Genomic DNA, 144,179 nt, shown 5'->3' with positions numbered 1-144,179 from the left:
ATTTAAACAATGTAGCACAAAACGTGATAATGACTACTGCGCTGGTCTGAAAATAGCAACAAATCATGCCAAACACGTCTTGCACCTTATTGCGTCAGGATAGAGCCCATAGTTTTAAAAAACGAAATAGTTAATTTATTATTTTTAATTGTGAATTTATTTTAAGAAAACATATCATTTAAAAGGTTTTACAAGATGCTTTACGTGCCATTTTGATTTAACATTAAGATAAAATGTAGAAAATGAGATGATATAAGAAAAAAAAAACAGCAAAATAAATTAAACATGCATTTTAGGACTTTTGGGTCCTATTGGCTGGAACTGCTTAGCGCCCCTTAATACTTGATCATAATAGAGCAGCAAATCAGCATATTAGAATAAATTCTCTAAATAAAAACTCAGCTTGAATAAAAATATATTCTTATGTAATATTCACACAGAAAAGAAACTTATTTTGAATATTTTTTGTAGTATTATTAAATAAATCCAGAATAAGGGAATTATTTCAAAAATATTAATGTGATAGTTGAACTATAAATGAAAATTTACTCACCCTCAAGTTGTTCCAAATCTTTTAGAGTTTCTTTTTTTTAACATAAAAAAGATAATTTGAAGAATGTTAATAACTGATATGCACTGAGACACATAGGAAAAACAAACACTAGGGAAGTCAGTGGTTACAGTTTTTCAGCTTTCTTTAAAATATCTCATTTGTGTTCAACAGAAGAAAGAAACAGTATTGGCTGAACTATCCCTTTAACAAATCTTAATGTTTCTGAACTTTTGACCAGTACGATAACATGTCAAAAACACAGCTTTACAGATATACTTTCAGAAGTAAAGGTATAACACCTGTCACTGGGCAGTAGTTTTTCAGAAAGTACACTTAAGTACCTTACAGGTGGATGTTGGTACTTTCAAGGACCACTCAACATTGTTTTAAATTGCCTAATTTTACAAGTCACCTAGAGTAACACAGTTGAGTTTTAACATTTTTGAATCCATTCAGCCGATCTCCGGATCTGGTGGGAGCACTTTTAGCTTAGCTTAGAATAAATCATTGAATCAGATTAGACCATTGGTATCTCGCTTAAAAATTTCAGAAAAGAGTTTTAATTTAAAGCTTGACTTTTCTGTAGTTACAGCATGTACTAAGACTGATGGAAATGAAAAGTTGCTATTTTCTACTATACTATACTCTCATTCTGGTGTAATAATCTAAAATTGGCTGTCATACCATGGCTGTAGCAGGCGCATTGATATTACACAGTGCCTGAAAGTAGTCCTCAGCTAGCTAACTATGGCAATAGTGCTGCGTAATATCATTGCTCCTGCTGTGAGACGTAGTACAGCAACAAAATACCTTTATTATTACACCAGAATGAGAGTATAGTGCCTAGCCATATGGGCCTAGAAAATAGTAACTATTTGAAGGGATGGAGGGTATAAATTCATTGTTTACTTATGGCAGAAGTTAGTCAAATGGCTAAAACGTCTCGTGTGACTACCAAAATCTCTTGTGCACTTCATGGAAGGTCTATGAAGAGTTATGGTGCGCTGTTATGGCAGAAATGCCCTGACATTGGCAGGATCAAGTTGATAATCAAGTTGGAAATAGACTCATATAAAACAGCTCCCTGCTTGTCAGGGCCAAAAATACCCTTGAATACACACACAAACACACACATACAGTGCTAGATAAAGAACTGAACATTGTGTTCATTATTTAAAGAACTGAGACACTTGCCTGGGTGAATACTGATTGATATGTGTGGTATTTTGCTTCATTTTTGCACTGTATACTGTGAACCAATACAGGCCAGATTCATTCATTGCTTTATATTAGGGCTACACAACATCTGCAATATTTTTTATTCTGCGATATATATTGTGATAGGAATACCATTTCACTAGATTTGTTGAATAACTACTTGGAAAGAATTAAAAATTTTAGATTGATTGGGATGATTCTGTAGGGGAGTGCATATGCATAAAATATAAGAAACAATCTACAAGCATAGACAAATTTAATAAAGAAAAAGATACCATTTAAATAAACAGCATTTTATTGGTTTTAGAGGAGTCAATCTATATTCAGGTACTCAGTAATTAAATAGTCAATGTAAAAAAAAATGTCTTTTTATTCTTCGTTTGATAAACAACTCAATAAAATTAATTGTTAATAATTTGTCAAAGTTAAAACGGTACAACTTCTTATGCCTAAATGCTTTTAAAATCCCTCACACAGTTATAGGCCTCAAAAAACACTTGCGAAATGATCAGTTATAATTCAGACTCAACATAGCATATACTGATGATGTAACTATTGCAATATCAATGTTAGAACGATATATATATATATATATATATATATATATATATATTATATATATTATATATATATATATATATATATATATATATATATATATATTATATATACATTTGAAGTCTGAATTATTAGCCCCATGTTTATTTTTTCCCCAATTTTTGTTTACCGGAGAGAAGATTTCTTCAACACATTTCTAAACATAATAGTTTTAATAACCCATTTCTAATAATTGAATTATTTTATCTGTGCCATGATGACAGTAAATATTATTTGACTAGATATTTTTCAAGACACTTCTATACAGCTTTTATAAGGTTATTGGTTATCTATAGGCAAGTTATTGTATAATGATGGTTTGTTCTGTAGACTATCAAAAAAAAAGCTTAAAAGGGCAAATAATTTTGACCTTAAAATGGTTCACAAAAAAATTAATACTGCTTTTATTGTTGCCGAAATAAAACAAATAAGTTTACCATCAGTTCACAGACATAAGTTCACAGACATACTGTGAAAATTTCCTTGCTCTGTTAAACATCATTTGGGAAATATTTTAAAAAGAAAACAAATTCAAAGGGGGGCTAATAATTCTGACTTCAACTGTATATTTCTGTGTTGCTTCAACTTAGTTCAACAAGTTAATCAGGTTTCAACTACGTTTTTTTAAGCCATACTTCATATTTTTTGTCAGTTTGATTGATGTAAGTTGAAATGACTAGAAAACGTCATTTGATTCAACTAAAAGTCAAGGCAACAAATATTTTTATATTGCTTCAACTTATTTTATTAAGTTAATCAGGTTTCAACTATGTTTTTTAAGTTATACAAAGTTTATTTTTAGTCAGGTTGATTGATGTAAGTTGTGACGACTAAAAAAGTTCATTTGATTCAACTAAAAAATTTCAGTTGGCAAGAATTTTTTTACAGTGAAGGATTCCGCCATCTTAAAAGTCATGTTGAAGGACGTTTATGAGATGTGCACGTACATAAGACACCCAGTGGTTAAAATAGGTATTGCACCCCTGGTTCAAAACACACACAAGCGGAGGTTGCCAGATTGACGACATCAACAGCGTGCCTAAACTGTTGAGTCTAAAGGCTGATTTAAGTCGTGTTCTAAATAAAAGTAACGGCACGCGATAGAAGGAATATCTTCCATATTAAAATTAGGTTTTGTCCTAACAACACCTGAAATTTATATTTTAGAAAAGGCTTCTATTTCTCACAGGTGAACAAAAGAAAACTGACAATGATCACCTCAGGTACCTTTTATTAATTGTTAAATTGTAATAATGTGAGTTTGAATGCCATTTGACATGACATTTATTGCCATACTACTGAAAGCAGCAGCAGATAGTTCACCTCAGATCTTGAAAATAAAATAAATCGTTTGAAAACGAACTTCTGAACTGTGACTCGGTGCAAGCCAACACAGATCAGTGATTCAGCATGTGCATTCAACAATGCTAAAGCGGTTTAATGTATTAATTAGACTGTAAACCTTATTATTTCGTTGGAGTGCAGTGAGTGCACTATTCTGTGCCTCTGAATGGCTGTATTTAAATTTCTGTCGTGTTTCGTCTGGTGCAAACAGCCAAATTGCTTAAGACTGCAAATCTCGTCACATATCGTGTTGTTAGGATAAGGGGTTACAATGTCACCTGCTCACCTAATGTTTACATTTGTAATGTATATGTTATTTGCTGATTAATAACCACCTCATGTGGAACTCTGAATCTGCGTCTCATTTTGGAGACTGCCACTGTCCACTGGAGGTCACAGAGACAGTTGTTCCGGCAAGTAACGCACATTTTCATAGCAGAATATCTGACTTCAGCATTGTTTTTCAGATAAACAAGAATGTTCACTTTAATGTTTCTTAAATATCTGCAAACATATTAAGGTATTTTAATGTTTTAGAAGAGTCAAAAACGTACATACAGCACCTATAAATGTGACTGATATTGACTGGAAAAGATGTTTTGGTCTTTAAAATAGGGCAGCTTTTCCTGCAGCATCTAGACTTTTAAACTTTGGCTTTTGTAGACTGAAAAATGAGCCGATGTCACTGGGATGTCGTATGTGCATGTGCTTCGTTTCCTTGTTTATTTTGCTTTGCCTGGTCTTTGAGGAAGCAGCTTTTGCTCCATTGATCAACTGTCTAGCTCTCGCTGTCCTGAAAGACAATGGCTGCTGTTTTCAAGAGACCCTGGGGTTTATCAGGCCCACTTCCCTTCAGGAAAGAGCAGCTGTGTTTGGACCTAACTCCAGTATAAACTGGTCAAAAATACTCATTATTACTTACTATGAAACATGAACATCATAAAAACAGCTTGTTTCTTCTGTTGGAGATAATTATCAGAATGCTCACGCTGCTACTTTCTTCAAAACAAAGTCAATGATAAAGGACATTCTCAGCATTTTTGTAGTTTAAGCAAGTGGAAGATTGCATTAGCTTTGGAAAGTTCATGGGTTCAATTCTCAGGAAAGACGTAAACTAATAAAATGCTAACAAAGGCCTGACAGCTCGTCCTAACAACATGCCACAAGAAGAGCGACAAGCAATTTGCTTAAAGTATACGTGACTTGAGAAACATATCAGCCGTTCAGAAGGTTTATAATCTTATTGATGAATATTATTCGTTTTTAACTTGATTAAAAGTACATACTCACTGACGTCATATGTTCATGTTTGCTAGTTATTTTATTTTATATAGGTAAACTACATGCTGCCGCTTTCAGTACAACAGAGAAAAGTATTGAACGTATCAGCGTTTTTCTCAGAGAACGTATTTCTAAGGGTGCCGTGACTTGAAATTTTCTCCAGATGTTGGTAACAACCAAAGAAATCCATATATGAAAAGAAAACTAAACTAATTAGTTAACAAATTAAGCTATGTGAAATAAAATGAAATGACACAGGGAAAAGTATTGGACACATGAAGAAAGGGAGGTGTAGAAAGGCAGTGAAAGCCCAGACAGCAGCTGAAATCTCTCAGTAGTTCTTCATCAACCCTCTGCCCTTCGTCATTGTAAATTTATATTAGCTGCTTCAGTCCAACATCTACATTAGCAGGATGATGAAGATGAACATTTCAGCAGGACAATGATCCACAACACAGCCAAGGAAACTCTCAGATGCTTTCAGAGAAAGAAAATCAAGTTGTAGAATGGCCCAGCCAATCACCTGATATGAATCCAATAGAAAATACAAAATAAAGATCAGATTTGATAAACGAGACCCACAGAACCATCAAGATACTCTAAAGCATTAAAAATTATATAAAGCATTAAATACCGTTCAGTACTTTGTGTAATTTTATTGTTATTACACATAACTAATTATTCTCTCTTTTTTATGTTTGTATTGTTTGGGTTTTTACTAAAATCTGGTTTCACTCCATGTCAACAGCTCCTTTAGAAATATGATTGCCAGGAAAAAACATGATGTGTTCAATACTTATTTTCCCCGCTGTATGTCATGTACAATCAACCCAGGCTCATTCTGAAACATAGTCCCGCGGACGTTTCTGGAGACCGCAAATTATGTAGCCGGGGGTACGTATAGCTACATTTAATTTTTTTTTTAAATGAACGCTACGGGGCGGTATGACGCTGTTCCTTTTCGCGCTTACCGGCTGACAGCTTACCCCGTGTGGAGGGCTTTCCCGCCGCAACCAGATTGTCCAGTTAGCTCATCATAATCCCATCAACGACGAAGATGGGGTTCGAGTACGGGGAAGAGCGGTTCCAGAAATCAGGCAAGACAAAAACAGAATCCGAAAAAAAATGAACGAGTGAATCTGAAAACGTGGTAAAAATCAGATGAGGACTTTTCTTTTTCAGGACGGCTTTTGTAAATCGTTGGTTGGGTTTTAGGGAAGTAAGTGTGTGGGCGGGTCAATCGATAAAATTGCTTGGGTTTAGGGAAGGAGGAGGGTGGGTCTGTCGATTGGCCAGTCAGTCATCCAGTCATCCAGTCATTCAGCCAGTCAGACAGACGTTCGGTCGACAGCGGCCTCTGGTGGGTTTACGCGAGAACAGCGGGCGCGAATGGCACTCGCAAGAGAAATTTGAGATACGAAAACGCGCATGCAGCGACCTCTCATGGATTCGCGAAAACAAAAACTGCAAAAATGCTTACCTCCCGGGACGTATTATGTAGTCTCCAGAAACGTCCACGGGACGACGTTTTCAGAATGAGCCTGGGTTGTGTAAAATAGTATTCAGACTCACACTGGCAACATTTAACACTGAATAAAGCACATAATCAGTACCTGAGGTGATCATTGTCATAGTAGTTTATGCTGTTGTTCAGACACGACGTTGCAGAAATAGAAAATTTGCTTTGTCGTCATTGCGGATGATTTGGACAAATATTTGGAACATGGAAGAGATAGCTTTTATCATGTCGCAGCATACTGTAGAGAACGGTGTTATTTTCACGAGAACTTAATCTAAATTTACATAAGATGAAAAACACATTTGTTTGTATTTGGTCTTGCCGCTGAGAAAACATTATAGAAGCATTCATACTGTTGTCTTAGTTGTACAAATCATTCCTCTCGGTCACTTTCATGACATGTTTGTGGCCGCCATGTTTAAGCTATATCAAACACCACTGAAATTTACGATCTAAGATCAGACTCAGTAAAACAATCATCATGACACCACACAATTGAGAAACTTTTGATCTTGTTGCAACAAGCACCAACCCACTCCCCCCTCAGTTGTTGGTGGGATGCAAATCAAGCTTAAAATCTTCAATTTTGTGGCCAGCCTCAGTTGCTTTGCATTAAATCATCTGCCAAGTGCTTAGTTTACCCCAAATTATAACTCTGTCAACTTTTCTTCAACTTCAGATCATTAAAAACCCATAAGATATCTTCGAAACACAAGACCAGGCATTTAAACGGAAACATTTTTGTGAGAAGCTCTTGTTTAAGCTTCTTTGTTTACTCTTTGACATGCTCTATTTACTTGCATTGATTATGAAAAGTCAAATTATAAAGTCAAATAAACCTTAAAAAATAACATCTCTTGAGAAGACTTTTTCACAATTAATATTTCCCCCGATAAACTAATTTCTTAATTGCTTATTACTTACTAATTACCCTTAATTAATTCTAATTTAACCCTTGTGCGTCAATATAAAAGTCAATGCCCAAAAGCTGCAATAAAATATTATATCAATATTTTTCCCACTTTCACCAACACTGATTATTATTTTTGATGCTGATTAAGTATCAGTTCTTATCAGAATCACTTAACAGTCATTGTAACCCTTTAAATCCTGGTTTGTTTACATAATGCTACAGAAGAAAAATAGCAGTTATTTTCCATATACTAAATATGAAGCAGATTTTTTCATTGTTTATTACAGTCTTGGATGAAAAGCAACATTTATTTTGAGGAATTCATAATTTTTATGTAGGTTTAATGGGATTTGAAGTAAAGATGATGCTATTTTAGTGTCCTTGTCTTTGTGTGACTACTCCTTAAACTACTGAGTAATATTACTGCATGAACTACACTGTAAAAAACTATATGATCAATTAGTTCTGACAGCATATGTTTTTAGGTCATTGTAACTTGTTAAACTAAGTTAATCATTTTCTAACTTAATATTATAAGTTACTCAAGCATAGTCAATTTAAGTATATAAGTCCAATAGACTCATAAGGTAATTTGTCGTGGTGTACGACAGAAAGTTTCAGTTGACGTCATTCTCGCTCGAGGCTTTATACACATAAATACTTGAGTATAAATGTTCATTACTAACCTTTCTATAAACAGGATTTGATTATAACTGCAGATCAATGACCGTGCAAAATAGCCTACTGAAACGTCTGCGATTACATAAAATAAATAAATGCAACATATATAAACACATATAGACCCTTACAGTCTCCGATATGTTATCAATTACAGAAAAACTACACACAGCATACATTTAGTCCTTAATTGGGTTGAAAAACAACACGAAATTTAGCCCACAGTCAGTGCAAACCTTTCATCTGCATCTTTAATCTTCACCAGCACATGTAACCTCTGTTAGAGAGTAATTCTGTCATTACGAGTTCATAATAGTCCAAAAGGCGACGATAATAAGTAAACATGGCAGTTTGTTCATGTTTTAGGTTGCTTTTTTTTTGCCTTCTCCTTTGTTTTTTCACGCTTTACTCTCGCACACTTCAATACTTCAATAATCACATGCACATTATCATCAATCGCTCAAGAAGTTTGTTATTTCAAATATAGACCTGCGGTAAGCACAAGCGAAAAAGCAAAATAACTAAGGCCTTGTAAAAAACTACGGGCACAAGGCAGATTCTGCTCTTCTTCTTGGCTTTGTGGGAGTTCATCAAGACGATGACAAGGTTTGTTTGAGTTCGTGTCAACCATGGCTCATTATTATATGTATATATTAAATGTAACTATAACAAAACACAAAAAAGTAAACAATGCAGGGATCCAATGTTTATGCTGTTTGTCTCAAAATTGCAGAAAGCTGCACATTTTATTTGTTATTCCTTCATTTTCACATACAAAACTTCGTGGAATTACTTAATTAATGTTATTTTTTGAATATTTTTATCAAAATTTTGATAATATTGGATGAATTTGGTCACTATAATAATGACAACATTTTCATACATACTATAGTTGGATGTAATTATGCATAATTAATTGTATTCACTACAGTAAGTACATAGAACAAAGGCAACAAAACTTTTTCATAAAGTAGCAAAACATTTTCATAGAGTCATCATAATCTCAAAAAAGTATACATTTTCTAAATTTGTATGCTTTAAATGTAGGTTTCTTTAAATAATGCCAGCTGTTTTTTATAAAAATAATCAATATTATTAACAGTGTTGGGGAAAGTTGCTTTTGAAAGTAATGCATTACAATATTGAATTACTCCCCAAAAAAGTAACTAGTTCAGTTACTTAGTTACCTTTTATGGTAAGTAATGTCTTACATTACTTTTGCTTTAGTTTTTATAACCTGGCTGAGGCTTGATCTCTTTTCGTTTTTTTTTTTTTTTTTATAGAAAAGCTTTGTGTTATGAAGCGGACAGGAGACAGAGGTAAGGAAACGTTAGGGTGTTTATTAAATGACAACAAGGAGCACATGAAGGATAGCCAGGAGGATCAGGAATGATGTTGGGGTCTTTTCCTCCGTGGCTGGGTAACAGGAATACACGAGGATGGACAGCACACACCAGATACAGCTGACAGAGGATGACACAGACTTGGAAGGACTGGAAGACAGGACGATTCGGGAGGACCAGGAAGACTAGGAGGAATACAAAGAGAACAGGTAAGTAAATCGTTTGTTTTAGCTGAGGATGACTACGCTGAGTGGTCGCTCAGTTGTCCGCTTTCGTCGAGACGAGCCCGGACAATGAGCGACTGGAGTGCTGTGCTTTTATCTGGTGCTCGTGAATGTGATGCAGCTGTGTGCTCATTAGAAGTCAGGTGATGGTGATCTTCGTGAGTGGGGGTCGTGAGAGCCTGACCAATCCATGACAGTACCCCCCTCCCCAGGGCCCGCTCCTGAGGGCCGACACCTCCGACGCCGTGGTGGTCTCCCTCTGCCTCTAGGCGCTGGGAACTCAGGGTGGCTCTCATGAAACTCCACCATGAGACTAGGATCGAGAATATCAGCTCTGGGAACCCATGTCCTTTCTTCGGGGCCGTACCCTTCCCAGTCCACCAGGTACTCCAACTGGCCACCACGACGTCGGGAACGCAAGATCTCCTTCACTGCGTAGACGGCTCCTTCTTCTAGGAGCAGTGGAGGAGGGGGTTCCTCTTCGTGGTCAGGCTCTGTGGAGGGAAGAACAGGATCGTGATAGGGTTTCAGGAGTGATACGTGGAATGTAGGGTGAATACGGTAGTGAGAGGGTAATTGTAGTTTGTAGGTGACGGGGTTAACCTGTTCCACGATGGTGAAGGGACCAACAAATCGGGGACTTAACTTGCGAGAGGGCAGTCGCATGCGTATGTCCCGGGTGGATAGCCACACCTTTTGTCCGGGTGTGTATCTGGGTTCTTCAGACCTTCTCCTATCGGCGGTTACCTTGCTTCGACGGACTGCCCTCTGCAGATGTTGATGAGCCTCGTCCCAGACTCTCTCGCTCTCCCGGAACCAGTGATCCACTGCGGGGACATCAGATGGTTCGCCATCCCAGGGAAAGAGCGGTGGTTGGAAGCCCAGGACGCACTGGAATGGCGTGAGTCCGGTGGAGGGTTGCCGCAGTGAATTTTGGGCATATTCTGCCCAGCCCAAATACTGGCTCCAGGAGTTCTGGTGACCACTGCAGAAGGTCCTCAGAACCGTCCCACCTCCTGAATCTTCCTCTCTGTCTGCCCGTTGGTTTGGGGATGATATCCAGAAGAGAGGCTGACGGCCACACCTAGGAGCTTGAAGAAGGCTTTCCATAGACGTGAGATGAACTGTGGACCTCTGTCCGACACAATATCTTCTGGAATACCAAATGACCTGAAGACTTGATTAAAGATATTGTCGGCAGTTTCAAAGGCTGTGGGAAGACCTTTCAGAGGGATTAGTTTGACAAACTTTGAGAATCTATCTACTATGACTAGAATACAGGTATTACCTTCTGACGAAGGGAGGTCAGTGATAAAGTCCACTCCTAGGTGTGACCAGGGACGGTTCGGAATCGGCAAGGGATGGAGCTTTCCAGCGGGTAGATGACGTGGGCTCTTGGATTGGGCACAGTCCTTACAGCCCTGAACATATTGCCTCACATCCCTTGCCATGTTTGGCCACCAGAATCGTTGGGATACTAGCGAGAGAGTATTGTTGATCCCTGGATGTCCAGTGCCTAGCGAGGTATGTAAGGAGTGGATCAGATCTACCCGGTGTTCAGGTGGTATGAACTGCCGATGAGGAGGGCATCCCGGCGGAGCAGGGGCTTCCGGAGTGGCAACGACTGGAGGAGCGTTCCAGGTGATCGGACAAATGGAGATGTGTTCGGGAAGAATCTTCGTTGGGAGTTCTTCATGATCGTGATGCTCGTGTAAACGAGAGAGAGCGTCTGCTCTTAGATTCTTGGGTCCTGGACGATAGGAAATGGAGAAATCAAAACGTGAGAAGAAAAGTGACCATCTGGCTTGACGTGGACATAGTCTCTTGGCCTCTTTGATGTATTGGAGGTTTTTGTGATCTGTGATCACCTGGAACGGATGTTTGGCTCCCTCCAACCAGTGACGCCACTCCTCCAAGGCTAGCTTGATTGCTAGAAGCTCCCTGTCTCCTATGCTGTAATTCTGCTCCGCCGGGCTCAACTTCCGAGAGAAATAGGCACAGGGATGCAGTCGGGGCGGTGTATCATGATGTTGAGATAATACTGCCCCGACGCCGGTGGTGGATGCGTCCACTTCCACCACGAAAGGAAGATTTGGGTCAGGATGAGTCAGGAGTGGGGCCCTTGTGAACTCCTTCTTAAGAAGGCGGAAGGCTGCGGCTGCTTCTTTGGTCCACTCCAGTCCTTTGGGTTACCCTTGAGGAGATTAGTGAGAGGTGATGTAATCCTGCTGTAGTCCTTGATAAACCGTCTATAAAAGTTAGCAAACCCAAGAAACCTCTGGAGCTCCTTAATGGAAGTGGGTTCTGACCAGGATAGAACAGCCTCAATTTTCTTCCCATCCATACGTATACCGGTTTGGTCAATGATGTATCCCAAGAAATGAATCGACTTCTGGTGGAATGAGCATTTCTCCGCTTTGAGGTAGAGGTGATGTTCTCTCAATGTGTGTAGGACCTCCGCAACGTGTTGGCGATGTTCGGCCTCACTCCGGGAGTAAATGAGGATGTCATCTATGTACACTATTACACAGTGGTGAAGAAACTCCCGGAGGACTTCATGAATGAAGTTTTGGAATACGGAGGGGGCGTTGACCAGACCGTAAGGCATGACCTCATATTCATAGTGGCCAGTAGGGGTCACGAATGCTGTCTTCCATTGGTCCCCCTCACGTATTCTTATCAGATTATACGCGCTGCGGAGGTCCAATTTAGTGAAGACTTTAGCTTCTCGGAGCTGTTCCAAAGCGGCTGGTACCAGAGGAAGGGGATATCGGTATTTTACTGTACCGTTATTTAGGACCCTGTAGTCGATGCATGGACGCAGCCCTCCGTCCTTCTTGGCCACAAAGAAGAAGCTTGAGGCGGCTGGTGATTTTGAGTGACGTATGTACCCCTGACTCAGAGCCTCCCTTATGTAATCTTCCATTGCCTGATTCTCTGGAAGCGAGAGCGGGTAGATCCTACCTCTTGGCAACTGGGCATCTGGAACTAGGTCGATCGCGCAGTCCCATGGCCGATGCGGCGGTAGCTGGGAAGCTCTCTTGGGGCAGAAGACATCATGAAAGGAGCTGTACTCCTTAGGAATGTGGATAGACTGCTTCTCAGGAGGGCTCTCGACCGATGTTGCAAACAAAGAAATGGGGCTCCGACCTTGAAGAGGGAGATTTGGAAAACAGGCAGGTGTACATCCAGATCCCCATTTCTTTATCTCTCCTGTGCCCCAAGAGATGATGGGATCGTGCTTCACCAGCCACGGGCGCCCTAGAATGATGTCCATATTTGCACCCTCCAGAACCAGGAAATTGAATCCTCTCTTGATGTAACAACCCCACTTGAAGAAGGATGTCTTCGCATTGTCGATGGATACGGGTCGAAGATCGAGTGCACTGGGTTATCGGTTGTATCTGGTATATATGCGAGGACGCCTCAGTACGGAGGTGGAGTTGACGACAGAGGGATTGGGAGATGAAGTTCCCTGCTGACCCGGAAGTCGATGAGGGCTGTGACAAGGAGAGAAATAGAGGCAGTAGTTATTTGTACGGTGGTAGTAAGTGGTTTACATTGTTCAATATTCGTACTGAATACACTCACTGAAGTCCGAATGGGACGAAGGGGACACTCCATACGGGTGTGTCCACTGACACCGCAGTATAGACACAGACCCCGGGTCAGCCTCCTCTGTCGTTCCGCTGATGTCAGTCTTCCAGACTCTATTATCATGGGTTCTGGTTCTGGAGAGGCTGTTGACTCAGGCGATTGGAGGAGTGCAGACGAGGGGGTGATGGTGTCCTGTTGATAGGAACGGAGACGATCGGAACATCGGAGAGAATGTTGGATGAATCTCTCCAGACCCATTGTATCATCTAATGTGGCCAGTTGGATTCGGAGAGTGGGTTCCAAGCCGAGCCGGTACGTGGTCAACAACGATCTCTCATTCCATCCACTTGCAGCTGCTAGAGTGCGAAACCGGAGAGCATATTCCTGTGTAGATAGAGTACCTTGCTTTAGATGATACAGCTGCTCTCCAGCGGCTACTTCCCCATCAGAACGTCCAAACACCTCTTTGAAATACTCCGTGAAGGTAGTGATGGAATTCATGACCGGCCCGGCTTGGTTCCAGATCGTCTCAGCCCATTTAAGTGCAGGTCCAGAGAGTAGAGATACGATGTAGGCGATCTTCGACTTATCTGTGGGATATAGAGAAGGTTGCATTTCGAATATGAGGGAACATTGTAACAGAAAACCATTGCACTCCCCCGCTCCGCCTGAGTAGGGCGCTGGTCGGGCCATGGGACTGGAAGGAAGGGCCGAAGAAGAAACTGTGGAGGCGGAAGTGCTCGGTGCTGGTGGTGCGTTGGAAAGTGGAGCTGGTGGCTGTAGAATCCGCTTCAACTGGTCCACCAGCTCTTGAAGGTGATCGGGGGTGCTCATGTTGTCGTCGTTATGGGTCCGGGCTTCTGTTATGAAGCGGACAGGAGACAGAGGTAAGGAAACGTTAGGGTGTTTATTAAATGACAACAAGGAGCACATGAAGGATAGCCAGGAGGATCAGGAATGATGTTGGGGTCTTTTCCTCCGTGGCTGGGTAACAGGAATACACGAGGATGGACAGCACACACCAGATACAGCTGACAGAGGATGACACAGACTTGGAAGGACTGGAAGACAGGACGATTCGGGAGGACCAGGAAGACTAGGAGGAATACAAAGAGAACAGGTAAGTAAATCGTTTGTTTTAGCTGAGGATGACTACGCTGAGTGGTCGCTCAGTTGTCCGCTTTCGTCGAGACGAGCCCGGACAATGAGCGACTGGAGTGCTGTGCTTTTATCTGGTGCTCGTGAATGTGATGCAGCTGTGTGCTCATTAGAAGTCAGGTGATGGTGATCTTCGTGAGTGGGGGTCGTGAGAGCCTGACCAATCCATGACACTTTGCAAATAACAACGCACTGTATAACCTACACTAAGGTTGGACGATGTCGACCAATTTGGCATCATACGATGTCTAATGTGAAACATCCCGATGGACGATGGCATCATCGTCATAAGCGATGATGCCGTATTTATAAATAAATAATTAATTAATAACTAGTTAATTGTTTGTAGCCTACCGTTTCAACTACCTGACCCGCATGCTCTTTGTTTTACCAATAACCAAATCATAATGTGTATCGGCCATCGGTAATGGATGATGGCATCTTCTATTGAACCAACCCTAACCTACACTTACATTTACCTTTAAAAAAAACACTTAAAATATATATTTTAGGATAATGTTATCTGAGAACTTCCAGACCTCAGAGCTCTACATGCTGTATAAGTAAAATGACTGTCCATTGAGACTATAATCCCCCTTTCCTTTTTTCTGACGCATTCAAAATAATGAACACATTCTCTCGTTGACTGCGTGATTCATTGTAACTACTTTCATTTTAAATCAGCAATTTATTTTTTAAAAGCTAATTAATTAAACTAAAAAGTAACTGTTACATTTTTAAAAAAAGTAACTCAGATATTACTTATTTTAAAAGTACTGTGTTACTTTACTCGTTACTTAGAAAAGTAATAGTACGTAACTCGCATTACTTGTATTGCGTGACCCCCAACACTGATTATTAATATTTTCCAAATACTAAATTATATTTGTTTTCTTTGTTTATTACAGTCCTGGACATGCCACTGATAAACAACACCATTCATTTTGCATTACTCCTGTATGTACAGATACGTCTACCAATCTGTAAGACTCCAGGGCTCTCTCTTATAATTTTTGAACCTTGAAAACCCTCTTAGATATAACAAATAACCATGCTTTCACTGTATGATAAGGAGAAGCCTTCACATTTGGCTGAACATCTTATTTTGTGTTATAAAAGGAAGTCACGTGGGTTTCAAGCAACATGAATGTCCGTAAATGATTACGCATTGTTTTTCATTATTTGCCAAACCTTTCCTTTAAGCCACTGCACACAAAATTCCTGACAATGCTTTAAGGTTGCCGTCAAAAGGCTCTTTGAAAGTTTTTATTGGACTGCCCACTCCTGAAACAGGCCTGTTTTAAGTAAGATGTGTCCTTGCCCTGCCTGCAAAAGTTCACATAACATATAATGTGAACAGAGAGCTCCTGCTTCCTCTGCAGGAAAATGGGAGGGAGAGCTATGAGGTCACTTGCAAAACATGACTCCCATTCAGACAACGCCACAGTGGAAGATTTGTTCCAAGTTATACGCCTGCTCTGAGAAGTCACTGTTCCCATGTTCAAATTGGGGAATGTTATTCACAAAGCTCTTATTTTTATGGACTAGAACTGAAAGAAGAAACGAAAGGTACATAGGCAGAGCATTTATACAAACCCCTTTGAAACAGGTTCTTTGGCCTACATTTTTTGAGAAATGTAAAATACATTGCTCCGAGTGCTTTTGTTGCACGTTTCAGATGACAAAACCATTAGAGGGCGCTGTCTACACTTTTGGTACTTAGCGAAAAACTCATTTGAATTAGGTTCTTATTCTTCGGCCTACATTTTTTGCGAAATGTAAAACACATTGCTCCTGGTGCTTTTGTTGTACATGTCAGATGACATATCCACTAGAGGTCGCTGTTTACATGTTGTGCGAATGTGAAATATGTTACTTGGGGAAAACTCATTTGAAATAGGTTCTTTGGCCCCCTTTTTTTGCGAAATGTTAAATCCATTGCTCCGAGTGCTTTCGTTGCACGTTTCAGATGACAAATCCACTAGAGGGCACTGTTTACATGTTTTGCGAATGTGAAATATGTTACTTAGGGAAAACTCATTTGAAATTGGTTCTTTGGCCCCCTTTTTTTGCGAAATGTTAAATACATTGCTCCGAGTGCTTTCGTTGCACGTTTCAGATGACAAATCCATTAGAGGGCGCTATCTACACTTTTGGTACTTAGCAAAAAACTCATTTGAATTAGGTTCTTATTCTTCGGCCTACATTTTTTTTTGCGAAATGTAAAACACATTGCTCCTGGTGCTTTTGTTGTACATTTCAGATGACAAATCCACTAGAGGGTGCAGTTTACCTTTTTGTGAATCTGAAAAATGTTACTTAGGGAAAACTCATTTGAAATAGGTTCTTCTGCCTACATATTTCATGTAATATAAAATACATTGCTCCGGGTGCTTTCTTTGCATGTTTCAGATGACAAATCCACAAGAGGGCGCTGTTTACATGTTTTGCGAATTTGTAATATGTTACTTTGGAAAAACATATTTGAAATGGGTTCTTTTGCTTCCTTTTTTTTGGCGAAATGTAAAACATTGCACCGGGTGATTTTTATTTTACGTTTCAGATGACAAATCCACTAGAGGGTGCAGTTTACCTTTTTGTGAATCTGAAATATGTTACTTAGGGAAAACTCATTTGAAATAGGTTCTTTGGCCCCCCTTTTTTTGCGAAATGTTAAATACATTGCTCTGGGTGTTTACATTGCACGTTTCAGATGACAAATCCACTAGAGGGCGCTGTTTACATGTTTTGCGAATCTGAAATATGTTACTTGGGGAAAACTCATTTGAAATAGATTCTTTGGCCCCCTTTTTTTGCGAAATGTAAAATACATTGCACCGGGTGATTTTTATTTTACGTTTCAGATGACAAACCACTAGAGGGTGCAGTTTACCTTTTTGTGAATCTGAAATATGTTACTTAGGGAAAACTCATTTGAAATAGGTTCTTCTGCCTACATATTTTGAGTAATATAAAATACATTGCTCCGGGTGCTTTCTTTGCATGTTTCAGATGACAACTCCACTAGAGGGCGCTGTTTACATTTTTGCAAATCTGAAATATGTTACTTGAGGAAAACACATTTGAAATAGGTTCTTTGGCTTTCTTTTTTTTTGCGATATGTAAAAACATTAAGTGGGGTGATTTTTATTTTACGTTTCAGATGACAAATTCACTAGAGGGCGCTGTTTACATTTTGCGTATCTGAAATATGTTACTTAGGGGAAAACTCTTTTAAAATTATTATTTTTGACCTACGTTTTTTTTCAAAATGTAAAATACATTGCTCCGGGTGTTTACGTTGCACGTTTCAGATGACAAATCCACTCAAGGGCGCTGTATACATGTTTGCAAATAATGTGAAATAGATGATACACAGTAACAGTGAAACGTTATTTGATTGAACTTATTCTTTTTTTCATAAAAATCTGCTAATGTTGAGAATGCTAAAGATGAAACGGTATTTGTAAATATTAAAACAGTGTATTGCAGCAAAAGCCTGTTTGAACCCCTTTGTTTGAGCAAAATATGACAATTATACATTTTGAGCATAACATTTAAAGAAGATCGCTATTAAAAGGCCATTCAATGTGAAAAAAGAAAATAGTCTATACACCAAAAATGTATATTATTAATGATGCTGTGACTGAGTGTGAAATCATGGAAGTTGTCATCTTCAATACATCCAACAGGACTCCTGCAGAAATCATGTAGCATTCTTGTGCTCTTGATCATGTGGATAAGAAGCAGTGCTGTCACTGTTCAACAATAAAGACAGTTCTGTTATAATGCTGCTCTTTGCAGTCTAACAAAACACACAAATATATTAAAGCTTCTTTGGTGTTTAAAAAATCAAACCGGAAATCAAGGCTATGTGGCTATGTTATTTTTCTGGATTTGAAGATTCTTCAAAACATTTGGTATAACGTAGGTCAGCAAAATTTATAATACAATTTCAAAGTGTTTTTTAATTATTTTAAAGAAACAATCAAACATATTGTGCCTAAAATATACAATTTTGAATGCTAGCTTACTGTACATGTTAAAATTGGAGTTATTTCAGTTTTACATTAATATATTTTTGCCACACTCAACCTTTTCTGCCTTAATTTGATATATTATTTTCACAAAAAACTGCTGTAAACAGGAAAGTACAGTCATCCTGTCTTTGACAGCCTACTGGATATATTATTGTCTAGGGAAAACTTTAGAAAGACAAAAAAAGACTATTTTGCAACAGAAAGTGAAGGAAAAGCACTGAAAAAGTGTTCGTTGGTCTAAGTGTTAACATTTAAATTATCCAAAGTTTAAATATACAGCATTTTTTTAAATCAAATACATAAATCCCATACTTCCACTGCTGTAGTTCTCATGATGTTATTATCATTTTTAAATGTGTAGTACAGTAAGAATCAAGAAAAGGTAGATTGTAAAAATATCTGTAAATGAGCATTTTACAGATTTTGTGTTTCATGTTTTTATTTTGTTATTTTTCTCTTTATTTATGCTTTTGAATGGCATTATGAAATCTTGATCTTTCTTCTGACAACTTTTATCCAAAAGACATTGGAAAAAATGATTTTATATGAACATTTTTAATAGTTTAACGTGATATATCATTTGGGTTGGTGTTGCATATTTTGCTACAAAAACCTTGTAATAAACTGCCAGTACATTTTCTGTTTCTTTACAGACTTACACTCACCGGCCACTTTATTAGGTACACCTTACTAGAACCGGGTTGGACCCCCTTTTTGCCTTCAGAACTGTCTTAATCCTTTGTGGCATAGATTCAACAAGGAAATATTCCTCAGAGATTTTGCTCCATATTGACCTGATAGCATCATGCAGTTGCTGCAGATTACAAGGCAGTATGGATCCATGCTTTCATGTTGCTGATGCAAAATTCTGACCCTATCATCTGAATGTCACTGCAGAAATCGAGACTCATCAGACCAGGCAACGTTTTTCCAATCTTCTATTGTCCAATTTTGGTGAGCCTGTGCGAATTGTACCCTCAGTTTCTGGTTATTAGCTGACAGGAGTGGCACCCGGTGTGGTCTTCTGCTGCTGTAGCCCATCTGCCTCAAGGTTGGATGTGTTGTGCGTTTAGAGATGCTCTTCTGCAGACCTCGGTTGTAACGAGTGGTTATTTGAGTTACTGTTGCCTTTCTATCAACTGGAACCAGTCTGGCCATTCTCCTCTGACCTCTGGCATCAACAAGGCATTTGTGCCCAAAGAACTGCCGCTCACTGGATATTTTCTGTAAATCCTAGAGATAGTTGTTTGTGAAAATCCCAGTAGATCAGCAGTTTCTGAAATACTTAGACCAGCCCGTCTGGCACCAACAACCATGCCATATTCAAAGTGACTTAAATCACCTTTCTTCCCCATTCTGATGCTCAGTTTGAACTGCAGCAGATCGTCTTGACCATGTCCACATGCCTAAATGCATTGACTTGCCATGTGATTGGCTGATTAGAAATTTGCGTTAACGAGCAGTTGGACAGGTGAACCTAATAAAGTAATGAGCGTATTTCTCTATATATTATTTCTTATACATTATATTATTCCAAACTACAAAAATGTCACTTTGTTGAAATGTAAAGTTGAATTTTCAACATCAAAAGTCGACAGAGCAGAGATCAAGCTCCCATAATGCAATTCACAATCGTAAATAAACGGAAAACACAGATTTTTTTTTACAGTGTATATCCAAAAACACTTTGGTCTTGCACTACATGTGTTCATATCTCTGTGTGGTTCTGTCATTTGTTTTTGTGAGGCTGGCATGTTTGTAGCATGCTGGTTAAGTAGGTTGACAGGAATGTGTTTTTCCCCCCATTGCCTTGTAATTAGGCTTTTTTACCAGCAGGCAAACACAGTGATACCTCTCAGCGCACAGCTGGAGGGACGGGGAAGTCCTGCAAGCTGCAAATCAAGCGAGCACGCTTTTGAGCTGACAGACTAGACTGTAGTCGCGGGGAATGAAAATATTCTCAGCTGTGCGTTTGCGCCAAACACAGTCAGACTCTCCAGTGCAAAACATATTGAAGCATTTGGGTTCGGCCTCCTCATGGTACTCTTACTTTGCCCAATCAGTGGAAAAAAAACAGCTTTGGCCTGTTAAATGAGATCAAGCAGGACACAGTATGCTTTTAATTAGACGCAGCCTTCGCCAACACTACTTAAACCAGTGTAGTGCTTCTGTTTTTTCTTCTTCTTCCCAACAGTCAGCTCATTATATCCTGCATTCGAGCCAGTTTGCCGCCCTTGTGGAGTCTTTGTGCTGGAGTGACATGTCCGAGCCTGGTCACATTAGCTCTGTGTGAAATAGGAAGTGTCTGGTGGAATGTGCCCGGGGCTCTGTGAAAACAGTTATGTGTAACATGCTTCCCCTCCTCTTTGAGGGAGTGTGTGTGTGTGTGTGTTTGTAACTGTATTTCCATTCCATGACCTGCTCTGTCCACTGATATTGAATTGAAGCCTTGTAAAAGATGTGCAGAATATTTCATGTGTGTGTCTTTGTGTATAGTTATGCGTGCAATAGATAGCGCTGGGTGGTATGGCCAAAACTCTGTTTCATTATGACAATATATTTACAGACGTATTTAAAGGAACACTCCTCCCTTTTTTGAAAAAGCCATTCTACAAGTCTCCTAGAGTTAAGCAGTTGACTTGAACCATTTTTGAAACCTTTCAGCTGATTTCTTGTTCTTGCGGAGTCACTGTTAGCTTAGCTTATCACAATTCATTGAATCAGATTGGACCATTAGCATATTTTATGTGTATTTATTTTAACACCTTTTGTTGATTTTCTGGAATAACGAACAATTTAAAGGAACACTCTTTAAAAAATCATTATATCAACCCCTGTTGCTGGTATGACCTAAATTCTGTTTGAGGAAATGTATTTCATGATAACAATATATTTCAAGACAAAGTTATTTAAAGGAACACTCCACCTTTTTTTCTGGGAAAAGGTGCTATATTACAAGTCTCCTAGAGTTAAGCAGTTGACTTGAACCATTTTTGAAACCATTCAACCAACTTCTTGTTCTTTTTAGCATGGCTTGTTCACTGTTAGCTTAGCTTAGCATAATTCATTGAATCGGATTGGACCATTAGCATATTTTATGTGTATTTATTACAACACTTTTTGTTGATTTTCTGGAATAACTAAATATTTAATGGAACACTCTTTTTTTTAAAAATTATAATATCAACCCCTGTTGTTGATATGGTCAAAAATCTGTTTGATGGTTTGAGGATTTTTTTTGTCATGATAACGATATATTTTGAGATATAGTTATTTAAAGGAACACTTTGTCTTTTTTCTTTTTTTGGAAAAGGTCTCTTTTTACAACTCTGCTAGTGATTAGCAGTTGACTTGAAACATTTTGAAACCATTTAGCCGATTTCTAGTTCGTGCAGAGTTACTGTTAGCTTAGCTTAGCAAAATTAATTGAATCAGATTGGACCATTAGCATATTTTACGTGTATTTATAACATTTTTGTTGATTTTCTGAAATAACTAAGAATTTAAAGGAACACTCTTAAAAAAACATCATTATATCAACCCCTGTTGTTGGTATGACCAAAATTCAGTTTGATGCTTTGAGGAATTTTATTTCATGACAACGATATATTTCGAGATATAGTTATTTAAAGGAACACTCCATCATAATCTTGTAGAGTTAAGCAGTTGACTTGAACCATTTATGAAACCCTTGAGCCAATTTCTTGTTCTTGCAAGGTTACTGTTAGCTTAGCTTAACATAATTCATTAAATTTGAGTGGACCATTAGCATATTTTACGTGTATTTATAACATTTTTTTGTTGGTTTTTTGGAATGACTAACAGTTTAAAGGAACACTCTTAAAAAAACAAATCATTATATCAACCCCTGTTGTTGGTATGACCAAAATTCTGTTTCATGGTTTGAGGAATTTTATTTCATGATAACGATATATTTCAAGATAAAGTTGATTAAAGGAACACTCAATTTTTTTTTTTTTTTTTTAAAGGAAGTCTCATTTTACAAGTCTTCTAGTGTTAACCAGTTGACTTGAACCATTTATGAAACCCTTCAGCAGATTTCTTGCTCTTGCAGGGTCACTGTTAGCTTAACATAGTTCACTGATTCAGATTAGACCATTAGCATATTTTACGTGTATTTATTATAACACTTTTTGTTTATTTACTGGAACAACTAGCGATTTAAAGAAACACTCTTTGAAAAATCATATCAACCCCTGTTGTTGGTATAACCAAATTCTGTTTGATGGTTTGAGGAAATTTATTTCATGATAACGATATATTTCGATATAAAGTTATTTAAAGGAACACGCCACCTTTTTTTTGGAAAAAGTCTTATTTTACAAGTCTACTAGAGTTAAACAGTTGACCCAACCGTTTTTGAAACTATTCAGCTGATTTCTTGTTCTTGCGGAGCCACTGTTAGCTTAGCTTAGCATAATTCATTAAATTGGATTGGACCATTAGCATATTTTACATGTATTTATTATAACACTTTTTGTTGATTTTTTTGGAAAAACTAACAATTTAAAGGAAAAATTCAATTTAAATAAAAAAAAAAATAATAATATCAACCCCTGTTGTTGGTATGGCCAAAATTCAGTTTCATGGTTTGAGGAATTTTATTTACATTTACATTTAGTCATTTAGCAGACGCTTTTATCCAAAGCGACTTACAAATGAGGACAAGGAAGCAATTCACACAACTATAAGAGCAGCAGTGAACAAGTACTATAGACAAGTTTCAGGTGTGTATAGTCTAAGAAGCAAAGCATTAGTAAAATTTTTTATTTTTTTTATTTATTTATTTTTTTATTGAGAGAGAGAGAGAGAGAGAGGGCACAGTTAGTGAAAGATTTCAAGATATGATTCACGATTCATGTAATTCATTGAATCGGAATGGACATCTAGCATATTTTACGTGTATGTATATATATTTTGTTGATTTTCTGAAATAACTAACAATTTAAAGGCACACTCTTTAAAAAAAATCATTATATCAACCCCTGTTGTTGGTATGACTAAAATTCTGTTTTATGTTTTGAGGAATTTTATTTCATGATAACAATATATTTCGATACAAAGTTATTTAAAGGAACACTCCATGTTTTTTTCAAAAAAGTCTCATTTTACAGTTAGCTAGGTCACTGTTAGCTTAGCTTAGCATAATTCATTGAATCGGATTAGACCATTAGCATAGAGACTGTGAGACTGAACAGCAATCAAGACGGGCCAAACATAGACACGCTTAATAAAGCAAAAGGGTAATATAATATTACGCAATACTATGATGAAAGTTAGCAATTCACTTGAATTGCTATGCTTATAATATAATTAGAGGGGAGACACAGTGGCTCAGTGGTTAGCACTGTCACCTCACAGCAAAAAGGTCGCTAGCTTAAGTCTCGGCTGGGTCAGTTGATCTCTCTTTGTTTGAGTGGGTTTCCTCTGGGTGCTCCGGTTTCCTCCACAGTCCAAAGACATGCGCCATAGGTGAATTAACTAAATTGGTCATAGTGTATGTGTGTGAATGAGTTTCTCAGTACTGGGTTGCAGCTGGAAGAGCATCCGCTGTGTAAAACATATGCTGGATAAGTTGGCAGTTCATTCCGTTGTGGTGACACTTGATGAATAAAAGGAGTAAGCCGAAAAAAAAGGAATGAATAATAGATGTTAATAACCAATAATCTGTTCTGGATCCCCACGTACTAGTCTAAAACACACAGTAGCATATGTTTGTTATAAACAATGTTTAATTCTAGTTCTGTAGACGCATTGAGAAACTGAATCATAAAGTTTTTAATGTCATTGTGGATATCCTTGTCTTTTATTTGCCAGCCAAAGAAGTCTTATTTTGAAACACATTTTTTCAAGTTTTCTGAACTGCTAACCACAATTCTCAAGTGATTACAGAAACCTCAGGACTTTGTGTGCAGTCTAAAAACAGCAATTTCTGTGACATTAGACTAGAGCATGTTCCGACTAGAAACTCGCAAGTAGCTATCATTGCTGTGACCTGATGAAAATATAATTTAAAATGCATCAACACCATTACTTATAAGCCCTTGTCAATTGTGGCAACCCAGGAACTACCAGTTGGCTCTTATCAACTGAACAACACTTAAAACCTACACAGTGAACACCGTCTTTTATGAACCAAAACAGACAGAGTAGCTTTTAATGGTGCAGTTTACACTAGTGTGCTTTCGTTTTAAAATGCATAAGCTTTGTTATGGTTTTGTCTGGAGTCCACACTACTCTCTGAGTGTTTTGAAAAAGCAGATGACCCTATTTTAGGTTTAGGAAATTCTGAGGTTTTATTTCATTGTAGACAGACTGATACAGATGCTGCATTTGAAATCGCATACTTCCATACTATATAGTTCATTAAAAACAGTATGTGAGCCTAATTCATAGTATTTGAAAAATTATATGCGAGAATTGCCTGAATATTACCCGGAAGACCTACTAGATCTGGCAAGATTCTAAAGTGCTCATCCGATGGACAGTACGCTATCCCATGGTGCAACGAGCGAGAATTTATGAATGGCAGTAAGGTGTGCCAAAAACTGACATGGGTTGGTCATGTGATAATGACAAATGGCAGATGTAGTACGCCCGAATTTCAGACTTTCATACATACTTTGCTACCGTCATGTAGTAAACTCAAATGTAGTACCTACTGAGTAGTAGGCAATTTCGGATGCAGCCGACGACTTTTGAAAATGGAGGCATGGCTATCCATAATCACTCTCTGATTGGTCTTCTGGACTATTATGTATCATTCCCTGATTCGTCAAGCCCCACTCATATGACCAGTACACAGCAAGTGTGTATGCTGGCAAAATATGCGCATACTCTAGTGAATATAAATGGTCACGTATCATGCGTTTTAGGCTGTATAGTGTGAACGGATACAGTTTTTCTGAAACGCAGAAAAAACGCAGTCTGGATGAGAAATATTTACATTCTAAAATCCTGCTTAATAATAAAAATGCACAGTGTAAATGCAGCCTATCTTTGTTGGGATGCAGGTCCTAAACAATGTTTTCATGGTCTATATGGTTCTATGACACTGAACATTTCAAGAGTTCACACAAAGCGAGTTTGGCATGCTGTTCCAGGAGAGAGCCCTGAGCTCTTAAGATTCTCGAGCCCGGGGCTCACTCCCATTTGCAGGGCGAGAGGAGAGTTTGAGTTCAGGTAGGTCTCGAGAACTCCCCCCCTAATTAGGGCTAATGACAAATTAGGAATTGCTATAAAGATATATTGCTGCTTAAGAGTTCGACTGTAATTCCAATTTACTTAAGACGCATGCCTTTGGACTGTGGGAGGAAACTGGAGAACCTGGGGAAAAAAGCCCACGAGTACAGGGAGAACAAGTAAACTCCGCACAGAAATGTCTACTGGCCTGTTAAGGGATTGAAACAGTGATGTTCTTTCTGTGAGGCAACAGTGCTAACCACTGGGCCGCCGCGCTGCCCTATAAAAGGAAAGGAGGAGGGGTAGGGGCAAAAGGGGAGATTCTTCAAGACGAAGATAACTGAAGTAAGAAATTCTGGTTATTTATAGTGAGTTAGGAATCATCTGATTGGTGAATCATGCATTAGCTAATGTGGGACCAGCCTTGATTAATCATAAGCATGTGCTCTTTGTGAAATTAGTCTATAAATAAACTTCACTTTGTCTTTTGCTTGTAGGCATGCTGATTTGTCTTCTGGAGGGGCAACAGAAGGCTACATAAAATGACCCAATCTGTGCACATAACCTCCAAACTGCCAAGTAAGTAATTATTTGGCTGTCCTCGGTTGATAGTGTTTTAGGATGAATACATCTGTTATTTTTGCATTGTAGATCTGAGTGCCCCTTTTCATTGCTCTGCTGAGGAAGAATCAGACCAAAGTGGCGCATATTCTGTACAGACACCCTATGGATTTGAGCTGGACCTTGATTTCCTCAAGTACGTTGAGGAAATAGAGAGTGGGCACAGCATTCGTCGGGCTAATGTGCACCCTCGGAGGGGATCTAGGAGTGACCGGCGAAATTTGAGTACTGGGGGTCGAACCAGTGGCTGGACCTCCACCGAGTCCCTTTCTTCAACAACCAGTGAGAATGGTCTGACTAACCAACCTTTCCTCCAGAGCCCAATCACACCACATTGTAAATCACAACCACTTTCCCCATTACCAGTGATCACTCCCAGTCTACCTACTTGCTCAAAAGTGCCACCACCACCTCCACCACGTAACCCTAGGGTGGAAAGAACACTTCTTGAAACTAGCCTCCGGCTCCAACAAGAGCAAAGTCAGTTTTCCAATGGATTAGGCTCTAATTTGTCTGACCTTTCCAAAGTGGGTTCCAAAATCAACAGATCTAATAAGGACTTCTCTGTAGGTTCTTCACAGCCTTCAGAAGCTCCATTGCTACCGATGTCACCTGTTGTGCAGAACCCCCTTTCTGGGGCATGGACCAGAGCAAGTCCTCAGACTTCCGGATGGAGCACTCCAGCATCAAACTCAGGAACAATGCCTCCTGGGCAGCTTCAGACAGTTCGAGAACAGATGGCTGCAGCCCTTAGACAGCTGAGAGAGATGGAGGAAAGAGTGAAAGGAGTACCAGTTCTAGAAAGAGAAGTTGCCATGCTCCGTGCAGAAAAAGAAAGATTAGCTGTTGAGCTTCAAAATAAAACGGAGGAACTTAACGCAGCAGTCAAACTCCAAGTCCCCACTGAGGCAGTAGAGGAACAAGACAAAGAGGAAATCAAAAAAATAGCAACCTCTGTTTTAGAAAAAAAATCCATAGCAGTAGGTAATGATGTTCCTCTTGAGAATGTGGTTGTCTCCAATCGTCAAATGCTCAGGGATGCTGCCGTTGAAGCAACCATCGATGTTTGTCACGCAGCTGTTGAAACCGTTGCTAATGCCATGCGTGATGAAGGAATTCAGACAGCGGTGCATACAGAAGATGTTTCAGTCTGGGTCATAGAATCATTTCTAGGGCTACAGAGCGAGTCGGAGCGAGAAATCGACAACCTGCAACACACCATCAAGTTTCAGCAGGAGTCAATTCAGGTCCTTGAGACACGATTAACTCAGGTCAATCAAGATCTCGAAACTTTAAGGGCTCAGGAAGTTGAGAGAACCTCCAAGATCATGTTGGACAAAGAGACAACAGCTAAACCAGAGACAGTCAGCGTCCAAATGGAAACATGTCCTGAAGTTTGTTCAGTGGGAGTGTTGTTTCCTGATGTGACTGACCCTGATTATGATTCAAAAAATGACCAAAGTATTCAAACAGATCCCGAGGAAACGTCAAAGGAAAAACTTGTGGAGCTAATAAGCACTGGTGTCCAGTGTGAATGTCTTGATGACACTGAGCCACAAGAGACCGAGGAACAGACAACTTCTGCTGAGAGTGAGTATTGGTATTTTAAGTATGTCTGTAGTCATATTTATTAGAAATCATTATATTAATGGTTAACTAAGCCTTCTCTGCATTGGCTGTGGGCACCCTGATGTCAAAACAACATTAAAAACATGTCATAAAACACATAAAAACACATGTCAATTGTCTACTTTGACGTCAAATGACAGGGCAGTTCTGTAATCAATTTTGGACATGTTTTTTGACACCAACTTTAGATGTAAATTTGATGTCTTATTGACATCAAGGTAGTTTACATACACTCACCGGCCACTTTATTAGGTACACCTTACTAGTACCGGGTTGGACCCCCTATTTGGCTTTAGAACTGCCTTAATCTTTCGTGGCATAGATTCAACAAGGTACTGGAAATATTCCTCAGAGATTTTGGTCCACACTGACATAATAGCATCACACAGTTGCTGCAGATTTGTCGGCTGCACATCCATAATGCGAATCTCCCGTTCCACCACATCCCAAAAATGGATTGAGCTCTGGTGACTGTGGAGGCCATTTGAGGACAGTGAACACATTGTCATGTTCAAGACACCAATCTGAGATGATTCGCAAATTATGACCAAAGTGTGTCAAGAAAATATCCCTCCTGAACCTTTGATACAAGGCAGGATGCTTTCATGTTGTTGACGCCAAATTCTGACCCTACCATTTGAATGTCGCAGCAGAAATTGAGACTCACTGGTCCAGGCAACGTTTTTTTCAATCTTCTATTGTCTAATTTTGGTGAGCCTGTGCCAACTGTAGCCCCAGTTTTCTGTTCTTAGCTGACTGGAGTGGCACCGGGTGTGGTCTTCTGCAGCTATAGCCCATCCGCCTCAAGGTTGGATGTGTTGTGCATTTAGAGATGCTCTTCTGCATACCTCGATTGCAACAAGTGGTTATTTGAGTTACTGTTGCCTTTCTATCAGCTCGAACCAGTCTGGCCATTCTCCTCTGACCTCTAGCATCAACAAGGCATATTCACCCACAGAACTGCCGCTCACGGGATATTTTCTTTTTTTCAGACCATTCTCTGTAAACCTAGAGATGCACTGAGTTGCTGCCATGTGATTGGCTGATTAGAAATTTGTGCTTACGAGCAGTTGGACAGGCGTACCTGAGTGTTTCAAATTTGTCATTTGAAATTGAAGCTTTCAGAATTTTTTGTATATTATAATACATTTTGTGTCGTTATTTTGGGTCAAATGAGCATCAATGTGTGAATGTCAAATAGATGTCAAGGTTTCGACATCAAATCCATTTTTAATGTGTTTTTTGCCATCATCCTTGATGTCAATTTGATTTCATTTTGAGGTCAAGGTGCCTGCTGGGAGTGCTGCTTTTGTAAAAGTAGAACCTTTTGCCATTAGTAATAAACACTATAAACTCTGATAACCTACATTCATTACCTTAAATTCTATGTTAATTCAACTATGGCTGTTTAGTTTAAATTTGTGTATTGTAAGTTGTTTTAGGCGACAGGATTAAATACAATCAACTAGTTTGGGTTAAGATTGCATGTAAAACAGATAATAATTTGATTCAGTCAATGCAAAATGGATAAACTCAAGTCTAACCATACCTTCATTTCCTACTTATTATGCTTTATCTTAAATGGATTGGGAATCCTGTTTCATGTTAAACTCTGTCTAAGAAAACAGCATATATTTCAAGGTAATCCATTAAGAGTGATTTGTTTGCACCAAAGCTGCAGGCCCTCTGAAATCTATCATGAAGAGGAAGGATGGGAGTGGTGCTGGCGCTGCTTCCAGCAGTGGCAAAAAAAGCTTGAAATTCGTCGGGATTCTAAATGGAGGGTGAGTTCAGTTTTTAAACTGTCCAAAAATATTCCAAAAAAAGTACAATACAAAACGAAAGGACGAAATGATGCATTACAAAGTGCCTTTACTGTAGTAAAATCTGTATCACAGACTCTGTCCCATGACATGAATGGCAAAAATATGAATATGTTAGAGACAAGTTGTTAAATTTATATATAAAATAATCTGTCTTCTGTTAAATAACACATATGGATTCACAAATGCAAATATCCATTTTGTCATTTGTTATGTAACAATTTGGTCACACTTTGATATTAGGTTCCATTAGTTAATATATTTACTAACATGAGTTATTTAATCATAGTTAATTTCAACGTATGATTGGTTAGTCGCAACATTTCAAAGTATGTTATTCCCAGTTAACAAACGCTAAAACTAACAACACAAACTCATCCAGGCATATCAAATAATCTTCAGTCAGTGAATACATTTACATCCGTATTTATATACATTTTTGACTGTTTGGCGCCATCTTGTGACTGATTAATTTGTTTGTTAGTGTATGCCATATTCAGCCATTTTTGTTTCTGTCAGCTTTGCTTTTAAATATTATCATTATTAGTCAAAGAATTAATAAACTATTATGGCTCAGCACAATTTTTATGTCAAGTTTTTACATTTTGTGCCAAGTAGCTGTCTAATAAACGGGATAAAGTACATCCACGTAGTTGTTTTTCGCACAATAAAGCCTTTCAGTCTCATAAAACAGCTGATACACCTAGCTTTATTCTGTGATATCAACTACCTGGATGTACATTGTCCCTAACTTAACAAGCATTTCTTTGGATTTTAATAATGCATTAGTAAATATTAGGGCTGTCAGGATACTGGAATTCAATAGAAGTCGATACTGGAGTTTTAAAAATGTCCATTTCCCGCCAACGCAGTTGAGCGCGTGCTTAAACGCAGCTGATTTGCCATTGTGTTCACATGCTCAACAGAAATGACTGTGATTGGTCGTGAAGATCATCAGTTCACCAAACTTACCGCTGTTTACTGAGTGGAAACACAGATACAGGGACACTTGAGCATTTCAAAGTCACATCGATCAGCTGGTTTGTCTATAAGCGGACATACAAATGATCCGCTGATGAATCACGTCTTTAAAATGCTCCGGTGTCCCTGTATCTGTGTTTTACATTTAGTAAACAACAGTGAGTTTGGTGAACTGATGACCTTCACAGCCAATCACAGTCATTTCTGTTGAGCACGTGAACACAATGGCAAATCAGCACCGTTTAAGAACGTGCTCAACAGCGTTCAAATGTTAGCGGGAAATGGACGTTTTAAAAATTTCAGTATCGATTGATTACCGAATTCCAGTATCATGGCAACCCTAACATATACTAATGCATTATTAAAATCCAAAGAAATGCTTGTTAAGTTAGGGATAATGTAACTCCAGGCGGTTGTTATCATAGAATAAAGCCAGGCTAATCGGCTGTTATTGTGTGAAAACAACCACCTGGATGTACTTTTTTGTATTTATTAGACAGCTACTTGGCATAAAATGTAAAAAAACTTGACACAAACATTTTTTCTGAGGCATAATAGTTTATTAATTCTTGAAAGCTGACAGAAACTAAAACGGCTGAATAGAGCATACACTAACCTATGTATTATTCAGTCACAAGATGGCGCCAAACAGTCTTAAATCTATATATATACAGATGTGAACGTATTCACTGACTGAAGAATATTTGAAGTACCCCAATGAGCTTGTTTTATTAGTTTTAGCAGATGTTAACTAGGAATAACGTACTTGGAATGTCGCGACTGACCAATCAGCATTGAGTATTCCATGTTATATCATTAGTTAATGCAAAGCGAATGAACAAGGACTGACTTTTTTTTCATTAACTGACATTAACGAAGATGAATAAATACTGTCTTGTTTATTGTTTGTTTGAGTTAGTAAATATAGATTAACTAATGGAGCCATATTGTAAATTGTTACTGATTATTTAATTATGCATTTTACTGAATTTGTCCTTATTTCTGTCAGGTATGAGTCGACGTCTAGTGAAGAGGAGGAAGAAGAGGAGGAAGAGAGTTCCTCTGATGGCAGCGAGGCTGGTGCTTGTTCAGACAGCAGTGTGGAAGAAGCGGCAGCTCTAGAGGACACATCTGATGAAGAGATGAATATAAATGCGGATGAAAGTGATAGTGATGAAAACATGCCAGCTGGGACTGAAGAGTTAAAGGATCAGGCAGAGGAAGTGAAGGAAAAGTAAGTGCATGATGATTTTTTGTGATGACTGCCACAGCCATATCACCCTACAGCCCAAGACCTGGTCAGTACCTGGATGGGAGACCACATGGCAAAACTAGGATGCTGTTGGAAGTGGTGTTGGTGAGGCCAGCAGGGAACGCTGAAACCTGTGGTCAGTGTGAGTCCTAATGCCCCAGTATAGTGACGGGGATGCTTTACTGTCAGTGAGCGCCGTCTTTTAGATGAGATGTTAAACAGAGGTCCAGACTCTCTGTGGTCATTAAAAAATCCCATGGCACTTCTCATAGAGTAAGGGGGTAACCTTGGTGTCCTGGCCAAATTCCTTTCATTGGCCTTTACCCATAATGGCCTCCTAATCATCCCCATCCACCGAATCGGCTCTATCACTGTCTCTCCACTCCACCAATAGCTGGTGTGTGGTGAGCGCACAGTGAATGCTGCACACTGGTGGTGGTGTGGAAAGACCCCCTCATGATTGTGAAGTGCTTTGGGTGCATGGCCATAAACAGCGCAAAGCACTATATAAATACATAATCATCTTGGATTGAAAGCATTTTCTTTGTTTTAAAAAGTTGATAGTTCACTCAGGAGTTGACACTGAAGTGGTTCCATGCCTTTATAAGTTTACTTTTACTGGTGAACGCAAAACAAGGTATTTTGAAAAATGTTAGAAACCTATAGCCACTGAAAACACTGAAGATATAGTGGTTTTTGACAAGTGAAGGGTGAGAAAATGATGACAAAATATTTCATTTTGGGTGAACTATCCCTTTAAGTAGATAACCCATTCTTATATGTATATATAAGACCCTTTTTTGAGATGTTATAGTTACATAGTTATAGATGTTAATATTCTGTTAAAGGTACAATTGGAGATCTTGGAAAATGCTAACATTAGCCTCATAGCACTAAAAGCCTACATCCCACCTAGCAAATAGCTTGATAATTTAAAATTAAATAAATAAAATTTAATAAGGTTTAAAATAATTTTTGGGGCGGGATCAAAATCGGTGATGTAGAGCAAATCTGCTAGTGAAGTGATGACGCGTCAGTTTCTAATTATTTTTCATAGCGGAGTTTTCTTATCCTATGAGAAGATCCTGCTTCTTAATTATTTATGACAGCACGTGCTTTCCGAAAGCGAGGCAGACCTGCCAAGCTGTGATGCCGCAGCCACACACGGCACGCAGTATCCTATTTAGTTTTTTCATGAAGGGTCTTATGTGTTTGTTTCCATGATCCACAGGGTTTGTTGTATGTTTTTCCTGCGATGCTGTCAGGGCCAATACAGCAAAGCTGTTGGTTTGCAGCAAGCATTTTTGTCCTCATGTTTTTGTCCACATCGCCTACAGTATATCTCTGCTGCTGTATTCACCTATAATTAAAATCCTCCAGATTACGAGCAGGACTAATGGTTGAAATAGACAGGGCAGGAGACCTGCTGCACTAATGTCCACTGTTTCTGCATTCAGACCTGGGGATTCAGGAGAGAAGTCCTCCTCATTTATAGTGTGTAAATAAACATGATTATTTTTATAATGATATAACAAATTGTGGTTATTTGGTTATATATATATATATATATATATATATATATATATATATATATATATATATATATATATATTTATATATATTTATATATATATTTACATATATATATATATATATATATATATATATATATGTATATGTGTGTATATATATATATATATATATATATATATATATATATATATATATATATATATATATATATATATATATATGTGTGTGGTTTATTTCTTTGCATTTTTAACTTTGTAAACTATAAAATCAAGCGCCTCAACACGATTTGTGTCTCATTTTGTGAGCCAACTGACAATGTTTGCTCCCCTCTTTTTCCCCTGCTCTGCCGGCCACGCCCACTCCTCCCTCTGCTCGCAGAACTACACGCCCATCATGAAGCATTTTTAAATAATTCGGAGGTAGACTTGAATTAAAAGAGCAGGGTTTCATGACCCTTTAAGTTAGTCATTTTTTGTCCCAATTAGGGTGCTGCCTAAGAAGTAAGCTCTCTATGTAGGAAGTATAGAACAAGGCAGCTCTCTAAGTTTTGGAACAGAGGTATACAGTTGAAGACGAAATGATTAGCCTTCATGTGAACATTTATTGCTTTTTTATTTTGACTTTAAAAATAATAATAATAAAAAATATAAAACAATATTAAAACAGTGGTTAGCACTGTAGCCTCACAGCAAGAAAGTCACTGGTTCGAGTCTCAGCTTGTTCAGTTGGCATTTCCATGTGGAGTTTGTATGTTCTCCACGTGTTGGCATGGGTTTCCTTCAGCTGCTCCGGTTTACCCCACAGTCCAAAGACATGCGGTGCAGGTGAATTGAATAAGCTAAATCGGCCATAGTGTATGAGTGTGTATGTGAATGAGTGTGTGTTTCCCAGTTTAAAAAAATATGATAGGAAATACTGTGGAATTGTAAATGCTCTGTGACACGTAACGGTAAATATTAGAAAAAATGTAAAAACGTTCAGAGCAGGGCTAATAGTTTAGCCTTTAGCAGTATATACATATTACATTTAACACACACACTAAAATAAATGTTTTTTATCTTACAGGTTTGAACTTAGCTCCAAAATGCGTGAGGCCTGTCTTATTTTGAAGAACCATCTTAATGACGGAGCCAAGGCCGTAAAGAGCAAAGAAGTGGTGGGGACAAATTTCAGTCATTTCATTTTCATTGTGGATATTATTCCTGATTAATGATTTCAAACTGTCTAACGTGATGATAAACTGTTCGGGTTATTGTTATCTGTCCTCTAACACAGTTGTCCAGCACTCATAGCGTTCAGCTGGAGTGGTTTCGAGTATCCAGTGCAAGGATGGCCCAGCCATTACGTGTGTCAAATTACCTGATGGCGTTCTCCGAGGTCTCCCCCGTCCTGCTGGAACACATAGTCAACATGACCGACGGCAACGGCAACACTGCATTACACTACAGCGTCTCCCATTCCAACTTCGCTGTTGTGGACCTACTGCTTGACACAGGTTACTAGAAATTACTAAATACTCTCAAACACACACACTCACATAAACTTGATTTTGCTGTTATACTCCATATAACATCCTAGCTAGCAAGCTAATCGTTCACATGTCCAAGACTGTGATAAAAGGTAAAAAAACAGTCCACAGTTACTACTTATATTGAAAGCAAGTCATTTTTGTGTGTTTTTGTCACCAAATCAGTGACTTCATTTATGAACGTGGGAATTAAAGAGTCAAAATCCTGTATTTTTAAAAAACATTTAGTAGTTTTGGTTCAGGAGTGAGGTTAATTAACAGATTTATACAAAAAAAAAAAATCTGATACATTTTCACAGCAGTTTAATTTAGTGTATGTTTTCATCCCTAACATAACGAAAGGGGAGTAAATTTGCTCAGTGTGTTGTTGAGTTGTTGTTTTTTTATATGTGTAAAAATAAGATTTCCATTCCACTTGCTGAGACACAGAAAAAGTTGTGGCCAAATTAAGATTCAAAATGTTTTTAAACATCCCCAACAGCACATAAGTGAAGTTTTCAAACTAATTTCGAGAGGAGCACGTGATATGATTGACTGCAGCTGGCCACTCATCTACATTCACTAGTTAGCCAATCAGATTAACCCCAACTCACTATAAGTAGCCTAGCTAGAACTACTCTCTTATCTTCGTTTTCCGAAGAAACCCCCCATCCACCCCTTCTCCTCCTTTTTTCTTTTACCACGGGGAGCTCTCGAGAACCACCTGATCTCGTACTCCCTTCATATGCTCTATGGACCAGGCGGGAGCCCTGGGCTTACCTATCTCCGAGCTCAGGGTTCTCTCCCGGGACAGCATGCCAAACTTGCTAACAGTTGTCAAGCAATATCTAAGTGTGAACTCTTGAAAGGTTAATATAATTATATTTAACTTCTTTACAGACACAAAGTTAACGTAGAAAAATGCAAAGTAAAGATAGTTCACCCAAAAATGTATATATTGAAGAACGTTAGAAACCGGTAACCATTGACATACATAATAGGAAAAACAACGAAGTCAACGGTTTACGATAACCAAGATTTTTCGTGAATGTTGAACTTTTGTGTTCTACATAAGAAAGAAACTAAAGGATGAGTAAATGATGGCAGAGTTCTCAGTTTTTTGCGTGAACAATCCCTTTAACAACCTGTTTCCTTCTAAGCTGTCCAACTGTTTAGGACATTATTGTAATACTCAAGGAAACTGAGTCATGCATATTCTGTGTGCGTGTGTGTGTGTGTGTGTGCGTGTGTGTGTTGATGTGCAGGCATGTGCAATGTTAATCAGCAGAATAAAGCCGGATATACAGCTGTGATGCTGGCTGCTCTTTCAGCAGTGAAGGAGGAGGATGAAATGGCCGTAGTCCAGAAACTCTTCCGTCTGGGAAACGTCAATGCCAAAGCCAGCCAAGTAAGATACATAGCTAACTAGACATTCATGTGTGACTACATCTTTCTACATAACATTTTGACATTTTAACTATTAAAAAAAAAATAAAGAACCTGAAACATCATGGTTATTTATAGTAACGGTTCTTCAAATGACTAAAATGTTATTCACACTGACAAAAAAATTACTGAAAGTCTTCTATGACAGTGCTGCAAACCCCTCTTTTTTGGAATCTTTCATTTTAATTGGTAAGTAGATACTTTTGGTCAAGTCATGTTCACTTTAAGATTTTATCAATTTTTTAACTCATCCAGTGTAATTGCTGTAGGGAATAAAAGGTAACAGAATCTTTCTATTAGTATGAAATACATACGCTACCATTGAAAAGATTTTTTTGGATCATATTATAATAATCTTAAATAATAAATTGAATAAAAGTTACATTCAAGACATACGCTCACCGGCCACTTTATTAGGTATACCTTATTAGTACCAGGTTGAACCCCTTTTGCCTTCAGAACTGCTTTAATCCTTCGTGACATAGATTCAACAAGGTACTGGGAATATTCCTCAGAGATTTTGGTTCATATTGACATGATAGCATCACGCAGTTGCTGCAGATTTGTCGGCTGCACATCCATAATGCGAATCTCCCGTTCCACCACATCCCAAAGGTGCTTTATTGGATTGAGTTCTGGTGACTGTGGAGGCCATTTGAGAAGAGTGAACTCATTGTCATGTTCAAGTAACCAGTCTGAGATGATTCACGCTTTATGACATGGTGCGTTATCCTGCTGGAAGTAACCATCAGAAGATGGGTACACTGTGGTCATAGAGGGATGGACATTGTCAGCAAAAATACTCAGGTAGGCTGTGGCGTTGACACGATACTCAATTAGTACTAATGGGCACAAAGTGTGCCAAGAAAATATCCCCCACACCATTACACCACCACCACCAGCCTGAACCGTTGATACAAGGCTCTTTGTTCTTCTTGAACTTTCTATCATTTTCTGGAAAAAGAAATGTCACAATTTTCACAATTAATGCACCATATTTGTTTTCAAGTTAAGATTAAGAGCTGTTTCTGATGCATCAAATCAGCTTATTAGAAGGATTTCTGTCTGGAGTTATGATGCTGAAAAGTCTGCTATTATTTTTTATTAATGAAATAAAACATTTAAAAATGTATAATTAAATAGAATACAGCTATTTAGTACAAATATTAGATAGTATAAATATTCTACAATAATAATAATAATATTTTGCTGTTTTGGATAGAAAAAAAAACGCTTCAAAAACGCTTAACAAAAAATAAATGCAACACAAGATCATATTTTGTGTGATGATTATGGTGAGTTGCTTGGACAAAAACATCACTGGGCCAATTATTTGTCACAGTCCAGCCCTATTTATAGGTATTATTATTATGTTTATGGCCAAAACGAAAGAGTAGAATGTAGCTTTCTCTAATTACAAGCACAGATTTGATATAAATTGTAAATTTGTCCCTCAATCCGTGATTAAAGGTGAGTGGGCTTAACAAACCACCTGTAGAAAACACACTCATTCATCTCACTGACACATTAACCGACACAAACACTGCATTTATAAGTGCACTCTCTTAAGAAAACTCTCTCTCTCTCTCAAAAAAAAACAACAATAAAAAATTCTAGCACTCTTACTCTAGCACTAACTTATCATGTGTATTTCCTCTTCTTGTCAAATGGCTGAATGCCTCCTCAATTGTAAGTCGCTTTGGACAAAATGGCTAAATGTAAAATGGACATTTTTTTTTGGACAAGTTAAAGAGAGTAATGAACTGATTCATGTATTGTAGATAAGCATGTTTGCTTTTGTCTGTTTGTGGTTCTAGGCAGGACAGACCGCTTTGATGCTGGCCGTGAGTCACGGGCGTCAGGAGATGGTGCGAGCGCTGCTAGATTGTGGCGCTAATGTGAACATCCAAGACGACGAGGGCTCCACCGCGCTGATGTGCGCAAGCGAACACGGTCGAGCGGAGATCGTCTCCTTACTGCTGGAGCAGCCGGGGTGTGACATTTCAATCGTCGACAATGTGAGTACAGCTACAAACTGGGGATACACTGAAAGTCTGGGCCACGTTGAACATTTTCCTCATATTTTCGGCTGATTTTTACTTTCGGCCCAAAAAAAGCCCTAAAAAATGATAATTGTCAGTGGTCTGAAGATTTGGTGCACTCCTACTACAAACACAATACAGAATCACACTACAAATAATGAAGACCACAGTGGAAATGTGTCAGGAAACATGACGAACCAAGCTGCTTCCTGTTTAGAGTAAGTGGTATTGACAGCGGTTTAGGCTAAAAATATATAAGCAACAAGGAATCGTATGACCAGGATCTAAACCAAAAACTCACCTGTCAGATCTCCGACAACAATGTTGACTTTAAACAGGAAGTAGCTGAATTTGTCAGTTTGACACTTTTCCATTGTGGTCTCTGCTATTTGCAGCGTGTTTCTGTATTTGCATGTGTTTTGTGACTTGCGCACGTGTGTGTGTTGTCAAATTGATAAAGATGTTTTCTTAATTTGTTGCCATTTTTCTATTTGCATATGTTTTATTAAGTTGCAGAACATTTGAGCTGTCTCGTGTGATGGCACATTAGTGCTCAAAGCAACAAAATAAAAAGCAAACAGGCTCAGAACGACATTAGATCACAACGCAACAACAAAAGCTCAACACAATAACATTAAAGAAGCGAATAATCTCACATCAAAACTACATAAAAGCAGACATGATGGCAGTGGAATAGAATGGTAAAATACTTTATTAGGTACACCTGTCCAACTGCTCTTTAACGCAAATTTGTAATCAGCCAATCACATGGCAGCAACTCAATGCATTTAGGCATGTAGACATGATCAAGACGATCTGCTGCAGTTCAAACCGAACATCGGAATGGGGAAGAAAGGTGATTTAAGTGACTTTGAACGTGGCATGGTTGTTGGTGCCAGACGGGCTGATTATTTCAGAAACTGCTGATCTACTGGGATTTTCACGCACAACCATCTTTAGGGTTTACAGAGAATGGTCTGAAAAAGAGAAAATATCCAGTGAGCGGCAGTTCTGTGAGCGCAAATGCCTTGTTGATGCCAGAGGTCAGAGGAGAATGGCCAGACTGGTTCCAGGTGATAGAAAGGCAAAAGTAACTCAAATAACCACTCGATACAACAGAGGTCTGCAGAAGAGCATCTCTGAACACACAACACGTCAAACCTTCAGGCGGATGGGCTACAGCAGCAGAAGACCACGCTGGGTGCCACTCCTGTCAGCTAAGAACAGGAAACTGAGGCTACAATTCTCACAGGCTCACCAAAACTGGACAATAGAAGTTTGGAAAAATGTTTCCTGGTCTGATGAGTCTCGATTTCTGCTGCGACATTCGGATGGTAGGGTCAGAATTTGTTGTCAACAACATGAAAGCATGGATCCATCCTGCCTTGTATCAACGGCTCAGACTGGTAGTGGTGGTGGTGTAATGGTGTGGTGGATATTTTCTTGGCACATTTTGGGTACATTCGTACCAATTGAGCATTGTGTCAACACCACAGCCTACCTGAGTATTGTTGCTGACCATGTCCATCCTTTTATGAGCACAGTGTACCCATCTACTGATGGCTACTTCCAGCAAGATAACGCACCATGTCATAAAGCGTGAATCATCTCAGACTGGTTTCTTAAACATGACAATGAGTTCACTGTACTCAAATGGCCTCCACAGTCATCATATCTCAATCCAATAGAGCACCTTTGGGATGTGTTGGAACGGGAGATTCATGTCATGGATGCGCAGCTGACAAATCTGCATTGTGATGCTATCATGTCAATATGGAGCAAAATCTCTGAGGAATATTCCCAGTACCTTGTTGTCTATGCCACGAAGGATTAAGGCAGATCTGAAGGCAAAAGTGGATCCAACCCAGTACTAGTAAGGTGTACCTAATACTGCTGAGTATAAGTGTAAATCCAGGGAAAACACAAGAGTTGACAGGCATTCTAAAATACTGATATTTAATTTTCTAAATACACATTAACCAGCACATTAAAACATTAAGGAAAACTTTTTTAGCATTAATTTAATTCATTCATTCATTTTCTTTCAACTTAGACCCCAACGGGGTCACCACCGTGAAATGAACTGCCAATTATTCCAGCATATGTTTTACAAAGAGCATGCACTTTCAGCCACAACTCAGTCCTGGGAAACACCCATACACTCTCACATTCACACACACACACTCATACACTACGGCCAGTTTAGTTCATTCAGTTCATCTATAGCACATGTCTTTGGACTGTGGGGGAAACCGGAGTACCCAGAGGAAACCCACGCCAACATGGGGAGAACATGCAAACTCCAAAATGCCAACTGGCCCAGCCAGGACTCAAACCAGCAACCTTCTTGCTCTGAGGTAACAGTGCTAACCACTGAGCCACCATTTAAAAATCATTTACACATACTAAGATCAATCATTTATAGCTATTTTAGATAGCCCCTATTCTCTCGGTCACTGCATAAATAATCTCAATTGGTTTCTTGAACAGGACCGTTTACTATACTCAAATATCCTCCACACTAGACCATCTAAGTCCAGTAGGGCCACCCGTATGATGTAGAGAAACTGCAGAAACTGCTTTGTAAAAAAAGTGGCTTTGCTGAATAATTTGCCTTTTCAAAGTACATTAAACATCTTGTTTACAGAAATCAAATGACTTTCACAGTTTTATACATACTCTGAATTGATTCCTAAAGGTTACACACCTTTACAAAGCAGTATTTTGAATGCATCTGTCACTGCTACAGCCACATTTGAAATACTTTATTCCACAATGCTGTTGCCAAGGCTTGGTTAATGAGGGGACAATAAAGAATCCCACTCAAGTATACCTTTAAAGGGATAGTTTACACACAATTTTCCCCCATCATTTACTCACACTTTTCTCAGTACAGAGTTGCAGCTGGAAGGGTATGCTCTGTGTAAAACATATGCTGGATAAGTTGGTGGTTCATTCCGCTGTGGTGACCCCTGATTAATAAATAGACTAAGCCGAAGGAAAATGAATGAATGAATTTACTCCCACTCAGGTGGTTCTAAACTTTGACGAATTTCTTTCTTCTGTTGAAGACAAAACAAGATATTCTGAAGAATGTTGGGGAAAGCAGCCACTAGCTTTGTTTCAATCCATCTATTTTGATGTACATTTTGGATTATCGCATAAAAAAACATGGATATATTGTGAAAATGTCCTCATAAAAACATATGCACACAACTGAGCAGGATAAACTTTTTATTCAAACAGAGAAAATGCACATAAACAACAATAGAATCACTTTTACCGAATAAATTCAAGTAAGAGATTCATGTGATTTTGTAATACGAGATCATGTGATGATAAAAATGGGTGCGATGGACAGCATTAATGGACCATTAAATAGCTGGTGTCAGTTTAGTTTAGTTATAACTTTATGAGACATATCCAGCTGCAGAACCGCAGAACCACACACGTTTCAGGCACACACAATCTAGCTCACACGATTTGGGCAAACCATATATGGTTACTAATTCCTTAGCATTATCGCCACCTATTGAATTTCACAAATATGGTTTCCCGTTTCAGTCGTTATTATTATATCGTAACGATCATTTTAACATCTCTGCAGTTTCTAAACCCAAATTATGTACATAAAATTAATTGGTTAAAGACACTTATGACTTTATTCACGTGTCCACACACACAAAGAAAACATAATAGACCGTCTGATTGTAGGATTAAGTGTAATAAACTAATTCAGGATCTTATTATTATCATACTTGGTTAAAATCACTTTGGTGTAAAATATAAAAAGCAAACAATAATGTGTCACATTAAAATGAATTACTATAGTTAATCATTTAAACAATATATAATATAGGTTTAAACTGATTATCTTAACTGATTATCTGATTATAAACTAATATATTTTACTAAACTGTCACAGCTGTTAGTTATATATATATATATATATGATGTATATATATATTTACTTATTATAATTTTTTGGATTAATTATTAATAGTTAATTTGGTTCTATTGCTAAATTTTGGTTTAAAAACAATATATTGCTTACTATAAATTACTACAGTATTTAATGTGGGAAATCATTAATTAAAAATTTATTCTAAAATCAAGCAAATACACACTATTAAATCGCTTGAGTAAAATATTAATATAGTGTTATACATTTATTACATGTAAAATGTATTATTGCCTATATTAACTTGCTATTATTTCCTTCATTATAAATAAATCCACTATATAATTTAAACCTGTCCAATTTAGATCTTTCAGCAAGGCAGCAAACGAGTATCTGCGATATTGACTCTGTCAGATAATAATGACTGATCATCTATGATGACTGACATAAAACTGTTCAGTCTATTATAATTGAATGGCGATCGGAAACAACGCTCCCCATTCGCCCGTCTCGATTGCAATATTTGTGAAATAAAGTAAACACTATTGTTTATTGTGTACAATATTTATTAACCATATATATCAAACTATATCGATGACGATGTCCAAGAAAACGTTAAAACATTAACGTCCGTCGTAACCATATATGGTTTGCCTAGATTGTGTGTGCCATATTGTGTGTGCCTAAAACGTGTGTGGTTCTGCGGGCCTGCAGCTGGATATTATTGAAATTTATTGTAAGTTCTGCTTGGCACAAGTAAATTTGTCTTTAACACTGGATTCAAGACAACAATTGCATGCATACAACAATCACACAATAACAACTTTCATCAAAACAACAACATAAGTTAAAAGTTTAAAAACCAAATTAGCCCCATACAAACTACTGCAGATCATTCTTGGCAACCACCCCATTCACTTCAAACAGTGATCCCATTTAAACAACAACTGCACTTGGGATAAATGACTTTTTATAAGCATCTCTTTGTGCTTTAGGAATTCTAAACCTGCTTCCTGATGGGAACACTTCAAATGCTGAGTGAAGGGGAGGTGTATTATCTTTAAAAACCGCAACTGCTGTTTTTTCCATAAAGGAGTCAAATCAAATAAAATTTGATTTGAAAAAAGGAATAAAATCTGCAGTAAAAGTTGTTTGTGACCAGTTATCTTATTTGCCTGATTGATAATTTTCAATAATTTCTTCTTCTGTTGAAGTGTTGTGTTACCAAACCATGAAACAATATTATATGTGAGAACACTCTCTATTAATGATCTATATGCCATGTTTAAAGTCCGTGTACTACCATTAAAACTTCTCAACATACGGAAGAGACTGAGTGACTTGCCTTCTTATAAACAGCCTCTACTTTACTATTAAAATTCAGTTTATTCTCAACAATTGTGCCTAAATACTTCAAATATGACCAACAATTGTGCCTAAATACTTCAAATATGACCAACAATTGTGCCTAAATACTTCAAATTAGGCATGTGCCGGTATCACATTTTCATGCTGCAATTGATTGAGCTTTTATCACGGTATACGGTATTATCACCATATTGTAATTTTACTAGAGAAACAGGTAAAAACACACAAAAAACTTCAGTTTCGTCAACTTAGTAACTTTAATAACTTTTTAATTAACTAAAAGTACTTCAAACATTTAAATACAAATAAATATAAATAAAACAATACACAATATAAAAGTAAACTTGAGCAATTATATCAAAGTGAATGTGCAAAGGGAAACCATCTTCGATCAGCAATCCCTCTGCATTTTTTTGGAACCCAAAATATTTCCAAACCTCTGACTTTACCCTTTTTGAAGGGGGATAAATTGTCGGCAGCGTTCCTCCTTCCGCCATGCTTCTTCTTCGTGTGAGGATTATAGAGCGGTGGCAGCGGCGGCGCGCACTGCGTGCACACAGTGCTTCTACATGCGGGGATTGTTTACATCAGAGTGCGCATCAGTTCTGCGCAGCATATACGCAGTGTTTCTTCAAGCGGTTGATGGAAAATAAGCTAAGGCGCGTTCTAAGAATATAAATTCGGATCTATTATTTTTCACGGTATTTTGAAGTGCCCGCGATAACAATATCGTGCATATTCATTACTGTGATTTATCGCATTACCGAATACCGGCACAAGCCTACTTCAAATATGAGACCTGCACTACTATTTGTCCATTTATGATGACTGGCTTATTAAGTCTAGTATCTACTGTTCTTGTTTGACTCCCCAGACATAACTCTTTAGTTTTCCCAATATTTAAGTGTAATGAACTTTTGCCAAAGCAATCTGTAATACTATTAATATATTTAAAATATAATGAGCTATTCATTTCTTTTATTTCTTTGCAGATTAATCAAATAGTAAAAACTATATAGCGCTTAATAATTATCATTCCAAAACAGCTTTACGAAAGGTGCAGGTTATTACATTACAGTCAAAATCAAAAAATTATGAGATTTAAAGGAACAAGGCACGATTTTAAGAAAACACTATTTCTTTGGACGCCATATAAGGGCAACAGGAAGTGTCTTCTACCTCTACAATGTGAGTTTTCTTCTTGTTTTAAAGGTCTCCTATGTATTATTTCTGATTCTGATTCAGTGGAGGTAGAAGTCACTTCCTCTTGCCCTTATATGGCGTCCAAAAAAATAGTGTTTTCTTAAAATCGTGCGTTGTTCCTTTAAATGCTATACTGTAAAATTACTCTGCAAAAGAAATAAATCATACCCTGAATGCTGCTACACTTTTAGCTTGACAATGAATAATGGATTAATTTTTTTGTTTCTTTAGGATGGCAGTAATGCTCTGTCCATTGCTCTGGAAGCGTCCCACAATGACATCGCTGTTTTACTGTACGCCCACATGAACTACTCAAAAACACAGGCGGATGTAAGTCCTCACACATACATGTACACACACGTACAGCAAAATCTGAACAAGAGTACTTAAGACATGTATGCAGAATGTTATTTCAATTATTATGATTCATTTGTGTCATACGTCTTCACAGTAAGAACATATGTTGAGAATGTGAATATTATCTTAAATATTATTCATATTTAATGTGATATGCCGTGTTTATTTTAATAATTAGTGCTGTTTTAATGCACTGTGAACACACAATAAAATATAGATTAAAACAGTATTCATTAGACTTTCTACCATCAACCTTAATGAGTTTCTACTGTTAAAACACAAAAGAAGATATTTTGAAGAATGTTGGTTGCTGGCTCCCATAAAGGAAAAAAAAATTATACTATGGAAGTCAATGCGTGCCAGCAACCAGCATTCTTCAAAGTATCTTCTTTGTGTTCAACAGAAGAAACTCAAATAGGTTTTTAACAAATAAACGGTTACATTTGTGGGTGAACTACCCCTTTAATAGCTCATTTTAGCTAATGTTAGCAAATTGAAAATTATTTTAGGGTTACCAATTACATCATGGGAAGTGTATACTATAAATATTGCCATTATTATTATGATATAATGATACATTTTATGATGTAACTTTAATTATTATTATTATTTTTTTGGTTGTTTAGGCATCACCTAAAGCAAACTCCAGGAGCCCAACCAGTCCTAGAAAAACATGGCCCTCAGAGTAAAAAAAAAAGGACATATCAAGAGCAAAAATGGATATAAAACGAACTAACTAGCTTTACTGGAAGATTAACAAAGCCTATGTTACAAGTCATATATACTGTATTAATGAATATTCATTTTTACGCACATATTTAATTAACTATGCTGCAGCATAACTATGTAAAATACTATGTATACTCGTTAATGTTTACTTTTTAATCTCCGAAAGGTGTATTTACTATGGTAAATGTATTATACCGTGATATCAGTGCTTGAAATAAGGTGTTTGGGATAAATCACAACATAGCTGAGATGTCATGTTGATTACAGGGTTCACAGACTGAACCTTTGTTTTGATTAGCGGTTTAGCTGCGATGTTTTGCTTGGCTTAGACAAACCCATCATTAAAAAGGTTCAGACATATTGCTGCAGATTAAAGGAATGCTTGACTTTTTTAATAGGCTCTTTTTTATATTTTCCAAGAGTTAAACTGTTGGGTTTTACCATGTTGAGTAAATTGAGGTGATCTCTGGGTCTATAGGGAGTACTTTTAGCTTAGCTTAGCATAGATTAATAAATCTGAATGATCTATGCTAAGCTAAAAGTGGTACCTCGCACAAAGTTCTAAATGGACTAAAAAAATTATTAATTTAGCTTATATATGTGTCAGACAGGAACATTCAGCTTAGCATTAGCTTTAGTTAAACTTTTCATCCACTCTGAGGTGATTTAATGTCATTGGTGGGTTTTTTTTGAGCAAGATGCTAATGGTCATACCTGATTCAATGACTTATGCTAAGCTAAGCTAAAAGTGCTCCTGTCAGGCACATAGATAAGCTAAATGGATACAAAAACAGATTGACCTTATCTATGTCTGACAGGAGCACTTTTAGCTTAGCATTAGCTTCAGTTAGCGTTATCCATTCTGAGGTTATTTTAAGGCTTACAGGCGGACAGTTTTAAGGAAGATGATAATGGTCATACCTGATTCTATGATGCTAAGCTAAGCTAGTACTCCTGTCAGACCAAAATTGGCTTAATGGATTTTAAAAATGTCAAACTGTCTTATCTATGTGTCTGACAGGAGCATTTAGCTTAGCATTAGCTTTAGTTAGCTTCAACTTTTCATCCACATTAAGGTGATTTTGAGTTTTAAAGGCGGTCATTTTTGAGCAAGATGCTAATGGTCATACCCCATTCAATGATTTATGCTAAGCCATGCTAAAAGTGCTCCTGCCAGACACAGATTGGCTAAATTTTAAAAAGTTAAAACTGTTAATGTATCCAGCTGATCTGTGTCTGTCAGGAGCACTTTTAGCTTAGCATTAACTTTAGTTAGCTTCAACTTTTTATCCACACTGAAGTGATTTTGGTGGTTATTTTTCAGCAATGCTAATGGTCATACCTGATTCAATGATTTCTGCTAAGCTACGCTAAAAGTGCTACATATATTTAAAAAATTAAAACTGTTTTTGTATCCATTTAACCTATGTGTCTGACAGGAGCACTTTTAGCTTAGCATTAGCTTCAGTTAGCTTCAACTTTTCATCCACTCTGAGGTGATTTTGAGTCTTAATGGCGGTCATTTTTTGAGCAAGATGCTAATAGTCATACCTAACTCTATGATGCTAAACTAAGCTAAAAGTGCTCCTGTCAAGACACAGAAATTGGCTTAATGGATTTTAAAAAGAAGTCAAACTGTTAACTATGTGTCTGGCAGGAGCATTTACCTTAGCATTAGCTTTAGTTAGCTTCAACTTTTCATCCACTCTGAGGAGATTTTGAGTCAATGGCAGTTATTTTAGCAAGATAATGGTCATACCTGTTTCAATGATTTATGCTAAGCTAAGCTAAAAGTGCTCCGGTCAGACAAATTGGCTAAATGGATTTAAAAAGTGTCAGACTGTTTTTGTATTTATTTAGCTGATCTATGTGTCTGACAGGAGCACATTTAGCTTAGCATTAGCTTTAGTTAGCTTCGACTTTTCACCCACTCTGAGGTGATTTTGAGTCTTAATGGTGGACACATAAGTTGGAAAAATAGATTTAAAAATGGTCAAACTGTTGAGCTTAACCATTTTAAATCCATTTAGCTGATTTATGTCTAACAGGAGCACATTTAGCTTAGCATTATTTAGCTTTTACTCTCTGGAGAGTTGTAAAATGAGCCTATTTCCCACAAAAAAGTGGAGTGTTCCTTTAAGCTGAATCCATCATCCTGCTGTTCGGAAAAACAAAACCCCTCAGTAATCATCAAACACACACACACTGTGGCTTGATTACACCTGTGACCACACTGCGATTACATGCTGTGTGAAAAAGGCTAGCAACAAACACCCACTTGTACTCCACCCTTGTTATATACCGCAGAGATTTATTTTTATCTTCCAATATAATTCAATAAACCTCAGCCATTACTGGAATAGTCTGTCATGTCTGGATCTGTCACTTCTTCTTGACCAATCACACAACAGGACTTCACTTAAAGGGAGGTGGTTCACCCTGCCTCAAAAAAAAAAAGATCCCAATTGCTGTTAGTTTACTCTTTGAGGATTTATAAATCGCGGGTCTTTGTGTAACTTAAATTTACTTAATAATTTTGAATATCTTTTGCTATAGGAACAACAAATAATAACTTGACTTATAGTTGGCCTTTTGGTATCAGAGGTGACTTATATGAAAGGCAAAGACCTCTAGATTACGCTTATTTTACCAAAATAGAATATAATCATGACTTGATTTTTAATTATTTAATTAGAACAGTAAGGTCTGACTTTGCTATAAAGTCACGATGCAGAGAAAAAATAATTAATATTGTGCATGACTCCCATGAGCTTGGAGGACTGCATCCATACATCTCTGCAATGACTTAAATCACTTATTAATAAGTCATCTGGAATGGCGAAGAAAGTGAAAGAGTTCATCAGGATTCTATGGATTCATCTTCAATGCCTCCTCCATCTTACTCCAGACATGCTCAATAATGTTCAAGTCTGGTGACTGGGCTGGCCAATCCTGGAGCACCTTAACCTTCTTTAATTTCAGGAGCTTTGATGTGGAGGCTGAAGTATGAGAAGGAGTGCTATCCTGCTGAAGAATTTGCCCTCTCCTGTGGTTTGTAATGTAATGGGCAGCACAAATGTCTTGATACCTCAGGCTGTTGATGTTGCTGTTCACTCAGCAGATCTTTCGCACGCCCCCATACTGAATGTAATCCCAAACCATGATTTTTCCTTCACCAAACTTACTGATATCTGTGAGAATCTTGGGTCCATGCAGGTTCCAATAGGTCTTCTGCAGGATTTGTGATGATTGGGATGCAGTTCAACAGATGATTCATCAGATAAATCTACCTTCTGCCACTTTTCCAAATGATCAACTAGAAGTCAAGTTATTTGTTGCTCTTACAACTGGGATCCATGACAAGACTTTTGACAGCCTTGTTGAAGAATGGTGAGAATCATACCAGTTACTCTTTGTTTTCTTAAGCAAACATGTCCATTCACGTCGTAAAAGTGCATTCAAGTCCACGGATGCAATTAAAAGGCAGTACAGGCACGTTTTAAGAGGTCACACATTTTAAACTATCTTCTGAAGTTTACCATGTTTTCTTGCACCAAAGTTCCTGTAATACTGTTCATATAATATCTATTGTACATTCTACTGTGATTTATAGTGAATGAATAAAATACCATGTTCTCCCCGTGTCTGCGTGGGTTTATTTCGGGTGCTCCGATTTCCTCCACAGTCCAAAAACATGTGGTATAGGTAAATTGGGTAAGATAAATTGTCCGTAATGTATGTGTGTGAATGGGTGTGTATAGATGTTTCCCAGTGATGGAAGGGCATCCGCTGTGTAAAACATATGCTGGATAAGTTGGCGGTTCATTCTGCTTTGGCGACCCCAGATTAATAAAGGGACTTACCTGAAAAAAATGAATGAATGAATAAAATACTCTCAGGCATTACAGCAAACATTATTTGATGACATTTATTCATTTTCATTCGAATTAGTTTGATTTATCAAGGGTCACCACAGTGGAATGAACCGGCAACTATTTTAGGCATATGATTTACACAGCGGATGCCCTACCAGCCACAACCCAGTACTGGAAAACACCCATACACTCTCACATTCATGCACTACGGCCAATTTAGTTTATTCAATTCACTTACAGCACATGTCACTGAACAAATAACCTTCTGTTTCCATAGAGACTGACTGATATACAGCATATGAGCATCTAACTGGGACTCACTGTTATTTAGTTAATATGTATCAACTGTTTGTTCATTTGGGTTTTTTTTTGTTGCGATTTACCTTAAAACTCCCATGAAATTTAACGTTTTTTAGATGTTAATATCAGCATGTGAGTTTTAAGCATAGTGATAAGCTAGTGTCCTCCGAAACATTGACGAAGTTTACAATTAGAAGATATAAACCTCCAAAGCTTGTGGTGATTGTTTCACGCCACTTTACACTTAAGATTCTCATCAAATCTTGACCAACCAAAGGCTCTCTAGTATCTGACATCCCCCGCCCCCTTCAACACGCTTATTTGATGAGCTTGATTTTAACCACTCTTACTAGCAGAGCTGTCATAAGACTAATGCTATTGGCTGTTTTTATAAAAGAGGAGGAGCTACTTTATGTCCCACCTCTCTTCATGTTTCAGTTGAGATTGTCAAGTATCAAATTAAAATGCACATTTCAAAGCACTTCACAGGATCTTTAATAGTTTGTCAAACTAAAAATTATTGAAATCCATTCCAAATTTGTTAGAAATCCGTATAAAGAAAGAGCTGGTTATTTAAAAAGGGTTTAAAGTGAAAATAGCTAGTAGACAATAACTGACAAATAATACAAATAGAGTAGAGCGCACTGAATATTCTGAAATGCACCAATATGCACTCACCGGCCACTTTATTAGGTACACCTTACTAGTACCGGGTTGGACCCCTTTGCCTTCAGAACTGCCTTAATCCATCGTGGCATAGATTCAACGAGCTACTGGAAAATTCTGTTTTTTGGTCTATATTGACATGATAGTTGCTGCAGATTTGTCAGCTGCACATCCATGATGCGAATCTTCCGTTCCACCACATCCCAAAGGTGCTCTATTGGCTTGAAATCTGGTGACTGTGGAGGCCATTTAAGTACAGTGAACTTATTGTCATGTTCAAGAAACCAGTCTGAGATGATTCATGCTTTATGACATGCGTTATCCTGCTGGAAGTACCCATCAGAAGATGAGTACACTGTGGTCATAAAGGGATGGACATGGTCAGCAACAATACTCAGGTAGGCTGTGGCATTGACACAATGCTCAATTGGTACTAATGGGCCCAAAGCGTGCCAGGAACATATCCACACATCATTACACCACCACCACCAGCCTGAACCGTTGATACAAGGCAGAATGGATCCATGCTTTCATGTTGTTGATGCCAAATCCTGACCCTACCATCTGAATGTCGCAGCAGAAAACGAGACTCATCAGACCAGGCAACATTTTTCCAATCTTCTATTGTCCAGTTTTGGTGAGCCTGTGTGAATTGTAGCCTCAGTTTTCTGTTCTTAGCTGACAGAAGTGGCACCCGGTGTGGTCTTCTGCTGCTGTAGCCCATCAGCTTCAAGGTTTGACGTTTTGTGTGTTCAGAGATGCTCTTCTGAAGACCTTGGGTGTATCGAGTGCTCATTTGAGTTACTGTTGCCTTTCTGTCAGCTGACCTCTGGCATCAACAAGGCATTTGCGCCCACAGAACTGCCGCTCACTGGATATTTTCTCTTTTTCAGACCATTCTCTGTAAACCCTAGAGATGATTGTGTGTGAAAAACCCAGTAGATCAGCAGTTTCTGAAACACTCAGATCAGTCTGTCTGGCACCAACAAACATGGCTCATTCAAAGTCACTTAAATCATCTTTCTTCCTCATTCTGATGCTTGGTTTGAACTGCAGCAGATCCTCTTGACCATGTCTAAATGCCTAAATGCATTGAGTTGCTGTCATGTGATTGGCTGATTTGCATTAACAAGCAGTTGGAAAGGTGTACCTAATATAGTGGCCAGTGAGTGTATACTGAAAAAGTACATTTTCAGTTTTCGTCCAAAGACTTTTATCACCGAAACAATACAGCCAAAACAGTATATTGTGATGAAGCAAACAGAAACTGTGGCTTGCACAGAAACTCGTCTCTGTGCACTAGAATGAGAAGCAGGCTCCCTCGTTGTCTAATATCTTTAGTGAAATCCTACAAGAAAAGGTGCCTCAAATTATAACAGGTAAGCTATACTGTTCTGACTTAGGCTACTGTATACAAATATGTTAATTTATGCACTGGCCCTATTTAAATACACTCTCAAAACTTTCTCAAATGTCAGTCAGACGACAAGCACAACCACTCAACAGCTTGATGTTATCTCTCTGAAGACCATATCCACAAAAGCGATAACTCATTGTTGCAATGTGTTAAAATATTTTCATAATTTGTTATTGATTTACTTTAATATTAATTGATGTAATTACAATGCCTTGATTTTAGTAGGGTTATTACAGTCATAGCCATAAATTCAATGTTACTAATAAATGGCATAATTTATTTCAGTGTTTCGCTTTCCTCTTTTTCGGTTTCGGCTGAAAGTGTTTTGAATAGGGCATTTTGTAAAGCAGAAGACACGTTATGTATGTAAGACACTTTAAATTCAAAAGACTGAAAATATATAACAGTTTTCATTTTATTTATGACGATATACAAACAATTCTATCTCCTAAAATTGTTATTCCCTCCTCCTGCGAACCTAAATCTTAAATCTGTGCATTAGATTTCATGTGGTATGAAGTTTACAGGGAAATAACACTAATTCTAGAAAAGATTGTTTTCAATCATGTGGTTCTGGTGATGTGCGAAATTCAGATGGAGGGCAGAAATAAAAAAATAACTGAATAAGAGACAGTGGAAAGTCTGTATTTTTACGACTTATACTTAATTTCAAAGGAGATATAAATAGAAAAGAACCACATATGTTGGGCATGATCCTTATATCATGAAGAGGGTCGACTTTTCTACTGAACTAAAATATATCTGCCTGTCATCGAGGTGGTAGATACTGTATAAGCTATTACGTTACATGAAAAAATAACTATAGTGTTTAGAGCAATACTTTAGATAATAACTTGAATTAAACTGTCTGTGTAATTATATTGTTGCTGTGGTGCAACACAACTGTAGTAATAAACAAATTATTCAATAGACTTCAGTTTCTATAATTATACACAATACACCACAGTTTACACTAACGTTACAGTATTTATAACAGTTTATCAGTTTACTGTATTCTTGTAGCACTCATTAAAGAGCTGTACGCATTATACACTTTACTATGTGGTTCAAAAACATGGTTATTATAAATTACAAATTATTTACAATATAAATTATAAATCGTTTTTCTCTATGCAGATATCTTCCAGACATCACGAAATAACAGATGATGTGAACAGACAGGTGTGGACGCATAGTCTACATTATTATTTATTTATTTTTGTAAGGGGGGAAAAGTGCTCCACAATAATAACCGTTTTTTGTGTTCAGTCAACGAACTCACCATCAACAAACATTCACCGCTGCTGCGCATGTCAGGGGCGCCTGCAGGATTTTATTCCAAGGTATGCACAAATCCAGCACTGCCCCGCCCCCTTCCCCCCATTATGTCAAGAAACACTGATGCTTACTATCAAAGGCTACATTATTTAAGGGCATTTGTTACGACATAATGCGTCTCCTTATTAATTTTAATATTTTAATTGAAATCTTAATGTAACAAAGCACATCAGCACCAAGGAAAAATCAGACACTCAAGACGTAATCTTTAAAATTATGACATATTAAAAAAATTGCAAATTAATTAAATTAATTAATTAAATCCTTACTTTCCACTAACCGAAAATTATCCACCCGCACAGTTGAGTAGTTGCAGGGCCCAAACTAAAATATAATTTGTGTATTTTTCTTGGATTAAAAAAAAAAAAAAAAAAAAAATTTCATATATAGTTTGTTTCTTTGTTTAAATGTTTTTCCTGGTCAGTTATCTTCTAGATAAAATAGCCTTGAATAGTAGCCGTTCTATGTGAGGAGGCTGCGCAGCAGATGGATCCGATCTGTCTGATGAAAGAGAGTTTCCCCGGCTCAGGTGCTGATGAGACTGCGGTCTCCACTCCGTGTGAGGGATCAGTGTTTGTCTCATTAGTTTTAGGCCTTTTGGCAAATGTCTCAATTAAGTTTAGCTGATTTAAAGAGACTTTACTCATTTTTAACCTTGTTTTAAACAATAGCTATCTGAATTGTAATTTTTAGTGTGCGGAAAAAACCAACAGCAAACCTAAAGCCAATAGATTTCTTTGCCCATCTCCCATCATGCAGGTACAGACACGCTTTAAAACACACAAACGCACACCTGTATTTGTTGTCATTCTTTTTTGATTTGTCAATATATCGTAATGTAAACTGTTTAATAATCAATTTAAATTATGCAAAAAATAAATTAAAAAGCGGCATTAATTTCCACCCTCTCATGGTAGGTGCGCACAGTGCGTACAGCCGTACGGCTGCAGGCACCACTGGCGCATACCAAGTTCACGTTACGGTTGTTTATTCCACCGAAACGCCAGTAAAGACCTGGATTATTGCAAAACAAGACAAAACACGATTTCATTACAGCGATTACATGACAGGGTACGTTATTTATATTCTCCTGGGGCCTCATGTATCAACGCTGTCTACGCACAAAACTTTGCGTACGCCAGGATTCACGCTCACGTTTGGATTTACTAATGATGAAATGAATGTGAGAGTGTGGGTTGGTCCACGCCAACTTCGTTTGGCGTACGTGCATTTCTTGTGTGTTTGTTTTATTTCCATAGGCGACTCCTAGAGGCATTTATACTAAATTACACACTACAAAGTATCTTTGAGCCGTGCAATGGCAGCTGTATGGGACAGGATCATCCGCATATCTAGCAGGTATATAAGGTTTCCATACCATGCAGTTGACCAGCCAAACATTAAAGTGCAGTTTGCAGCGATCGCCGGTTTTCCCAATGTAATTTAAGCGATATACTGCACGCACATTGCTATAAAGGCACCATCTGAAGATGAATTTGCATAGGCTACATGAATGGGAAACATTTCCATTCAATGAATGTGCAAATAATATGTGATGCTCAAATGCGCTTAACATAATACACACACTTATTAATGATTCCTACTTGTATTCCTCGTGATGAAGAGTAGGCAAAATCTAATATGTAATGGGGAAAAAAGAAGGAGTTCATCAGACGCTGGATTCGAACCAGTTTCATGAATGATAGTGTCAAAACATGATGCCATGCGCTTTACGAGCTACGCCACTTGCATTGTTGATGAGCGGTCTCTTTAGCTTTGCTGTCTCTGTCGATCAAACAGAGCGGAAATCAGTCAACTAGCTCATTCCAACGACAAACTTGCAAATAACACCGTTTATTCTCTGGTCTACCTTCGAAAGAAGCACCTCCAATTCATTCTGTTCAAAGTTTCTCTTCTTGCTTTCTTTTGCCATTACTTTTTCATTTGGTTAAGCCAATGTAGACCCATTACCATATTTATTAGGGGGAGGAGGCAGGGAGTGGTTTTGCACTTGTGCGCTCAATTTCACGTTAATTCGAATGTACAAAGAGAATATGCGCGGGATTCTGCGTACGCAGTGTTTCATACATCTGAATTTTTTACTGCGTACGCACATTTACAGCTTTGTGCATACGAAATGTTTTAGTATGGTTTCAATGCAAGTCTTCACCCATGAGGCCCCTGGATATTGTATAAGTGTGTTCGTGTGATTTTTTATATAAAACTTTAACATATTCATACACATAGTTGGGCCTGTATATAATGTTTATCGGTGCTGTCAAATGAATTATCGCGTTCAAAAAGTTTGTACACATAGACCTATGGAATGAATGTTTATTACATGCCACCTTTTCCATTCTTTAGCCAGTTTCTTGAACTTTCCCCCGCTTTATGAGCAAAAACTTTTGGAAGTCTATAAAAGCTGTTCGGCATTTCTTATTTTGGCTGATTTAAACAATTACAAACAACATAAAACAAACATTTTGATGTTCTGATAACGATTCCTATGTCGAAGAATCACTTCCTGCCCTCCATCTGAAATCCGCGCATCATCAATGACGTCATGTGAAAACAACCCATTCTAAATAGTAACATTCACAATAGTAAATTTGGCGAGCCAGCCAGGAGGCAGAATAAAATCCCATTTGAACTTCTGTTGCAATTTCATTTGAATGTATATAAGGGCAATTTAAGGGCTGTATGACAAAAGTCAGAAAAAAATTAACATCAAAATCTCCAACACAATTCTAGTTAGCGGTATAACTGAAACTGAGACAGATGAGGAAATTAAAGACTTATCCCGCTTTATCAGAATTATCCCCTGTTCTGACCCTAGCAGTGTCAAAAAAGATTTTAATTGTAGAGTTCTGATGAAGCTGTGAGAAACCTCCTATGCAACATCTCTACAGAATATCTACACACAAAAAATTAGGGAAAGATGTTACTCAGACTTACCTGAATGAGTTTAATGTTTTGCGAAACAGTGCGGAAGATTATGCAAGCCTTCTCTTTGGATTTAACCCTTTCTGCATGTCTGGGTTAGTGAGTTGACTGCATTATTTTTTGGAGGGGATTACACTGTTGGTTGGGACAATAATCAGTGGCTACATCTAGGGACACGTCACCTCCATCCATGCCAATTCTATGCCCTTGGATTGGTTTCTTTTTAAACAATTGTCCATCGCTACAACAGGTCCACAATGGTCATAAAATGTTCATAACTGCTGAACACTCTGTTGTCCAATCCTTTAGAGGTAGACATCATTTTGACAGGACAAAAACTCTTCTTTTTGTATTTTTTATGCCCCTGCGTAGGCTTCTGGCACAGTGTGCAAATGGGCAAGTTGTGAACACGAGATTGCTTGGCTCCAACTTGAGTTAGCGTGTCTTTGTGTTTCCTTCTGTAAATAGTGGCTCGGGACCAGGATGGATGGGTATCAGACTGGCTGGATGTAATCACAGGCATCCTGTCAGTGGCTGGAGTCACTTGTGTACAAGGGTTGGTAGAAAGGATTCTGGGATTCAGAGGTCTGAAGATGGTTGTCAAGGCCACATTTTTCTGATGGGGCATGTGAGATTCAGGCTGGAATGGAGCTAGCACCATAATGTCTGACCTTTTCTTCAAGACCTTGGTCACTTCTTTGATGGGAATGTCCTGGTCCTCCATCTTTGGGTAATCATGAGGAAGAAAAACTGATGGCTGAGATGGTGCTGGAGGTGAATCTTCTAGAGAAATTGGTTCAGTTTTTAATATCATGGAGGAAGGAATTCTTGTTGCTTGCATGTTGATTAGCGTCTCTTGATGGCAAATGAAATCACATATGGTCTTCAAGGTAATTTGAGGTAGAGGAATACCCACTTTACACAGAACCGGATCTTCCACCAAGACAAAGTGCTTAATTCTGTCATAGGCTTCTAGGATGGATGTTTTCTCAAGTTCTCTTGTTCTGCTGTCACTGTGAGGGAAACCCAGCCACAGACGTTTGACCAGCGTGTACATTAGTCTGTTGTGAATGTCCAGATAGTGTTTGGGATCTGCTTCAAGATCATCTGTCTTTGTTTGGCAATACAGTGTATTGCCCCAGCGGGTTCTGTACAGCTGAAGAAACCTCTGCGGCTGCTTGTCATGGTCTTGCACAGCATCCCATGCATCAATAATCCTGTTCCTTTGATACGGCGTCAGGTTCAGCTTGGCCTCAGAGAGGCCCATGTCAGCCAGCAGAGAACAGAATCTCTCCAGCTGCTGGAATCCTGTGAGAGGGTTGGAGCTGCGAGCATCCTCCTGTTAAAAAGTGCAATGATCATGTGGAAAGTTTAAAGGTGTTGTAGGAGATCTGGGAAAAGGTTAACTTAAGGGTACATTTTAATGATCCTTACATGCAAACTGCCATCGAAAGCAACACCTCCTGTAGTCATGAACATGCACCAAAGAGATGACTATAGTAGGGCTGGGCAATAAAATCAGTATCGATATTTATTGACCGAACACCATTGTCAATAACGATAAAAAAAAAAAAAAAGATTCAGTATGAAGTTTCGCTATGAAGGCTATAGTTATATTAAAATGTAGCTGCCGAGCATGCACCTTGGAAGCAATGCCAATAAGCTTAGGGTGTAAGTTTGTCATTTCCAATGGAGGCGTGCAACTTGCACGACGCGCATATGGGAGTGATGCGCACATGTTGTGCAAGCGGCGTACACGTGAACCGTGTGCATTTTCCAGCCGCACATAGTTGAAACCATCTGAACTTTTCCGAATGCCGCAAGCGCACAACAATTTATGCAACTATAACTAACCAATCTGCTTCACACTTGTATGAAATATACACATTTCAGTAATAACGAAAGACTAATTACCTCAGACAAACACAGCGCACTCAAACACTGCAGTGCTTTTTACTTTTCTCCATAAACTTGCATCGGAGCTGCAGCAATGGCTTGTTCATTTGTTATCCTCTGAAAAAAACGGTTGATGGTCACCTAGTCACGAGAGACGCCAGGGGAGCGCGAGCACAAACTCCATTGTAAATGGTCAAGGAATATACGTACACGCGCTTGTCACTTCAGGTCAGAACAATAACACACAAGAAAATGTGCGGTGGCTGACAGCAGTGAGGAAATTGTCAATAAAAAAAGGATGTAAGGATGTCGCCAGAGTGGCTTTTTGGTTCCTTTTCTTGTGCATCCCAGCCTCTAGCTCCCCATCTGAAAGATTTCTTTAGCATAGGGGGTGATAGTAATGTTAAGTATGTATTCCAATAATGATGGTTAGTTCCTTTACTTGAAAGCTGAGATTTGATTATCATAATGTTTTGTTGACAGAGTTTGAGGTTTACTACTCATTCACACCTTAAAATTAGCTTCACACACTTTGTAACATTTTATTTAATCGAGTTTAAGAGTCTCTTTAACACTTATGCTTATTTTATTATTAAGAGATCACATATTTTGTTCAATTATTTTTGTTTTTGACTGATAAAACTATTTGCTTCAGTAATGTTGGTAAATTGAAATAAAGTGGTTTAATAAATAGAAAAAAATCCTAACATTCCTAAATGTATTGTTAAAAAAAAATTCAATAATTATCGATTTTAAATGATATGAAACATGATATCGCAGTGTTTCCTCTAGGATTTTTTCCAGCTGTGGCGGTAGCCTTTTACACAAATCCATCAACTACCAATGGCGTTATTTCAATGACCAATGTCGTGAGCGCTGTATTACAAGTCGAGGTCGCATTTATGTAATACAAGCATGGGGATCTCTGCTTGCGCGCCAATATCCTCTGTTCTAGCACGCCCTCACATCCACGCTGCTCAAGTGCAGATCTTCTTGTGCGCTCTCAAATAAACGCTGTTGAAGTGCGATTTAGTGCGTTTATGTAACAAGTATGTCTCCAATATTTATTAGATTTGCTGGAAATATTTATGATTGTCTCCAATAGACAATAGAGCGGCATTAATGCGTCCTGAAGTAAAGTGAAACGGCTAGAAACTCCAGCAAGATAAAGTCATTGCAAGCAAAACCATAGACCTTTATCTATAAATGAAGTATATTTATATAAACTGTGTTCATCCTGAAAGCTTCGTTGTGTTTGCTAGCCTCATGCATCACGCACATGTCAGTCAGTCAGCACGTCACCTTAAAGGGTTAATCAAATAACACACAGCACTACTATAAGTACAGAAAAGTTTGCACTGTTGTAATTCACTTACATTTAAATAAATTTTGGTGCGATTATAACCCGCTATTAAAAAAAAAAACACAGACTGAATGATTTGAATGAGAAGCTGTAATGTAGCCGTGGCCGTAGCCGTAGCCTCCACGGAAGAATGAATGTAGTGGAAACAATGTATCGTGATAATTATTTTTTTGGAATATCGCCCAGCCCTAGACCATAGACAACGTTATATTAGTAACATCACGAGTCGTTCTCAGATGATAAAAACTTTATATATGTTTCAACTCCAAATCTCCAATGTGAGACAATTTCAACCACAAGAAAAAAATTTAAAGACAATCACCTATAGCACCTTTAAATGATTGCAGAAATGATTTGACACATAAGTAAGAGTAACAAGTTGCTAGTGATACATTTGGATGAACAAAAAATTACGACTCACAAAGGCTGGAGGGTGAGCAGTGGTGGTTTCATTGGTGGTTAGGGTTATGTGTGCTGGGGCAATGGCCACCGCATCCTGATCTGCCTCTGGGTCACTCTGGTATGCCTCGTCATCCTCATCTGGTTCAGCCTGGCCTTGCTGAATCACCTCCTCCTCTGGACGGGGTGCGTCCTTTAAGAGGTCAGTGAGGGAGAAGTCTCCAAATTCACCGGTGCTTTGGCTGAACAGGTACTCCAAACCAAGCCGCTCGTTTGACGTCACCGCAGCAGGGACACAAACATTCTCCTCCACATGTTCTCCAAACAACTGCCGGCAACGGGTGTTGAGGCGTTCAATCAGAGGCGCAGAGTAGGATCTGTGCATTTGCTTTTTGACACCAAACACTGCATGAGGACTCCGGTCTGAGTTCCAGCGAGCGATTCCGCTGATGAGGTGCACATGAAATGGATGTGCAGCACAATGGGGGCCTTCAAGTGACAAAAAGGGGCATTAAAATCATGTCATGGTCAGGCATAGAGGTGCAACAATACAGATTGCGGAGATATATATATACATATATATACATATATATATATATATATATATATATATATATATATATATATATATATATATATATACACACACACACACACACACACACACACACACACACACACACACACACACACACACATGTATGTTCAAAATAAAATAACTGTCAAATAAAAAAAAAAAAAGAGCAAAAACAAGTACAAATTATTAATAAAATGGGGCAACACGGTGGCTCAGTAGTTAGCACTGCCACCTTACAGCAAGAACGTCGCTGGTTCGACTCCCGGGTAGATCATGTTCTCGTGTTGGTGTGGGTTTCCAATGGATGCTCCAGTTTACCTCACAGTCCAAACATGCGCTATAGGTCAACTGAATAAAATGTGTGTGTGGAATGAGAGTGTGTAGATGTTTCCCCAGTGTTGGGTTGCAGCTGGAAGGGCATATGCTGGGTAAAACATATGCTAGATAAGGTGGCGGTTCATTCTGCTGTGGCGACCTCTGATAAATAAAGGTACCAAGCCAAAGGAAAATGAATGAATGAACACTACTGTTAGATAAACACTGTTTATTTTAGTAAGATTCATGTCCAGAACCTGAATAATTTAATCAATCAAATATAACACAGCATACTCTTATTTAAACATAAATTAAATAAAGGTTAACAATTATTGAACTGTATTCAGTCATGATATAGTCATGATATAGTCACTTCAGTCACTATATTATTCATATATGAACTATTCAGTCAAGAGAAGAGCAGTGAGTGATTTCATTCTCTTTCGTTTCAATAATATTATAAAATGCATTCACTTTGAAACAATCCACCGATGCAGCACACTGAAAAAGTTACAGACCAATACAATTTCCTGAGTGTTTCCGTTCTAGGGTATAACCGACTGAATACTCGTCAAGTCAACAAATTATTGGTCATAATTAAGTTTTGCTTTGGAGAAGCTAGACTTAATTTGCATGTCTTTCATTCACGTTTATATCTCCCACACAGTGGGATATGGCTGCTAATAATCTATCAGGCGTCTGAATATGAATTACATTGTCTGCATCCACCCCAACAGATTTTCTGAAGTAAAAATGCAGATGATACATGGGCCTTGTAATTGCACCAAATAAATATCAAATACCAAATAAATCAGCAACAAATAATAGAATTTACCTGGTGTATGAGACTAATGATCAGGTTGTCGTGCATATGAACAATGTACTCAACACTATGTCAGGGAAACTCGAAGCCCCTAGTTTGTCCATACTCGAGCAATACGTTTTTAAATTAACCGGATAAAAAAAACTAAATAACTGACATGGGAAATCGTGTCGGTTATGGGTAACGAATTTTGATTACTTTCCGATTAACTGTCCAGCCCTATATTGTGGGCATTTCAAAATATTGAACTTTTAGAATGTCTTTTAAAAATATTCAGATTGTTTTATTAGTGGTTTTTCCTCACAGCACCAACTGCGTAAATACTTAAATGGCGATATAATTTCAAACATTAACAGGTGAAATTGTTAATCTGGCATACGACAATGAACATACTACGACCATCTATAGGCTTTAATTTATCAATTAATTAAACTAATTCAGATTTAATGACAATTACAAAAGCATTTATTAATCTTAGGTGATGTTAATTAGTTAATACCTAATAAGAACACATTAAAATCAAAAGTTGTAATCGTTTTATTAAATTAAGCTAATAACTATTCTAATTCAGTAGTATTTTTTTTTATTATTTACTTACAACTATAAAAGTACGGCATGGTGGCTTAGTGGTTAGCACTGTCACTTCACAGCAAGAAGGTCACTGGTTCAAGTCCCGGCTGGGCCAGTTGGCATTTCTGTGTGGAGTTTGCATGTTCTCCCAGGTTTGGGCTCCGGTTTCTCCCACCGTCCAAAGATATGCGCTATAACTGAATCGGGTCAGCAAAATTGGCCGTGGTGAATGAGTGTGTGTGAATGTGAAAGTGCATGGCTGTTTCCCAGTACTGGGAATAGTATGGTAATAACATATGCTGGAATAGTTGGCGGTTTATTCCGCTGTGGCGATCCCTGATAAATAAGGTACTAAGCCGAAGGAAAATGAATGAATGAATGAATAACTATAATAAGGCTATTTCACACTGCTGATTTTAATAGTATAATTTATCATTTACTATTGAGATTTTATTGTCAATTCTATTTGGTTGAAACTTTTGTTTACTCTGAACATGTGCATACAATAAAGCAATTTTTCAATTATTACACCTGTTAAAGTAATCGAAGCTTACCTGCATGTCAATATCATAATACAGCATACCGTGATAAAAGCTTCAGCAATTAAATCACAACAAGAAAAGTTTATACTGCCAGAAGCCTAATCCAGTGGTTATGCAGTAAAGGCTCTAAGAAGTAGCCCTTTTACAAACTTACTTGAAGAATCCTTCACAGTAACAAGCAATGGTATTGGACTCTGTTTGGGTGACCAGACAACAACATTGAGATTGTGTGTGGAGCGAGACCCTAGTGTAAAAAATGACAAGAGTAGATCATCAATTCATATATGTACAATTCTGGAAAGTGCAGCTCATTAATCTCTGACTCGTTAATAAACAGGATGAAATATAAAACATTCAAGAGATGCTATAGCTGGACAACTAGCTCACTGTGTTGTTTAAAGAGACACTACACTTCTTTTTTGGAAAATAGGCCCATTTTTCAAGTCCTCTGGAGTTAAACTGTTGAGTTTTACCATTTTTGAATCCATTCAGCTGAACTCCGGGTCTGGTGGGAGCACTTTTAGCTTAGCTTAGCATAGATCATTGAATCGTATTAAACCATTAGCATCTCATTAGCATTTGATTATTATGCTGGAATGAGAGCATAGTTCCTAGCCATATTGGTCCCCAACCTTATTTTCCATCAGTCTTAATACACAATGTAACTACAGAAGAGTCAAGCTTTAAATGTAAAAATTATCAAAAGACTTTAAATTAGTGTGAGATGCTAATCTGATTCAATGATTTATGCTAAGCTAAACTAAAAGTGCTCCCACCAGTCCCAAAAATCGGCTGAATGGATTAAAAAAAATGGCAATACTCAACTGTTTAACTGTAGGTGACTTGTAAAATGAATGTTCCTTTAAACATCTGACCCATGAGGAGCTAAGCAAAATATAAAGATGTGGACTGAATATCTGAAAGCACATTGATTAGCATGTACCTGGTATCATGTAAGGCAGAGTTTTATAGAATCCCTCCAGACTGTTGTTTCCACGGAGACACTTATAGTAGGGAACGTCCACCCCATTGATATTGGCGCTACCAGCCACTCTGTACATGCTCATCTCTGGAGGATCCTGTATGCACTCAAGGTGTCGTTGCTGGGCTTCCCACACGCCATCTATTGCTTCTGTAAGGAGATCAAAATAAATATTTACACATTAGATGGACAGTGTGAATGTGTCCAATTAAAACGGGAGATTTTGTAAACTAGATCTAAAATTTAGCAGGAACGGTCGGGTCAGGTAGAAAATTATTCTAAGCAGGCAGCGGGTGAACAAAGGCTAAATATACAGCGGGAGCGGGACTATAAAAACAGTCCTGCGCAGACCTCTACACCAGTTAGAGAATTTATAGAAGTTCCTTTTACCAACATTGGGGCTAATTTCATTTACTTGTTTCCTGTATGTAGATCCCATTCTCTTTGCCATTTGTTATTAAATTATAAACAAACTGTTGGTTTTAGATATATGCTTGGAGCAGATTAATTACCTGTTGACTTGAAGAGACTGACTCCACTCTGGTCCATCCCAGCAGGACCCTTGAGCTCATCTATAGCCCTCTGAATGAGCTGAAAGGTTTCTTGGGCCCCAAGAGTGACTCTCCGAACATGGTGCTTCAGCTGCTCCCTCGAAACATACAGTCGCACCATGTCTTCATCGGCCACGCTGTCAAAAGCCGTCAGGTCCTGAGCTCTGACAGCCTTGATGAGCAGCTCCAAGTCTGCACGGTTGCAGGCCAGCACCGCTCCTGCTAGGGCAGACTTGAACACTGTGTACTTGGAGTGGCTGTCGGTGCGAACGGCTGCATCAAAGCAATGAATCCAATGGAAAAGGTCCAAACGGACAACCATACCACTGTCCACCCATGTCTGGAACAAGGTCTCCACAGCAGTCGGGCCTTGTGCACAACAGCACCCACGGTCAACATACAGAATCTTGGGGACAGGTTGATTGGCCTGTTGGAACCGGTCCATAAGTCCCTTACACATAGGCTTCAGACACTCAGTGGAGTCCTCACACGTTACAACAAATGAGACTATTTGTGAGTTCTCATTGCCAATGCTGGTGAACCACTCCGCTGAGCCTTCAGCCTGCCCAGACACCTGCAAGACGTGAGAGACTCTGTAAGTCTGTATATTGTTATCTGTATATCATACTCTCTATTAGGGATGCTCGATTATGGGAAAAATCATAATCACGATTATTTTGGTCATAATTGTAATCACGATTAATCAAAACGATTACTGTTGAAGTCAAAATTATTCACCCTCCTGTGAATTTTTAAAAAAATAAATATTTCCCAAATGATGTTTAACAGAGCAAGGAATTTTTCGCAGTATTTCCTATCATCATTTTTCTGCTGGAGAAAGTCTTATTTGTTTTATTTTGGCTAGAATAAAAGCAGTTTTAAATATTTTGAAACCTATTTTAAGATCAATATTATTAACCTCCCTAAGCAATATATTTTTTGAACGACGAGATGATCCAAAGGTTTCCATATCCTGGACCAGGCCATATCCTGAGCAGCTATTGTGGTGGTCATAGAGGAGTGGAACATGAGACTGATTCCTGTGATGCTCCAGAGACAGACGAGTCTTCGCTGAGGCCATTTTCCAGCCTCCGCCGCTGGGACTGCAGCTCTGCACCAGACGTTTGGCCAGCGGAGAAATTAAAATGGTCGTGCCCAACTGAGTCTGGTTTCTCTCAAGGTTTTTTTTTCTTCACTTTCGCCAATTAGTGAAGTTTTTTTTCCCCTCTCCGCTGTCGCCACTGGCTTGCATGGTTCAGGATCTGTATAGCTGCGCATCGTTGGATTTGCTCTTCAGTGTTTGGACTCTCAGTAGTGATTTTAAACCACACTGAACTGAGCTAAACTGAACTGAATTTAAACACTAAAAACTGAACTACACTGTTTCAATTTACTATGACCTTTTATGTGAAGCTGCTTTGACACAATCTACATTGTATAAGCGCTATACAAATAAAGGGGAATTGAATTGAATTGTCTGCAGAAGAAACTACTGTTATAAAATGACTTGCCTATTTACCCTAATTAAGCCTATGAATCGCACTGAATATTAATGCTTGTAATTTGAAAAATATGATGTACTATCATCACAGCTAAACTGTCATCATATTAAAACTATTATGTTTAGAAATGGGTTGAAAAAAAAAACTTTTCCATTAAACAGAAATGGGGGGGGGTCGCTAATAATTCAGGGGGGCTAATAATTCTGACTTACACTGCATATATACAGTTATTTTCCTCCCTGTAAATAAGGGAAATAAATACAATAGAATAAAAATATGAAGCAAACTGTGTAAAAAAGAAAAAAACTTTAGCTACAAAAGTCCTTCAGTCAAGAGCAGTGAGAGATTTTCTCCATTTGTTGTTTAATTAATGATAAAAACAGTCGGCACCAGGAATATTGTGCACGGTCACTTTAGGGGCAGTGGTTTCTCTTACACGTCTTTTTATTCTCAACTCGTTTGTTTCTTACACAAATAAAGATTAATATGAATAATCACTAAACACTGTATTTTGACAGCTATTTGACCATTAAAGCGCTCACATTGAGATGACTTTAGATGTGTGTGCTCTGCTTGTCTCTGAGGCTGAGCGCACACACACACAACAGCATGCGGTCTCATTCTGCTTTTAAAAACATGAATGTTTCGAATGTACATCAATGAACGATGCGCATCCAATGCTCCAGTGGCCCAAAGTTACATTACAGTACATGCTTTTAGTGATGTTCACGTGAAACTTTGCAGAGCAACAAATGTGCACAACTAGAAAGGGGGCGGTATATGATGCAATAATCATTTTATCTCGATTAATGTTTTTTTATAATCGTTAGAAGCCAAAATTGAAATCGAAACTGAATTTTCGATTAATTGCACAGTCCTACTCTCTATACTGACATCAAGATACATTCATATTAGAAACTGTAGAAACATTGGCATCCTTTATGCCAATGTCATCCTTTAGCTCCAAAAATAGATGATAATCACAAAAAAGGTTTCTGGAACAGTTACAGACGGGTAGCCTAAGAGCCGGGACACACCAAGCCGACAGTCGGCCATTGGGCATTGTCGGTTCGTTGGTCGGGCAAGTCCCACACCTCAGCTCTCATCGGGTTACTGTCAGGTCAGATAGGGCTGATAGATACACCCACACCACCCGGGCTATGGTTTGATGCGTGTTTAATGTGGATGGTCCTTTGCTGACCCTTTTCTGCTGGAGATACTGTTGTCCAAAATAAAGTCTTTGACAGCACTTTAAAAAAACACTTTACATATACTGCAGGAACGGTGTAACAGAAAATGAGATCAGTTTTAAAAACTTGACTTTTCCAAACCACCGTGAAACCGGTTATCATCCCATGCCTAGAACAAACTAGCTGGACCAAAGCTCACTGATGGCCCAACGCTGCCAAATGTCCAACCGTCTGCTTGGTGTGTCCCAGCCTTAATATGTTTTCAATATCACTAAGGAGTCAAATAGCTTGAGTAATTTGATTCTAAACCATGTTGTTTGCTACTTTATGTATTGCTGTATTTACCTTTTTAGTGGAATCCAGTTTCAGCACTGTGCCAAAAGTGGACAGAATCTGCTTCCTGTAGTCCTGCATATTGCCGGCCTCTGCGAGCAGGTAGGCATGGCGAAGTAGGCGAACAGAAGGCAGCTCTCTTTGAGGAGGTGGAGCCTCAAACCTGTGTTTGAAGGCTGACACAATCCCACCAGGCTTTTTCAGAGTCATCAGGAGGGTGGTATATAGATCCTTCCTTTGGAGATACTCCTCTGTGTGGTTTTCCTGAACCTGTCGGCACACTTTCATCATGGAGTTCATCTTGGTACAGCTCTGCAGAAGCTGTATCACACTCTTGTCCACACCGCGCCTATGATGCATGATAATCAATCAGCGTGTGAATAGATGCAAGTGCTACCACGGTAAGGCTTGCAAAATTACTAGCCCAATGTTGTTTTCCAGTCAGGCTACCAAAATCTATCATCAAAATTTATTTCAATGCTTTAGTATTCTTTCACAAAATGGATAATTATGTTTTATGTAATGTTTTGGCATCAGGGAGCCACTATTAATATGTGCTAGCATTTGCCCTATCAAAAGTACAAAGCTGATAAAAAAAACTCATTCACGCAGCGGATGCCCTTCCAGCCACAACCCAGTACTGGGAAACACCCATACACACACTATGGACAATTTAGTTTATTCAGTTCACCTATCCTGCATGATTTGGACTGTGGGGGAAACTGGAGCACCCAGAGGAAACACACGCCAACACGAGGAAAACATGCAAACTCCACACAGCGCTGACATATGGTGTGGTATCACTTCAGGGTGTCCCGAGTTTGAATCACGGCTCAAGGACATTTCCCGAACAATTTCCCCCACCCCCCATCTCTCACTTCGCTTCCTGTCTGATTACTGTGCTATCTAATAAAGGCAAAAATAAATCTTTAAAACAACAACAACAACAACAACAATAATAATAATAAGCAACAAATAATACGGAGAGAATGTTCAATAGTGCATCCGGAAAGTTTTTGTAGTGCTCCATTTTTTATGTTACTGCCTTATTCCAAAATGGATTAAATTCATTTATTTCCTCAAAATTCTACGCACAATACCCCATAATGACAATGTGAAAAAAAAAAAGAGTTTTTGAAATTCTTGCAAATTTACTAAAAATAAAAAAAGCTGAAAAATCACATGTACATAAGCATTCACAGCCTTTGCTGGGAAGCGCTAAATTGAGCTCAGGTAAATTCTGTTTCCACTGATCATTCTTGAGATGTTTCAGCAGCTTAATTGAAGTTCACCTGTGGTAAATTCAGTTGATTGGACATGATTTGAAAAGGCATACACCAGTCTATATGAGGTCCCAGGGTTTACAGTGCATGTCAAAGCACAAACCAAGCATGAAGACAAAGGAATTATCTGTAGACCTCAGAGACAGGATTGTCTCGAGGCACAAGGCTGGGGAAAGTTACAGAAAAATGTTTGCTGCCTTGAAAGTTCCAATGAGCACAGTGGCCTCCATCATCTGCAAGTGGAAGATGTTTGGAACCACCAGGACTCTTCCTAGAGCTGGCCGGCCCACTAAGCTGAGTGATTGGGGGAGAAAGGCCTTAGTCAGATCAATAACCTGATGGTCACTCTGTCTGAGTTCCAGCGTTCTTCTATGGAGAGAGAACCTTACAGAAGGACAACCATCTCTGCAGCAATCCACCAATCACGCCTGTATGGTAGAGTGGCCAGACAGAAGCCACTCCCCACCTGGAATTTGCCAAAAGGCATCTGAAGGACTCTCAGACCATAAGAAACAAAATTCTCTGGTCTGAGGAGACTAAAATTGAACTCTTTGGAGTGAATGTCAGGCGTTGCGTTTGGAGAAAACCAGGCACCGCTCATCACCAGGCTGATATTATCCCTAAATAGTGAAGCATGGTGGCAGCATCATGCTGTTAGGATGTTTTTCAACAGCAGGAACTAGAAGACTAGTCAGGATAGAGGGAAAGATGAATACAGCAATGTACATCCTGAATGAAAACAATGTACATCCTGAATGCTCTTGACCTCAGACTATTCATCTTCCAGCAGGAAAATGACATAAAAAAGCACTCCGCCAAAATATCAATGGAGTGGATGCACTGTATATAGGTCAGAGGTGCCCAATACATCGATCACAATCTACCGGTCGATCGCAAAGGTACATTGTAGCGTTGATAGATCGCAAGGGATTAAAAAAAATAGACGTCAGCCTATTATCCATCCTCACTGAAATTTGTTGCTTGATGGACAAACAGGGCAGCCAGTCTGATATCTGACCTTTTCTGACGCATGGATAACCACGCATGTCCGTAAAACCCTGCCAACTTCGCTAACTGCTGCAAAACAACAGCAGCTAACACTATTAAGTGCAAATATCGTTTCACCATAACTAATGATCATTTGGTAGTGGGCTTGAGGCTGGATATCAGCAGCTACTGTCGAGGCTATGCTTCCCTGGCTGATTCCATTCAGTGCAAGTCATTAGAGTAAGTTAATGACAAAAATATGTAGTTGTAGGTTGTTGCACAATATGGGTTCATACAGTTCAGCTAGGCACATCAATATATATTGTACAAATACAGAATTCTCAATATGTTTATAAACAAATATATGTTTTGCATTTTTATATTAGGTAGATCATTTAGACTTGGTCATTTTATAAGTAGCTTGCATGTTTAAAAAGTGTGGGCACCCCTGATATAGGTTATTTATACATCCGTCCTGCAACATTCTGGAACGTTATTTTATAGTTGCAAAAATTGACCTAGAGGTAATGTTCACCTAACATTATTTTTGGTTATTTAATTGTTTTAATAAAAATTTGGTTATTTTAAAACTAACAAATGCAAAATTAATTCATTTCCTTTTCAACTTAGTCTCTTTATTAATCTGGGATCGCCACAACAGAATGAACCATCAACTTATCCAGTATATGTTTTATACAGCGGATGCCCTTTCAGCCGCAACCCAACACCGGGAAATACCTATACACTCTTACATTCACACATATACTCTACAGCCAATTTAGCTTATTTAATTAATCTACAGCGCATGTCTTTGAACTGTGGGAGAAACCGGAGCGCCCGGAGAAAACCCACGCCAACACGGGCAGAACATGCAAACTCCACACAGAAATGCCAACTGACCCAGCCGAGGCTCGAAACAGCGACCTTCTTGCTGTGAGGCGATTGTGCTCCGCACTGCACCACCGTGTCGCCATTATAACATTTTACTTGGTAAATTTATGCATTTATTTGCTTGTATGTATTTAGTAAATAATGTTTGTTTTTCTATTCTGGCTACCAAAACCTAAAGAGTGCCTGTCTGAGGAGCTACCAGAGATTCAGAAATTTTGCAAGCCCTGTACAGTAAAGAGGTAAACAGGCAACACTTATCTGGTTTACTCACCCATGCGTTAGAACTGCCGGGAACATGGCTTGGTGGGCCTCACTGAGCTGACAAAGTATAGGAGGATCCCATGCCAACCAACGACCCACCTCGCCACCATCACATTTTCTCCCTTCCTCGGTGCACGGCCCACAGCGCAGGACCTCCGTCAGCATCGAATACCAATTGGTGATGTCGCAGATCTGACGAACCTGTAACATGACAAACCAGCAGCACTTTGTATTGTTTGATTTTTTTAATGAGTTTCTAAGGTGGTCCAGAGAGCTTAACGCCCTGCAATTTAAGAAAGCACACGCAATTACACAAAACACCAGTAAAATAAAGATGTCCATTGGTTTGACAGCATGTGTTGCAAATCCTCACAACGTAAACAAATTAATAATATGTACTGCAATTTCTCACAACATGTGCAAATAGCACGGAACAACTGACATGTTTCAAGGGGGACACAAAAACATTTGTTTATTTTAGCATCCTAATCACATAATTCTTTTGTATGTTTTTAGCCTCAATATCCATAACCTAAATAGCAGGGTCTGCAAGGCTTGACAATAAGGACTGCCTGATGGCCTGGGGCCAGCATGAGACGCTCGGAACAGTGGACAGGATTGTTACTGGCCCGATTGGGCCAGTGCTGCCTTGTCACTAAAGTTTAATTTGGCTCTGAGTGTGTCAACTGCAGGCAAAACAGGCTTAAAGAGGGTCGCACATTGGATAGCAGATGGTGCTCCATGGCGCCGCAGATATATGAGCAGTGCCATGCGTTTTAGAATTGTAAACATGGCCTATAGACTTCTATCAGGGTACCGCCGTAGCATAAAATTGTTGCTGTGCGACATCACAGAATCTACGGACATTTTTTCCTATTTTGCTACAAAATTCTGCACAGAATTCTGCAGATTTATGCCAAATGATTTCGGAAGTGTAACAAACTTAATATATGAAATAAAAAAATAATACCTTTTTAACTTATTTAATGTGTACAATGCAAATTCAATTAGATCTCCTTTTTTGGTTAACAAAGTCTCTCATATAAAGTCTCATATGATATATCTAGTAAAAGACATAATATTACTTTACAAACTGTATTGTAAATAAATCAAATTAACATTTTTATATGAGTCAATTATATTACAGTAATTAATTTAAAAACTGAAGAAATATCTCTTTTTTTTGGTGGGGCCAGTGAAAATTTTGGCAGGGCAAGTAAAACTTTGAACCTTAGCGTTAAACCCTGGTCTGTCACGTTTTTGTGTCCCTTTGAAACGTTTCTATTGTGTTCTGTGCTTTTGCATGCATTGTGAGAAAATGCAGAAAGTTCTCTCTATTTGTTAGTGTTGTGAGAATTTGCAACACGTGTGCTGTCAAACCAATGAGGATTTTTTCTTAATTTGCTGGTGTTTTTTTGTTCTTGCATGCACATTTTGTGTCTCTCTCTTGACCACCGTAGTTTACATTACAAAAAAAAATGATGTACAAAATGTATGTACAATAAACTGATAATCACTACAGTGTAAAACCCAAGAAGTTAAGGTAACTCGAATCATTTGAGGAAAATGATTGCAACAAACCATTTAAGTTCAAAAACGAATCCTAATGAGTGCTGTGAACTTAATCCATTTGAGTAAATGAAGCAATTTGAGCACAGTAAAACCCAATAAATAAAGAGAACTAAAACCAACTGAGTACTGTATAACCCAATAAGTTAAGGGAACTCAAACTGTCTGAGGAAACCGATTGCTACAAACCATTTGAGTTAAAAAACGAATCTATATGAGTACTGTGAATTTACTCCATTTAAGTTGAAGTAATGAGGTATTTAATTAACTCATTACCTTCAACACTGAGTTCAAAACTCTTTTTAAATGAGGAGAATTAACTTAAAGTAAATTTTGAGTTGACTACACTCATTTCATTTGATAAAGCGGACTGTTGGGTTTTACAGTGTAATAATCATACACAATGTAATCAGACAAACCCTATTGTGGTATCCTGACACATAGAGGTGCAGGTTTTTTCCACTACCAGCACATTCTTCACCACGAGGACACCTCAGTGAGTATCTCCACACCCCAACAGGCCGCCAGAAAAAGACACGACCCCGAAAGAAAAGGTGTGGAGGCGGCACGGTCCCACTGATGTAGCCTGGAGGTTCCGGGGGATAAAACCACATCCTGTTGGACTTCATTACCCGTCGCCTCTTCAGCACACCAGTACTGTCCTGGTAGACCTGAACGTGGGTAAAGAGCCCTCTTTCTGTGTCATTCTTCACCCACGAGAGGTCAGCTGGTGAAATACCATCAGGTTTTTCCCACATACGCATCCAACCCTCAAGCTCAACCTGCAATATAGAGTTGAAGTCAGAATTATTATTGTATAATAACGGAAAGAAGATATTGAAGTTTTTTTTTTTCAACATTTCTAAACATAATAGTTTAATAACTAATTTCTTTTTTCTTTGCCATGATGACAGTACATAATATTTGACTAGATTAGGCTTGGGTGGTAATATGGTATACCACGGGATCTAAAAATAGCAATGGTATTAGTTTCAGTACCGTTATACCGTCATAAAAAACAATGCACTTATATAGGAGACAAGTATTAAATATTATTTATTTAATGCCTAAAAATGCATATGCGTGATTGTCATCACTGGACAGTGTGGAGGAGAGAGAGAGAGTTGAAGTAAGATGGCGAGTTGCGCACCAAGTGACCTGGTCTCCAAAAAGAACACAATCTCTGCAGTTTGGCAGTGTTTTGGGTTTCGACCGAACGAGAACGGAGACGTGGTAAATTCGAACTAGAGGTCTGCATTCCTGCTGCTGTACCACAGAACCCGACCAGATTTCTTGCGGTGCGGGAATAAATTTCCGAATAAAGTGCGGGAGCGGTCGGTAACTCTGGTGTAATAACTAGGGTGGTCTAACAATAATCACTCCTGAGCCTGCGCGCATCCGCGTGGATACTGTTTATGTGTGTGAATGAGAGAGTGTGATGCTGTGTGTCGCTTGTTTGGTGCTGTCTATGTATGTGTGTGTGTGTGTGTGTGTGTGTGTGTGTTTGTGTGTGTAAATGAGAAATAGCGTCCCGCGCAGATCTCTAATTCGAACAAGACAAACAGGTGAGCGCGAACCTAAGGTCGCATAAATAGTATTCAGTTTCTCAATGGTTTAGGCACAAGCCAACAGTTTTGTGACGCTGTCCAAAGCTTACATCATCATTTTTTATTATGCACGGTAATACCAGATACTGAGGTAAAATAGGGAGAAGGTTTAACGATATCAAAATTTGGATACCGATCATACCGCCCAAGCCTAGAGTAGATATTTTTCAAGATATTAGTAATCAGCTTAAAGTGACATTTAAAATCATAACTAGGTTAATTAGGCAAGTTGGAGTAATTAGACATGTCATTTTATAAAAATGGTTTATTTAGTAGACCTTCAAAAAAAATGATTGCTTATGTTTGGCTAATAATTAATGACCTTAAAATGATTTTTTTTTTTTTTTAAATGTAAAACTGCTTTTATTCTAACTGATATAAAACAAAGAAGAAATATTAGAAATATTATAGGAAACACGGTGAAAAATTGCTTGCTTTGTTAAAAATCAATTGGGAAAAAAAAATTCTCACTCCTGTATTCAGATTTCATAAGCCTGCATTTAAAAGAACCATTCACCCACAATGGAAATTCCGTCATCATTTACTTGATTCAAACCCGTTTGAGTTAAAAAATGTTTTAACACAGAGGAAAATGTTTTAAAGAAAGCTGTTTCACAGTATCTGTTTTTCTGACTATGGATGTCAATGGTTACAGGTTTTGAGCCTTCAAAATATCTTTGTTCAAAATATCTTTTCTAACAGAAGAAATAAACTCAAAAAAGTTTTAAACCACATGAGGGAGTTAATTTTTGGATAAACTATCCCTTTAAAACACATTTAATATAAAAATACACTTGAGTAAACACATACACAATGACAACACCTATACTATACACTCAGCGGCCACTTTATTAGATACACCTGTCCAACTGCTCGCTAACGCTAATTTCTAATCAGTAAATCACATGGCAGCAACTCAATGCATTATTAGGCATGTAGACATGGTCAAGACAATCTGCTGCAGTTCAAACAGAGCATCAGAATGGGGAAGAAAGGTGATTTAAGTGACTTTAAATGTGGCATGATTGTTGGTCTTGGTGAGTATTTCAGAAACTGCTGATCTACTGAGATTTTCACACACAACCATCTCTAGGGTTTACAGAGAATGGTCTGAAAAAGAGAAAATATCCAGTGAGTGGCAGTTCTGTGGGTGCAAAAGCCTTGTTGATGACAGTGGTCATCGGAGAATGGCAAGACTGATTCAAGCTCATAGAAAGGCAACAGTAAGTCATAAGCACTCGTTACAACCGAGGTATGCAGAAGAGCATCTCTGAACGCACAACACATCAAACCTTGAGGCGGATGGGCTACAGCAGCAGAAGACCGGGTGCCACTCCTGTCAGCTGAGAACAGGAAACTGAGGCAACAATTCGCACAGGCTCACCAAAATTGGACAATAGAAGATTGGAAAAATGTGTCCTGGCCTGATGAGTCTCTGCGACATTCGTATGGTAGGGTCAGAATTTGGCATCAACAACTTGAAAGTATGGATCCATCCTGCCTTGTATCAACGGTTCAGGCTACTGGTGGTGCTAATGGTGTGGGGGATATTTTCCTGGCACACTTTGGGCCCATTAGTACCTAAGTACCTTGAATATTGTGTCAACGCCACAGCCTACCTGAGTATTGTTGCTGACCATGTCCATCCCCTTATGACCACAGTGTACCATCTTCTGATGGCTACTTCCAGCAAGATAATGCAATATGTCATAAAGCATGAATCATCTTAGACTGGTTTCTTGAACATGACAATAAGTTCACGGTACTCAAATGGCCTCCACAGTCACCAGAACTCAATCCAATAAAGCACCTTTGGGACGTGGTGGAACAGGAGATTCCCATCGTGGATGTGCAGCTGAAAAATCTGCAGCAACTCCGTGATGCTATCATGTCAATAATGAGCAAAATCTCTGAGGAATATTTCCAATACCTGGTTGAATCTATGCCATGAAGGATTAAGGCAGTTCTGAAGGCAACCTGGTAATAGTAAGGAGTACCTAATAAAGTGGCCAGTGTGTATAACTGCAGGTTAACTATGCTTTATATATATATATATATATATATATATATATATATATATATATATATATATATATATATATATATATATATATATATATATATATATATATATATATATATATATATATATATAATAACTTAAACTGTTAAAAGCTATTAATTAAAGTAATTAGCAATTAATAAAGTTATAGTAGCCAATAAATTAACTTTTCTTATTTTGATTGTAATGCAATAATGTGCACCTTTCGTAAAGATGCTTTGAAATGAGCAAAGATATTTATCTTTTGCCATCATGGCAAAGATAAAAGCACCATGCAAATAAATTTGAAAACTGAATTAACATAAATACTATTACTCACAGAAGAGTCACTCATGGTCTCCTTTTGTCGTCTGTAATGTGACCTGCTGATGGTGATCTGGTGGAGCACTTGAAATTATCCGAATTACCAGTAACACCATCTAAGAGGTCTCTGGAATTAAAATAGATCTATTCATTGACCTATGTCAAAAAAAAAACAAAAATTCACTGTTTACCAGGTGATTAACAATGTATTCATTTATGTTCAGTGTTCATTTAAAGAGATGACTATAAAATGATTGATTTTCATAATTCTTACACTGTATGATACGATAACATGCATTCATTAATATTTTGAGATTTAAGTGTCAGTTTCTCTGCTTCTCATTGAAAATACATGTTACATACAGTACATGTGATTACACATGATAACTTTAATAACATCAATAAACAAATAAATTAATATAATATAATTGTTTAATGGAATGAGTTAAATTTTTTTGCTCATAAAGTGGAAAATTCAAGTATATGACGTGGCTTATAATAAACATTTTCACAATACAATTATGTGAACAAACTTTTTTGAACATTATTATTCAGTTGACAGCACTATACACATATTAATAATAATCTATCTATCTATCTATCTATCTATCTATCTATCTATCTATATATATATATATATATATATATATATATATATATATATATATATGTGTGTGTGTATATAATATTATATTATATTACCACTACCATAGAACTTTGACAACAGTTTAATTAAAGCATTTTACTGTAGTTGCCCATGTCTTTACTGGTAAAATAGAGTAAACAGCTAATGTGTTGCTGGTTAACCAAACGATTGCTATTATGGAGCACAAGTGTTTACCACGAACAAAATAATCTAATAAAAATAGTAATGTCCATGAAAAACACTACAATCATTTAAATTAAAACAACGTTTTAGAAGTGTATAATATGGCATTTAAAACTCTTTGTTAATAAATGTTACAGCATAGTATTATAATGAACTGTTAAACTGATAAATGATGTAGACTGTGGTGTATAATTTATATAGAAAACAGAACAGCATTAAATAGTTTGTTTATTATGCCTACTATAGTACAGCAACGACATAATTACTGAATTTAACAGTTTCAATTCAACTATTTTACTATATAATGGTTAAAAACATTATCATTTACTATAAAATTATATAAATAATAAAATACTGTAGTATTTTTTCATGTAACTTGTTAGCTAGCTTAATTTTAAGTAGCCTCAATCGCAGGCAAATATTTCAGTTCAGTAGAAAGTTTGGCTCTCTTCATAATATAAATATAATGTGCAACATATGAGGTTATTTTAAATCTATATCTCCTTTGAAATATGGTATAAACTGCAAAATTCCGGACTTTCCTCGATGCCTTCCGTTCAGTTTTACTTCCTGCCCTCCATCTGAATTTCGCGCGTCACCAGAATCACGTGCTTTCGGACGGAGAATAAATAAATATGCTTATTTATTTATATTGCATAAATATGTTCTTATAAATTACTACACGGTAACTTAGTAACAGCGGTTGTTAAATGCTGTCTGTCATGGCAGTATCAGTAAAAGTCAAACCAGCGTTTTGATGTTTATTCTGTTGTAAATTATAATTCATTTCTTGAAAGCTTACTTGTGCATGTTATAACGTCATAGACATGTTGTCATTGGGTGCATTCATTTTATATCGGACACAACGCTATAACGTTGTACGGACAGTATATTACACCAAATGTCCCCATATAACACTGTACTTACTGTATTATTGTGGCGACCAGTTCATTAATCCATCAGTGTGGTTAGCATCAACAGATATCGACTCACCAACCATATTGTGAACGCCAACTGCAAGTTTTTGCTGCTCAATAAACACTTTTAGACTGTTTACAACACTGAAGTGGCATAAAATAATATTTATGATCGCTCATCGTCATTTGATTAGTAAAATCAACAGATTTGACCTCTCCTTAAAACAGCACGACCTCGTTGCAAAAGAACCATGTGCAAATGTTTGCAACTCGACCGTTTACAACCCAGAAGTGACGAACGACTCTTTATGTCTGTTCTCTTCTGTGATTGGTGGTCTACATTCAAATTCTGCAACGCGATTGGTAGTCTATGGTGACGGTAACTCTCAGTCAATTGAAGGAGGTAAATAAAACACTTCCCGGGTAGCCATTACAGTTCAATTCAATATGGTATATTATGTTCGTTCTTTATAATTCAATAGTTATAATTCAATAGGTATATATGCTTAAGTTTTCCCAGTGATAGGTTGCGGCTGGAAGGGCATCCGCTGTGTAAAACATGTGCTGCTAAATTGGCGGTTCATTCCGCTGTGGCGACCCTGGATTAATAAAGGGACTAAGCCGAAAAGAAAATGAATGAATATATGTGGAAGTATGCTAAAGGACTTTTAATTTGTCAGTCACCTGAGTTAAGCGCTTCCGGTGAACTGTATGCCATTACAAAATCTGCATGTTTAAGGTCTGTTGTCTTTAAAAACCAGCGATCTCCACTGGCTGAGTGATATCCGATAAAAAGTGGGTCTCGGATTGTACAATACTCACGGCATTAAATTACATTTTCCCCACCATGTCTTTAAAATATGAGTTTATTTTACCCCACTATATTCAATGGAGCTTCTGCGCTAGCCTGCCAATTCTGACAGGAGTAAACGGTTTTTCGTCTCGTTTTACGCTTGAGCAACTAAATGAATGCCAAAGTCCATTTAACTGATTGTATTTTAATTACATTATAACATCGATGCTGTAAAAGGAACCATATAAAATGGAAAATAGTCACATTAACCATTCACCGGAAGTTTATCAGTATGGGAAGAAATATTAGCTCTGCCTTTACCCTATTCAATTCATCTTTATTTCTTTAGCACTTTTACAATGTAGACTGTGTCAAAGCAGATTAGACATAGAAGATTATAGTAAATTGAAAGTGTCAGTCCAGTACTCGGAGTTTAAATTCAGTTTCGTTCAGTGTGGTTTAATTTTCCAAATCCATCAATGCAGTTACAGTCAAAATCTGCCTCCTTCTCACTTTTCCCTTTTCACATGACATAAGAATTAATTTACAATAAAAATGAGGTAAATGTTTTGAAACGGAATTGCCTGATGAGTGTTTGAAAATAATTCTTTTAATTAAAAAATAAACAAAACTTTATTATTCTGTTAGTCTACATCAAGGCGCAAACAGTATCTGCCAGTCAAAGTATAACATTCAATTATTATTTACACTCACTGCAAATAACTGCTACTTTTACATGGTATATAACATCATGAGCTAGGTCTATGTATCTAGAGCTTTTTACACTTACCTGCCATTTTTGTAAACAGCTGCCATTTTCTTTCTCTGTTAGCTGGTCACTTGCATAATTAGAAACAGCACAGTTATAAAGTGTTTATTTAAAAGAATAGTATTACAATAATTATTTTATCTTTTGTTTGCCCATTGGACACCATAAAATTAAAAACCAGTGATATTATAATAGCAGTGATAAAAATTAAACGTGTATTGTCTCATATGCATTCACCTCAAACACACCTTCCGCACAAGTTCAAATAATTCAACTAGAGTGGAAAATTTGATTGAGGTGGAAAACATCCAGTGAGTAAACTACAGCAAGTGGGTAAACAACCGCGCTTGATGTGAACCCAGCATTAGAGAGCGCTAAACATTCACTACTCACATATATGATCTAATCAGAGTGTAATAATGGTATAAGGTCATTACAATGGTTTGGGTTATTGGTGTATGTTACAAAGTGCAAGAAAAGACAAGTGCAACTCGCTTTCAATACTAACTTAAAGTAAACAACAACAACAACCAGTTCACATGGACTTTCATCAAAGTGAAATTTTGAAGTTGCTGAGACTTTAATTTCAGTAGTTGATGCAACTGAAACTGGATATTGAGTTTGGGTGGGGCTTTCATTTTAAACATCATTCCCTCATAGCAGACTAACGGTAACAGTTGGAGGTTTTAATATGGCCATGTGGAAGCCCACAGGCTGACGTCAGTAGAAGAACAGCCACACTCTAAAGACAAAAGTAAATAGTCAGACTAATTGATACCAAAAAAATTTTTTTTAATCAAATAAACTTCATTAATTAATAATTCGCCTTAAAAATAACAATGTGAGCTAGCATAATAAACATTGAAAATATTGATTTCACACGGACTTTAAAGTCCATGTGAAACTGGATGTTGCTGCAGACTTATTTCAGTATGATTAATGGTTTGAGGGGCGTGGCTAAATATATTTCACCCAAGCCGTCCAACTGACATAATCAGAGGTTTTCCATTCCAGAGCACCGCCCTCTTTTGAAAAAGACCACAATCTCATTTGAATTTAAAGCGACAGTCACCAAAATGGCACAATTAAGGCTGCTTTATACCTCTGCGTCGAGCGATTGGTGTGACCCATGCCGTAGTTGGGCATTTATAGTTCTGCGAGCTGCTCAGCAATAACACTTCCGAAATGCTAGCTGGCAGTAGGTTTTTATGTTCCTCTGTGTCAAGTTTCTTCGAGAGTATTTAGTTTTTTCTAAACACTACAAGTAGCTAAACTCACTCATTCAGAGGCAGGAACCAGTAGACGTGCAACAACTTTAATCATGAGGTGAACACAAAACAAAAGTTTCCAACTGGAGCTCCATCGCAGGACTCGACACTTGTAAACACTCGCTCCATTGGGAACGCGGTTCTCAACACCGGTACCAAGCCGACCAATCACAGAGCTTGCGCTACGTATCATTGCGATGTGTAGTTACATTTTTTGAGAGGTGTCAGCCATGGTGAGGGCTACGCGCCTGCGCAAAGGCTGCGCCGATGCATACGCATGTGCATGACGCAAGTATTAATCAGCCTTTAGGATCGAAGCCTTAAAGGGGCAGTTTAAAAGAGTTATACAATACTATTTGTGTGGTATTTAGAGCTGAAACTTCACATACACACTCTAGGGACATCCCAGACTTACTTTACATTTTGTAAAAGGGGCACAATAGGTCACCGTTAAAGGCTCGTACACACTGGGGCGGTTCTCGTTTGCGTTTATCGTCAGAGTTTTTCCAAGACGTTTTTCCGGATTCAAACGCAATCGATTTTCACTGGTGTCAAACAGAAAAGTATGCAAAATCACTCCTTGACGTCAAAACAAAAAACGAAAGTCAGGTGTTTCTTTAAAAAATAATGCTTTTATGCCTGGCGTTTTGCGCGTTGATGTGCACGAACACATTGGCGCCCTTTACTTAGTCACGAGGCGTTAAATGTCGACAGAAAACGCAAGCAAAAAGCGTCCCAATGTGGGCTGGAAAAATAAACTTGCGCTAACAATGTGCACTAGCAAGCTGGCAGTAGGTTTTTATGTTCCTCTGTGTCAAGTTTCTTCGAGAGCATTTTGTTTTTTCTGATCGCTACAAGTAGCTAAACTCACTCATTCAGAGGCAGGAACCAGTAGACGTGCAACAACTTTAATCATGAGGTGAACACAAAACAAAAGTTTCCAACTGGAGTTCCATCACAGGACTCGACACTTGTAAACACTCGCTCCATTGGGAACGGGGTTCTCAGCTCCGCCATGCTCGTCACCGGTACCAAGCCGACCAATCACAGAGCTTGCGCTACTTATCTTTGCGATGTGCTAGTTACATTTTTTGAGAGGTGTCAGCCACGGTGAGGGCTACGCGCCTGTGCAAAGGCTGCACCGATGCATACGCATGTGCTTGATGCAAGTATTAATCAGCCTTTAGGATCGAAGCCTAAAAGGGGCAGTTTAAAAGAGTTATACAATACTATTTGTGTGGTATTTAGAGCTGAAACTTCACATACACACTCTAGGGACATCCCACACTTACTTTACATTTTGTAAAAAGGGGCACAATAGGTCACCGTTAAAGGCTCGTACACACTGGGGCGGTTCTTCAGTTTACGTTTATCGTCAGAGTTTTTCTAAGACGTTTTTCCGGATTCAAACGCAATCGATTTTCACTGGTGTCAAGCAGAAAAGTATGCAAAATCACTCCTTGACGTCAAAACAAAAAACAAACGAGGCTGTTTCTTTAAAAATAATGCTTTTACTGCCTGGTGTTTTGCGCGTTGATGTGCACGATCACATTGGCGCCCTTTACTTAGTCACTGAGGCGTTAAATGTCGACAGAAAACGCAAGCAAAAAGCGTCCCAATGTGGGCTGGAAAAATAAACTTGCGCTAACAATGTGCACTAGCAAGCTGGCAGTAGGTTTTTATGTTCCTCTGTGTCAAGTTTCTTCGAGAGCATTTTGTTTTTTCTGATCGCTACAAGTAGCTAAACTCACTCATTCAGAGGCAGGAACCAGTAGACGTGCAACAACTTTAATCATGAGGTGAACACAAAACAAAAGTTTCCAACTAGAGTTCCATCACAGGACTCGACACTTGTAAACACTCGCTCCATTGGGAACGGGGTTCTCAGCTCCGCCATGCTCGTCACCGGTACCAAGCCGACCAATCACAGAGCTTGCGCTACTTATCTTTGCGATGTGCAGTTACATTTTTTGACAGGTGTCAGCCACGGTGAGGACTACGCGCCTGCGCAAAGGCTGCGCCGATGCATACGCATGTGCTTGACGCAAGTATTAATCAGCCTTTAGGATTGAAGCCTAAAAGGGGCCGTTTAAAAGAGTTATACAATACTATTTGTGTTGTATTTAGAGCTGAAACTTCAAATACACACTCTAGGGACATCCCAGACTTACTTTACATTTTGTAAAAAGGGACACAATAGGTCACCGTTAAAGGCTCGTACACACTGGGATGCTTTTCATTTACGTTTATCGTCAGAGTTTTTCTAAGACATTTTTCCAGATTCAAACCCAATCGATTTTCACTGGTGTCAAGCAGATGAGTATGCAAAATCACTCCTTGACGTCAAACCAAAAAAAAAACAAACATGAGGCGTTTCTTTAAAAAATAACGCTTTTACGCCTGCCGTTTTGCACGTTGATGTGCACGATCACATTGGCGCCCTTTACTTGGTCACGAGGCGTTAAACGGCGAAAGAAAACGCGAGCAAAAAGCGTCCCGATGTGAACGGGCCTTAACACTAACAATGTGCGCTAGCAAAATAAACTAACACGAACAATGTGCGCTAGCAAAATAAACATAGTAACTTTTGATTTCCTGCGGACTTTGCAGCAGTAAACAAGACAAAAAGACCACGATGTCATAAAAAATAAGTTCCTTTAATAATACACACTTAAAATATGAACTGCAGGTAGTAGTGTGAGGTGTCCTTACGTGAGAGCCGCACGAGCGCGGCTAACGGCGACGCTGGAATTCATGTTGGACCGAAACACGACTGCATTCATAGAACTGAAAAAGCTTAAGTTAGATGAGCAATTAACAGGACGGGGGAAGGATTGGGGGAGGGGTAAGAGCATTTCTGTATGTACGTGTAGAAATCCAGTCTCTGTGTTGTGATAAGCCGCTAACTACAAATTTAAAAAATAAAGACACATTTGGCAACATAATCAGTGTTTCAAAGGGAGCTTGAAATATTACCTAGATGTGGCACATAATCCAAAAGAAATGAGGTTAATGAGCTACTGGGTTCTTCTCCGTACTCGGATGTGTCCTTTCTATTAAAAGTGTGCCGACATGCGCACAATTACACAACGTTTGGGGGGGACGAGTCTGTTTGTGGCTGCTGCAGAGACACTCCTTCCAGAAAGAGTGCGAGAAAGCAAAAGATGAGTCGGGGGTGACCAGCGAATGCGGCTGAGGGTAGTGGAGGATGATGGGGAAAAAATGGAGAAGGCCCGCATCAGAGGTGCTGCTGAAGGAAGTACAGTAGCATTATCTCGTAGTGCTCTCCGGACTCGGGACAGCGGATGCTGTGTCTTTCGTTGGGGTAGATCTGCAGACGACATGTAATTGTTTATGCGGTTGAGGATAATATAAAAAATGTAATTATTTAATAGTCCGTTTTCAAACCTGTAGCTGATATGGCTTTCCTGCACGGATGAGTTGAGACACCAGGAAGTTGGTGTGGAAAAAGTGCACGTTTTCATCAAGGAACCCATGTAAAATCAATAATCGGTTTGGCCTAGGGGGAAAGAAAAATAAAGCAAAACTCTAGTTATAACAGTGAAAATATTACAAATTGCGATGATAATGCATTCTGGGAGGAGTTTATATGATGTAACTGGAAAAAGAAAAACATTAAAGATGCTGTATGTAAGTTTTTGACTCTTCTAAAGCATAAAAATACCATAATATGTTTGCAGATATTAAAAAAACATGACAAGTGAACATTCTTTTATCTGAAAAACCATACTGCAGTCAGATATTCTGCTTTGAATCTGAACAACTGTCTTTCTTTTGGTCATTTTATTCGCCCAATGCCAGTTTAGTCAATTATATTTCAGCACCCCGGGTAGCCTTGGTGGAAAACTATCTATTTCATTCATGCATTATTCATGAAGAATCTCAAAGCATGCGTCCATGACTAAAAATGCGACCTCTGGTGGACAGTAGAAGACTCCGAAATGAGTCACAGATTTAGAGTTCAACGTGAGGTGGTTACTGATTAGCAAATTATATAAATATTACAAACGTAATCATTAGGTGAGCAGGTATCATTGTAACCCCATGTCTTAGCACGCTATATGACAAGATTTGCAGTGATAAGCAGTTTGGCTGTTTGCACCTGACGAAACACGACAACATTTTAAATACAGCAATTCATAAGCACAGAATATGCACTCACTCACGAAATGGTAAGGTTTATAACCTAATTAATACATATTAAACCTCTTTAACATTATTAAATGTACATGCTGAATCACTGATCTGTGTTGGCTCGGTTTAATATGGAAAATATTCTATCGCGTTGCTTTAATTTAGAACACAACTTAAATCAGCCTTTGTTGGTGTCCTTAATCTGGCAACCTGCTCTTGCGTGCGTTTTGAACCAGGAGTGCAATACCTAGTTAAACCACTGGATGTCAGACTTGCATAATGCACCTATAAGAACTCTGAAAAATCGACATGAGTTAAGCTCATAAGCTTTATAAGTTACCCTTTTGCATACAATCTACTCAGTGTACTGTGATGTCTGATTAATAGTGTATACATTTTAGTGTGTATATATCTTTTAATATATTTAAAAAAACATCCAGATTCAGGTTTTGGGACATATTACATGATTTCCGTGTATATTTAAGTATAACACTTACACTGTGTCCTAACAACATGCAACGGAGCAATGCGAAAACGTGATAAAGCTATCTATTCTATGTTAAAAAAAGTTTCTGTCCTAAACATGACACTCAGTTTCTATTTAAGAAATGCTTTCTATTTCCACAATGTCGTGGCAGAACAACAGCAGATACTACTATGACAATGATCACCTCCGGTACAGATCACATGCTTTATTCAGTGTTAAATGCTCCCAATTTGAGTTTAAATGCCATTTGACAGGACATTTATTGCCATACTACTAAAAGCAGCAGAAGATAGTTCACCTCAGAGCTTGAAAATAAAATAACTAGCAGACGGTTTGAAAATGAAAGTCAGAACTGTGACCAACAATATCAGTCACCCAGTAGCTAACATTAATAATGTTAAAGAGTTTTAATATGTATTAATTAGATTAAAAGCCTTAAATATTTCGTTTGGGAGTGCAGTGGCTGGTATTTAAAATGTTTCTGTTATGTCGCGTCACTTTTGGTGCAGACAGACAAATTGCTTGTTGCTGGAATCTTGTCGCGTCGAGTGTTGTTAGGACATGGTGCTATATTTGTTCAGAAATAATTCAAAATGAACACTTAATGAAATGAAGCATCTCACATAAAATGCTTTTTTCTTAGACAAATCATTCAAATTTGAGTAATAGGATATAATAGCTAATATAATAATATAATATAATAATAATAGTAATATAATAATAGCAAATAGGATATACAGCTTTTAAGGAATGTTTATTTTTTCATCTCTCCACCATTCTTTGGTGTTTCATGCGTTTCATGTTTTCCACCACAATTATACCTACAGAGATTTTATCATAAAACTAAGCATGTAAATGTCACTGCCAAGGACTACCGAACAATTCTGGACCATATGCACCTAATGGTTCAAACATTGTATCATGAAGGCGGTGTCGTGTATCAGAATGATAATGCACCAATACACACAGCAAGACTGGTGTCAGAGTGCTTTGATGAACCTGACAGTGAAGTTGAACATCTCCCATGGCCTGCACAGTCACCACACCTAAATATAATTGAGCCACTTTAGGGCGAGTCAGGAAACGTTTTCCTGCACCAGCATCACATTGTGACATTGTGATCAAAATATCTCTGGCCATCGTGCAGGACTTGTATCCGTCAATCCCAAGATGATTTGGCCGCAAAAAAAGAGGTCCTATCATCATACTAATGAATTAGTGTGGTATGAAACCAGACATTTCAGTTTCATTGTCCAATCCCTGTGTGTATATATGTGTGTGTGTGTGTGTGTGTGTATGTATGTATGTATGTTTATATGTATGTTTATATATATATATATATATATATATATATATATATATATATATATATATATATATATATATATATATATATATATATATATATATCTACTGAATTACAACATTGAAAATGTTCAGGCAACTCTAGATGCTAAAGTTAAAGACCAAGAACACATAACCAGGGTGAAAAAAACATGTCCTGTTCTCTGGCCTGAGTGGCAGTAACTCACTCATTGGGAAGTTTGTCGACGTGCAGCGCGACAGAGCCTGCCTCATATCCCTGCTGGTTATTTTCAGGCACGTCCATGTAGCGTTCTGTGTAGCCAGTATCATATGCCATCCACACCGTCACGGGAGCTCCTGCTATGGCCACCTGAAACACAGACGAAGTATCTTGCTTAACACATCATAAAAATAAATCAGCTACTGACTATTTGCATATATCCAATACACAGCTATTACACTTGTGTGCAGAATCATTAGACAAGTTACATTGTTGAGAATTAATTTTATTGAACAACTAGAGTGCTCTGTAGCTTTTGGTAATTTTGCAGCAATGTTACTAAACCTCAAACCTGAATATTTAAGGCTTTCTTAGAGGAATATTTGTGTGCGCACAATTATCGGGCAATTAGCAGTGTGCATATTTTTATGCAATTACATGACACTGAAAATTTCCCATCTCACCCACACTTTGACTTTGTTCGCCAATGTCTTCCACATCAGATTAGGGTACATCAGGTTAGGATGCACGTTTATTATCGGCGTGACATATAAACGTTGCATTGCCGATAGTAAATGTGCACCCTGACCTGACGCTGAAGATATTAGCAAACAAAATAGTTTTTTCAGGGTTTTAGGCCCAATAAAATGTTTGATCAAAAAAGTGTTTGATTAAAAAAGTGTTTGAAGTCACATGGAATTGTTTTTGGTTCCTTTTCTGGACTTTGAACGTCTCGAGATCTGTGCTCAGCAGTTCTGTGCCTGTTATTAATCTAGCCAAAGGTTCATCTATCTGATGACCTCCACAGCCAATCACAGTCATTTCTGTTGAGCATGTAAACAAAATGGCCAATCAGCTGTTTAAGAACGTGCTCGAATGTTAGCGAGAAATGGAGGTTTTTAAAATTTCAGTATCGTTTGGTACCAAATTCGATACTTTTGACGACACTACTTCATCCATTTGTCCCTATTTTTTTATTTTTTTTAGCCACACCCATCTTCCAATGATCCAATCATTTCCCAAAAGACAAAACCATGCACCGCCCTACATTTATTTCTCATTTAAGGACCGTTTCTATAGATGCACGTAATGATAGAGGAGAAATGATAAAAAAATCCTAACTTCCATTTTATGGCAACTTTAAAGTGAGTGTCAATAACCAAAATCATATCTTAATGTTTAGCTCTGCAGGCTTTAAGTCTTTGTGTTTTAGTTTTAGTGACTTATGAGTACACTTCAATACTCCTAAATGATTCAGGCACTAGTTTTAACACAAACTCTTAGAGGAAACATTTAGGAGTCCCAAATTTAGAATCGAGACCTATTCTTTATAAGTCTTTTATATTGTCCTGAATCAGCAAGTTATAATCTAAGGTAACACTTTATAATAACTAGACACTATGAATCATTTACTAAGCATTGGCATCTAGTGAATTCATTATCTGTTAAGCATTAACTCTACATTAATAAACATTAGTAAGCAGTTTATAACTGCAGCTACAAATGCTGTATCATTGACTTACAACCACATTTATAATGTGCTTAATAATTGTACTTTCATACTTTGTTATTAATTTATTTTTCATGACTAAATGAAGTATTACATTATTTACAAACCATTTGTATTTAAGAGTAGTTGGTGGTTTTTAAGATTATTCAGAATGAGTTAGTAAATGATTAATAAACTTTGTAGTAAATGAAAAAACTAAAATAATAAATATTGAAATCAACTTTATATATCTGATTATTCAGGCATATAGTAATGGTTACTATAAAGCATACACTTAGTGCACCACTTAGGGGGCTTCCACACAGGTTATGCATCTTGTTGATATACACTGTGAACATCAGCTACGCTAATTATTTTCTTTATTCTCCATTTCCACCTGGGGATACTCTTCCCGAGGCCCTCAGACTATGCAGAGTCACTGATTCGATCCAAGACCAACGACGAGATGATCCCAAGGTTTTTTTATATCCTGGACCTGGCCGAATCCTGAGCAGCTACTGTGATGGTCATGGAAGAGGGGAGAACATGAGACTGATTCCTGTGATGCTCCGGAGACAGACGAGTCTTCGCTGAGGCCAGCTTCCAGCCTCCGCCACTGAGACTACAGCTCAGCACAAGACGTTTGGCCAGCGGAGAAATTAAAATGGTCGTGCACAAACTGAGCCTGGTTTCTCTAAAGGTTTTTTTTTCTTCACTTCCGCCTTTAGTGAAGTTTTTTTTCCCTCTCCGCTGTCGCCACTGGCTTGCATGGTTCGGGATCTGTAGAGCTGCGCATCGTTGGATTTGCTCTTCAGTATTTGGACTCTCAGTAGTGATTATTAAACCACACTGAACTGAGCTAAACTGAACTGAACTTAAACACTACAAACTTACCTACACTGTTCCTATTTACTATGACCTTTTATGTGAAGCTGCTTTGACACAATCTACATTGTATAAGCGCTATACAAATAAAGGTGAATTGAATTGAATTGAATACTATGTATGTTAATAAATGCTTTATAACCTCAACTTCATCCAGTTTTGTGACCTAATCTAAAGTGAGGACTATTAATGCTTCATAAACCCCTTATAAATGACAATTAAAGGCTCGGTATCAAATCAACAATAATCTATACAATCTTATCTAAAAAGTAAAAATACTGTAAAGTTTAAACAATGCTGAATGACAAGAGTGTCAAAATATGACATAAAATTGCATAAAACAACAATACAATAATTTAACAATATTATAGGATGCAAAGTTTAAACTGCACAGTAATTTTATTTTAGATAAGGTTGCAAAGATAGATTTTTCATTTGATACAGTTTCATTTGTGTATCAAAAGAAATGAATAATGTCGTTTATGTACTTTTTTCCTTTTTAGAATATAACTGAGCCTTAAATTGTCATTTATAAGGAATTTATAAAGCATAAACAGTCCTCGCTTTAGATTAGATCAAAAAAATGAATGAAGTTGAGTTAATAAAACATTTATTAACATACAAATTAACTATTAGTATATGTTTACGTAATAAGAATTATAAATGTTAATTTGAATAGTTCATTAATGATTTACTAACTCATTCTGAATTATCTTAAAAAACAACCAACTACCCTTAAATGACTGGTTTGTAAATAATGGAATAATTTAGTAATGAAAAATAAATCAAAGTATGAAAGTACAATGATTAAGAATACAGCATTTGTAGCTGCAGTTATAAACTGTTTACTAATGTTTATTAATGAAGAGTTAATGCTTAACAGATAATGACTTAACTATTAGCTAATGCTTAATAAATGGTTCATAGTGTGTAGTTATTATAAAGTTTTACTGAATCTACTTTTAGCCTTGATGCTTAGTGAATATGGTCCCTGAATTGATAATAGAAACATACAAAATGTGCAGCGCAGTGGGGCGTGAGGACTATTCTAATTGAAAAATGCTGACTTGAGGTAGTAATAACAGACGTAGAATATGGTCATGCAACATACAGTATTAAAGAAACACGTTGAGTTAAACAGTCGAGATTTACTATTTTTGAATACACTATTAGCTTAGCATAGATCATTGAATCGGATTAGATCATTAGACATCTTGCACAAAAAAAAGTAGCTTAGATAATTTTATAATTATAGCTTGACTGTAGTTACATTGTGTATTAAGATTGATAGAAAATATAAGAAGTAGCTATTTTTAGGCAGATACAGCTAGGAACTTGATATATTTGAGCGAGATGCTAATGATCTAATTCTGTTCCATGTTTTATGCTAAGCTAAGCTAAAAGTGCTCCATGGAGTGGAATGTTCCATTAATATGCGTTTTATAATTAGCAGTCAACGTGCAAGCTAATAAGCCAGGATTGAATCCCTTACTGTCACCATTATTTCGTTAAGAATAAGACATGAGAATAGTTTCAAACCTCACCTTGAAGATGTTTGGTCGGTGAATGAGGCCCATAAGAGAGAGGAATCCACCGTAAGACCAACCATGGATGGCAACTCGACTCAAATCTATGAACTTGTACTTCTCTGCCACAAACTGAAGCCCCTCCACCTGATCTTCAATCTCCACCTGCCCCTGAGGGTTGAGAAGAAAATAACAGCATGTATTGGTATTTACATTTGAATGTTTTAAACCTCACTCATACAGTTGAACTCAGAATTATTAGCCCCCCTGTATATCTACAGGTTGGCAACGGTTGGCCACGCCCATTTGTAGCTTCATTTGCGCTCTTCAGAAACCTATGGGTGACGTCACGGATACTACGTCCATATTTTTTACAGTCTATGTTTTCATACCAAACAATAATAAATCAAAGCATTATTCAGATTCCAACGCAAATTAATTTACAAACATGACCTCAAATAAGCAGTGATGGAAATATGAGTTAGAACTGAAGGTGTCTAATTCAGTCTCTGACCGCAAGTTACATCTGGGATCATGTGTCTGAGCCGGTGTGAGCTGTCACTCAGTAATTATGTTAACGTCTTTCATAACCAATCATTCAGGCAACTTAAATCGCAGCATGATCATATTTGCGTCTATATAAAGCATTTATGCAACCTGTTTTCAGCACATGCTGTCTGACATTTTAAAAGAGGGTGATAATCTCTTGAATGTGAGACTGTTTCTCAAGTTCTGACAGCAACAGGCCACAGCTCATTTGATAAACACCGATCACCAGTTGCACTGGGATTTGGCTGGCTTCATGCAATTAATATTGGTACAAGTGTTAGCGAAAGAGCATTTATTTGTCTTTAAAGAGATTGTTTTAGGTGATGTTTTTATTTTCTTTTTCAAATATTTCCCAAATGATGTTTAACAAAGCAAGAATTTTTTTACAGTATTTCCTATCATGTTCATTCTTCTGGAGAAAGTCATATTTGTTTTATTTCAGCTAGAATAAAAGTAGTTTTTGATTTTTTAAAAATTATTTTATGGTCAATATTATTAGCCCCCTTAAGCAATTTTTTTATTTATTTTTTTGATTGTCTACAGCAGTGTTTCCCCACCCTGTTCCTGGAGGCACACCAACAGTACATATTTTGGATGTCTCCCTTATCTGACCCATTCATTTCAGGTTTTGAAGTCGCTTCCAATGTTCTGATGAGCTGATTCAGGTGTGTTTGATTAGGGAGATTTTGAAAATGTGTACTGCTGGTGTGCCTTCAGCAACAGGGTTGGGAAACACTGGTCTACAGAACAAACCATCAAAATACAATCATTTGCCTAATTATTCTAACTTGCCTATTTAACCTAGTTTAGCCTTTAAATGTCACTTTAAGCTGAATACTTAGATGAAAGATAAAAAAGAGATTTAAGTAAATCAGTTATTAGAAATTAGTTACTAAAACTATTATGTTTAGAAATGTGTTTTTCATTAAACATAAATTGGGGGGGAAATAAACAGGGGGGCTAAAAATTCTGACTTCAGCTGTACACAGCAGTGAAGGATTCGGATTTCTACCTTTATTAAAGATGTTTATTGAATAAGGAATAAAGTTAACACATTAGTTGATATAAGAATGTTCAGTGCATTTGCCTGTCTCTTTGTAACTATTTTCAGGAGCCATCAAACTAGGTCAGAGGTCACGAAGACCGCGAGTGGAACTGAAGGGCTGAGGACTGGAAACAACTGTTTCTATTGTTATTTCTATGAGTTAATACTATCTAAAAGAGCTGTTTTTACAGGTAATTTTTTTAAGTGATTCTACTTTTTATTCAAGATAGACTTTGTGTAGTAAGGATATAACTGCCTGAATGTATTATACCGGTTTTTAACCAGTTTTGATAAGGACGGCTGAGAGTACACTCAGCCTTGGGTAAGAAACGGATTGTATTTTAAGTGTGTTATATTTGATTGTGGATCCATTTCACAGGTCTGGAGTCAGCTCTAGTGGATGTCTGATGTTTATATGTTTAAGATATTGCTTAGAATTGTACGCACGCACCCATGTGGAAATTTTACTAGTCTATCTGTGTTTTAACCAATCAACTTAGAACACCTTTATGTATGACGCAGTTAAGGACATTATGTAAGAGTATAATTGATGTTGATTTGTGATTGGAAGCAGAGCGGCCTAGGAACTCATTTTCAAGTGTTGAAGCTGGCTTCTGCTGATGAAACTGCAAACTATCTTCAGTAAACTTTATTTATTTATTTATTTATTTGAATATCTGACTCCAGCTCTTCTTCATCTGACAGACTGGTCATTCTTTGGGTTAAACTGTAAATAATCCCTACAGCAGCTACAACTGTAGTGGCTTTTGTGCTGGAGGAATGTTTTTGTAATTCCTAGAACTACAAATGCAAATTTTCATTAGTGTCAAAGGTCTGGAAAAGATAGTTATGACAAAACTAAAGAAAATAAATCAATATAAATGCCTTTCGCATTAATAACAAGTGCGAATTTGGCAACACAATTATTTTAAGTGACATTAAATTGTCATTAAAAAATTTATAAACAAAACACAAGAGGTAAGCTTCGGCATTTGACATTTCTACTCTTCAAAACTCCAAATATCTTAATAACTTTGTTTAGTTTGGTTTGTTAAATTTATAAAGCACTTTCAAAAAGCCAAGCACTTAAAAGCTAAGGAAAACAAATGCACTTTTAGAAGAGATTTACAATCTAGTAGAGATGGCACTATTCTGAGATGTACAGGCAAGCCATTCCTTAATCAAGGACCCACCACTGAAAAGGCTCGGTCTCATTTGCATAGCAATTTTCAATAAACAAAGATTACAAGATCTTAAACCTATAGGGCAGGGGTCACCAATCTCGGTCCTGGAGGGCCAGTGTCCCTGCAGAGTTTAGCTCCAACTTGCCTTAACACACCTGCCTGGATGTTTCAAGTATACCTAGTAAGACCATGATTAGCTTGTTCAGGTGTGTTTGATTAGAGTTGAAGCTAAAATCTGTAGGGCACTGTTTGGTGACCCCTGCTCTAGGGGTTATGAGAGTGCAGAAGGTCTGATAAGAATACAGGATAGAGATTGTGTAGCCATTTGAATACAAATAAAACTAAATTCTGCACTGAACTGGTAGCTAATGGAGGGAGTGTAGCATGGGGGTGACCTGGTCATATTTGCGACCATTTTTAAGGAATTTTTAAGGAACAGTTTTGTGATAGATTAAAGCATAAAATTAATGCATACCTCTCAGTCCAATCATCTTTGAAATTCTTTTTTTCTGGAAAAGGACATCCTCACTCATCCAATACCCGATTATGGCTTAAAATCATATGTTCGCTGGATGTCATGACAGCAACGGAAAACAGGAAAACTAAATATCTCACCTTTCTATAAATTTTTGGACCATCGCCAAAAATATCTAAAAACTTTTTCATAAAAAGCGTTCATTAATGTAGGAAATTCACACTTTTAATTCATTGCACAGAATGAGTAGTCTTGAATCATGAAAAGGAGGTGAATCTTTTTCTGAGAAGTCCAGACTTTGAGAAGGACTGCTATGAAGTTTACACACTAGTTGTTCTAGGAACTTTCCTCTTGTACAAAAGCACCTATAGGAGTGCCTCTGATGTTAATAGTTCTTTGCTAAAAATGTAGATTTTTATGCCTATAATCATGGAATAGACATGGCATAGTGTAATAGTGTATTTACCATTTTGTTTTTAAGGGCCCCCTCAAACTTGAGGCCTCTTTGGCAGGATCCTCTTCCATCAATGACCACCACTGCATAACCCAGAGATGCTAACGTGTTCAGACGCAGATACTTCACACCCTTGTAAGAGTTATTCACTAACTGCACCTACATTAAAAAACAAAGCAAAAAACAATGGGGAAAATGTTAGAAGACATTCAGGACTTAGAATGCAACCGTTAAATAATATATGACTGTACTTATCATTTTACCAAATATCTATAGTTACAGTTTCTGCCCAAAACCAACCTGTGGGCCGCCATACACAAACAGGATGGTGGGGTGTTTTTTGCCCGGTTTCAGGTTGTGCGGTTTGTACAGCATTCCATACAGACGGAAACCGGAACTGGCGGGAAAGCTAAAAATCTCAGGAGGGATATAATCAGGTCGGCAACCTGGAAAACACACACAAAAAGAAAATCCAACACGGTGTTGCATCATCTGTTATTCGTTCCCACTGCTGTGACATCATCATGACTTAATCCTGCCCTGATTACAAATAATTCAACAACTAAATACATTTAAAGAGTTAAAGAAACGGCTAAAAACGAATCAAGTTTGTAATCGTGTTTAAATCTTCTCTCTTGTTTTTGTGAAATTCTTATCTGTTTTTGTATGTAATTTTAGGGATATTTTATGTGTAATATTGGGTTTTTGATATTAGACTGCCTATTTTTAAATCTGACAGGGGGCAAGAGATGAGATAACTCTGGCTTTTTTACAGTTTTACTGTTGATTAATGAGTATTGTCCCTTTTGAATAAAAAAAGTTAAATAATAAAAAAAAAGTTAAATAATAAAAAATAAAATAAAATCTTAATTAAAATGAAAATCTCACCTGTGGCCTCCATCATGCTGGCCCAAAACTCCGGCTCTTTATGTAGCGGGTCACTGTCGGCACCCGTTAGCTTGTAGACGTGAACGCATGGAGGGGTGCTCACGTTACTGTAGTGGCTAATGAACATGTCGAAGTTCTATATTAAAACAAACCACACACATAGTCAGCGCCTGCTTGTCATGGAATTGTGTTTGGCTTGATTTGTAAAACATCCAAACAAACATACATGCATGCATACACGTGTGTGTGTGTATATATGTATATGTATATCTATCTATCTATCTATCTATATAAATATATAAATATATATATATATATATATATATATATATATATATATATATATATATATATAGCTAAAAAAAACTAAATAAAATATATGTCTATTTATTTAATCAGACGGTCTATGTCTGGAATACATCTTCTGAAGTTCTGGGGCAAGTTGTAGTTTTTTTTAGTTAAGCATAATATTTCTGTTACAAGCAAAAAAAAAATGTTCATTTACCGTTTTGTGTTTACATGTTGTTTTATCAACACTAATTTGGTATAGAAAAAACCTTAGTGTCTCCTGCCACAACAACAAAAACAACCACGCACGCTCGCACACAAACAAACCAACCTGGCTAACAGAGCAGCTGTGCGAGAAGCCCGGCTTGGTAAGTCGGACAATTTCTCCAGGGGATTCGTAGCTCACAACATAAAGGTGGTGCTCAAGTGGAGTATCTTTCGTGCCTTGGAAGTACACCAGTTTGGTTTCTTCATTGACCCAGATCTGCAAATGAAGACAAAGTCAAATGGTAAACAGTAGGAAATTGTGTACACACGTTTGTCAAATGACTACTTGTTTTCTACGCCTACAACTAAAGACCATATGATTCATATATTAACAGTTTCCAGTTTGTTAAAAACATTGAATAGCAAACCTTTGAGCCATGTCTGGCCAAGACTTCCCACTCTCCACTTGTTAAAGCCACTTCCTCTTCTGTCGAGCATTTGAAATCATCTAAACAAACAAAAAATATTCTTTACTCACATATATTACAAGGTTCCCGCTCAGTTTAGAAACACAAGGCAGTTATGGCCCCAATATATACGTCAAGCTAAGATCTTTTTTTATTCTTCATTTGAGGGCAAAAAGGTCACAAAAAAGTGACATTGCAGTGTTTTCGAACACTTCAACTTCCTAGCGCTGCAGTGGGTGGGGTTGAAATGTGTGATCCCTGTCTGAACAAAGACCTTCATATTTTGATTTACTTTGCTCGGAAATGATAAACCCCCCAGTTTAAATCAATGGCTGCTTGCAGTCTGCAACATAAACCCACTTGGGGCTTTCCCCACAGCTATGAAGAACAAACCTTTTATACTTTATCGTACCTGGGATCCCTTCTTTGATTATCTGGGAACCTCTAAGTGCGTACTCACACTATGTACAGTTGCCTTGAACCAGGCCGAAACACGCTTGTTCCCCCCTCCCGTCTCCCCCGACAGCACGCACTTCCATTATATTCGGGCCTGGGGACGCTTACGTCATCGATGATGCGCTGTTCAGTAAGAATCGCTTTCGCTCAGCACAGTGGAGATTTCGTTAGTTATATTAAGTCGTTTGGGATGCGGTGACACGCAGTCAAATATTTCACCGAACAAATCAGCCACTTTTGACGCTCATAAACAATCATGAAGTCCTCGTGCTACAGGAATTAGGAGGTTTGCTAAAGGTGCAGCTGTCGTGCAGTGAGGGGTTTGCGTCTTTAATAATCTACGACAGTTTGCCATACTTGCCTTCAGTTTGCCATACATGCCTTCTTCATCAATTTGCTTTTGTATAATGTCATTATTAGTAGTAGTATTATTTATAATATACATATTTATATTTGTTTTAATAAAAACAAGCTTAGATTTGCCCACCTGTCAGGTTTTAGACCATATGGCATGTGCACAGCATGTGTATTTGGATAGAACTCAGTTTTTTGACCACACTTCGTTATTATTGTTCATTTATTCGTTTGCTGGAGATTAGAACTGAATTTAGAAATAGTTTTCAAACAAATCTTTGCGCTTAAACGAAATAATTATGTATAGACTAACAGGTGTCTCTGCGTACAACACGTTTCCCTATCCACGAGAGTGAAAGTAAATAATGAGCAGGCTCATCTCTCATTCTCGTGCTGTAGATGCTCTGTTTAACTGTTTTCTCTCTAGTGAAAGGTTCAGTTTTTCCACTTACAAAGCCCGCCATGTAAATAGCAAATGCACCATGGCGCGATGCAATTGACTCTTAAAGGGAATGGGAGATGAGACTTTAATTGGTTTATTCTCAAAACACACCTATAACTCATTAGGAGAATAAGCTTAACCCTGTAAGACCATGCGTAGTGGCAAAGAAGATCCTCAAAAAGGATTTTTCCGCCCTTAAAATAGCAGAAGTGGATTCTGACACGCCTTTAATTCTTTTGCGCATGGATCGTCAAAATAGAGCCATGAATGTGTGTTGCTGTTATTAATTGATTAATTAGGGTTAGGTTTAGGAGTAGAGTAATATGCTGGTGTTTAACTGCATTGCTTTATTGCATTCCTGCATTGGGCTCTCACATACTCTGTGTGCTAATTCATAGTCGTGGTGGGCATTTCTCTCGGTCTCGTGCTGAACGCAGTCGACCAATCACAACAGACAGGGTCATCGGACCAATTAGTGCAGATTAGCCTTATGCAAAGGAGGAGTTTGGGAACGAATCATATGGGAGTTGTTGGGATAATAAGGTAAAAATAAATGCATATTATAAGACAATGAAAGTGTTTTTTGACATTGCATGCGTATCAGTCTGTTGTTGGAGAACCCCAAAACCAAAACATGACCTTTTATAATGCAAAATTAATACTTCAAGTTCACCTAAATAGTTCTGATAGTTCAGCTAAATGAACATTTCCTGTTAAATTACCCACAGGTCATCCAAGATGTAGGTGCCTTTCTTTCTTCAGTAGAATATTTAAGAAGGTTTTCATGTGCAAATGAAGTCTGGTTGTAGTCCTGTCGCTTTGATGGTGAATGCAGGGGGGCTGGTGACACAAATACCAATATCTATGAACAAACTGTCACCTAACCTCCCGTCCAAGCTTGCGCCCTTGTGCAAATGTTATTAAAACGACAGCACCACAATCTGACTACATTCATAAATGCACAAAGATCTGTTTGAGGCTGTGGATTAAAGCTAATAATATTGTAAATGATCTTTAATTTCTTACACAGATCAGTCAGGACTAGGCACAGAAATCCTCAGATTTTTAGCCCATAATTTATGGCCCGTTTCCAATGACTGGCACAGTACGGTACGGTACAGGTGAGTAAGGGTCACCTTTATCAGACTTGCATTTCTACTGTCAAAAGGGTACCAATGGTGGGCGTGGTGTATGCCAGTTTCAGTCGACGTTATTCTCGCTTGAGGAAATGTCTACAGTAAAGCTGTAGGGCTCGTTCACATATCATAAGAGAAGCACTTCTCACAAAACAGATGCTTTATACACATAAATACTTGGGTATAAACGTTCATTACTAACCTTTCTATGAACAGGATTTGATTATAACTGCAGATCAATGACGGTGCGAAATAGCCTACTGTAACGTCTGCAATTATATAAAATGAATAAATAAATGCAACATATATGAACACATACAGCCCCTTACAATCTCTGATGTGTTACCACTTACAGAACAACTACACACAGCGTACATTTGGTCCTTTATTTGGCTTCTAAAACAACACGCAACATATACTGTAGCCTACAGTCAGTGCAAATCTCTCATCTGCATCTTTAATATTCACCAGCACATGTAACCTTAGTTAGAAAGTAATTCCATCACTCCGAGTTCATAATAGTTAAAAATGGCAGTTTGTTCATCTTTTAGGTTGCTGAAAGAATCATTTGCTCCTGTTTTTTTTTTTTTTTTTCCGGGTTCTCCTTTGTTCTTTCGTCCTTCACTCTCGTGTTTATCTGTTTCTGAAAGGATTGAATGTCAGAAGCACTTCAATAATCACGCGCACGTTATTATCATCAGCTCAAGAATTTTGTTATTTCGAATATAGATGTGCGGCAAGTTCTCTGGAGAAAGTGAAACCGCTCGCACTCGCATGACGACAAGGTTTGTTTGAGCTTAGGTTGACCATGGCTCGTTATTATATGTATATATTATAATGGTGTAATGTCTTAGCTGTGTTTTTAAAATTGGAGGTTCCTTTGTTTTCATTCTCCTGCTTGTCCACGAGCGAGTTTTTAAATTAATTTTCGTAATATTATTGACTAATAAGAAAACGTTAATTTGATTTAAGTTTGTAAAGTAATATTTTCTGTCTTTTAGTATATATATATTATATATGAGAGACTTGCTTTGTTTATTAAATAAGTGGATCTAATTGGATATGCATTGTAAACATCAAATACAAGTTATTTCTTAGATTACGTTTTAGTTTGGATACTGCCAAAATCATTCCGCATAAATCCACAGAATTTTTACAAAATTCTAAATAGCAAAAAATCATAGCAGATTCTGTCATGACTTTTGGTTTGGACTCGCTTGTATGCGTTTATTTATTTTTATTCTTTTATTAATTCTTATAATTACCATTATGAGAATAACCAAGGACCACGGATGGCTACATCTTGGATGACTGTGAGTGAGTAAATTAACAGGAAATTTTCATTCTTTGGGTGAACTATCCCTTTAAGTATATTCGGGCCTTTAGTGTTCTTTCTATGATCAGTTCTCTACACCTTAGCAATAGGTCAAGTGTCTGACCTTCTGAAGGACTGTATTCTCTGGACCACTGATGGCAGCCTGGCTTTAAGAGACTCGTTATTCTGTACAAATGGCAGAAGCCCGTTTGTGACTCGTTCACCCACAGGAAGCTGATCTTGTCATTAGATGTTTGAAGGAAGGGATAGAAGATATCATGGACCTGTTGGAAATAAAACAAAAAAAAAATACAGAAATAAAACATGTTTGAAAAGGCTCACTACAGAACAATCTGCAAATAAAGTTTACCTTTAGCAAAAAACGAGTAAATTATCTGATCAACATTTTCAAGTATGACAAATGGGACCAAGATAATAATCAATGATTTTTGACTACCAAGATTTTTAGTAAACCCAAACAGATTTGACCAACAAAATTATATTTCAAAAATCAAAAGTTTTTGGGTTTCCCAGATGCTCCATTGATTTTGTCAAATATATACACTCACAGGCCATTTTATTAGCTACACCTTACTAGTACCGGGTTTACCTTTTGCCTTCAGAACTGCCTTAATCCTTTGTAGCATAGATTTAATAAGGTACTGGAAATATTCCTCTGAGATTTTGGTCCATATTGACATGATAGGATCATGCAGTTGCTGCAGATTTGTCGGCTGCACATCCATGATGTGAATCTCCCATTCCACCACATCCTAAAGGTGCTCTATTGTATTGAGTTATGGTGACTGTGGAGGCCATTTGAGTACAGTGAACTCATTGTCATGTTCAAGAATCCAGTCTGAGATGATTTGCACTTTATGACATGACATCCTGCTTGAAGTAGCCATCAGAAGAGGAGTACACTGTGGTCATAATGGTCAGCAGCAATACCCTGCTGACTATGGTAGTGACATGATGCTCTATTGGTACTAATGGGCCCAAAGTGTGCCAAGAAAATATCCCCCACACCATTACACCACCACCAGATTGAAACGTTGATAAAAGGCAGAATGGATCCATGCTTTCATGGTGTTGACGCCAAAATCTGACCCTACCATCCAAATGTTGCAGCAGAAATCGAGACTCATCAGACCAGGGAACATTTTTCCAATCTTCCATTGTCCAATTTTGGTGAGCCTGTGTGGTTCCTGTTCTTAGCTAAGAGGAGTGGCACCCGGTGTGGTCTTCTGCTGCTGTAGCCCATCCGCCTCAAGGTTGGATGTGTTGTGTGTTCAGAGATGCTCTTCTGCATACCTCGGTTGTAACGAGTGGTTATTTGAGTTACTGTTGCCTTTCTACCAGCTGGAACCAGTCTGGCCATTCTCCTCTGACCTCTGGCATCAACAAGGCATTTGTGCCCACAGAACTGCCGCTCACTGAATATTTTCTCATTTTCGGACCATTCTGTAAACCCTAGAGATGGTTGTGTGTGAAAATCCCAGTAGATCAGCAGTTCCTGAAATACTCAGACCAGCCCGTCTGGCACCAACAACCATGCCTTGTTCAAAGTCACTTAAATCACCTTACTTCCCCATTCTGATGCTCGGTTTGAACAGCAGCAGATCGTCTTGACCATGTCCACATGCCTAAATGCATTGAGTTGCTCCCATGTGATTGGCTAATTAGAAATTTGCGTTAACGAGCAGTTGGACAGGTGTACCTAATAAAGTGGCCGCTGAGTAGTAAATCATGTATTAAAAATTATAATTATTCACTTTCATCAAAGCAATAATACTGTAAATAAACTTGGTGTTTGTAAAATACAGTGCTGGCATGAATGAGCACACTCCATTTTTAAAATGAATATTTTTCAATGAATATTAATGAATGTTTGTTGAATGAATTTTTTTAGCATTTCTAAGTTAATGTATTTCATATATTCTGAGGCATTTGACAAAACAGATTTATTAAACATACATTAAAATAATATTTTAGTCAGCAAACATCTTTAGAAATAGAAAGAAAATACATCTAAATTCCAGCAAAATATTACAAAACAAAAATTTGCAACAAAATTGTATCTATTTTTTTGTTTCTCTTGACTTTTACTTTTTTTTAAAATTTTATTTAATATTTTCCCTTAACATATAAATTTTGTTACTCGTATTTGGACTGTTATCATAAGTTATTTTGTTTTATTAGCTCTAGATTTGGCTTCAGTACTGACTAATCTAATGTATATGCACAAATATAATATTGTATAGTATCCTAGAGAAAATATTAATTCAAATTATCGATATCTTTCTGATTTCTAACTCTGTGGTTAGTAGTTTTGGAAAATACAAACAGATGTTTCAATTTTCTCTTTTAATGTATGTTTTAAGTTGCAAATGTCCCATTCATAATGCTGAAATTGCTCAACTAAATTAACCTAAGTCTGCCATCTTTACAGGTCTGATTTAACCTGATAAAACCCTTGAGATTTACTGATGCATCTTACGTTGATCCAGATGTCAGTGATCTCCTCGTAGATGATGAAAGGCTGGACTCCTTCGGGCATGGCCTCCACATGCTCTTCCCACTGCGGATCATCCACACTCACAGGTATGAACAGCGCCGGTGGTAATAAAACTAACTGGAGCTTCTGTTGACTGCGGTCTAGTAACACTGCCCAAGCACTGCGAAGAGAGAAAATGATACATTTATATTCATATAATATATATGAATATATGAAAAAACAAAATATCGCAATGTCAGATTTTTCCAATATCGTGCAGCCCTAGTTCATATATATTTATATATGAAATACTTTGATTGATTCCTAGACTTTGTATCTATACTATCTGTTTAAATGCAAACCTTTCGCTTATTCAACATTAGCCAATATCAACTGAATCAATACCCAATGTAGGACCAGTAGGATGAAAAAAGGACTTAAAACATGAGCGCATTAACATAATTAAGCACAGATGAAGGCTGTTTGTTAGCAGGGCAACCGCTTGCTTTTCCATGTTTGAATACACCTAGTGTTTTCAAAATATTTACATAAAAACATGTACCTGCAACTACACATTTAATAAAATGTGTACAGATAAGAGGTGTGACGAGATCTCGCAAGATTAAAATCGCGATGAGATTTCTCGTGGAGCGTATGGGTAAAATTAGCATTGATGATAGGAGGCAGATTGGAGTTAAACCGCACATCGAGTGAGGATGCGCGTCACTTGGTTTGACGTGGGGGTTCAACAGCTGCTTTGCCCAACCTTAACCTAACTTCAACTGCAGCCACACACTTTAACCATGGTTTGTAACCATGCGATGGAATAGCACTTTCGATGTTCGGGAACAAATGAATAGCTGAACGATTCATATGGGAGTCGCTGGGATAATTAGGTAAAAATAAATATTTTATTATAAGACATATTATAAGACAATGAAAGTGTTTTTTTGACCTTGCATACATATTAGACTGTTGTTGGAGACCCTTACAACCAAAATATGACCCTATTTCATGTATAATAGGGGCTCTTAAAATATCTTGTGTCTCATCTCGTAGAGTGTCTCTTCACACCCCTAATACAGATATACCCTCAACAGCAATATGGTTTTGTGTCCGTTGCCTCCTTTAGCAAATGGTTGACCATGTTTTGACTGTTTTAAAGGGGAAACTCAAAATAAAGCGGGATCACATATAGAGTAATTTTGCGTTCTTGCGGCCTGGTAGTAACTCATTCATGACCCAGTACTGGTAAACAAAACCTCTGATATATATATACATGTATAGAAGATACTTTTCTAAGGGTCGCGAAGCAAATTCAAACTCAAATGCAGACTCAACTAGAGCAGTCTGTGATGTTGGATGCACCGTTTGTGTGCAGTGTTTTTCCTTTTATAATATAATAATTAAAAAAAAAAAGGATATGAGAGTGAATATCTTTATAGCTATCATTTGTTGTTACTTACAATTTGCCATCTTTTGTCCACCCAGCTCTTGCGATGTACTCCACCCCAGGAAAAAGTGTGGTGAACGGGAGAACAAGCTCCTTGTTTTGTGCACTAATCATCTACAAAAAGAATAAGAAACCATTATACATTTGTTTTTAACCAGGCATAAATAAAAGAAATAAGCAAGCTAGCTTGGAGACTCACCTTGCCCTGCTGATCTGTTCGAATCTCTACTAGTTTCAGGCTAATTTGAGGGTTTTTACTTCCTGAAAACATTGAGAGGGGAGAATTAACATCAACAGCTAAAACAAACAAACGTCTGTTGATAAAATATAAAGAAAATACACACAAAAGAAAAAGCTGAATGAGCTGCATCCTTACAACACAAATTCTGGCTTCGACAACAATTGACTTTGCTAATGACTATAGCTAATAGCAGACTTAATGGCAGAATTTGTCCAGTGTGTGTGTGTGTGATTGTTATTACCGGTGCGGGGGTATCTGTACACATCTGCTTTCCGCTCCTCCAATGCCGGTGATGGCACATGAATAATCTCTACTTCCGACTCGTCCACCTCCTCATACAGCAGTTGAAGTGTTTTGCCTCCATCTGCGTCTGCATGCAAACACAAACACCATGATAAGGGTGTGCAGCAGGTGGTTCAGATTTGACCGTTTTCAGTCATGTGACTTGCGTAGAAGCTGGTAGGCAAAAAAAAATCCCAATGGGCCATAATGGCAGCTACACTGGAATCTCATACCGCATTATCGACAGAATGAAACAGAGATATGATCACACACTGTAAAATGTGGGCACTTGCGATTCTTTAGTGTCTGGTAAGTGTCCGCTTTTATATTCAGTGTGTGTGTGTGTGTGTGTGTGTGTGTGTTTTAAATAATCCAAACCACTCCGTTGATGTCCTTTTTATTTCTGACTTGACTTTATTTCTTTTAAAAAAAAACCTAAACAGAACAATGCCCATAGCTGCTGTGTGACATGGTGTACAGGAAACAAACTTAATAAACCCGTAACTTAGGTTTTATAAGCTACTAAACTGTAAAAGCCAGCAAAAGAGATGACAAATGTGTACATAAATAAGAGACGCGGCGCATCTACTGAAAGAAATGGGTGAATTGTTGGATCCTGACTGTCAGTATGCTTGTGTGAGATGAACATTTCATTACTGGAAAGTCAAATATCCAAATGTGAGTTTTATATACTATATTTCTGTAAGAAACTGCATCAGTTTGACAGCATGCAACTTGTGGATAAAGCAGACAGCTGTGCGGTAATGTTATTTGCGAGTGCCGTAATATCTAAACAGCTTGTTTGACCATGGTTTGGTTAAAAAATGTTAACATTTCACGTTTCAAGTCGAGTTGGATCATTTCTCCAACAACAGGTCCGGGTAAAAAAAAAAAAAAAAAGACCAATAGAGTATAGGGCTCTATTTCAACAACCTAGTGGCAAAATCTAAAGCGCATGGCGCAAAAGCAATTAAGGGCGTGTCTGAATCCACTTTTGCTATTTTAAGGACAAAAATATGCAGTTTGCGCCCTGGCGCATGGTCTAACAGGGTTGTGCTTGTTCTCCTAATGAGGTTTGGGTGTGTTTTGAGTATAACGTGCATTAAACCAATCAGAGTCTCATCTCCCATTCCCTTTAAGAGTGAGTTGCTACGCACCATGGCGCATTTGCTATTTACATGGTGGACTCTGTAAATGGAAAAACTGAACGCTTCACTAGCGAGAAAACAGTTAAACAGACCATCAGCGAGAATAAAGGATGAGCCTTTTTTTCTTTACTTTAGTTTTACTCTTTCTTTACTCTTTACTTTTGTGGATACAGAAACGCACTCCACTGAAGACATCCATTAGCCTACATATTTAATTTAGTTTGTTAAGTGCAAAGATTTCTTTCAAAACTATTTCTAAATTCAGTTGTAATTTCCAGCAAACTAATAAATGAGCAATAATAATGAAGTGTGGTCAAAAAACCGAGTTATATCCAAACACACATCCTATTTTTATGCCCCATATGGTGATGCAAACATCTCCAAAACCCCACAGGTGGACAAATCTAAGTTTGATTTTATTAAAACAAATATAAATATGCATATAATAAATAATACTGCTGATAATATTAACATTATACAAATGCAAATTGTCATGAATAAACTAAAAAAAAGCCCCCCTCCCCGAAATGAAGGAATACAGGCAGTGGTTTTTATATTTATGTAGAAAATATTTTTTTTTTTTGTAACATTTTAATCCTTTAATTCTTTTTCATATGTAAAAATATTTGTGTATTCAATGGCTTGGTCTATTTCAGTTCCTCAAAATAGCAACGAGCCAACAATGCGCCTTAACACACCTCCTATTTAGACCATGAGTCCACAAAGTGGCTCAAATGGATTTGCTATTTAAACAACGTGGCGCAAAACGTGAAAATTAGGGTTGCGCTGGTCTGAAAATAACAACAAATTGTGCCATACACATCTGCATTGCACCGGGTGTATGATTGGGCCCTAGTTGTCTTTATATATCTCTTCATATAGAGTGGTGATATAATCCTTATTACATTATTACAAATAATGAATGTTTCCTGTCACCGATTATTATTCATTACTCCAGGAATAATGGTAAATCTCACACTCTGCATTTTTGCTCTTAAATGTTTGCTTTTGGGCAGTCGACGGCTTATGAAAATGTAGTTTACGGTTCACCTTGTCACATATCACTTTTTTGTCATTGTTTGGTTTTTTGTTATTAGTAAGAAATGACAAGGAGGCAGCTTCCTGTAATACAAAGTCAATGAAGTGGAATAGATTGTTGCTGTTTGGTTATTAAATTGTATGCGGACGCACCCTTCACACACACAAAAAATAAATAAATAAATAAATAAATAAAAATTCAAGAAATTTCACAATTTCAAAGCAGAATATCTGGCTTTAGCATTATTTTTTTAGATAAACAAGAATGTTCGCTTAGCACATTTTTAAAATATCTGCAAACATATTATGGCATTTTTTATGCTTTAGAAGAGTCAAAAACCTTACTTGCACTTTTTCCATTCAGTACACAGTGATGTGCAATTTATGTGTTTATTCACTTGGCAACCCTATTTGCAAATCCTCTGGGCAGCTACCACGGTCATACAAGACCAAAGTCCCATCTATTTGATTGGTGGAACAATAAAATCTCAAGAACTGTAGGATAGACTATTAAAGAATAAACCAGCAATAAGATCAGGCATGAAATGCCTCAACAATCTTGTTTTTTTTTACTTTCAACGATATTAAAAAAGGGGAACTATCCTTTTAAGAAAGAAATAATACAGAAACTGAATAATCATAAAAGCAATCAGAATAAAAGGCACACTTTCAATGAACTAGGCAAAAAGAAAACCTAATCAGTCCATTTCTTCATTTAGTTATTGTGATTCATTTAAAATATCAGTTGTGTTCAATATTGTTCAAAAACTAGCAGCTTTTGGCAAAATTTACTTCAGAAATAGCTGAAAAATATATCTGTCTATCTATCCATCAGGGCTAGGCAATTAATTGAATTGAAATCCCGAACAAAGCAAAGAAGAGATTATTGTGCACATCTTGAGGAAATATAGTGCGATTTGCAGTAAATCTCCGAAGGCCAGATGGCGCTCTTGGGGAAACCCACAAACCAGTCCACATACACAAGAAGAACCCCAGGAAATACCCTGGGAAAAATAGCGCTTTTTGAATAAACAGAAGGTTTAAAGGGCACCTATGGTAAAAAATCTACTTTTCATGCTGTTTGGACAGACATATGTGTAGGTATAGTGTATAGACCGTCATATTAGGGTGATATAAACACACCCAGTCCTCTTTTTCCCAAATTTAACAACATAAAAAAGGTAGACCAATTGGAGCTGTTTTTAGATCGACCGCAACTTAATGTAGGAGTGCAGTCCCCCCGCCCACCAATATTGATATATACCACCAATCACCATATCCTCAGTTTGTTGCTTCACATCCGCCATTTTCAGCGTGTGAGTCAAAGCGATGTCACTAAAGGAACACCCTTGCTCTATTTTTAGATGTAAGGCTCATTGGGCTCAACACAAGATCAACATTCACCACATGATTGCTCTAATCAGAATTATTGTTTGTAACTTTGTTTGTTTGTAGGTAGGTTTGCAAACATGTGTACTTTTCATTGCGTCTACCTTAAACTTCAGCTGTTTGCATTTCTCGTGGTCACAGAAGCTCCCTGTGATCTTAACTAGATCCAGCTGGAAAGTGCGAGCGTGTTGACTTACGTGTGCGTCCCTCCATTGCAAATAAAATAACGAACTTGCCTTCAGGTCGCACACCAGAAACGCCGCTCGGCGATGCTCAGCGTCGCACCACGCAGCGCCATGCATTTTAGAATTCTAAACATAGGTTTCTATCAGAATACACACAATGGCGCTTCAAATCGGCAGCTGTCTGCAGCGCCCAGCCCCGATTCGGGACACTTCATATTTCTGCTGCGCCACAGAGTGCCATCTGAAAAGTTTCATTTTTTAATAACATCCGAATGTGCGTGTCTTAGTATGTCGTGTCGCTGCTCTGGTGCCTCAGTCAAAGTTAATTCAGTATGCGTGGTTATTAGTCTCGGTGTACAAGCTCAGAACTTTAAACTAGCACACAGTTGGCTGTAAAACTATACAAAGGCACAAATGATTTTGTACTCTCTGCTTGGTCTGTGTCCAACTCGTACATGTACGGCTGAATACTGGCCCTCTCACTCATGTTGCTTCTCTCTGTCTGCCTGTCTGTTGCTTAACACAGAGTGGGGGAGCTCTTGGCTCCGCCCCCTTGTTACATTGCGCGGGAAGTCGAAACTAATTTTCATGTGAAGCAGCACACCCCTAAAACGGCTGCCTGTGTACACGCCCCCAAAATGACACTATTTAACACATTATAATAAAACAATCTGAATTGTGTTTCGAACTGAACCTAAACTGGCACACTCAGAAGAACCATAATAATAATATTAAATCTTAAAAAAGGGGTAAACTATGTGCCCCTTAACTGCTTTCATTGATTCAACCTGACTAATAAACACATGACTATGGAAAAGTCTCACAGAAAGGTTTATTTCGAAGACTCGACTGTAGTTTTGAGGTGAGTTTAGAGTAAAAACATGATATTATATGTTGTAATGTTACATGCAGCTTTTACTACACCCGTAGTTCATTGATAAGCTATGCAAACAGCTGTCATTTTCGCAGCACGATTATCTCAATGTCAATATCGACCAAATAAACCAAATTCGAATTTACACATAAGCTTATCAGTGCATAGCTTATCAGCGTACTGCAACTCTGTGTAGTAAACTCTGCTCTATCTAAACCTGTGTGCTGGAGGTTTGCTAGAACTGGCTTTACTGACAAAATTTGCATGAAAATAGCCTCAATTAAATTGCCCAGTCCTACCATCTATACATCCATCCGCTTTCAAATGCTGACAACAAGCACTGTTTAGGTGTTCAACAAACCTTCAGTAGCAGCCGGAGACCACCAGTATCCAGTGAAGCGATCAAACTCCTCCTGAATCACAAAGGTTGCAACACCAGCAGATTTTGGGTCTTCTTTGACATTATTCAATCCTGAACAGAGGTGGGAGACGCATTATAATGTGCAGAAACATTTAAAATTTTCACTGTAATGTGACATACTGTCTTTATGTTTGAATATAAACCAATATGTAGTATAAAAACCCACAGTCAAAAGACTGGAATTTATTGTTATACTGCATGAGAATTTAGTAAATGTCTTTAATTGGACGAAACCCAAGTCAATTTATTGTTCAAATAATTTACTGAAAATTTGGATAGCTCAACTGCCGCATTTCCACTGTCGGGCCAGTGCGAGCCAGGGCTTTTATCAGGCCGGGCTGTGCCAATAGCCTAGGATTATGAGCAGCGAGGCCGAAATCATGTCACGCTTCCACTGTCGGTCTAGTAGCTCTCAGCAAGTCACGCAAACCCCACCCCCAGAACATCCCCTAAATCAAACGTCACACAACCCACCCAGTTCAGCGGGAATCAGGCAGGCAGATAAAGCACACCACTGCATCATCACGAAACAATTAAAATGAAGACAATTGAAACAAACAAATTATACGCTACTGTACAGCATTGCATTATAAGTCTATACGCACAGGCCTATGTATTTTCATTCATTATATTTGTTTACTCGCCGACCGACTGTTGGCATCGTGCATCGAGTGGTCTTGCCACTAACGGAGGGATGACCCAGCGCACCATCAATAATATAAAAGCACAGAATTTCTCCGGTAATAACTAGTATAAAATGTATTTTATAACATCCTCGTTTTGATAGACGCCGCCAAACATTCTGCCAAATGCTCCAGAGACCTAAAACATATTCATCTTTCCCTATTGGATATATGACACTTAGTAATGCGTAATTCCCCTATATCAAAAGAATAACTTAAGGATGTTTCATATCATTTGGTTATCTTAAGTAAAGGAGACTGTTAAGTGTTTCAGGACATAAGAGCAAGTAATAAAATAGGCTATAGCATATTTCATTGCACTCAGCAGCTATCCACTAATGAAGCTGTACACTTAAAATAAAATTTTTAAGTTTTACCCTGTCATATAAAAACAAACATTGGTTGAGGATATAGAACACATTTTACGTGCAGTTTTTCCCAATCTGTCTGTAAAGCAGCACTGTGCAGGACTGGATGAGAGAAAAGAAAGGTAGTTTCTGATGGTTTCACTCACCCAAAAAATGCTGTTTGCACGATTTGATTAATATCATTGTATCCAAATACTTTATAAATAATATTTCATCTGTTGTTTATTGTTTTTAGAAAATATCCAAAATCTTTTTCTGATAGGCCTTTGTAAAATTAAAGTTTAAAATGGCTTGAAATGGTTTAATTTATTTGTATTGTTTATACCTAAATTGTTATAGCTTTTGTTTGTTTTATATTGCTTTATTTAATGTGATTTGATTATATGCGATATTTCTAATTATTTAAATGATTTCAATATAGCTTAGGCTAATTTATATAAATATAACACTATTGTGTTGACCCTATGAAAGTGGACAAGTAATTTGTAAAGTTGTATGTCTTTCTGTTGTATTCATATTTTGTCTCATCTTCAAAATAAAGAAAGAAAGAAAGAAAGAAAGAAAGAAAGAAAGAAACCCATTCACTCGCAGCACCAACAGAGCTGTCAAGTGAACGCTCTTTTGGCTGGTCTCTCACACACATGCATCTAAACGTGCATGTTTCATGCACAAACACAAGATTTAAACTTAACAAAATCTCTGGACAACTGAAAGTTACTGGCAGTTGTGTCTTTAATCTGGTGTAAAGATTATTAAGCGTTATTGAAACACCAAGGACGCAGCAAAGAAATATTACTTATAAATTAAAACTATATTATTTTATGCAACACCCTTAGATTTAAAAGAGAAACATAAGGGTGATAAGCAAAAAGACCCCTAGTCTATAAGGTGTTTTATGGGATATCTTAAACTGACCAGCTATACGTTTTTCTTTTCCTTATTTATTTATTTGTTTGTTTGGCGCATGTACTCGGGTGCGATCGGAAAACTACTGTAATGGCGGTATGCATTCTTTACCAGAATCGGGCAAACTCTGCCTCTCTTTTCACTCTGCCACAAAGCCCCAGCTGGCCTTCTTTGGCCCGAAGGTATTCGGCGGGCCAAAAAAGGCCAGCCACTGGCCCCGAGGAAGCCCCACTTTGGCCCGATCAGGCCCTGGAAGTGACAATGGAAACGCGACTGGCCCTGGCACGCTCGCTTTAGGCACAATTTCCGGACTACAATCTCAGTTCCGAAGGCTTTGCGTTGAAAAAGATCCAAAAATTATACCTTTGATATTAGTGGTGTAACGGATCACAAATCTCACGGTTCGGATGACATTGTTTTTTTTGTCACGGATCGGACCATTTTTCTGATCAGCCAAAAAGGGGAGGAGACAAATGTAATTTGCTTTCCATTTATTACAAAAACAGTACTGCAAGACACTTTTGGTTTTAACAAACAGAATTTAGAGCTGTAATTTCATTTAAAATAAAATGAAGAAATAATCAGCTGAATACAAATAAATTGTAAAATATTCAGTACTGTGAAAAATTCACCGTTACTACTGATAATGCTAAGTGTATAAATTTAACATTATAATTTGTACAACCCATATTTATTTAGCTTAATTTTCAATAAATGATTCAGTTTTTCACACATAAAACTTCATGTTTCATTGCTAGATGCATCATTTTTGAAGAATTAATCAGCAGCATATTTTTGATGGCTGGTTAACCTACTGGTTAAATAATGTAATTGCTGCCTACAACTTTCATTTCTGAGCGTCAAGTTAACCGCATATGATGGTGATTTTAATCTTTACCATTAACATCAGTGGTTTTACCTAAAATATAAACTGTTATCCCAGTACGTCTGTGACTGTTTGTAACTTCATAACTAACTCAAAAGACTAAAGACTTAGGGTGCTTTCACACTTGGTTAAACGTACCCAAGTTCGAGTGTCCCTCCTTGCCACCTTCTCGGCTGGTTTGTGTTCACAGTCTTTTTTCCTTCTGAACCCCGGTATGAGCGAGATTGAACGTTATGAAAATGATAGTTTGTTGTTCTGCTGGCAGTTCACTTCCATTATTTGATACGATTGCATTCATACCAGAAGCAAACCGGACCAGAGTTTGCGTGAATTGTACCCCAGACCACCTCTTTCAGGTGGACTCGGGTACAGTTCACGGGTGCGCACCCGAGTTCTGAAAACACGTTCCCACTAGCTAAACGAACCGTACTCTGATGTCAAATGAACCCGGGTGCGGAATTAATACAGGCTAAACAAGTAATGACAGAAAACACCTTTAATAACCTAAGAAACCCACCACATCCCAAATAAACCAACCACCACAACTTCTTCCGTCATCATATGTTTTACAGGAAAGCCAAAATGCTTTCATACATATGATTTGAATGATGCAAAGAGAAGATCTCTCTGTGATCGTTCCAAATTTAGGATTAATCTAAAAGTTTTTTTTTAATTATTAATCCGCGGGTCACATGTCTTTCGAACCGTGGGTTGTGATCCATTCGAATTACGGATAAACCGTGATCTGGTACACCCCTATTTGATAGTACACAACACAACCTGCTTCAGTATATAAGCCCATCTACTAACCTTTATGACAGAAAGTAAGTCTTCGTTCCTCTGCCGTTTCGATATTGGTAACCCACAGGTCGTTATTATTTATGAAGGCAATGAAACTGGGATCACCGGGCGAGATCTTGGGGTCCATGCGTATCCCTGAGCACTGAGTCTTTATTTCCATAGGCTTCATTGGGGCGGCCTGCTAAACATCACATGACTTTCAGGCATGGGGAGACACAGTTATGCAGAAATAAATGTAAAAACTGAGCGAAGCAGGAAAAAAGCAAACAGCTAAACTCACAATGAAGCCGTTATGGCCGCCATCACGGCAGTAGAAAAGGCTGTTGCTTGCTTGAAAGAGGAAAAGGCCGCTTTGTGCGTGATAGTCATAGGACGTGATGCCGAAAACCCCCAAACGCTTCCGCTCACGGAGAAGCTCCTCCTCTCGCGAATAAACTCCATGATGTGGAGTCGCCTGCAGGAAGCACACAAATTACTGTTAGGATTAAAATGTTGGCAACAATGAGCTGAAGCTACACTGGGACCCAATTTTATGCTACAGACTGAAAAGTAAAAGAAATCCAGCAAAAAATGTCAAGCCCACTCACCTGTATGTAGCACATACAAAATGGCATAACCTCAAACATTATGCAATTCTGAGTGTGCCTCGCACAGGTGAGTGGGCTTGACAAACCACCTGTAGAAAACACTCATCTCTCTTAAACCGACACTTGCACCAGTTTTGCACATTTGCACCGGACACTTTTTTTTTTTTAACAAATCGCACCATATCTAATAAATAAATAATTGTGCATTGATAAAGTGTGCTTCACAGTGGTGAGTGGGCTTGAAAAACCACCCGTAGAAACACACTTCTCTCTATATCGGAGATGCCCAAAGTAGGGCCCATGGGCCAAAGTTGGCCTATGGTAACCTTTGATTTGGCTCGCCATCCCATCTGAGAAGAGAGAAAGAATGATGGGGGGGGGGCTGGTTGGGGCAAATGCCTTTGATCTTTTGTTTCTTTATTTTATTGCTGAGCGACAAAAAAGCCAGCTGAATTTAAATGATTTTATTAAATACTGTAAATGAATCCGACTTTTAAAATGTAAATACTGTCACTTGACAGATGCACAAGACATCTGCAAGCAAATCAAGGTAAGCTCGACTATTATATTCAGCTATTCAGTGTTATAAATAGGGTTGTATTATAATAAGTTCATTATAAAATGTTAAAAATTATGCTGCATTAGTCGGCGGCAGTGGTGTAGTGGTTAGTGCAACAACACATGCCCTCCGGTGCTCACGGTGACCTGAGTTCGATTCCCACCTCGTGGTCCTATGACAATCCTTCCCTTCACTGTGCTCCCCACATTTTCCAGTCAATACTCTCTACTGTCCTATCAATTAAAGGTGAAAAACCCCGAAAAAATAATTAAAAAATATATATATAATAAAATAAAAAAACTATACTGCATTAGTCAATATGATTTAAAGCAATGTTTTCTAGTTATTTTTAAATATTACAGAATAAAATAGAAAATTACCCATGGCAAATTTAATATATACGATTTGGTAAATATTTGGCCTACAGCCCTAAAAGTTTGCTTTTTGGCCCTTTACAGGAAAAGGTATTGGGCACCCCTGCTCTACATGCACCAGACCCCTAACTTAACTTAAACTCCTAATTCTAGCTTTAAATTCTCTGAGCACTTACGATTGCTTTGTATAATTAGCACTTGTTGTGTGTATTGCCTCTCCTTGAAATCGCTGAATGAGTCTCTTTGAACAAAACAGTCTGCTAAATGACAACGTAAGTGAACGCAGAAATATATACGGAAAATAAATAAATGCAGCAATAAATATAAATCAATAAATGCATAAATCAATATAAAAATAAATGTAAAATACATGCAGACATTAATGAAGGAAAAATTACAAATAAATACATCTGCTAAATGACTAAATCAAAGTGTAAAATATAAGTGAATATGGAAATAAATGCAATAATAAATAAATATTATAAAATAAATGTTAATTAAAAAAACAATAAAAACAAATGTAAAATACGTGCAGAAAAATAATGAATGACAGAAAAATTTTTTATATATACATGTAGGATAAAATTTTATAAAAATATATATTATATCTGTTTTATTAAGTCTTATTAATTAATAGAATTTTTTTCTATTGTTACAACTATCCATCTATCTATCTATCTATCTATCTATCTATCTATCTATCTATCTATCTATCTATCTATCTATCTATCTATCTATCTATCTATCTATCTATCTATCTTTACATACATACACACATATATATATATATATATATATATATATATATATATATATATATATATATATATATATATATATATATTTTAATTATACATAGCTAGCCACCTGCCAGCTGAAAGTGAATTTGTTCGTCAGCTGTTTCCTTCAGACCTTATTTTTATTCAAATTTCAATCTGATAGAGTCAAATTTAGATTAAAAACTGCTTATGAGTTTCTTTTTTTGGTTTAACACGAAAGAAGATATTTTGAAAAATGCTGTAAGCTGGCACCCATTGAATTCCATAGTAATTATTTTTCCAACTATGGAAGTTGATTGGTCAAAGCAACCAGCATTCTTCAAAATATCTTCTTTTGTTTTCAAAAAATTACAAAGATTTATAACTTCATGAGGGAGAATAAACAAGTATGAAGTCACTTTATTTTTTAGGTGAACAACCTCTTTAACATGAAGTTCTAATTGAAGTGAGAAAAAGAATCAGGGCGAAATAGAAATTAAATTGATGTAACATATACAAACACATACAGCCCCTTACAGTCTTCACTGTTAACAATTACAGAAAAACTACACACAGCATACATTTAGTCCTTATTTGGGTTCAAAAACAACACGCAATGTAGCCCACAGTCAGTGCAAACCTCTTAGCTGTTAGCACTTCAATAATAACGCGCACGTTACTTTCATCAGTACAAAAAGTTCGTTATTTCAAACATACACGCGCGGCGAGTGCCACAAGCTCTTTGGGAAAGTGAAACCACTCGTGCTTTAGACAGCCTCGTAAACAACAATAGGTTTATCTTTTTGGCTGTTCATTAAGACAATGACAAGGTTTGTTTGAGCTCGGGTCGACCATTGCTCGTTATTCTATGTATATATTATTATGGTGTAATGTCTCAGCTGTGTATTCAAAAATAGCGCTTCCTTTGTTTTCATTCTCCTGGCTTGTGGACGAGCTAGTGACGTATCTCTGTAAACTAACAGCGATCAGCTGCGCGTCTTGTACCACCTTTTGGTCCCCTTTTGTTGTGCTAGGGTATCCAAAAAGTGGTACCCAATGGTTTGCTTTTTGGTACCTTTTGACAGTGGAAATGACAATAAAAGCTTACCAAACTGTACCGTACCACTCAGTGGAAACAGGCCAATAATGCTTTAATTAGCATGACCATACTTTACATCCCTACAAGTCCCTGTTTGAATGATGGAATAGAAAAATCTATTAAAAATGTAATTAAACAACTAAATAAAAAAGCTGTGATAAAATCAGATGTGAAATGCATCATCAATAACGTTACTTAAACCCTCAAACAATGTTAAAAAAGCGTGCATTTCAGGTTGATCCAGCCTGTGTGCATGTGCAGCCCATGTTGAAAGTTTCTGGTTTATTTACTAGAAATCTTTAACATAGTGACCAATTATCAATTTTAAATAGCCGTCTATCAGCTTGCATATTAGTATAACAACTTAAGCAAAAACATATTAACGATTTATTCTGAAGATACCTTCAACAGCATCCTTATTAACAATTTACAATCAGCTAATTAAGAGTTGGTTATTAGTGAAAGCTTGTTTTCCATTTTAAAGGGCCCATAGTTTACCTCTTTTTTATGATTTAATATTAATATTATGGTTCTTCTGAGTGTGCCAGTTTAGGTTCAGTTCAAAACACAATTCAGATTTTTTATTATAATGTGTTAAAAAGTGTCATGTTGGGGGCGTGTCCACAGTTTGCTGATTTATGGGTGTGTTGCTTCACATGTAAATTAGTTTCGGCTTCCCGCCAACGTAACAAGGGGGCGGGGCCATAAGCTCACCGGCTCTGCGTTTGTTACAGAGTCTGAAAGGCAGACGGAGGAGAGAGAGGATCACCATTCAGTCGTACATGTATGACTCTGACACAGACCAAGCAGAGAGTACAAAATCATTTGTGTCTTTGTACAGTTTTACAGCCAACTGTGTGCTAGTTTCAAGTGCAGAGCTTGTACACAGAAACTAATAACCACGCACACTGAATTCACTTTGACTGAGGCACCGGATGCGCCGCTCGAAGCCGCGACACGGCACACCAGACACTCACTGTAGCGCGGCAGAAACATGAAGTGTCCCGAATCGTCGCGCCACGCATTTTTTAATTCTAAACATAGGTTTCTGCAGCGGTCCGCGGCACCCAGCCGTCAACTTGAGTGTACCCTGATAGAAACTTATGTTTAGAATTCTAAAATGCATGCTAGTTAAGATCACAGGGAGCTTCTGGGATCGCGAGAAATGCAAACGGCTGAAGTATAAGGTAGACTCAATGAGAAGTACACATGTTTGCAAACCTACCTAAAGATACAACCAATAATTCCGATTAGAGCGATAATGTGGAGAATATTGCTCTTGTGTTGAGCCGAATAAGCCCTGCATCTAAAAATAGAGCTAGGGTGTTCCTTTAGTGATATTGCTTCGACTCACGCTGAAAATGGCGCACGTGAATTAACAAACTGAGGATATGATGACGCCTGTCTAATCCTGTCAATCAATATTGGTGGGCGGGGGGACCGCACTCCTACGTAAAGTTGCGGTCGGTTTGAAAACCGCTTCAATTGGCCCACCGTTTTTATGTTGTTAAATTTAAAAAAAAAGCACTGGGTGTGCTTATATCACCCCAATATGACAGTCTATACACCATACATGCACATATGTCTGTCCAAACAGCTTGAAAAGTAGATTTTTTACCATAAATGCCCTTTAAAATATTATTAGTGAAACTTAAATTATTATGAAAATTCTATTATTCCTCCTATGTGGTTTTGCTGGCAAAAAAAATGAAACATGAAGAATGATACCTGAAAGTGATCTAACATCTGTTTCCATGATAACACCAGGAGAGCTTCTTTCCGGATTTTCTTTGGAATTTCAGAGTACAATAATGAGTTTTCTCTGCTCCCATATGGCATTCCTAAATGGGAGAAGATGAAAACATCAGAAAAATGACATTGTAATAACTTCATACAATTAACTCTTAAAAGCAAAACAAAATTATAATCTCATGTCATCATCAACAAATTCTAAATGTTTATAATGTAGGCTTGACATTATTATGATTAATGTCAGCATTATTCCTCAGTAAGCAGTCACTGTAAAAATAGTGTATGGTCTAAAATATATTTTTATTTACTAATAATTCATTTATTACAGCACGCACTTAAAAAACAGGGTTGCTGCACATTTTAACAGTCAAAATTAAAAACAATTTAAGACCTAATGAAATAAACATTAATGTTGTACATTAGGGTGTGCAATATTAACAAATTTGCAATATTGACAATTTTGATAATAAATAACAGATAAACTAAGACTGCAGTTCTGTCAATTTTCCTAACTGATAAACAGCACTTGGTAATATTTTCAGCATGCTTTTACCTTCACATTTGAGTTCTTTTACACACTAGAGTCTGTTTCAATCAAGTCGAGACCACCTCATTCAGGTGATCTCTGACCGATTGTTTTGGTGTGGATCCAAACGTGATTGCTGGATTCACATATGCCAAAAGAACCGCGCTAACTGGGGAAATGCGCCAGGTTCTGAAACAAAGGTCTAGATGTGAAAGCACCCTTAAATGTCTGGGTAATAAATAATAAATAAATAACAACCCAAATAATTAACAGTGTTTGAGGCCTTGCAAACACAAACTTCTGAAATACTATACACATTTCATATATTGCTATTGTCTCTGTGACTTCTCTAACTTAAAATTAATTGTATGGTTTGATTACAATAACCAAAGTTTTTGTGGTGTGTTTGTTTTTTAACCATGGTATTTTGAATTTACTTAATGAGCACTATAAAAGCCTCAGGTTTCTGAACATGGTTAGTATGAATGAAATTCGGTATTGCTACATCCGCCATGTTCTGTTGCTATGTTCATCACACGTCTTACAAGCCTAGTTGTCTCCTTTGGTTGTCTAAAAAATACCTATAATTCAATAGTGAAATGAAAAACTAATGAACTGGTTGATTCAAGAAGCTGCATGCACATATAAAAAAAGGTTTGACTGTGTTCACTTTATATAGTATTAACATCATTGATCGGTACTGAAATTTGAAAACCATGCATTTCCCACTAACATTTGAGCATGTTCTTAAACACTGCTGATTTGCCACTGTGTTCACATGCTCAACAGAAATGACTGTGATTGGCCATGAAGGTCAATAGTTTGCTGGAAACGGATGGTTTTAAAAGATTCAGTATTGATTGGTACCGAACTCGATACTGTGTTTTGACAAGGCTTTACAGCGTACCAAGATAGTAGAGTCGGTGTGAATGAGGGCCAGACTCATCGTGCTTCTGAACGAACTGGAAGTCATGGGGCGCCTTGTTTATAACCATTCCAGAGTACATCCGGCTGTTGTGAATGATGTCACGCAAGCCATCCCATGAGTGCTTCTCCACGAAAAACTGAGAAGGGACGTCTTCCATTTCCACGACCTCTGTGCTGTCTGAGATGTCATCGACTGCGGTCATTCTGACAGCTGCAAAACTGAGTCCAGGAGTCACCCGTTAGTCGAAAACGCATTGATTTATAATTTGATTAAAAGCATCAGGTAAACAGTTCCATACCTTTTCCAACTACCTTCAGTTTCGTCTTCAAGTTTCACCCTTTTTCCTCTATACATTAACCAGCATACAACCCTCAACAAGATCTGGCAACCTGCAAGAAAATAGGGGGGGGTAGTTCTCGTTTACCAAACTGACACATTTCTGTAACATGATAAATAATCTTAATTGAAAACCTTTCACATGAAATAAGAATTTTATTTGGTTAAAACATGTCATATAATTTGATTGATTGAAACTCACGGCCTTAATTTAAGCAATTTTGTGATTGATTTTGCTCATTAACCCTTTAACTACCCCACAAAAAAAAAAAATTTTGGATAGCATTTCTTAACTCCTAATGTCACTATTTAACACATACATGCATTTTTTTCAACACATCCCATAATTTCAAAATATCAACCTCTACCAAATGGTTGATATGTCAGTTTATGGTAAAAGACCCGGAATACATACATATACTATGACAAATCCGAAAATATGAAGTGTAAGACCAATTTATTAAAAAATATATTCAAAATAAAACCTTTTAGAAAACTAAATCATCTTTATTTTTTGAAGTATTCCATAAAAATATTTCTGATTCTCATTTAACATGTTTTCTTGTTGTTTTTTTTACTATAAAATCAAAATCAAGTATAGTAGTGCAACAGGATTATGTTTGTTTGATTGTTTTAGTAAACGAACAATGCTGTGTGTGTGAACCATTATTTAAAAGTTATTCGTTAAATGAATTTAACAGTCATTATTTAAAACCGTTAAAACATGGTCAACCGTTTGGTACAGCGGGCAGTCAAAGGGTTAACGCAATCTGCACTAGGTGAATTATTTAAAAATTGTATTCTACAGAATAAAAAATTACATGATGAAAATTTAATTTTACCAACATAATCTGTTATATTAAACATTTTAGGTAATAAAATACTTTTTGTTACAACTTTTGTTTAATTTATGTTTAAATCTGCTTTTTTCATTGATCTAAATCCCCAAAGTGGGGTTCACAATTCAATAAAGTTCCTAATGTAATAAGAATTACAAAATGAAAATAATTACGAAATAGATAAATAAAAATAAACAAAAATTAACTGAGATCTATTAACACGCTAATGCACTTTTATATTAGTGACTTTATTAATTAACTGATTCAAAATTAAATTGGCAATTTCAAAAGTTTCTGAGGAGAAAAACTATTTAAACAGGAATGCTAATACAAAATAACAATGCTCCATTTACTGCATTTCAAAGATAGAAGCCATCCAAAAACATTGATACGTTGTTGACTGAGAGATAATTCAATTCATTAAAATGTGTTTGATTAGATAAGCAATTTGGACAATGCAGTGAGAGAAAATATGTTTGAAAAATCCAGTTATTTGTGTAAATCCACCTATCACTCCAAAAAACAACAACAACAACAAAAAACATAAGATGCAGAATGTAAAAAGCACTAGACGAGATTGACAGTTGCTTCTCCAGCCAATCAGACGAAGCGGGAGTTGTCGTCACTCCAATGCAACTTGTGTCTGCTCAGTGTAGTGGCGGAGATGCATTTGTTTCTGGGAGTTTCTGATAGTATAGACAAGATATTATAATAATAATATAAAGATAACAAACAGAATTCAGCTTTCAGTTTTGTGCAATGTAAATCTAAATGCATTTTATTTTAGATTCATGCTCATTATCCTTCGGTATGCGACCTCGTTGTTTCTTACTCTGCATTTAGTTTTCGCTTTTGTGCATTATAAGTTTACAAGCGACGTCATTTTTTTATTTATTTACGCTTGTTATTTTTCGATCCGGAAGCGCGATACTTTAGGCGGGAATTTAATCCAATAGAAGTCCAGCTTTCTTATTTCAAGAAGGTAATGCTCACTGTATTGCCAAGGCACTGACTAAACTACACCTCTTTTGCCAGGAAAAAAAAAACAATGTCCCTTTAACAATAAAACATTTGTTTTACAACAACCAAAAACTACACCAAGAGTCATCAAAACAATCTGTGGAAACCGAAACTGAAAGGTTTTATGCTGATTTGAATGGTTTCAAAGAACTGAACCTGCTTCATAAGGTCAAAACACACAACCTAACTTATAATTCACTCAAAAAATATTTTTGATTGAATTCTTGAGATTTTTTTGGGAAAACTAATTGTTTTATGTTCAATCCACTAAAATTTGTTAACTTAATCGATGTGTTGGGACAACAGGAATGAACTGTGTGTAATCCAGCATTTTTTTTTACAGTGTACTTACTTAAAACACACTGAGTGTAAGCTGTGCTACTATTCAGAAATACACTGAATAATGACTAAGGAAATATATGCAAACAAGATTTGTATATTTAGCTCCTCTTATTTGCATTAAAACTGACAAAAATCATGGTATAATTAATTAAAAATAAACCCAGTGAGACTGTAAATCTCAGTTTCGGTTGCTTTTTAAGACAGATAAGAATCACAAACTTCTATTAGCTTTAGTTATCATGGGCTAGTCATTCCTAATTCAGTGAATTCAATTCATAGTAATTAGTGTGTAATTATAAGAGTCCGTGAATGTGATAGAGCTCAGTTGACCATCATAAGCATCCAAACATTCTTAAGCATCCATGATTCTTTTGTTCACAATTCAAATGTATCATTAAAATAAACAACTGTTAAAAGTAAACATTTCCTATCTGCATTGTTAAGGCCCGTGCACACCTGGACTCTTTTTGCTCACGTTTTCTGTCTATGTTTAATGCCTAGTGACTATATAAAGCTGCTGAAGTTACAGTAAACAGCACTTGGAGGTGCTCAAGTGCAAAACTGTCGAAGATGAAGACGAAGATACCCAGAGGCGATATGAACGTGGAGCTGCTTATTGCACTGGTGAACAATAATCATTTCTTCATCGCTAGAGCTGAAGCTGCTACTTGAACCATCCATAATAACAAGCGTGTCAACTTTCTGATTTTGCATACTTTTCATGCTCGACGCCATTGAAAAATCGCTTGGGTTTGAATCCGAAAAAACATCTTGAAAAAAGCTGACGATTAACGCAAACGAAAAGCGTCCCAGTGTGTGCGAGCCTTTAATGTCAAGATTAGGGTAGGGTGTCATTTAGGGTTGGGCGATGTCGACCAGTTTGGCATTGTACGATGTCTAAAGTGAAACATTGCGATGGACGATGGCATCGTCATAGACTGCGGTGAATTAATTATTTGCGAATGAACAGTTGCGTCGACAAACTTGGTTGGTAAAAAAGATGCACAAACAACAGGAACCAACCAACAGTATCTGAGGTTTTCGCTAAAATGACAAGCGTGAAAAGCAAAAGATTGAAGCAGTGTATTGACGCTGTGACACGTTACCTGATAGATTCAAAAGACCGAAGAGTCGTTAGATAGAGACAAGATTAATTAAATATCACGTTTAACAACTATATTGAGATGCGATCCAGCAGTACATCCTTGCTAAATTGTCCGATGTGCTCTGCTGTCAGGGGTTTTGTACTCAAAGCATCTGCTGCTGACTGCTAGAGCTCAGACGTGCGCATATGCTAGAGTGGATGACACAGAGTTGGTGTCTGTGTATGTGTGCGTATGGGGTCCTGGATGTGCATTTCAGTGGTATAGTGTGGCCGGAAGGCTTTTCAGAAATGCTAGATGAAACGCCAGTGTGGACGTAGATCGTTTTCGTTCTAAAATGCCATTTTGGGTGCATTCACACCTGTCTTATTTAGTTTGGTTGAATCGCTCTGGAGTTCGTTTACCCTCTAGGTGTGGTTCATTTGGGCAGGTGTAAATGCAGCAATCGTACTCGAATGCGCATCAAAAGCGGATCAAAAAAGCGTTCCGAGACCTCCTCGAATCAGTGGTCTCAGTACGCTTTCAAACGAACCCTGGAGCGGTTCGTTTGTGGTGAGAATATGATCCGAACTAAAACAGACCCAACCGCAAAAAGTACTGCGCCTTTTGGACTAATCCAGCACTAATTCAGCTGCCGTAGGCCGATGCGCTGTGCATTATGGGGCGTGGAGGAAAAATATTTGTTGACAGCGCTTTACCAACAGAGAGAAAAACATTACCTGATGGATCGTTGGTAATATTTGCGCAAGATGACTATGTCGCAGTTTAGCAAAAATAATTCACGCCTCTTCCTGAAGTGACGTGCGATGCATTAAAACATTGTTTTCCAGCTGCAGCCACGTTTCATTCTTGAAATGTATTGTTTGTCTAAAGTGATGTATACAAACTATGTAGTATACTATAAGCAGAGATACAATCAGTCAGCGCAGTCATAGCTCCATAATAAAAGCGACATTTTGTGTCTGCCGGTTTGCTTACTTGCGGGAGTTCCATTGGCATTTTCTCGCACATGAATTCGAAAAGCAGTTTAGGAAATATGTTTAACAACATCTGGCCAATGAGGATGTGTATTTTGTCAGATAACTGCATTTTGGTTCTTTTCATCTGGTTCGGACCAAAGCCAGCAGCGTAGTGTGAAAATGACCCAAAGACGGAAGAAAATGCTACAATGTATCATTTATTGCCCTTGGTCCAGACCAAATAAAGCGAACTAGAGATGTGAAAGCACTCTTTAAAACTACTACGTATTAGTGTAAACGGGGCCTGGGTGTGTATTTTTAATGAGGTTTGCTGCTGGGATGGGGCGGGGCGGAGGATTGCAATGCCTGCTCAGCATCGTAATGTCTTACTGCCATCGGCTATGGACGACGGCATCATCTATCGACCCAACCCTAGCGTCATAAAAAAAAAAAATTCGATTCCGATTCCACCTATTAATTTCTTTTCTTAGCAAGCCCTAGTTTCAATTCCATTGTAAAAAATAACGTCATTTATGCCCTGTTCACAAGGGAATTTAGGTAAGTTTTCATCGATCAGATCACAAATGGACAAACACTTTACAATAAGGTTGTATTAGTTAATGCTAGTAATGCATTTACTAACATGAACGAACAATGACTGATACATTTAATAGAGTATTTGTTCATGTTAGTTAACCTTAGTTAATGGAAATACAGTTGTTTATTATAAGTTCATGTTAACTCACAGTTGGATTTTAATAATGCAGCAGTAAATTCTAGATGTCTAAGAGTGACATTTAAATACGCAAATTTATTTTTATTCAAGTATTTAAAATCACAGTTGTATTATGTGACCCTGTACCACAAAACTTATATTTATGTTGCATGGGTTTAATGCTGGGAATAACCAAAAATGCATTGTATTCAATGTGTAGTCAATTATCGATTTTAATTTTAAACCAAATATCATTTAAGATATTAAGTAAAGATCATGTTCCATGAGGACATAAGGTATGTTTCATTCTGTAAGTATACCAAAAACTTTTTAAATTAGTGATATACATAGCTAAGAACTTAACTTGCACAAATTTAAAGGTGATTTTCTCAGTGTTCAACAACAGGAATAGAACAATGGAGATTTATTTATTCAGCTTTCAGATGATAAATAAATCTCAATTTTCCAAAAAAATACCCAAATGACTGGTTTTGTGGTTCAGAGTCACATATATGAGAAAAATCACAAAACATAAACTTTGCACCCAACTAAATAATCCAAAATTGCGTTGGTTAGTCAAAAAAAAAAAACGTTTGTTTAATACTCTTTCAACCATTAAAGTTAGCCTCAAACTGTTGATTCAGATCAAATTATTTGTGTATCATATTGGAGTATGTAAATACCTGACTGTTTACATTGAATGTAGAGTGATACGGTTATAAAATTGTATTTCACACGTTTATTTTGCCGTTTATACTTGCTAAAATTATTTGGATTCACACTTAACTTGAATGAAGCACTATTTATTTGACTGAACATTGTTGATAGTCATTGGCTGCTAATATTTAGAATTAGCAAAGAAAACTTTTATGAAAATATATTCATTCATTTTTTGTCTTCTTAGCCCCTTTATTAATCTGGGGTCACCACCGCGGAATGAACCGCCAATTTAGCATATGTTTTACGCAGCGGATGCCCTCCCAGCTACAACCCAGTACTGGGAAACACCCATACTCTCATTCATTCACACACATATGGACAATTTAGCTCACCCAATTCACCTATGGCGCAGGTGTTTAGACTGTGGGGGAACCCCGGGGCACACCCATACAGTGGGAACATGCAAACTCCACACAGAAATGCCAACTGACCCAGCCGAGGCTCAAACCAGCGACCTTCTTGCTGTGAGGCGACAGCACTACCCATTGCGCCACATATACATTGAAAAGAATAATATTAGTGAGAAATTTCTAATGTGTGAATATAAAACCAACTTCAGTTCAATTAATAGGGTTACTGAATTTCTATACGTTACCAGAGGCGTTCGGGACATATCTTTGACGGCCAAAAATACCGACGACACCCCTATGACACCCAAAACGTCGGTCACTCACTCACCCATTCATGCGTTAGCTCCATTAGCAAAGCTGTCATTACCGGCTAACACACAATGAAAACGAATCGATGTGTTTCAAACCGATTTCTATATTATTTATAGAAGATATAATCTTATATTTTTAGATAACCACAGTCAGAATCAGCTGAGGAGCCAATGACGTTTGACCGGTTAGATGTGTGTGCTTTGTACATGCTAACAGTTAGCCGAGCTGCTATCAAATCTAGATGACGGGAAGTAAAGTCAATCATAAAATTACATATTTTATATGTACCTATTAACGCTTATGGACCATGCTTTCTACGTACTTTATACGCATCATATTGATTCATGAGATTGGTATTTTTATTAATAACAATACTAATAATAATCTGTGGCGATATTATCATGTTAGCACATTATCTCTATGCGTTTTCCAGCCCCATCTGCAGAGCTTTATCATGTCAAACACTGAGACACCTTGATCAGCTCATCGGCACATTATTTGACATGTTGATCGGTGTGTGCGGATGATTGTCAGAGATCATCAGCTGATTTCGGGTCAGCTCGGCCTCTGTTGACGGGCCGCTCACAGCAAAGCGCATTGTTATGAACATTCATCACTCCAACCCATGATCGCTCAACACCACACGCAGGTACTTACAGGTAGACCCTCAAAGAAAACTCTCATCTGTGACCTGTTGGTTTCCTAAACGTGTTTGCTGGTAAAAACAGTATCCATAAGCGCGAAAACAGCACAAAGCGACAGTCATGAGTGCTGATGAAAACCAACCGAACATCATCAGGCACACCGGAAGCGCGGACTAGCTCCTACTTCCTTCTTCCGCTGCCTAGCTGCAAGTCGCTCAAAAGAGAAGGTATTATTTAATGCAGGCTAAATTTCATATTCACATATTTCATATTCAGGAATTGAAATGAAAATGTGTTTTGTTTCTATTGAGTGATCAGCAAATTCAAAAGCATTAAGAACAAGTACTTCGATGAAATGACTGAAAACCTCTAAATTGTTGTTGTTTGATGACATTTAGTGGTGTAAAGAGTACTGAAAAAATCATACTTCAGTAAAGGTACCTTTACTTGCCTAAATATGTAGTGCAAGTAGAGTATCTGTTGTAAATATTACTCAAAGTAATACGTAATAAGTACTTAAGAGTAGGGAGTAGTGCGTATTATGCTGTGAAAACTGAAGCATTTACATGTAATTTGTGGATGTGTGTAAACGTAACATTCTGTTCATTTAGTTTATTGCCCAGTAGGCACACAAAGTCATAAGATGTTAATATTAGGTTCGATTTAGGTTGTGACATCAGGTGACCAAAATTCAATGTCTAGCCAGCATCTAAAAACAATGTAATTTTGATGTCCAATAGGGTATATGCCGAGCTAGTGTTCTTCCCATACTGATAAACTTCCGGTGACCTGTTATTGTCAGTTTTTTTCCATTTTATACAATTCCTTTTACAGCATCGATGTTGTAGTGTAATCAAAATACAATCAGTTAAACAAACTTTGGCATTTATTTAGTTGCTCAAGCATAAAACGAGACAAAAAGCCGTTTACTCGCACTCGCCTGTCAGAATCGGCAGGCTAGGGCAGAAGCTCCATTGAATATACTGGGGTAAAATAAATGCTCACATTATAAAGACATGGCGGGGGAAAATGTAATTTAATGCAGTGCTTCTTGTACAATCTGAGACCCACTTTATATCGGATATCACTCAGCCAGTGGAGATCGCTGATTTTTAAAGAAAACAGACCTTAAACGCGCCGATTTTGCATTGGCATACAGTTCACAGGACACGGTTAACCCAGGTTACTGGTAAATTAAAAGTCCTATTAGCATGCTTCGGCATATACCCTATAACGATGCCAAATGACGTTGATATTTGGTTGATTTTAAGTTCAAAATCCAATGTCGAGCCTACATCTTAAACCATCATCATCTTGATGTCAAATACTGACATTTATTCGTCAGGTATGGCAACCAAAATCCAACGTCTGATAGACGTCGTAGTAGTAACGTCCACATATCGTCAAGCTGTAACATCATTAGACGTTGATATTTGGTTGATTTTAGGTTATGTTAGAAAGTGACCAAAATTCAATGTTGAGCCAACATCTTAAACCATCATCATCTTAAAGTCAAATACTGACATTTATTCGTCAGGTATGGCAACCAAAATCCAACGTCTGGTAGACGTCATAGTGGTAACGTCCACACATCGTCAAGCTGTAACATCATTAGACGGTGATATTTGGTTGATTTTAGGTTCGACGTTGAACATTGACATTGGCCTGACGTTGGGTTCTGATATTAATTCAATTTTCAATTCCAAACAAAATGTAACATTTCCACGACGTTGGAGTACAACTTCAATCTGATGTTATGTTAACGTCCGATGCCTACTGGGTGTTTAAGGCCATTTTGGTTATCATACAGCAAACATCCATTATCTTCTCGTCAGTGACATGCATCTAAACAGTCTCTGGGTCAATGCGTGTAAAGATTATGGACATCTTCATGGACACTTTTAATGCTTTCAAACAGTTTGCTGCGATTATAAATCACCCATGTCTTGAGGTAGTTCATTATGATTTACTTTTTATGTGCAATTTGATTGGACAGGAATCACAGGATGGATTTTTCTAATCCCCATAGACAAGAAAAAATAAAGTAGTGCTGCAGGTTAAAGGACAGTTGTGGAGTAAAAGTACCAATACTGCACTAAAAATGTACTCAAGGAAAAGTACAAGTACACATTTTTAAAACTACTTAGTAAATTACAATTTCTGAGAAAAACTACTCAATTACTGTAGTTTGAGTATTTGTAATTTGTTACTTTACACCACTGATGACATTTGTGATTAATGTATTTCAAGCATTCAATAAAAATATTTCTATTATATTCTTTCTATTATATTTTTTAATATCTATTATTTAATTTATTAGTTTACATGTTAACATATAATATTTCACCAGATAAAAATCATTTATATTTTATCAACATTAAACAATATTTCTGACCAAATTTCCAAAAAAAAGTCCTGTTCTGCACTTAATATAAATGTAACCAATTAAAAGTGAAAAATAAAAAAATAAAATAAAAAGTTTTTTTGGTTGTGGCAATTCCATTACTTCATGCATGTTCAGTATTTTTCACAATCATATTTCCCATATTCTACATAGTCAATGTTATGATCAAGGTATAATAAATAAATTTTATAAAACTATAATACTAATAATAATAATAATGCATACTGAAATTTTGATAATCAGTGTAAATTATGTTGTATAGCACCAGATTTGCTGTTTAGTAGGAATCAAAGTCCACTTTTAATCTGGAGTCTATCAATTTAAATTTATACAATTTATGAATAATACATTTATCAACAAATGTCTCACAAAACCCTTTGTATTTTTTTGTTACCAAAAAGTAATTAATTAAAATGTTTTGTGTCCCATGAAAATACAATAAAAAGTAAATAAAAAGTAGCCAATATTGCTAAAACTATACTACTGCTAACTACTACTACTACTACTACTACTAATAATAATAATAATAAAATAATAAAAATAATAGTGATAATTATAATTAAATTTGCAACTCTAACATTTTTTATCAAAACGTAAATTTTGCATATGCTATATTATATGTTGTGAAGTTGCAAAAGCTGTTTATATATATATATGTGTGTGTGTGTGTGTGCGTGCGTGCGTGTGTGTGTGTGTGTGTGTGTATTCATTCATTCATTTTCTTTTCGGCTTAGTCCCTTTATTAATCTGGGGTCGCCACAGTGGAATGAACCGCCAATTTATCCAGCATATGTTTTACGCTGCGGATGCCCTTCCAGCTGCAACCCATCACTGAGAAACATTCATACACACTCCTTCACACTCATACACTACGGACAATTTTTATCTCACCCAATTCACATGTCTTTGGACTGTGGGGGAAACCGAAACACCCGGAGGAAACCCACGCAAACACGAGGAGAACATGCAAACGCCACACAGAAACGCCAACTGACCCAGCCGGGACTCAAACCAGTGACCTTCTTGCTGTGAGGAGATTGTGCTACCCACTGCGCCACCGTGCAGCCATATATATTTTCGGCAGAATTCAAATGAGCCATTTTAATCTAGATACTCTAGATTAATTCCAGATGACAGTGAGATTAATCTAGATTAAAATATTTAATCTATGCCCACCTTTAATATATATATATATATATATATATATATATATATATATATATATATATATATATATATATATATATATATATATATATATATATATATGCAACACTCGTCTAGCCTCTTCACCCTTCACTCTTGTTATTACTCTGCCCACATACAACGACAAGCAGAGGACAGTCTACAGTCTGATAAATATTGCAACTGTTGGACAATATAATGTACTTATGAGGCTTTTTTAGTCGAGAATGTAGTTGTTTAGATTGCAACTATGTAGTTTATTTTTAAGGATAGTGCCTATTTTAAATATTGATAATTTCGGAGAGGCAGGCATATCAAAGACGGTTGGCGTTGTTCAGCCACAAGATGGCGACAAAGACTGAATAGTAAGCCACTTAATTTGTAACTACAGGTGATCAAATCATTATTAATCTGGTAAGTGACTTTCTGAGTCGATCTCTCTGTTTTGTATGCTGTAGGGCTGTATTTATATCATATAATTGAAGTGTATTGAGTGTGAGATAGAACTCATGAGATGGAAGTGTGAGATGGGATGTATTTTGTGTTGGCCACTCTTTGTATAATCCTCAGTTACTTTATGGTTGGCCATCTGTTTGTTTCTAATGAGTCTCCTGTTTTCGTTTCTGCAGACTAGTTCAGTAAAGAGAAAGAAAGAAGAAACGCCTGCATGTGTTTAGCGTTTTTCCTTATTGCAACACAACAGTAATATAGTGTTTGCATTGCTTTGGCTTTTTTCCGGGTTCTTGGGTTAATTATTGTGATCTCCCGATTGTAACAGAGAAACACTGATAAATCTCTGTAGACTGATGGCATTTTATGTTGTTCAGCCTCATAATCTTAAAATGTGAGCAAAATCACCTGTTTTGTCATCACTTTAGACATTACGCTAGAGAATCATTCAACTACTTGCTCTAAAGTGACGTGTGTGAAGTAGCAATGGTTTCTGCTGTTTTGATGTCAGCTATATATATATATATATATATATATATATATATATATATATATATATATATATATATATTTATATTAACTATAATAAATAAAGCTAATTAATAATAAGATTAACACATTTCTCATATTATAAATGGAAAGAACTTATAAAAACTTTTATTATATAAATTAAAAACATATATTAATATTAAATATTGAGGTATTAAACTAGGTTGTAGGCTTCATTGGAAAAAACAGCTGATGTTTTTGGGGGTTGTTGCTAAAAGGAATACAGTTGCAGCCAGATGTTAAGGAGAATATTTTCTATTATTTATCAAGTTATACATTAACTGTATTTTATTAAGTCTAGCTTACCTTAACCCTAAACCCATCCATCACAGTAATGTGAAAACAGTAATTTTACAAAGTTTTATTAATATTATTTATTAAATTGCCCATTAAATTGTACTTTATTAATGCTTACCTCAACCCTAAGCCTACTCCTCACAGTTATGTAAAAATATTTATTATTGTTGTACAGTGTCCTACAAATTAAGCTTTATTGATATGAGCTGTGTCCCATAGACTTTACCCTTTTAGGGGGCTGGTAACTTGATTGATTTAAAACAGGGACCAAAAAAAATGACACATAAACCGCCAACAGGTGGCAGTAAGTCCCTGTTATATTTAGTCATTCATCAGGTTTTTTATAAAAACAAATATACAAAGCATTTTCGTCATAAACTATAGGGTCATTCTAAGTTCATAATAATAATAGGCTCCTGAGACATAACATAAAAATTTATGGTGGGCTGTAACCACAAATTACTTCATTTATATTTCAGAAGATCATCTCCTGCCCTGTGTTATTATATGCTAAAATATGATGCTACCATTAAGAGTGAACCTTTGGTTTGAGAAGAGGGCAAGATAAAATGGGTAAAATGTTTTTGAATTAAATCCCATTTTCTGCATTTACAGTTAAAGTCTAAATTATTAGCCCTCCTGTCCAATTTGTGTTGTTTTAAAGTGCTGTTTAACAGAGACAAGATTTTTTTCCAACATATTTTTAGACATAATAATTGAATCACTAATTTCTAATAACCAATTTCTTTTTCCTTTGCCATGATGACAGTATATAATATTTTAACTATTTATTTTGCAAGATACTGGTATTCAGCTTAAAGTTCAATTTAAAGGCTTAATTAATTTAAGCTTAAAGGGGACCTATTATTCAAAAATCTATTTTATAGGGGGTTTAAACACAGTTGTGTGGCAACAGTCTGTTAATATAACCATCTTGTAAAAATGTATACATTTTATTTTTTATAATCACACTTGATAAAAACTGTCAAAACAAAAAAGTCTGCAGAAACACTTTGATTGTTTTCTCCATTTGTATGTATCATCAGAGTATATCATTAGTGACGATTTCCGTCATTACCATAGGGCGTTGTTCTTGTTTTTGAATGTGCCACTATGCTGATGCATAGACATTGTTAGCTCCGCCCTCTTTTGAAAAGAGCACAATCTCATTTTAATTTAAAGTAACCATCATCAAAATGGCACAATTAAGATCAAAGCTTTAAATAGGCAGTTTAAAAGAGTTATAAATCATTATTTGTGAGGTATGTTAAGCTGAAAACTCACATACACACTCTGAGAACATCAGAGACATATTTTACATCTTGTAAAAAGGGGTATAATAGGTCTCCTTTAATTTGGCTTACGATACAAGTTACAGTGCATCCGGAAAGTATTCATAGTGCTTCACTTTTTCCACATTTTTTATGTTACAGCCTTATTCCAAAATGGATTAAATTCATTTATTTCCTCAAAATTCTACACACAATACCCCATAATGACAATGTGGAACAAGATTTTTTGAAATTGTTACAAATTTATATTAAAAAAAAAAATCACATGTACATATTCACAGCCTTTGTTCAATACTTTGTTGACGCACCTTTGGCAGCAATTACAGCCTCAAGTCTTTTTGAATATGAATATTTGAATGTAATTTGAATATAAGCTTGGCCCACCTGTCTTTGGGAATTTTTGCCCATTCCTCTTTGGAGTACCTCTCAAGCTTTACCAGGTTGCAGCGACGGTGTACAGCCATTTTCAGATCTCTAGAGATGTTCAATAGGATTTAGATTTGGGCTCTGGCTGGGCCACTCAAGGACAATCACAGAGTTGTTGTTAAGCCACTCCATTGATATTTTGGCGGTGTGCTTCAGATGCCTTTTGGCAAATTACAGGTGGGGATTGGCTTCTGCATGGCCACTCTACACTCTCAGAAAAAAAGGTACAAAGTTGTACCCAAAAAGGTACAAACCCTTGTCACTGGGGCAGTACCTTTTCATGGAACAGAATTGTACCTTAAAATAAAGAAACCAATTTGTACCATTGCAGTTTGTACCTTTAAGGACATTATTTGTACCTTGGACAACCAAAATGTACCTTTGGCTTTTGGAACCTGCTGGTACAATATTGTACCTTCATCACCGGTACAAATCTGATCCGTAAAGGTACCGCCACAGTGACAAAGCACTTTGTACCTTAACTGTGTCAAATGTGTTCCTCAAAGAACTATTAAAAGCCATTTCTGCTGAACCTGAAAGGCATCAATTTATTAATGTAAAATATCAAAATACATTTTTAAATTATAAAAACATTTTCCACTTATGACATTACATTATTCCATTTATAGATTAGATAAAAAAAAGTGTTTTAACTCAGAAAATCAATTTGCTGTAAAATGTTTAACAATACATTTCACAAAAAAGTTACAGCATATGCAATAAAATGTTTTTTTGTACAATATAAAACTTGACACTTTTCATAGCATACCCTTGTAATCACTTAGGTTTATATAATTTAAAGTGAAAATAAAATTCTGCTAAAGCATTGTAATGATATATGCAAAATACAAATAGTTTTTAGGACTGTGACTAAGTATATCTGGTTCCAATATACAAAAGGTCATTAACCATATAAAGGTCAAGTGCTTGGTAGTCCAGTTCCTCTCCTGGCACCATACAAAACCAATCCTTGTCATATGTAACATGACATCCATTAAAATTACTATTACATTACAGTGGCAGCAACAGTTTCCTCACAGTATCCATAAAGTATCTACGTTTAAAACATCACTTGAAAGCATAATGGAACTTCTTCAGTATGCATAACATCAATAACAAATATCTTTGATTGCATATTTTACAATATTTATTTACTGTATTTTACTCCTACATCACCAACAGTATAATAGATAGCACAGAGTTTGTGTTTGTTTCTTTCTAGAATCCCATACGACCTCATGGCTGCAGTATTTTTTTCAGCACATCCACAATGGGAACATACGCAAAATGTCCAATCTGATTGCCATTATCATCCCTTTAAGTGTGCTGCACAGGTTCTATCATGTCCAATTGAGAAGTACAGTACTCTTTGGACAAATGCTCAGTCAATTACTTTACAGGACTCAGCAAAAAAAGTCAACTGATTGTAAATGCCCTAAACGTTCAATAACTTCTTTGCCACCATCTAAAGCAAAATTAATTTAATAGCAAAGCAAGGAATCATAGTTCTCTTTAAAGAATTTAAAAGAAACTTGACATCTTCTAATAGTTCTTGCTGAACAGACTGTGGGAATACATTTTTTTCTCTGTATTTCAAAACAAAAGAAACTAGATTCCCCTTGAAATTAGTCAAAAGATCATTTATTTCCAGTATAGCATCTTCAAGAGCATCCTCTGCAGTGTCAAAGTTCACTTCATTGTCACTATAATCGATGTTGGCTTCACTGTCACTAATGTAAATTTCATCCTCTTCAGTGACATTGTTTTTGAGCCAAATGTGAGTTCTGTGCTTTCTGTATACATGATGCCGAAAAGACTCATATTTGAAAGATAAATTGTTGACAGTCATCAAGTTCACAAGAGATGGAAAAGTTATGCTCATGAGCATGAATCAGTCCTATACGTTTGATTAAATTTTACAATAGTATAATTTCGGTGTGAACACTTCTGACATGCATAGGGTCGTGGCATCTTCACAGTCTATGATACTAGATCAATAAACCTGACAACAGCAGTTGGCAATGGCTTATCATCTGGTGCAGATATCTTTAACATGCCTTTGGTGAAAGAGCAAAGTGTTCCTGCGGTGCATGGGGTATGCAAGGTTGGACAAAAATATGGATATGGACAAAAAGCAGAAAGAATGCCATCCTCCACTTCAACTGCTCGGCAGATCCCTCCATTTTCACATTGAAAGATTTTCTTATCACTAAAGACCTGTTTCCAGCCAGATGCTCCAAAAATCTGCACAGAGGAGTAGGGTGTTGCTGGTGCTTCCTGGACAAAATGTAAAATTAGTATTAGAAGTTAGGCATTAATTAAAATCAAGTCCACAGAATGGTTCACTTTCTCCCTAAAAAAAAAAAAAAAAAAAAAAAAAAAAAAAAAAAATCACTGGAAGTGACACCAGAACGGCATAAAAATCCATATCTAAGAACACATTGAAAAGATATTAAAGGTGTAATGGTTAAAATTACTCATTGTTCATAAGGGTCATGGTTTCTGTATAGTTCCAAATGTGCTATATTAAAAATAAACAAAGTAAAAATAATTAAACCTACGAGAAATTGCACAAAAAAAAAAAATACAGCAAATACACTATATAGCAATATTATAAACTCATATTTTTTGGGGATGCCTTGTCAGATTAAAAGATTTTATAAAATCAACTGTGCAAATTTAATTTAATTTTTTAAACCAAGAACCAATAAAAACAATTTAATTTGGATTTTCAAAAATTTGTCTAAACAGAAACATATGCATACCACAAAGACTCTGCAACAGCTTCATTTCTTGCGTCCATGTAATGTGATTCTTTATGAGATTTCTTCTCAGCCATCTTCAACACACTGGAAACAATTTTGGTGAAGTAATCCTGGAAACACCGGCTTTAATCAGTTACAGCATGCATTCGTCACATTTCTTGAACTAACTGAAATGCAGAGAAGACAAAAAAAATTTTTTTTTTTCAAATTTTCAAAAGTTAATTATCACAGTGTTCTTTTTCACCATTATTTGAAACAATTTTTACTGTAACAAATGTATACAATGAAATGGTAAAACATGTTGCTTTTAAATGTTTTTAAGTAAATAACAATCAGTGGCCATTGTATAGAAATCAAAAATAAACATTTTAGCAACATATGGTTTTATACACAGACACTGTATTTTACTTGCACAGTCTTTGGGAATTTTGGTAGTGTAAGCAGTAGGAAATGATGATGGGGCCCTTTTTGCCGTTTAGACAAAGAGATGATGCTAAATTGAGGTGAAAGATTTTAAAATATGTTTACTTTGTAAACATGATACATATTAATAGAGTGACAAAATAGGTCAGTATAATCATGACAGATTTTTAAATAAGCATGTTTCTAGTATGGATTAGCATGTTTCCTGCTAGGCAGTTAATAGGGGGGTTCTTAGTGGTTGCTAAGGTGTTGCTATGGTGTTTTGACTGGTTGTTAAAGCATGGCTAGGCGGTTGCTAAGATGTTCTGAGTAATAAACCAAACTTAGTAGCCACTCAGAACACTCTAGCAACATCTTGGCAACCACATAAAACACCCTAGCAACGCCTTAGAAACTACTCAGAACACCCTAGCAACAACTCCGAATAACCTAGCAACATCTTAACTACTTGGAACACCCTAGTAACCGCCTAGCAACACTTTAGAAACCACTCAGAACATCTTAGTAATCGCCTAGCAATGCTTTAGCAACCAGTCAAAACACCCTAGCAAAACTTCCTAGCAACCACTCAGAACTCCTTAGCAACACCCAAGCAAAGCCTTAACCATCAAGAACACCCTAGCCACTACTTGGCAACACCTCAGCAACCACTCAGGACCCTTTGTTAACTGCCTAGCAGAAAACATTCCAATCCATACTAGAAACATGCTTATTTAAAAACCTGTGCCATGATTATACTGACCTGTTTTGTCACATTATTGATATGTATCATGTTACTGTTTCTATTTGCTCAAACAAAATGTTTAAACATTACTCAAAAACACTGCAATCATTTCAAGAAATTTCACACTGAAACCCAACAAACTACAAATACATTAAGCAGGGAGGTCTGCACAATTGATTCAATTGAGGTACAGTTAATTATAATACAATAATTGTGTGCAGGTTAATAACTGATGTAGTACTTGCCTTACATCTGTGGATGCAGCCAGACTTTCAGGCAGCTCTCCACTTTGGTTCTCTTTCAGTTGCTGGACAAGTTTAATAAATTTGACTTGCTTTTTAAAAGACTTCTCAAAAAGCTGCACGATCATGTGATCCGTAAGACCATCGCTGGCAATTTCCCCACCCACCTCAAAATCTAAAAGACAAAGAAACATTAACGTTATGCAAGTTTCGAACAGGGCGATTGTTTATAGTGCATGAGCAGATAATGATATTCTTGTAAACAGAGTGCGCTGGGCAGATGCTGGCTTTACCCGCACATACTGTATACTGCACACAAGGTATCACGTTACATTACCAAAGGGAGAAAACGCGAGCCGTTTCACTGGCGGCGGCGAGGCATCGCGAAGGATGCACCAAAAATCCTGTACCCTTCACGAACACAACACCTCGAGGCGCAAAAATAAAAATTTAAATATACTGTGTGCAAAATACTTTGTCTGACATTGAATACACGAGTCATGTTTCTATGAAATGTCAAATACTTAAACTCTCTCAATACGTCTGCGTAAGTTAGGCTATTTATACCTTTGAAATGGCCTTTAGAAAACAGAAAAAAGAATGCCTTTAACGTTATACTCGTGTGGCACATGATGAACAAAAGTATTAAAATAATTTAACATTACTGCAAACCTACGGCACACGAAACAGTAACGTTAAAGTTGCACTTCCTAAAGTCATGTTGGGTTTCTGTAAAATAACGTTAGCCTATATTTGGTTTGGTTAAATATAATGTTTCATGTGACTCACCTCTGAGTTTCCTCTTCTCTTCGTCTGATAACTCTAGTCCAGCCTCCTTTAAAACAAGTCCTTCGGATGATAAAGAAGGCAAAGCCATGGTGATGTGGTCATCGGCTTCCCGTTGTCCGTTAACATGGTCAATTCCGTTGCCATTTGTGTCGAATCGCTTATACGTGTCCGACAAACCACCAAAATAAAAGTTTTGTAATAAAGAGCCAAACAGTCGATTCGGGTTGTCGTCTGCTTTCTGCTATCCGTTTTTAACCTCTGCGGCGAGTCAAATAAAGCACCAATTCCAAAAATTGTAGAAATAAAGAAGCAAAAAGTAGACCAAAGATGTTGTCTGCTTTCCGACTTCGCGCTCAAATGGCTGCACGGCTGCAGCAACTTTAACTAATCAATGTATTGTTGCTGTGCCAATACAAAGCAACCAATCATTTGTAAATTAAAAAAGTTCGGCGGGAATTATGTACGCTAGCTTACGTGCTCAATGGAAAACAAGCGCCAAAATGTTTAGTAAATGTTTATTAAAAACGGCATTATAATATATATTGTACACAACAACTGTAGTTGTTTTTGCCAGAACTTAATAATTAGAATCTAATATTTAATGTTAAAAAGTAGTCTACATTTAAATGATGAGTTTTAATGTGAAAATTTTCACAAAATCACTTTCCGGTCATATTTTAAAATAGAGATTATATTTTAGTCAGTTTGGTGACTAAGATGAAGACAAATGATTGAATGAATGAACGATTGTATTTTATTTGCAAATGTAATGAAGAGGGGGTTGTCCAACACTTTTGTACCTTTGATGGGAGAACAGTTTTGTACCTTCATTTTAGTTGTACCGTAAAAGGCACTGAACAGTATCATACAAGCTCTTTCCTGTACCATATATGGTACAATTTTTACAGGGGTACAAAACTGTTCCTTAAGGTACATAATTTGTACCACCATGTACCTTTTTTTCTGAGAGTGTACCATACAGGCCTAATAGGTGGATTGCTGCACAGATGATTGTCTTTCTGTAAGGTTCTCCTCTCTCCACAGAAGAATGCTGGAGCTCAGACAGAGTGACCATTGATCACCTCCCTGACTAAGACCCTTCTCCCCCGATCACTCAGCTTAGAAGGCCGGCCAGCTCTAGGAAAAATCCCGGTGGTTCCAAACATCTTCCACTTACGGATGATGGAGGCCACTGTGCTCATTGGAATTTTCAGAGCAGTAGAAAATTTTATGTATCATTCCACAGCCTTGTGCCTCGAGATAATCCTGTCTCGGAGGTCTACAGACATCATGTCCAATCTGCTGAATTTACCACAGGTGAACTCCAATTAAGCTGCTGAAACATCTCAAGAATGATCAGTGGAATCAAAATGTACCTGAGCTCAATTTAGAGCTTCACGGCAAAAGCTGTTATGTTAACATTATAATACAACTTGCTTTGTTCTGTAGCCTATTGAAAAAAAAAGTTGGCTAATAATGTTTATTGCAGCCACTGAAATAAAAATTCATTTAAATGTGCAAAATAATTCTTTTAATAAGATGATAAGATGATATCATTGCATTTTATAAAACATTTCTAAAACTTTTCTTTTAAAAATGTTGTTAATTATCTAATATAATAAAACAAATTCATTTTAATAATGTGTAGCTTTTATCTGGTTATATATATATATATATATATATATATATATATATATATATATATATATATATATATATATATATATATATATATATATATATACAGTTGAAGTCAGAATTATTAGCCCCCCCCTGTTTATTTTTTCCCCCAGTTTCTGTTTAACGTAACAGTTTTAATAACTCATCTCTAATAACTGATTTCTTTTGTCTTTACCATGATGACAGTAAATATTATTTGACAAGACATTTTTCAAGACACTTCTATACAGCTTAAAGTGACATTTAAAGGCTTAACTAGGTTAATTAGGTTAACTAGGCAGGTTAGGGTAATTAGGCAAGTTATTGTATAGTAATGGTTTGTTCTGTAGACTATCGGAAAAATATATAGCTTAAAGGGGCTAATAATTTTTACCTTAAAATGGTGTTTATAAAATTAAAAACTGCTTTTATTCTAGCTGAAATAAAACAAATAAGACTTTCTCCAGAAGAAAGAATATTATCAGACATACTGTAAAAATGTTCTTGCTCTGTTGAACATCATTTGGGAAATATTTAAAAAAAGAGAAAAAAATTCAAAGGGGGGCTAATAATTCTGACTTCAACTATATATATATATATATATATATATATATATATATATATATATATATATATATATATATATATATATATATATAAATTTTATTAAAATAAAATAATAGTAATATTAATTAATAATAAACAATAATGTTTAAACAATAATAAACAAGGAACCCAATATCCCAGAACATGTTTTATTGTGAGAAATTTACTGAGTCTTGTTCCAGCAAATTAATTATTTTCATTTTTTTTAACTTCTAAGTAGTATATTGTGTGAAACAGCTTGTACAATTCTAGTTTTTGTTAAGTCACATTATTATTTACCTTTTGAATGTTTTTATTTCATTGTATGTGCTTAAGTTGATACTGTCTGCACAGTATGACACAGTATTTAACTGTAATATGAACTGTATTTTACTGTAGGACAGTTATGCAGTATGTTATTGTATTTTAAAGTTGCATTGTGAAAATTACTGTATATTTTACAGTAAAGATATACAATACTGTAAATATGTATACAGAAAGATATATGGTACTGTAAATGTAAATACAGCACTTTAGCTGTAATTAATTTACAGTTTACTGTAGATTATAAACGAAACTGTTAACAGTGTATACTTTTATAAAGTATAATTGTTTTTGTCTCTGTTTTATTTTTACTGTAATTTGCCATAAAATGAATAAAAAATAAATAAATAAATTAGAAACTCAGTGGTCATTCAAATAGGATCACACATCAATTTAACAATACCCGAGTGCTGTGATGTCCTTGTCATGGCACCACTGGCCTAGAAAACACCATCTCACAGCTCTCTTTGCTCGAACAAGAAGATTTGTGGGAGAAGCCACAGAGAGGCCAACGTTCACTGTGAAAGAGCTGCAGAATTCAATAGCAAAGAGCAGAGTAAAGGTGACCCACTCGACCAAATGAAGAGCTGTGAAAAAGACCGCTACGAGAGCCTGGCACAAACATGCCATTACTCAAAAAGTGGCATGCAAATTTCCCAAGAAAACAGTGATTTATTTTAGCGTGGGAAACGATTTTGTGGATGGTTGAGACTAAGATAGATCCTTTTATTTCAGATTCAAAGCGTGTGCAATCACGCTTGCAGCCCAGTGCCCGTGAAGCTGTGCAGTAATGTGCTGATAACATCATTTCATCCACTCTTTAATGACTGGACTTATTTTTTCTCCTTTTAATACAGAAGGAAGAATGTATGATGCAAAATATCAAGAAATGCAGAAGAGACTGCATTAATTCTGCTTAGAACTAAAGCAGAAAGAACACTCTAAATGAAAATGAACACAGGACCAAAACAAACGGGTGAATATTAGTGAATTGTTCTCTCACTAACCTTATAAAGGTGCCATATAGTAGAAATCTGGATAAACCGAATAAAAATAGTTCACTACATGGACAGACATACCATGACCATCAACACCATAGTTTCTTCCTTTTTTCATACACTCGACGGCCACTTTATTAGGTACACTTTACTTGTACTGGGTTGTAGCCCTTTTTGCCTTCAGAACTGCCTTAATCCTTCGTGACATAGAATCAACAAGGTACTAGAAATATTCCTCCATATTGACATGATAGCATCATACAGCTCTACCACCTCCCAAAGTTGCTCTATTAGATTGAGACTGGTGACTGTGGAGGCCCTTTGAGTTCAGTGGACTCATTGTCATGTTCAAGAAACCAGTCTGAGAAGATTCACAGTTTATGACATGGTGTGTATCCTGCTGGAAGTAGCCATCAGAAGATGGGTACACTGTGGTCATGAAGGGATGGAAATGGTAAGCAACAATTCTCAGGTAGGCTGTGGCGTTGACACGATGCTCAATTGGTACTAATGGGCCCAAAGTGTGCCAAGAAAATATCCCCCACACCATTACATCACCAGCCTGAAGCGTTGATCTTTGGGACAAGCTTTGAGACACACTGCTTCCTTATTAACAGAATGTTTTGTTGCTAAGTTGTGTGCCCTGTCAATCATCTTGTCACATCATCCACATTTCTTTCATATTTAAATTCTTACCACATTGGAGATGCAGCAGCTGGTTAAATCTCCTCGGGTGTTTACAGAATCATGCATTCAGATGTTACTGAGCCAAATCATCATAAAAGTTCACATTGTTGTTGCAGTCTTAATATAATATATAGATTAAATGTTAGATATGAATTAAGAATCATTCAAACATCTTTATCAAAGCCTCTCTGCTTAACTGCGTGTGTTTGTAGTTTAACACTTTTTAAACTTATGTTTGTAGTTTTAATGCTGTGCAACATTTGCAATTAGAGTATGGATGGATCTGCAGCCAGCAGAAATTATAAACCATCCAGGTAAAATAAATAATCATTACAAAATACTGTGAATTGAGAATAATTCTATTTTCAAATACTATTTTGAATGTATTGTGCGCAAATTGGGTGTCAATGGTCCAGGTTTGATCTGGGCTCCTCTATCCTGTCTGTTCTCTGTCTCAGCTGTTTCCTCTCACAATCAGCGCTGGCGCGCACGCATTTCTCACCTGTAGCTCTTTTCAACTGATTTCCCCCTCTACATATACTTGTCCTTTTGCGAAGCTGTTTGCCAGATTATTGTGTTTGATTATCTGTACAGGCTCTGTGACTTCGCGAACTATAAAGCCATCCTTCAATTAATCATTGTCTAGTCTAGTCCAGTCTCGTTTAAGTAACCATCTATTGTAATATCTGTGATCTGCTCAGCCACTCTGTGGAGTCCGACCTCCTCACCTCCGTGCTCGCCAGCACCAGCATCCGCACAACTACTGGATACCTTTCC

At 37.2% G+C, this 144,179-nt stretch overlaps 3 protein-coding genes across 5 annotated transcripts; 1 reads left to right on the top strand and 2 right to left on the bottom strand.

Annotated features, from left to right (window-relative positions):
- The first annotated feature begins 26,163 nt into the window (after window positions 1-26,163).
- On the top strand, window positions 26,164-48,420 carry kank3 (KN motif and ankyrin repeat domains 3). Its single transcript, XM_056463110.1, has 10 exons — window positions 26,164-26,247; window positions 26,320-27,879; window positions 29,594-29,702; window positions 31,732-31,956; window positions 34,573-34,663; window positions 34,783-35,002; window positions 36,280-36,422; window positions 38,278-38,478; window positions 45,206-45,304; window positions 45,958-48,420. Exons 1-10 carry the CDS (start codon window positions 26,211-26,213, stop codon window positions 46,018-46,020), a joined length of 2,748 nt encoding a protein of 915 aa, XP_056319085.1. The 5' UTR covers window positions 26,164-26,210; the 3' UTR covers window positions 46,021-48,420.
- A 7,514-nt stretch (window positions 48,421-55,934) lies between these two features.
- On the bottom strand, window positions 55,935-78,625 carry si:ch211-243p7.3 (uncharacterized). 2 transcript variants are annotated; one of them, XM_056463108.1, is made up of 10 exons: window positions 78,362-78,625; window positions 76,622-76,761; window positions 73,053-73,415; window positions 71,075-71,265; window positions 67,655-67,991; window positions 64,579-65,191; window positions 64,028-64,216; window positions 63,239-63,328; window positions 60,280-60,746; window positions 55,935-57,938 (listed from the first exon to the last, which is right to left on the bottom strand). In XM_056463108.1, the coding sequence occupies exons 2-10, from the start codon at window positions 76,634-76,636 to the stop codon at window positions 56,841-56,843; spliced, it is 3,363 nt and encodes a 1,120-aa protein (XP_056319083.1). In that variant the 5' UTR covers window positions 76,637-76,761; window positions 78,362-78,625; the 3' UTR covers window positions 55,935-56,840. The 2 variants fall into 2 exon arrangements, with proteins under 2 accessions (XP_056319083.1, XP_056319082.1); XM_056463107.1 differs by having other exon boundaries at window positions 76,622-76,732.
- A 5,194-nt stretch (window positions 78,626-83,819) lies between these two features.
- On the bottom strand, window positions 83,820-127,763 carry dpp9 (dipeptidyl-peptidase 9). Of its 2 annotated transcripts, none has more exons than XM_056463105.1 (21): window positions 127,617-127,763; window positions 120,562-120,652; window positions 120,243-120,481; window positions 118,786-118,898; window positions 113,961-114,134; window positions 113,690-113,861; window positions 109,977-110,087; window positions 104,941-105,069; window positions 104,658-104,719; window positions 104,472-104,572; window positions 103,009-103,186; window positions 100,633-100,792; window positions 96,767-96,846; window positions 96,463-96,615; window positions 95,844-95,979; window positions 95,256-95,401; window positions 94,968-95,114; window positions 91,267-91,419; window positions 87,356-87,498; window positions 84,590-84,701; window positions 83,820-84,512 (listed from the first exon to the last, which is right to left on the bottom strand). In XM_056463105.1, exons 2-21 carry the CDS (start codon window positions 120,615-120,617, stop codon window positions 84,420-84,422), a joined length of 2,658 nt encoding a protein of 885 aa, XP_056319080.1. In that variant the 5' UTR covers window positions 120,618-120,652; window positions 127,617-127,763; the 3' UTR covers window positions 83,820-84,419. The 2 variants fall into 2 exon arrangements, with proteins under 2 accessions (XP_056319080.1, XP_056319081.1); XM_056463106.1 differs by having other exon boundaries at window positions 113,690-113,858.
- Between the last annotated feature and the right edge of the window lie 16,416 nt (window positions 127,764-144,179).

The sequence above is a fragment of the Danio aesculapii genome, chromosome 8 (assembly GCF_903798145.1).
Source record: "Danio aesculapii chromosome 8, fDanAes4.1, whole genome shotgun sequence".
Classification (NCBI taxonomy): domain Eukaryota; kingdom Metazoa; phylum Chordata; class Actinopteri; order Cypriniformes; family Danionidae; genus Danio; species Danio aesculapii.
This window is presented reverse-complemented; position numbering and strand designations above follow the sequence as displayed.

Bases quoted from the DNA above. Each gene is read 5' to 3' on its own strand.
- si:ch211-243p7.3 (XM_056463108.1), bottom strand. The intron at 63,329-64,027 runs GTACATGCTAAT...TTTTTACACTAG, and splicing joins TCTGCCTTACATGATACCAG to GGTCTCGCTCCACACACAAT. The intron at 57,939-60,279 runs GTGAGTCGTAAT...ACTTTTTAACAG, and splicing joins CTGCTCACCCTCCAGCCTTT to GAGGATGCTCGCAGCTCCAA.
- kank3 (XM_056463110.1), top strand. From the start codon at position 26,211: ATGACCCAATCTGTGCACATAACCTCCAAACTGCCAA. The intron at 27,880-29,593 runs GTGAGTATTGGT...TTTGCACCAAAG, and splicing joins ACAGACAACTTCTGCTGAGA to CTGCAGGCCCTCTGAAATCT. The intron at 31,957-34,572 runs GTAAGTGCATGA...TTTATCTTACAG, and splicing joins GCAGAGGAAGTGAAGGAAAA to GTTTGAACTTAGCTCCAAAA.
- dpp9 (XM_056463105.1), bottom strand. From the start codon at position 120,617: ATGTATAGAGGAAAAAGGGTGAAACTTGAAGACGAAACTGAAGGTAGT. The intron at 104,720-104,940 runs GTAATAACAATC...CAATGTTTTCAG, and splicing joins GTACAGATACCCCCGCACCG to GAAGTAAAAACCCTCAAATT. The intron at 95,115-95,255 runs GTTGGTTTTGGG...TTTTTAATGTAG, and splicing joins TTGTGTATGGCGGCCCACAG to GTGCAGTTAGTGAATAACTC.